This window comes from Chelmon rostratus, chromosome 9 (assembly GCF_017976325.1).
Source record: "Chelmon rostratus isolate fCheRos1 chromosome 9, fCheRos1.pri, whole genome shotgun sequence".
Classification (NCBI taxonomy): Eukaryota; Metazoa; Chordata; class Actinopteri; order Chaetodontiformes; family Chaetodontidae; genus Chelmon; species Chelmon rostratus.
In genome coordinates, this window is record NC_055666.1 from 258,429 (window position 1) to 392,562 (window position 134,134).

Sequence of the window (134,134 nt, forward strand, 5' to 3'; positions counted from 1 at the left end):
GTAATTTGACAGGGTTCTCAACTGCAACAATTTACCTGGCCATCATACCTGGTGCAATCTGCCACCTTTGGGTGTTAATAAGTTTCCCTGGGAACTATTTCACTGCTAAAGAGCACCAGCAAACTGCATCTATCCACAGCTAATTTGTTGTAGGCAAATATATAGATAGAGTAGCTCCCATCAAAAAATGTTATCCCTAGGGGCCATGGATTATGTTGTATATCCATGCCATTTTTTTGGGAACAGATATTGGTATTAAGTCTATTTTTTAGTGTTAAATCAATTCCAAAAATTAAAGAGCAATATAAGGTGGTTTCAGAGCTGGTTTGGAGCTGCTACCTCCTGTGTGTTGTATGGACATGACTCTGTTTCAAGTGGCCACGGAGTAAATATATCATGACAAAATTTTTGTTTTTTGATTTAACTGTTCATCTAAGACTCAATGCTTCTGCAACTGTTTGGACTTGCCCAGATGATTAATCTTACCTGATTCAAGTTAGGTTGTGTGAAAAAAACAGGATGTCTTATTTGTAAAACTTCATCTGCTGAATACAACTGTGACGTACAGCATTTGTGAAATTAGCCATTCATATACTTTCCTTTCTACTTACAGTGGTGGGTTGAGCATCAAGAGTGTCTTCAGGGAAGTTTTCAAAGTCATCACGGCCCATCATATTCTGTTTTGTGACAACAATGACCACATTCTTACTAATCTCAAAATGAAGCACTGTATCACACAAATTCATAGGATGAGACAGGCTTATGCTTTGATTTGAATCAAGCATGCACTGATGCAATTGATACTTACACAGACTTCTTCTTCTGAAAGACACTGCTGTCCACTAAGAGGGGTCCAAGATTCAGAGAGACTGTCGAAAGTCCTCTGGAATATAATTAAAAACAACCATTTAAATATAGAAATAACAACAATAATTACAACAATATTAGTTTACATAGGCCACTGAAAACAAAACAAAACGTGAAGATCCCCTTAATCACTGCTTACAATTCAGCTTTTTTCCCCACATGAAAACAGTGATGACTCATTCTTTTAATCCTTGGTTAAGGTTAATTCGACCTTGCTTGTCCAAGTTGTAGGTTCATCATTTGATGTTTAAACCCACATGCCTTTATTTTGAATTCTAGTGGAGTTCCTAAGGCTTCCAAAGATACCAAGTATGTGCTGCTGGGAAAATCATTGAATCAATGAATACACAGGATATGTATGTTTTCTCTTTGATGCAAAACTGCAGCCATAAAACAATGGCAACTTAGTTTTGAATGTATCACTCAATTTAAGTGTGATGTGCCTTCAATAGAGCAGCAGCAAGCACAAAACATTATGTGACATTGCTGTAAATTTGAGTTTAAAGGGTTAGGCTAGGCAAGCAATGGTTGAAAATGGCATTAAATATTAAAGTTGCATAAATAATTTTTTATGCTGCTTAGTTTATTTAATGTTGTCTTATCTCAAAATAGTACCAGGTGAAACATACATTGTACTTATGGTAAAGTCACCAACATCATATACATTTTCATAACCATCATCAGGGACATGGTCAGAGGAATTACAATTCAGGTTCTGTTGAATACCAATAACATGTCTTCAATTGTTTTGACATACTTTTAGTTAAGTAGTCAAAAGCAAACTACTATACAGTTAAAGACAATGACCTGAAACAAGGCTTTGACTGTATCAGTATTAGGTTAAACCACGGTATAGTATGATTTTCAATACTGACAAATATACAGATGCTCTTCTGAGATTTGTGTTGAGGTGATTACTTGTAGTGTGCGGCACGTGCCACCACAGCTCAGTCTCTCTGCTAGTGGATAAAGTAGCACAGCTGAGCCGAGAAACATGCCATCTGAGGCGTACAGTTACAGGACTAACTAGTAAAAAAGAAAATGCCTCAGCCTCTATTTACGAGTACTGAGATGATACAGGTAAACCAGAAAACACAGCAGACTACTGGTCAGAGTAGTTTGTCACAGTACACAAATAACAGCTAAGCGAGTGGCAGACAGTGAGAAGCAGAGTGTGATGGTGAATTTGCACTAGCAGTAAATGTACCTACACTCTAGGATTGAGTTTGTCATAGTTGCAGATTCTCTTAATCAAATTAAAACTCTTAAAATGTGTGCTGTTTCCTAACTACGGGAATAGCGTCACTATGATAATTGGCACTACATCCAGTAAGGGACTACCATATATCCATATAGGAAAGTATGAAGGTATTAAAAAAAGATACCACCCAATCCTACCTAAAACCTATTCTACCTTTTAATATTTTTTCTCTATATTGTTGCAAACACAGGCCAGATTTCTGCTACGGTTATTAGTATTGCTACAAAATACACTGTTATCTGGACATCAAATGGCTGAAACTTACAGAGGCTTCTGCTCCTGACAGACTTTGTTGTCCACTGAGAGGAACCCAAGCTTCAGAATCATCATCAGTTATCTAGAAGACAAATGACACAATAAATCTCCTCACACAGTTTACAAAACAGCCTAAATGTGTTCAAAGTTACTAAATTCTAACTTTAATATTTTTTAATTTTTCAGACAAAAAACTTTAAATATATAAAGAAAGTGTAAATAAAAAGAGAAAAGAAAAAGTACACTATACTTACGGCACAGTGGGTGACATCAGGTGCATCAGACTCGTGGTCAGAGGAACTAGGATTCGAGCTCTGTTATATGAGAATAATACCAACATTCTGACCAACTTAACATATTATGTTACAATGAAATATTAATAAAGCACAGAAAAGTCGGGAATACATTACTGAGCTATTATTGGTTATAATGTGTCATGACTATCTCCACAACAAAAAAGTGTGCATTTGGAACTCACATCTACTTCTTCTGTTGTTCCTGGTAAACTCTGTGTAGATTTTCCACTCAGGAGGCTCCACACCTCAGAACTGTCAGAGGGTCTTGCCTAAAAAAAAATAAAAAGGAAAAAGCTCCCCACTTATCATGTCCAAACATCTTTCTATGAAATGAGTGCATCTTCAATATTGTGTCAAGACTAAAAGTAATATTGTGAAGTTATTATGCATGATCACACACTATGAACTGGCAAGGCATTGTCAAAGTTTAAGTATCAAACATATTCCAAAATATAGAAAATGAAAATGAAAATCTTAGCTGCAGGAGTGGGGTATGGCAATACAAGACTGACTATGAAAACTGTTTTGTCTTCCGTTTTTAGCATGTGCTATCACTTGACACATGTATTTTCCAACAAAAGGTTCCTAAAAGGTGTGAATTTATATTGCCATATAAAGTTCATCACTCACCAAATCCTGGGTTGATGGATGAATCTGAATACTGGCATCTGCCTGTGCTTTCCTGTAATAATGCAAATGATAAGGGGAAAAAAAAAAATCTTTTCCTAGTTACTTCACTAAAAAAATAATTTTACCAATTACTGCATTAAAAATAATTATTTACTCAAAAACTTAACTTTAACATTCATTTTAAAAAAAAATGCTTTCATTTCATTATTAATGCGCACACACACAGTTATTGTCAGGCCGGGACTCAGAAGAGGACTCAGACGCAGAGATCAGTACACACAGAAGTTTATTGAACACTCAGGAACCAATTCGCGAAGTGTTAAACAAACCGGCTATAAAATTAATCTAGGCAAAATGCTATATCTAATAAATATCTATAATAAGGAAAATAACAAAGAACAGAAAACACTCACTAAGAGGAATAACTAAGGAACTCTACGACTACGAATACTAGAAACAAAAATCGCTCCCGAAGGAGGAAACTCAAACAGCTATGACTAAACAAGACTAGGTAGGGAAAACAATGAACTCAAAATCTACTCCTAAAATAATGGAGGAACAGGTAACATAAAGACAAAACTATCACAACAGAAAATCACTCTACAAGGAGGAAAACAAATCGGCTAAGAAGAATCTTACAAAAATAAACCAAAAACTAAGTTATCAAAATTACAACAAAAAACACTCACGAAGAGGAAACAAGAGCTTACGACAATAACTGTGGCTGTGGTACGGGCAAGGGAGATGACAGGCTCGGGTGAATTGCTTGACAGACAAAGACAGACTGGCACAAGACAAGGGAGACGCAGACTATTTAACACGTGGAGGGTAATCAGGAACAGGTGGAGACAATAGGTAATCAGGGCGGACACACGGGACACATGAGGAAGGGCAAGTGCTCTGAAACGAGAGGAGAGTTAGGCCTTCAAAATAAAACAGGAAATAACAAGACAAAAAACCCATGACAAGACAAACCTCACCGTGGTGTGACAGTTATATTATCTTAGTGTAGCTACATTTTCTTCTTCTTGAAACTGCATTCGAACCCACCATGAGGGCATTTTATTTAGCATCACCTAATAACAGGCAATATATTAAGTTAGCTAATCAGATATAACCCTGCAAATTTCAACATTTAATCTATATTTTTAACAGGACTAGTTATAAAGTTAGGTTGCGCTTATCAAGGCTGCCCAGTTGGGCTCTGTCCTAAAGTTAAAACTACCAGTTGTAACCAAAACACTAACCTTTTTTTCCATCGTTGTGTTCTCGCTGGAATCTCTGTTTTATCTGAACCAGGAAGAATATATTTTCTTTTCAGTCGGTGCATTCTTTTCTCCCTTAAGACATATCTGGGTCTAGTATAGTTTGAAATCAAAACCATCAAAACACACGGACCAGTGAGCTGTCATTGGTCCACAAAAACAGAAGCTCTTGAACCAGTGAATACTAGCCAATCACAGCACAGTAATACTAGCCAATGGCAGCACAGTAGGGCGGGATGATGCAGACACTGCGTGCACTCTACGGAGAAGGAGGGAAAAAGAAGGATAGCTAATTTCACAGTTAAACTTTGCTAATGTCTAAGACCCGGTATGCCCTCGTGTCTTGGACTAATGGACCAGACAAGGATGCGCTTAGTATTGTCCCAACAAAATGGATAATTGACTTTGACCAGACTGATATTTCAAAGACGTATCTTGTGGAGTGTCGCACAGCTAATACCAGGAAGCCTGTTAATGGATGGCAAGTTGAGCATGCAGTGGTGATGCAGTTAGCAGGTAAGTTCAGCTGTAATTTTAATAGTGACCCCACTTAAATTAGAGAACTTTTGGGCCAGCGTGTTAAGAATGTGACATTAATCTTGTTAGCAATTAGTCATTTATTTTATCTTAGATGTATCTTATAGAGTGGGATTAGTATTACATACTCATGTTAGCCAACTGGAAGTTAACATCACACTGGTTCCCTTTGCAAAAACCTTGCTGAAAATAAGAAAACTTTCTGAAAACGTACCACTTTAAATGTTGTTGTTATCTGAAAGCTGATAATTCTGCTTAATGTTCATTATCATGGTGATGGTGGGTGTTGGTGTGGAGTGCATCATACTGAAAGTGTTTCTAATATTCTGCCCCTCTTGTAAATGGGGTTGACAAAATATTAGGAACTCCTTTCACACCAACACCCACTACCACCTCAATAATAAATAGAAAGAAGATCAGCTCTCTGACAGCAACAAAATTGGAAAAGTAATAACAATAACAAGAATAATTTTGTTAAAGCAGAATTCATGAGCTATTTATTGTGCAGCTGTACCAAGTACATTGTCTGGTGAGTGTATATCCCATAAAGATATTTAATTTGGATAATGTCCATCTAGCTCTACATTTTCTGAATTAACATTGCCACTTATGACAAAAATCAATAATGGGACACATTATTATTTTCAAGTTATAATAAATATATGTAATGGTGCTGATTATTTGCATTTTCTTATGCTTTGTTACATTAAAAATAATATCTTCCTACATTATTGTAGACAAAGAGTCTACACTGAAATCTGCTGAGCAAGAACTTTTAAGAGTGGACATGCAAGAGGACCAGAAGAGATCCAGGAAACCAAAACGCCTGTACTATGATGAAGGCGAGGATTCAAGTCCTTCTGAAATTCCCAGAAAGGTAATTGAACAACTATACAATGCACAAGCAATGGAAACTAGATCACAATAGGATGTGATCAAAGACAGCGCTACCATCTATTCAAGCCCTTTCTTTTAATTCATTAGTGTGCATTTCTACTTTGAAATAGATTTTCCATCAGTGAGACACGCCATGCTCTATACTGTCTACAAATAATGTAATCTGATTAAATTTTAAGGAGAAAGGAATTTCTAATTAAAAACATCAAAACTTTAGCTGATATCAGTTTGTACACTATTTCTGTGTTGGTTCATCCATTATCAAAAGTGAAAATTGAATATCTTTACCCCATAGAAGAAGCCCAAACTTGCTGCTCAGAGATGGGCTGAGGATGCAATTCTTTCTGAAGAAAGCCAACTTACCCCTGGATTCCAGAGTCCAGATGAATCTTCAAGCAATGGAAATAATACCCAAATCACTGACCTCCAGAACAAGGTCAAGGCTTTGCAGAAGTAAAATACCAGACTCCGCAACATGGTTGTCAAAGGTAAGTATCTCTTTTAGATTCAATAATAACAAGTATCTTTTTGTTACAGATTAAATTCATTGATGTTTACCTCATTTTATTTAATGAAATACATTATTGTGGTAGGAGGAAATGGCTTTGCTGCCAGATGAATCTTGAATTTCAACCTACATTTAGACACTGCATTTAGCAAACCACTTACTAGTTGCCTTTAGTTGAGCACAGGAGGCAAGAAGTAATAAATACAATTGCTGAATTGTGTTTGAAATGCAATCTTCAACAATAACAATGTTTTTTACATGCTTAAAAGGGGATTGGTACCCAAACCTTTGAAGTGATTGCAGTTACCTACCATTGAAATAGATCCTGTTTAACACTGCAAACAGCTGTACTGGGATACTAATCTTGAAAATTCAGTAGCAACATGGAGAGCATTAACAGTAAAGATTGTAACACTTGCAGCCTACAAAAGTAATAAACCAAAAGCATAATACAAATCTGCAGCTTTAAATGTAGCAATTCAACAAAGATAATACATTTCCCACTAATGTTGTAACAGTTGCCTACTACAAACGTAATACCTAATTGTCTAAAAATGAAATAGCTATTACATTTACAGATTTGGTGGTGAAGGTAAAAATCTTCAGCTTTCACAATTGGAATAACCCATTAGCCTACCTGTTCAGCACCACAGACAGCACAACTTTATATTTAGGGACTTTCATCAGAGAAAACAAAACGCTATTGCCTGTTCTGAACCATCATAACTGTAATTTTTTTCTAGAGATTCCAGCCATGTTAGTGGACATGAGAAAGGTTCTCACCAAGAATAATTCCTCCAAAGAGCTCAACGTCTCTGAGATTCAAAGTGAGGGGGAACCTGTGACACCTTGCCGACCTTCAGAAGTAAGTCTTTTTGCAATTGGTACATTTGGGGTAGAAATGAAACCATAAAATAGCATTCTGTTGCTTGTGGTGATTTTGTTTGTATTTTGTTTTTCCTTTTTTCACAATTGATTAGGTGAAACTGGGGAATGATGGCACCATCACTGTCTCACCCCATTGTTGGGAGACTGCAAAAGCACAAAATTCCGCCAGTGGGATGGCACAAGTTTTGCTGATGGGCCTCTTCAGTGTTGATGTTCTCCTGAAGTCCAACCTGACTGGAGGGATCAACAAGGTTGATCCCACAGCAGAGCGACGACAGGCTCTTGATGGGAAGAAACTGCAAGCTTTACTTGGTAAGATATCCAATATTTTCAGAGCTGGCAGCAAGCTTTGAGGTGTTCGTATTAATTAATACATTATTCGGACGACTATTCCAAATATCAAGGACAAGTAGCCCTCTGAGGTTAATTGTAGTAGTTTGAATCAGATGAGCACCTAATGTCAAAATCATTCCAAAGGAATTTTAGGACAGACATCATATGGAGTAAGCAAATACTACAATACTAGCTCAGTAGAGTATTGTTTGTAATGTAGAACCTCTTTGTAAAAATAGCATAATCACAGGCAACTTTCCTTGAAAACCAAATCAGTGAAATTCAATACGAATGAGTCTGGTACTGACTCAAAAGTCTAATGGTTGACATATCAGAAACCCCAGTTTGCAAGACTATGTAGTCAAATCAGTGGTTCTCAAACTGGGGATTGGTGCCCCTGAGAGTGTCTAAGGTTAATTTCCAGGGGTCTCCAAATAGTTTAAGAAAAAATAAAATATTTATCATATACATTGCCTGTACCAGAGATATTTTTTGCCTTAAAATACATTTTCCGTAATTTAATATATTTATGAGAATCAAACAGCGCAGGTATATGAATTCTGATTGGACACATAAAAAAAACTCACTTGGTACTTTCAGAATAACGTGAGTGGGGTCTCAGCTTAAAATGGTTGAGAACTACTGCTCTGTATTTGCCAGTTATTTAGCACCAGGCAGCATGTACTGCAGAAGGCCCATGCTTAATTGGCAAACATTAAATAAATACATTCACATTAAAATGCTTCTATAGACTTCACTGAGGGGGCTGTCACTGTCATATCCAGGTTTTGGGATTGTCTGAGAACATCTGGATCCAGGGCTATGAGTTAATGTATCAGTTTAGTTCATTTTGCATCAGGGTTTGTCATGACTTGATAGGAAATCCTGTTATACCACTCTGAGGCCAATAGTAAATTATCTCAATCTTGGGAAGATTTCCATGAAAAATGATTGGCACTAAACAATAGACCATTAAACAATAAATATAGTGACATCATGTTTTGTCCACTGATAGTGCCACCTTCTGGCCAAAATGTATAAACTACTCAATTATCTGTACAGTGATCCCTCGCTATAACGCGGTTTACTTTTCACGGTTTCGCTACTTCACGGATTTGCATCGTGCATTGTGTTCTGCATTCTGATTGGCTAAAAAGTCACTCCGCTTCTTCTCTACCTGTGCGTCAATAACGTTGCAGTTTAATATGTACACGTACGTAAAACAGCTTGCCAAATTTACATTACGTACGTGCAAATTCTCTTGTAATTTCGAGTTTTGCCTATCACTATGTTCTTCTCCCGAACAAACACACCCGCACCGCGGGCTTCAAAAGAAGAAAACACTGCAGAGCGGAGTCAGGATGCAGCGCCTCAGTCTGAAGAGCAGTGAAATACACCTGAGTCACTATTTGTCCGACTGTACTTTGTATTTTTTCATAATCATTTTTAATTTTCTCCCGTTTAATCCAATTACTCGGGTCGCGGTGGGCGGTGCTAATCTCCGCAATTTGAAGCCTTCTGTTCACATCGATGATTAAAATTATTATTTGACAGTACAGTACAGAAGTTATTTGTTAAAAAAAAATGTTTCTAAAGTACTTTTATTTGTGAAACAAATGCTTGAGCCTGTAAAATGGTTTGTTCTTTCTTTTCAATGTATAATACAGTATTTAATTGTACAATAATTGTAAAAAAAAAAAATAAAGGTTTCTACTTCACGGATTTTGCCTATCACGGGTTCTTTTTGGAACGTAACCCCCGTGAAAAACAAGGGTATACTGTATTCCTCTTATTTAGCAAGCCCACCTACATTTTAATTTAGTATGGCTGTTGTCATATCTATTTGTTATTGCCCTGTTCTGCAGATGCAGTTGTAAACCACCATCCAGGAACCAAGGTATCAGACATAAGAAAATCCATCAACACAAGAATCTGTGAGTTAAGGCACCAGGTGAAGAGAAAAAACAAGATGGACTGTTAAATAGGATAAGAGCCTGTTCGCTTTGGTCCTTTCCTTCTTTTATACTTTCAATGTTCTGGAATTAAAGAGAGTTAAAATTTATTTCAATGGCAAGGCCAGTTAAGTCTTAATTTTGGTGGCTTCCAGATGCTGTATTGAGTAGAATAACAATATTTTCTTTCCAATACAGGGCATTGTCTTAATGTTTGATATTGTTATGTTTAAGGGTAGGGAAGGAAAGTCTGGAGAGGGTAGTTGATGAATGAGTCTAATTCCCAGGTCGCAAAATACCCACTTTTGGGTTTTACTTTCTAGCTGAATACTGACCCAAAACGCTGGTACTTGAGAACCAGGGGAGGACAACCAACACTCAAGTATCTTTTTCCAGAATGCCTTCCTTACCTTTAAAGCCAATTTAAAGACTGATAAACAGTTCCAATGGCAAGGCAGAATAAGTAAGTATTAAGCTTGGCATTATGGTGTTGGTTCTGACCTCGTTGATGTATGGGTTCAATAAACAATTAAAGATTATTTTGATTGGTTACCCATTATTTTATATGTTTTTTTATCATATATGTGTGTGCGTGTGTCTGTGTGTGTGTGTGTGTGTGTGTGTGTGTGTACATACATTGTGTGTGTGTACAATTATTTATTATATAATTGTGTATATTGTACATACATGTTCCCATACATGTGAATATATTGTGTCACTATATTTTGTATTATATTACCATATATTGAAAAATACATAAGGAATTGCCCCTTTCCATATTAAAAGATATATGACAATATATTTACTCATATATGTTAATATATGTAATTATATACTGAGTAATACACTTCACAATATATGTATGTATATGTGCATACATATGCATACACATATATGCATACATATATTAAGTGTATTATCAAATATATGTTATTATATACTTAGTAATACACTTCACAATATATGTATGTATATGTGCATACATATATACATACTTATATAGAAAATACCACAGTTGTTAATGCCGATCTTATCATTTTATTTTGTTTTTATCTGCTACACCTTTAGACTGGCCCGTGAAAATATTGTCAGACATTAAACTGGGCCATGGTACACAAAAGGTTGGGGACCACTGTTGTAAAGTGTCCTTGAGTGTCCTGAAAGGCGCTTTGAACAAATAAAATGTATTATTATTATTATTATTATTATTATTATATTGTTAATAAACTTTCTTTTCTTTCGGAATCAGTCTCTGGTGTCTTTGTGTGACCTTGTTTACAGTATTAGAGAGGCGTTTCTCCTCCAATATATTTCCTGGGGGTGAGATTAATTGGCAGGGTTGAGGATTTTGATTTTTGAAAGAGTTTGGATATTTCATTGACAGAGGGTAGGGTGAATGCTGACAGGGAATGGGTGGGGTAAATGGAACTGGGACAGGAGAATACGGAGCAGAAGTGGGTATAAGTTGTTGGTGGACATGTTCGATTTTTAAAGAGAAGAATGATATCATAGTGGTACACAAATCAGAGGAGTACAGGTGAGGAGGAAGTGAGTCCAGTGGTTTTGTAATATTTGCAAGGAGGGAGAAGAAGGCCTTCATTTGAACGGATTAAACCAGAGTAATAGATGGATTTGGCTTTAGAAATGCAGTCTTTTTTGTGGAGAATGTAGTTTGAATACAAATGTCTTTGTGCACAGTGAGATCAGTTTTCCTGTAGAGTCTTTCAAGTTGATGTCGTTTTGCTTTCAACAGTCTAAGAGTGAGAGTGAACCAAGGTGCTGTGAGAGTAAATGAGACAGATCTGGTCTTGAGTGGAGCAAGATTATTTAGAAAATTATGGAGGCAGTTGTTGTAGTGGGAGAGCAGGCCATCTGGGGTAGAAAAACTGTCAGCACTGGGGAGGCTCTACTAGATAAATTGTCCAAGTTGATGTCCTTAATTTTAAAGAAAGTTTTAGTATGTGGAGGGTTTGATTTGCAGAGTGAAAGATTGACACTGAAAGACAACAGCATATGGTCCAAGACAGGGAGGGAATCTGCTTTGTAGTAAACAGGTGTAACACCTGAGCAGCAGATTAAATCCAAAATGTGCCCTTTGATATGGCTGGAAAAGTTATATAAAAGTAAAAAGTAAAGTAAAAGTAAAGTATATTGCTGAAGTCCCAAACTGTTCAAACAGGATGTGAAGTCTTTGGTGAGGGTATTATTGACAGTGAATATTACAGTCCCTCAAGAGTATTATGTTATGACTCATTATGAGTAGCATCATTGAGTGGGGTAAAGTCATGTGGCTGCTGCCACATTTCAGTTAAACGCAAAACCACTGCTCATATTCAACGCCATTTCTACTGGCCTGGTCTACGCTCAGATATTGCCAAGTTCTGTAGAAGTTGCTCTCAGTGCCATAAGACTTCAGCTAAAGCCCCACTCCAACCTCTTCCAATCATTACCACCCCATTTGAATGTCTTGGGATGGACATTATTGGCCCTGTGGAAAAAAGCAAAACAGGAAATGTTTGGTTGTTACTTTTCTTATTTTATTAGGGCCCGAGCACCGAAGGAGCGAGGCCCTATTGTTTTAGATATGCTTTTTATTTATTTTTTTTTTGTCTCCACGGATGTTTGGGCAATTGACGGGGGGTTGCCATGCGCGAATTCGAAATAAATTTTGCACTGGTGTTCAGTAGGGTGGCAGGTACGTACACAAAAAAACCCCGCCCCTAACGGAGCCTAGGTGCTCGATAGCGCCCCCTAACGTGATAAAGGGGCGGGGCCGGCATGCTGTACAAGTTATGGACTAATCCTTCTATGGGGGTGTGTATCATACCAAGACGAACAAAAAAGGTCACACGATGCCATGGCCACGCCCAACAGGAAGTGAAATAATTGGACTTTTTTCAAATTGAAAATTGATGTACACTGTACATCCGATGAACCTATTTTTTTGTCCCCATGAGCTTAAGGCATTGACGATGAAGAATTGCCAAGGGTTTTTGGAATCTCATAAAAAAAACAAGATGGCGGCTTGATGAATTTAGGTATCTTTTTAGAAAATAGAAAAAAGATCATTAAAAATGTGTGCAGCATTTCCCAGCGCTGTCCCTTCACGGGGTAATGTATATTATGACTGTGAACAATTCTATGTGATTGAAATCAAAGTTTGACATGGCGCCACCATGTGGTAGATGAATGAAGTGCTAAAAATTGTGTATTTCTGCTAAAAAGGGGCGGGGCCAGCATACAGTAGATAATACAGACCTCTTCTGTCTTGGGGGGGGGTGTATCTCAACAAGACGAACTTATTCTATTGCTTACTTCACTCGTGTCTCTGTACTGTGCAAAGACTTTTGCAGCTCATATCCCTTCTGATCTGTTTGCCCGGTAACAAAGAAGGTCAATACGATGATCTGGCCATATAAGAAAAGATGATGGGGGGGGGGGGGCTGTGCTTGTGCAGTGACCATCAGAGGACCGACATCCTGTGGCCTACATTAGTCGCAAACTGCTCCCCAGGGAGGTGAAGAAAGAAGCCTTAGCAATCAAGTGGACACTGGATTCCTTAAAGTACTACCTGCGCAGGGGGGGGTTACCTTGGAGACTGACCATAGAGCACTACAGTGGCTGGAGAGGATGATAGACACAGTATCTTTCATTAGTATATCCTTATTGTCTTAGTATATTTTCATTTCTGGAATATATTTATTGCATTTACGCATATTTTTATCTGCATGTTCGTTTATTTTATTCTAGTGTCTTTATTTTTTTATTATCTTTCTTATCCTTCTTATTGTTTCTAACATGGGGGTTGCAATGCAAATTTCATTGACATGTTATGCTCAGTGACAATAAAGGCAATCTTGAATCTTGAATCGTAACAGTGAATTTTAATAGAACATCTGGAGGTCTATACTGTCTGTTTTTAGCCCGCTGTTTGGCTGCACTGTGTAGAAAAAGAATCGAGTTCACAGTTTCTGGAGTCAAACTGTTGTGCTCTGAGCACGCATCAGCAGAGGGCAGTGAACTTGGATATGGCGCCTATGATTGAGAAGGGATTGAACAACATATTGAACACAATTCAATTGTTCTTTTACTGTTTTTATAGTGTCTTTATAGTTTTCATGGTTTATTTAGAATAATTCAATTCAATTCAATATTGTTTATATAGTGCCAAATCACAACCGAGCTTGTCTCAGGACCGTTTCCATATGGTACAGATACAGACCAAACTCTTTATCTATAGAGACCCAACAATTCAGGTGGATGTGCACGTTTGAGGATAGATATACCAACTGATCTCTCATTAAAAACATAGTAAAGGTAAGGTTGGGAGATAGAGAATAGGAGTGCTGTTTTGAAGCATTTTAACCACAGCTCTGCTAGAGGCCCACTTGCTATCGGGTGGGGCCTACTCATGTTACGGGCCCCAGTGTGGTTGCACTGTCTACAGCTACACTCCTGTGTCTAGCCTTGCAAATCACACTTGAGTGTCAGATTTGGCTGGAATCCAAATCCTGGTCCTGGTGAGCCACTGGCAGTCTATTGAGTCCCCTTGACATCAACAAGACTAGACTGAAATCTGGACTGGACTTGACATGTTAAGTACACAGAAGGTGTAGGTGAAGGTGGACACAGTGCAGTGTGCAGTGGCTCGTAGTCTCACAGTTTCTCACTCCAGTGAGGGGCTGCAGGGGGTCATAGCTCTGACAGCACTGGGGAGAGCTAAGAAACTGTAAAATAAAATTTGCTAGTATCTGTTCTTGCTCTATGAACCCACCATATTTGCACTACATTGTATATACAGTATATTTTATAAACTAAGCACAAAATATTAGGAATTTTGTGTTTTGTAGATTATTCCTTTGTTGCAACAATAAATCTTATACCACTGCAGAGCCTGTTTATTTCCCTTTTAAATGGTGCCACATTTGTAAGGAACATACATGTGTGGGAGTTGAGTATGTAGGTTGCGCCCATGAAAAATTTGCCAAATCTTCTCTGCCAATGCCAAACAGTTTATTTTGCTGTCGCTATTGACTCTTGTTTTGAGCTTCTGGTACCCCCAGGTGCTGACACTTGATTGGCAGCACCTGTGAGCATGGGCCCTGCTACAATGGTCAGTTGGTGTCTGCCAAAAGAATTGGCACACCATGTCTGAGTGATCTGGATTGGGCCTGTGCAACTTCAAGATGGTGTTCCACAAAACCAAGTTGTGGCATTATTTGGAGTGAGCTCTAGTACCATCTCCAAGGAGATTGTGATAGACTCCCCGCAGGAAGGTGTCACAGATCACACCGGTGAGCATCCAGGGTTTGGACATTGGGATTGTGGGGAAGTACCAATACCTGGGTGTTAACTTTATTGAGAGGTGGAAATAGTTGACTTCAGAAATAAATGAGGAAGTAAAATGAAGTGTTCAAACAGATGAAGGGAAAACAGGCACCCCTATTATTTTTTTATTTTATTATTTTCATTGATTTAATCACTTTTGTGATTTCATTACAGTTTCACTTATTAGAGCGCTATTCCACATCCGTCCGTTAGAGGGCGCGTGTCGCGCTGGTAAAGAGTAGTGTTTTGGCACACAGAGGAAGAATGAACCTTCCCGTTGTGAAGCTAAAGCCAGCTCAACGTGTGTGTCTCTATTCTTTATCACACATCAGTAACTATGCTTAAAACGAGTATACATTGCAGACTTGAAGAGGAGAAAATGTCGCTTATTAGAGAGTTTGAACAGGGTGGTAACGAAAACGGTTTGTTAAGACAATTGTGTGTAATAAGTGACTTATGGTTGTTCGCTAATTGTTGCTAATGCCAACGGACGTGGCTAGCATGGAATAGTGTGTGGAAAAAGTTAATCCACTTATGTAGAATTGTGTAGCCAAATGCACATTGATGTGGTTTCATGCCAACACCAGAGATGCTGTATCGTAAATTGCGGGCTGCGGGCTGCGGGCGACCTGGTGCCCGCCCGTAAGCCAGTTCTAAAAATAGCACTAATCACGAATTAGCTCTGTCTAAAATTTTATTTATTTATTTTTTATTTAAATTGTGTTGCTATTGTTTTTGAATTACATTTACAGTTATGTAAATTTAAAAACAAATACATAAAAACGTAAACAAAAAATGTATATCATAAAAAAAGTTTAATATACGAACTCTGACGTAGTATGGGTCGGAGGTCAGTGTAGTGCGCATGACAAACCAGCTGTGCTGAGATGAGCTCGTGAGCTCCGCAAAGATGAGGAGACGAACGCGTTTTCTACCCACAAAAACATGGCAGAAAAAAGGAAGAAAACTTTTTTTTTCACAGTGAATGGGAGGAAGAGTTCTTTTTTCCTAACGTGAAAGAAAACTGAGTGTGTCTCATTTGCGGTGCGACTGTGGCGACGGCTAAGCGGCACAACGTGGAGAGACACTTCAGTACATGTCACATGAAGTGATCATTTGAAAATGAAACAATTGGATATTGCATATTGAAATGTATCTGTTTCCTACTTTGTTTAATCATTCTGAATAACTATTGTGATGGATCATATGCGATCAGTGTTTTCACATAGAATATCATTAATAATAATATAAAATTAAAGGTACACTGTGTAACTTTGTTATTTCAGAAGTGTATTATCAAAGTGGTAGCCCTTTGCATTACTCAGTGCCCTTGAAGTAGCTCTTAGTTTCAAAAAGGTTGGTGACCCCTGCTCTAGCCAATGTAAATCAACAGACCCTTGGGGTTTATTCCTAGCCACCAAATTTTATCCTAGCACCATATCAAGACTAAAAGTCACAGGAGAGCTGCCACCATTGAGCATGGTTGGTAACTGAATCTGACTCAAGGGCTAATCAGTCAGGCGCAATATCAGAGGGTGCAGGGTAGGCACCTGGGTGTGTGCAGTTGCATCGCCTCACCACTAGCTTAAACAGTTCTCAGTTATAACCTATTAGGGTAAGACTCTGTAGGCCTGAGAATCTCACCCTTTAAATGGAGAGCTGCTCCAGTACCCCTTGTACATGGGTGACTCAGGATCTTGGTAAATGCTAGTGTGCTATTGTAAGCTTCATTGATCTAAATCAGATCAGATCTTACTTTCAGTTGCCACAATGGTCAGTTTTAAATTGGGCACTTCATCTGCTTACCAGTGTCTAATAAAATTGCTAGAACCAAAGGATTAATGTCCAAGCATGCCAACCGATGCTGCTTTGTCACATTCCTTGGCATCTCATACAGACCCACAAGGTATCCTATATGTACGACTGGCAAAGCCTTTCTAACACATGGTTAACATTGTGAAACAGTTGCACTTGTGAAACGGTCACAGTTTGATTAGGTTTAGACACCAAAACTACTTTTGGATGGTTTGGGGTATTCACCTCAACAATAAGCTGGACTGGTCCCACAACAATGACGCCCTGTACAAGAGGGGCCAGAGTCGCTTCAACCTCCTGAGGAGACTGAGGTCCTTTGGGGTGTGCAGAACCCTGCTCAGGACTTTTTCTGACTCTGCGGTAGCCTCTGCTATCCTCGACACTGTTGTCTGCAAGAGACTAAACAAGCTGGTCAAGAGGGCCAGCTGTGTCCTGGGCTGCCCACTGGACTCTGTGAAGGAGGTGGGTGAGAGGAGGCTGTTGGCCAAGCTCACAGCCATCATGGACAACAGCTCTCACTCACTGCACCGGACTGTAGAGGAGCTGAGCAGCTCCTTCAGTGGCCGACTGAGACCCCCTCATTGCAGGAAGGAGCGCTACCGCAAATCATTCATTCCTACTGATGTCAGACCACACAACTCATATGTATAGTTATCATGTGCATCAAACTCTGTTCCTCTCTGATTACAAACATCCAAACACACGGCTACCCCAGATCCATGACTGCTGAGCAAAATGACACTTTCCTTTTCCTTAAACTTACTGTACATAGAATACCTCTTTTTTAATAAAAAAAAAAGTAAATTGTTTTTGTGGTTTGGACTGTTGTAATTTATTGTTCTTATTTGCACCTCCATTTGTTGTTTGCACCCCCCTTGTTTGTAAATAAATTTCTCCAGTGTTAGATGAATAAAGTCTCTCTAATCTAGGAAAAGATCAATTTAGGAAAAGCCTTTCTGCCAGAAGCCTTTCTAAGTTGTGGTTGATGAAACATCTTAAATGCTGGTAATTTGTGCACCTGACTGCCACTTCACTCAGTAGGGCCATACACAACACTACAGCATGTATGTAGTAGTATACTGCATTATACATACGTATTATGTATACTAGTATTAGTGGACAGCGCTAGTATACTTCATCCCCCGTTTCAAAGCAACTATTGATATAACTGTATTGCAAATTGACATCTGTATTATTTTGTACAACCATACGGAATCCTTCTCTTTAAGATTAATCTAACCTAACTGGAAATAAAAGTGAATATGTTTATTCCATGGTTTGGTTAAACCAAACCAATATGGCAAATCAACCAAGAGAACAACGTCCACCCAAACTGGGCAAGGAGAGTGTTTATCAGAACAACAACCAAGAGGCCAATTGTCACTCTGGAGGAGCTGGAAAGAGCCACAGCTGAGCTAATTCATCTTAAAACTCTTGTGCATATGAGATATGTACCATATATATACCATGTGTTCATGTATTACTTTTTGGTAGAAACTAACTAATGTTGCTGAAACCTCCAGAAATTCACAAAAATACTGATGAAATTACCTCTTCAATGGCAGCTACAGCAATGCTCCTTTGTGCATTTGTGCTTTGACTGTAATGTATATACTGGACCTTCTCTTTACACTTAACAGACCCTTGACAGCCATTATGACAAAACAACTCCCGACACAAAGTTCTAAAACACTTAGTTTTTTTATTTTGTATAAGTATTACTGTTCTATATATAATTTTCCTTTTCTTGTCCTTCACACACAGATAGACAGGAAGGAGCTGAATGATTACAATTAAGCACCCATAAAAGTTGATAAATTACAGTTAGTTTTGGAAAGTTTTTAAATCAGGATTCTTTTGAACAATGCAAGGTAAAGAAACAACCTGCCAGCAGCTGCACAGGTAGGATTTCAGACATAATGAGATCATTAGCAAGGCATGTGTAAGTTTCAAACGTCATATTCTAATATCAGCAAACGATTTATACTGTACAGTTGCTAAAGGTCTGTCAGAAGGACAGTAGGTTTCTTCCCAAACTGTTTAATGTACTACAAAACCTCAAATTCCAAATGTCAAAATCCCTTCATTATTTTTGATAAACTGAGACAAGCTAGTCGAAATTTCAGCAGACGATAGAACCTGATGTCAGTTGGTCAGAACTAAAATGAAAGCTATTTGTTAACAAGTCCTTCAATATAACAAGAAATTCACTTAGTCACTTAATAACAGCTTTTTCATTATTACATTTGAAATTATTAAATTATTAACTTTATTAAAAAATTAGAGTCAAATGTCAACTCTGGGTTTCTCTCTGTTCTGTTCTCAGAGATGACAACTGACAGCTGACAGGACAAGACTCCTGCAACAAGGTGCCCAAAACTGAAGTTTTGTTGGGTAAACAGGGGTTAAAGAGGCCATATTATGTGTTTTGCGTTTTTCCCATTCCTTTGTGTTGTGTGTCATATAGCTTTTTTGTGTATGTTAAAGATCTGAAAAATTATTAAAGCCCGAAGTGCACGCCAAAGGCAGTTACTCTCTCCAACAGAAAACCTGCTTGAAATGCAGTAGTAGTCCAGCCTTCCTTAAGTTACTTGGAGGTGGTATGTAAGACCACACCACCTCTAGCTAGGTGATCAATGACCATCTCGCCTAATGATGCCAAGTAAAAGTATGTGCAAAAGCAAATTTAAAAGAAATATGTACATCTACAAATGAATTTGAACAGATTAAAAACAGTGCAGCTGTTCTGTGGAGTTCAAAACTATAGAATCTTTAGCCAATTTCATCTTGATATCATTTCAACGTGATCATTGGAGTGGTTTTTCTGTCCATCTAATGAATATAAGTCTAATATTCACTCTTCTACTAGCTGTTTTATCTTCACCAATACCTGAGGGAAGTATATGACTCTGTGTTCACCAGCTAGTTTCTGTGTCTATCTGCCATTTGCTGCTGGGAAGGTATTATATAGATTTATTTCTAGCTTTTTCACTAACAACTACTGTCTGCTGCTGGAAATGAGGTTAATGAGCAGAGTTTAAATTAAAGGTACAATGTAAAAGAGACTCAAATGCTCTGTGGAGCTGAGGGGAAGTGTGAATTTGTCACTATGAGCAACACCATTGACATTTCACATTAATTTGACCCATTGTTAAAAGTACTGATTATTGCAGTGTGTTTTTCAGATGCTGTAGATACCTTATAGCACTGGCTGTGATAACAGTCATATGCAGAGGAATGCGGGTGTGGCTTCGGCTCGTAGTGTAGGTCAGTAATCTCTAAAGTTTATGATGTTATAGTATAACTTTAAAAATACATGGATCGTGTCAACAGCATTTCTTTGTGAAGCCTTGCAGACGGAAATTCTTTTGAATCCTCAAACATATGACACCCTATTTCTGTGGCAGCACACACATTTGTTGACATAGTTTAGTATTCTGGTGAATCTATGTAGACTTCAATGGTGAATTAGATGAGGTAAATTAGATCTGATGTTAGCTTATCTTGAGTTCGCAGGGGCTCAACCACAAAGAGTTCCACAACCGATTCTTTCATATGTGATATACATTCCCCTTTCTTTTTGAAACTTATACATTAAAGGCCAATGTGATAAAGGCTAATAATGCCTGTGAGACTATTTATATTGGGTTAGAATAAGGGCTGACAGTTAACAGTATTGCTACTCTGCATTATCTTAAAAAATCTCAGAACCCATTGTTTTTGATTAATAAAATCCCAGCAACAATTTGATAGATGTCTATGTGACCAGCCTCTAATGTGAATACCTTGCATTAAAGCCTCCCTCTGTGGTTTCGGAAACATTAAACTAGTTGGATAAAACCACAGGGAGCTACAATGAGGGTGATCCAGAAAACAAGTTGCTGAATACCTCACATGACTCAGTAAATAGGTACTCAATCCATAGTATGATCACTAAGCTTGACTCTATATCCTCATGTAAAAATAAGGTTCACAAGAGCTGTATGTGTATTCACTAGATATACTTAAATTGCGTACAAAATGAACATTCTGAGGAGTTGTTGACAGGGTCATATCAATGCCTTCAGAACCATCAGAGATATTTCATCCTCTATTCATTAAAATGAATTGTATTGTTGTGCTGACTGATACATCTTTCATGTGTTGACCGTAATGAGGGTTCAATAGAGAAGATTATCCAGTTCCCTCAACCCTGGTCAATTTATCCAAGTAACACCTGCTTTGAAATTTAATTATTTTTTAATTTTTTGTAAATTTTTAAATCCTTTTTGTGGTTTGCACAGTTGTAATTTATCGTTCTTATTTGTACCTCCATTTGCTGCTTGCATCACCCCCCCACCACCATGTGTTCTAAAGAGCTTCTGTAAGAGTAAATTTTTCCATTGTGAGATTAATAAAGTCTTCTAATCTAAATTTGCTGCCTTTTAGGAGACGTGAGGGAGCTGCTGACTGGGTTAAGAAAACCAGCACAGCAGGTTCTTTTTCTCCTTGTGATAACACCACCTTGTGAAAGAAATCCCACTCGATGGTTTCTGTTGTAAATGTCCTCTACTTTCCCCTCAGTGCTAGACAAAGCAGTGCTCCGGTAGATGAAAAAAGAAAAACTAGAAATAAATTTTTATTGCACTATGAAGTTAACTGTGACTATACCTCTGGTTACTGTGTCAATCAGTACCCTTTCTACACAGACTGGGCTTTCGTAGCTTCATCTGTCACATTGCCTTCAACAGGAATGGAAACAAGCTGATCAATGGGTCTTAACAACATCAGCCCTGATCACACCAACCAACAATGTTTTTTACTCAATTCCTTCCCAGTCCCAATTTCACCCAACACGTTGTGATGATAACAGACACAGTCTTAAAGCTCACTGCCAAAGAACAGTGACTAGAGAGGAGACATGACAGAGGGCTCATTTAGATGTACTCATCAGTCCTGCAGTGTGTTTTCAGCAGGGCTCCTCTGTGCAGCTCTCTGCTGTTTCTTCTTGTAGCTGGGCCAGCGGCACACTGGGCAGCAGTGTCTGCCTGCTGCCAACCACACTACAATGCACTGCTGGTGAAAGGCATGGCCGCATGGCAAACCCATTAGCAGCTCCTCACTCAGAAAGTTCTCCAAACACACCACACACTCTGAACACTGCAGCATGTCACAGGGCCACACTGACCAATCAAAGTGCTGATGGTTAGCGACACTTTCAGGTTTGAAGCAAATGTTCTCCAGTGCTCTGTCAACTGATGGTGAGCTCCTGTTCCTATGACGACAGCAGAGGGATGATTCAGCAGCATCAGGGTCCAGGTTGTTGTGCATAGGGATTTGTGTGTTGCTGTCGTGGTTGCACAATAATCTCTTGGGCCTTTTGCAGCTGTGTCGAGGTCTGCTAGGACCGGCAGGAGGGGATTCTGTCTGCTCCCTGCACTTTATGTCTGAATGTGTACCGTCTGTCTCTTTATCCAGTTTTCCACCAGAAACCTCCCTCCTACACTGACTAACAGCTCTGAACCCCCAGGTTGGCAGGGCTTTAATGTAGTCCATGTTTACTAATGGGTGAAGCCAGAGATCAGGAAAAGCCAAACGTTCAAATAAGAAGTTGGGATCATCTTCCCAGTCTGAGTGGTCATATGGGACCTGTTGCAGTGATGTGATTGGGTGGAGCAGATAGGAAGTGTACCAGTCCCACAGACTGGCCAGCCACTCCAGGTTGGTAGTGCTGTCCTCTTGGCTTCTGACGCCACATCTGCGCTTCTTCTCAAAGTAGTCAATCAGCAGACCATGGGCCAGGTAGGTGGAGAGGAAGAGAGCTGGGTGGGATGAGTAAAAGGTCCAGTCAGCTCTAACTAGGCTAGCCAGTGTGGTGGTGTCAGCATAACGAAGCAGCTTCAGACTGTAGCCATACAGGGTGTCCAGATAGGGCAGCTGCAGGAGAGCCTGGGGGAAGTGATCAATCAGTGATTAATGATTAAGTATTATTAATTCAACTCTCCACTCAGTCAAAAATAGTAAGAGTAAAGTTAAATTCAGGCCACTTTATTAGGTACACCTTTTTATGCCATTCCCCTTTCCCTCAGACCAGCCTGCATTCTCCTTGACAATTTAAGGTCAAGGTTCTGGAAATATTCTTTACAGATTCTGCTCCTTGTTGACATGACAGCATTTATTGTATTGAGATGTGGTGACTATCGAAGTCATTCACCTTATTCATGAATAATGATTAATGAATTATCATCTTGATTTCAACATGAGGCTTGGGTGAGTCGCCCAGTTTTGGTATTGTTTGCTACAATGCTAGAGACTTCTCTTTACATCCAACTACGTCATCTTACTGCTGGGTCCCTGGGTGCAAATCTAACAGGATGAAGGAGTGCTGTCAGAATAGACCTTGTACCACCTTCCTTTCATTCCTGAAATCCATTGGAAATGGGTTGTGAAAATATGAGGAGACAATGGTTCAAAGTCTCAGATAGGACATTCACTAAAGTTAGTCTGGGAGCTGGCTAGCTAGGTGGTGGTGCTATGTTACCGAGATAGCTTCCTACTTCTGTCTCCTGTAAAATCAAGTACATTTACCCAAGTACTGTGCTCAAGTACAAATATGAGGTATTTTACATGAGTATTTCAATTTTTATACAATATGCATTTTGTTATATATCTGTTCCACTACATTTTAGATGCAAATATTGTACTTTTCATTCCACTCACTTGTGTAAAAACCAAGTATCTCCAACCAATAAATCTTCACAGACATGTATCTCCAGATTTAGTGATTTTGAATGTGAATGTTTGTGATAAACTGACAGATGAAATGTTCTTTTATGGGCTGAGCAACTTCTCCTACTTCTGAAGATAAATAAACTATTTAAAACTCCTCTTGGATTAGCTGTAATAAATTGTCACTAACCTGAAAACCAGGCTGTTCTAAACTCATGAAAAATTTTATGGATATATGGTTCTCACAGGACAGTGATAGTACAAACATATGATGATCTTACAGATTTATTGCTGTAGATTAAACTACTACTTTTTTAAGCAGCTAAAACAATGACAGGGATCATTTTATTGTACAATGACTTTAGATACTTATAATTCCCAATGGCAATGGTAATACATTATTTTGCTTAAGTAAGGTTTTGAATATTTCTTCCACCACCAACTGTTTGTACTATTGAGTCTCTCACACCTGCCACTGGACAGTGGCACTGGTTCTCTACTTATCACTAAAATTTGTAAATTGTCTATAACTTCTGAAGTCTGTCCAGATAGCTTTAACATTAAAGACACTGAGTTAGTGAAAAAAAAAAAAAATCAAAATGGGTGCATCTGGTGCACTCATTTTCACTAGTGACTTACAGACAGGATCAATATCTGACAAAGAAGTCACAGTCATCTGGGATTCTCCATGTGTTGGAGGAATGAGATGAGGTGATGGCAAAGAAAGGCCTTCTTATTTGTGCCCCTCTATCTGTCATTAATTAATGTCTTGTTATACCACCATTACTAAGGTCTAATAGACAGCTTTCCCAGGAGAGGGTAGCACAAACACAGGAAATTGTTTATTATCATTTGTTATTTAAGTAGAAAAACAATTATTATTAGAACAGAGTTGTTTTATATAGTAGAATAGAAACCTGGATTAAATAAATCAGAGAGATATTTCAGAGAAAGGACATATCACCTTTTAATTACACCTGTGCTTACAAATTCCTAAATATTTATAAATGCAATAAAATGTGGTAAATATTTCAGAAAGTTATTCTGGAGTCAGGAGGAAGTGGCTAATTAAGTAATTTCTATTAAATTCAATTCAATACAATTTTATTTATATAGCGCCAAATCACAACTGAAGTTCTCTCAGGACACTTTCCATATAGAGCAGGTACAGACCAACAGTGAGACAATTTAGGCCTTAAAAGTAAGCACACAATAAAGGTTTCTGACTGTATACTTTTGTAGCTGGGGCCCAATCATTTTGATGTGATTTTATTTTATTAATTGTAATTAAATGTATAATTTTGGGGGTTAAAAACATTGAGTGTTGAGGTATGTGCCAAGTTTGTGGCAATGAGGTCTTGCTCTGCTCTGGTCGGACAGACTGCTTTCCTAAATTTTGGTAATGTGCTAATTCATACATTAATCCAATTACATATGCACAACTTTCTAGGCCTGTTTTGCAGTTACACATCACTTCACTGCAACAGGATTTCCAAGGTGAAAGGTCCATCTGAAAGTACAAGGATAAAAAATGTTATTTACTCTACTAACATTAGGTGAAAATCAGTATTTTCAATACAGAAAATATGACATGTTCAGCTGATCACTGTTTAATATACAGACTGCCGTAGATATTGTTAGTTTGCTAGCCAATTAGTCAATAAATAATACATCATGTTTTGCTACCATATTTATTTCTTGCCCTCTGCTTGTTCTTGTATACCTACCTCTAACATGGTGGATAAACCCCTCAATCCAGTTACTGTAGACCTTAGTTTAGATGTTTTTTAGAGTTTGCCCTGCCTCTCATCTGCCCAAAATTCTACTGTGACTGCAGTTATTGGGACATGGACAGACTGAAGGTCTTCTGTCCACACTTCACCGGAGGCTGTCATCATTAGCTTTCAATGATGTGATGACGCTGTTTACCCAGCCAAGCCTTGTTTTCATTCCAAAATGGCCGCAACGTTATGAAAGCAAATTGGAGTACAGTGAAGCCATTATCAGAATAATCCTGCTGGAAGTAGCCATGAGACAATGCATAGACTGTGGCTATAAATGGATGCACATGGTCAGCAACATGGTGGTATTTAAATGATGGCTGACGGTTGTTAAAGGGCCTAGAAAATATTTCCCACACCATTACCACCAGGTTAGGTTAGGTAGGATGGATACATGGTTTCATGCTGTTAATAGCTAATTCTGACCCCATCTGCATGTCCCAGCAGAAATTGAGATTCTTAAACCAGACAATGTTTTTTTTTTTATCTTTTACTGTACAGTATAGGTGAGCCTGTGCTCACTGTAGCTTGAGTCTCCTGCTCTTATTTGACAGAAGTGGAACCCACTGCGGTGTTCTACTGCTGTAGTCAATCCATTTCAAGGTTTGGCATGTTATGAGTTCAGAGATGCTTTTATGCAGAGCTCTGTTGTAATGCCTGGTTAGTTGAGTGATTGTGGCCTCTGTCTTGAACCTGGAAGAATGAATCTTGTCATTCTCCTATGATCTCTCATTAACAAGGTGTCTTGGCCCTAGAACTCCTGCTGATTGGATGTTTTTATTTTCCACACCAATCACTGTAAATTCTAGGGACTGCTATGGTGAAAAATCAAACCATCCCATCTGACACAAATAATCATTCATCAGTCTCTGATCAGATGTTTGCATTAATAAGCAGGTGTACCTAGTAAAGTTGGCACTGAGTATATGATCCCATTGATGCTTAGAACTAGTTGCAAGATATCAATATTTGTCAGACATCTCAGAGGATTTCAGAGTAGAAATTTTGTTCAAATAATTGTAGACTAATTGAAATTAAATTATCATCTACAGTGCTAGTATCCAGTTTACTGCATCACTATATTTTTTAACTCCCAATTGTACATTTATCAACAGAAACAGTATATATAACTGTGATTAAAAGCTATAGCATAACAGCATAGTGGTGTTAATTGAAGCATTTATAAATTTTTCTAAACTTTTCTGTGACACAATCATAACTGGCAGATACCCAATTAATCAGCAGTTAAAGGACCATACCAGTGGTTTTGCAGAATAATCAGAGAGAACAGAAAGACAAATTGCTGTAGAGGCACTGCTGGGTGGCATAGCGAGGACAGCATAGGCTGTCAATACTTCAAAAAGAACTTGAGGTAATTTTTTCCAATACATGATGTTGCTGCTGTATGTTGAAAAATCTCATGGAGGAAAAACAATTGGTAAACGACTCTTTTGATAAATGAATTTGTGCAATTTGTGTTAAAAGTGTGAAATTCTATAGAATTTTTTGGCAGTATATTTTTATGGCATTTTTCTTATAGTTCTTTGTGACAATATATATTTTTACACACACAGAGGCAGAGTCCTTAGTTGAGAATTGCAATTGAACTTGAGCCTCTCTAAACCTGTCATTGTCCCCACTCTTGAATGCCACCTCCCTTTCCAAACTTAGCTGTTTGAGTGTAGCTGTGAACCAGGGTTTGTCATTTTATCATTGTTATAACTCACCCCAGTATGTGTTGATACACAGCAGTCCTCATAGAAGCTGACTGAGGATATCACAGCCTTTGTTCACTCAATCAAATGTATTGTCAAATAGATGTTCATTTAAAAGGAAATGTTCATTTAAAAGGAAATTGTTATGCATGTGCATAACATCAAACACAGCACAGGAAAATATAAATAAAGATTAAAGCAAGTACCACAAGTCCCGAGAACCTCCCTTTCATTGCAGGAAAAGAATGTTCCTCCAAGGTTTCACTGTTCCACTTCTGTGATACCATCATGACAAGTTTCGAGAGCTAATTTCTGCCTATACACAGGGGTCAGGTGGACCAGAGTGTGGTAGATAGATAGATAGATAGATGGATAGATGGATAGATAGATAGATAGATAGATAGATAGATAGATAGATAGATAGATAGATAGATAGATAGATATACTTTATTTATCCCAAGCTGGGAAATTGCAGTGCAGCAGCAGCATTACACAAAGTGAAAATAAGACTATAAAGAACAAACTATACATAATAAAAATATAAAAATAGCGAGCAGTAAAAAGATTATATACATAACAATAATAATAAAATAGCCAAATAGTAAACAGTATAGAGTGTGGTCAGTGTGGTCATGGTGTCCCAGTGCAGGACGGTGTGATAAGCACTGCTGATTGTAGTGCAACAATTAGGCAAAGTATCCTCCTCCTCTCTGGTTGGGCATTTAATAAACTGACAACATTTGGAGAGGCCATGGCTCAGATTACATTAAAGTTGCAGAGAACTATAACTAAGGAGTCTGAGTTTATCCGTTCCACACAGTGTCTTTTTAACAAGCTCGTACTGGGCCTCCTGCACTTTGGCCTGTTCAATCCCACTCTCTGCAATCTCGAAGTGTCCATGGGCAAGACACTGAACCCCAAACGTGTAACATGTGTTTTAGAGGGCAACCACTAAATTTTAAGGAGGGTATACCATATACAATTCAGTAAAATATTACATAAGTGAAATATGGCTGCATTCGTTGACAAATGACTGGCTCTAACAGAGGGTGTGAGCAGATATTAGTTACTAGGCTTCAATATGCAAAACCACTGCTATGATCCTTAATAATATATAACAGATCACATGTAAGGTTGTATACATGTAAACAATGTCAACTGTTTCAAACCCAACTATGAACTATTGTACAATTGTATGAATGGCAATTAGTAAAAACAGTATATTCTGTAAATAACACATGTACGCACACAAGCACACACACACGCACACAAGCACGCATGCACGCACGCACACGCACACACACTTACACACACATTTAAATAAAGTGGGATCCAGAAAAGAACTGCTTCATAACAACCAAAAATTTCCACAAGGAACCTTTAACTGAGGTACCTTTAGGGGCCTCAGAACAGGAAGCATTGAGAAGTCATTTGTGGAAAATAACTTTTCAATACAAGAAGAATTTGTTGATGAAGTCAGTTGTAAGAACCGTGTGGTATAGATGAGTTCCTACCAGAACAGGAAGCCAGGACACCAGCAGTATGGAGTTGTAGGTTCCAAGCGTTCGGATCAGAACTACAAATCGTTTCACTGTTGCTCCCTGTCCATAAAAATTAATACAGGTTAAAAATAAACTGGACAACAAATACTTCACTAACTGTACAGTGACTCTCACTCCAGCACTGTGTATGAAAGAAGCACTCAGAAACTTTCCTTAAATAGAAAGCATTACCACATAAACACATAGCAAAAGTGAAGAAGAAAAAGAAAAAGTGAAGAATTATTATTGCATTACTGTCTAAGCAGCATTTTAATATTACAGCTGGCCATTGTCACCACATTTTATGAGATGATTGTATATTTTCCATGTAAAGCTGTAATCTGCAAAGTAAGGCCTTAAGCATGATATATATATATATATATATATATATATATATATATATATATATATATATAGAGAGAGAGAGAGAGAGAGAGAGAGAGAGACAATATTATTTGGAAAGATAATTTTCATTCCTATGCAGATGATACCCAATTATATTTATCAATGAAGCCAGATAAAACCAGTCAGTCAAATAAACTTCAAGCATGTCTTCAGCACATGAAGACCTAGATGACCTGCAATTTTCTGTTTACGATACCCAGACAAAACTGAAGGGCCTAAAACACTTTGGAAACACATTATCTAACTGTATGACTTTGGATTGCCCTGGACTCCAGGAGGTATCTTTATCTCTTCAGGATGTGTCTCTTATCGCCAACATTAAAAAAACCCTACACCTACAAAATATTGCAAAAAATCAAGCAAACTCTGCTCCAAAACTATGCAGAAAAACAAGTCCATGTATTTGTTACTTTCAGATGATTGCAATTCCTTATCATCAATCAATCAATAAGTCCCTAAAGAATCTCCAGCTGATTCTGAATGCTGCAGCATGCATTCAAGAATAGAATTTAAAGCACTTCTTCTCACCTACAAAGCCCTAAATATTCAAGCACCATCTCATAGTACCCTTTTTCCCCACTACAACACTACGCTCCAAGAATGCATATCTGGGAGGCAAACTTTCTACGTTTAAGAGTAGGCTTAAAACTCTCCTTTTTCAGAAAGCTTATCGTTAGGGCTTTATCAGGCTTACCTTGGACCAGCTGCTATAGGCTGAGACTTCAAATGACACTTCAAGCTCCTCTTGCCTTCTCTCCCACTCCATCTTTACACTTTCATGACCCATTAATGCATGTTACCAACTTCTGGCCTGTTAAAAGGAAGTTTTTTCTCACTGCTGCTGCTAAAATTGAACTGAATTGGGGGAACAAAACTCAAATACTTAACTGATTACTGGTTATTCATTTTGGCCAAAGATCCATTGACAAATATAATTATGAATATCTCAGTATCTCAAGTATCTCAAAATTGTACTTCAATAGAGGAGGAAATGTACTTTTATAATACACATTTCACCACTGCATCTAATGGAACTATGGGAAGTGACCTGTGTAATGAAAAGATCCATCCAGGCCAGCAAGTTGATCAGAACCAAACTGAGGACAAACACATCATTAACCTCCGGCTGGACCGAACGCAAGAAAGTGTCCATGGCAGCCAGAGACAGGAACTCCCCTGTACTAAAGAGAGGAGAGGAGGAGAAGAAGGAAAGAGGAGGAGAAGAGGAGTGGAGGAGAGATGGAGCAGAGGAGAAGAGAATAAGCAGTAGAGTGGAGGAGAGAAAAAGAGAAGGAGAAGAGCATAGGAGAGGAGGAGAAGAGGATGAGAGGCAGAGTGGAGGAGTGAATGAGAGGAGAAGACAAGGAGAGGAGTGGAAAGAAAAAACAGAGTAAAACAAACAATTAAAAGAGATTTGTATTTGTTTGTATAATCATCCATCCATTTTCTTCCGTTTATCTGAGTTTGGGTCACAGTAGCAGCAGGCTAAGCAGGGTATTCCATCCCTCTCCCCAGCAACATTTTCCAGCTCCTCCTGGGGGATCCTGAGGCGTTCCCCTGCCAGATGAGATATATAATCCCTCCAGCGGTTTCTGGGTCTTCCCTGGGGTCTCCTCCCATTTGGACATGCCCAGAAACCCTCTATAGGAAGGTGCCCTGGAGGCATCTTAACCAGATGCCCGAACCACCTCAGCTAGCTCCTTCCAAAATGAAGGAACAGCGGCTTTACTCTGAGCTCCCTCCAGATGCCTGAGCTCCTCACCCACCCCTAACCAGCAACTCTATGGGAGAAACTAATTTTGGCTGTTTTTATCTGCAATTTCATGCTTTTGGCTACAACCCACAGCTCATAACCATAGGTGAGGGTTGGAATGTAAATTGACTGGTAAATCAAAAGCTTTGCCCTCTGGCTCAGCTCAGACCACAACGGTCTGCTACAATGTCTGCATTAGTGCTGATGCTGTCTGTCTATCCACCTCATGCTTCATTCTATCTTCATTTTACCACCACTTTTTATCAAACAAGATACTGAGATGCTGAAACTCCAATTCACCATTTTCTGGCAGAGAACAACCTCCACCCTAAGGGTAAAAAGCTGGTCCACTGTTGCACAGCTGGGACAGAATCTACATTGTTCCTCCTGAGTCTGTGGTTCAACAATCGGTCTGATTCTTGTTTCCAGCACGTTGAAATAAACTTTGCACAAACAATAATCCGTTTTAATTTCCATGTTCAATCATCACCTGTTGCCATAGCGATAAATGCCCTCAGGCATCTTGAGGATGTAGGCGGGGCTCTGTGTCACACCAATCTCTGATAGGCTGCTGTGGTTGTCCCAGTGACGTATGTCCACATAGATGAATTCAATCCTGCCGGTGAACTTGATGGACAATGAAGAGAAGAAAGCGGGTGGCTGGGACAGACGGGCAAACAGAAACATCTTCACTGGGTGGGACAGGTCAGAGCGCCACTCCTCCACCAGTTGTTTAGACTGATGCAGGGTTTTGATTCGATGAGCTACATGTGAGGTCATCCAGCGGAAGATGTGTTCAGCTTCAATGCGATGGCCATTGTACTCTTTTAGCATGACTTTGCCCTTCGATGCTGAAGTCTGAGGAACAGACATGATGAGAGTTGAGCGCTTCCAGCCACGCTTGATGCATGACCTGGTGGACAGAACAGAGGACCACCATGTCAGTATTAAAGAGATAATTCTGGGGCACTACTCTGTTCACAGATAGATGACATGTGAGAACTGACAATCACTGGATGTTACCAGCATTCTGTCCCTATTTACTACTCTTACTTAAGTTGTAACTCCTCTTTGCCTGCTTTTATGGAGATTTAAGTATCATGTGTGAACTAATATACCACTGGTTTTTCACACATGAAGGCCTGTTGGAGGAATTAAACCTGTGACTTACTCATTCAAACCAGTACAGCACATTTATACACATTCACTGTGCTGCTCTCCTTAATGGAGAATGAAGTGGAGACTAAGGGAGAACAAAACAATTTCTGACACTGATTTGGGTATTTTGCTCTCTCTTGCTCCTTGTATATTATCCCTCATCATCTATGCTCTCCTCTGTCCATAATACACATTAAACCATTAGAAATCTGTATCTTACTGACATGGTCTTTGTGAGTGTTATCAGATGTTATCATTATTATTATTGTCATTGCTGTGCATCCCTCACTCACTCACGCACTCACGCACGCACGCACACACGCAGTTTACTATTTACACATTTGAGCTACTTTGGAGCAACAATTTGAGCAAGTTTGCCTAAACCTGTTTCATATGTTGACTTAAAAATGACATTTCCTGTCCTTACGTAGTCTCACGTCAAGACGTTTGAGAGACTGATCATGTTGTTCCATCTGCTGACCAATGCAGAAGATATTTTGTTGGTATTCGCCTCAAGCTTGAGTTTAATTTCATTTATCTGAGGTGCCATCTATTGCCTCACCCACCAAAGTTTTGACAAGCTCATGCAGTTCTAGTCTTTGCTCGCTGAGAGCTAGCTTAGCTGCAGCTAGCACAGCATTACCAGTTCCTCTTTAGATATGGATAGCGCTTCTTTGAATGGATCATTCTTCGTCCCCTCGCATGTAGTTTTGTCTTCCGTGACATGATAATTAATTAGGCATGAAAAATGGTGTTTGCGATACAGTGGATGCAGTTTACACTGCACTAAGCCCCAAAACTATTTGGTCCTGGAAAATCGCCATGGCAATATCGAGACTGGCATATTAGTTGTAAAATACTATGCTCCACACAACTGGAACAGTCTGGAGAAACTTAAAATTAGACATGCTATTCCCTAATCAATTTAAATCTCTTTTGACCAGTATGGAACAGTGTGAATGTATGATTTTTCTTTGTTTGTTATGTTGATATCTGTGGCCTGTGTGTTGTTGATATATCTTCTCTGTGCTTTTTTGCTTTATATGTGTTGTAATATTGTTTAATATGTATTATTTTTAGATGCAATACAATCAGATTGTCATTGCAAAAGAGATCTTGCTTTCAATGGTTTTCCCTGTTTTATATTATCTAATAAAGGTAAATAATTAAAACGGAAATCAGAAAACGTGGTGACATTGAAGTTAGGTTAAAGTTACTGAGTGAATTGCTGTTGTCAGTTGGTTCTCACGCTGTTGCAATCCCAATATTTTACAGCTTTATCAAAACTCATACAGATTTCACTCCTTAGCTCTGTTACTGCCCTGTAATGAGCTGTCATATTTGGTACCTTCAGCATTCTAATAAATAGACTTCATAGCTGGATCTTTCTTGGTGAAACTAAATTCTGCGGGTATAAAATCCACCATAAATCTTGCGTGCAACTATTCACATCAAATGCTTTGTTATTTATTTAGAATTTATTAGAAAATACAAACAGATTCAGATTGTAATAAAAGCTCATATGACAGCCAGTTGTGATTGTTGTTGAGAACAAAGCTGGTAATTCAACTCTGTATTAATTTTGGTTAATTAATTCATTTACAACTGGCAATGCAAAATATTAGAAGGGTATTATATGTAGGTTGCTGTAATGTTTTTTTTGTTTCAAATCTTTCAAACCTTTTTTTCAAATCTGCATGTTTCAAACAAAGCAACAGTGCTCTTTCGAGATAATGACCATAACCAGATGTGTCTGCTTGAATCATTACATAGCCATAGGTAAAAAGTTTGTTTTTTAATAACAGATGATTAAAGTTGAAATGCAGCACCCCCAGTGGTCAATTTATCACACCATAGTTGCATTTTCTTAATAAATATAGTGCTGATAGACCATTGTTCTGTCAAATTAGTGCTGATTGGCTGCTTGCCAAGATTTTTCTTCATTTCAAGTACAGCAGATTAAAAAGCACAATTAATGATTATGATGCAGTACCATATCTTGATGAAAGTTTACCCAATTTGGCATACTTACAGTTAATACAAATCTCATTGCAACTGCATTATGCATTCAGAATGTATGGCAGTGTGAGTGAAATTTCCTGACTGTTTTCGCCTTAAGCAGTCAGAAATAATTAAAAAATAATCACACACACCTACATACTGCAGATCTAATGTTTAATTTTGCTTCTGGATCAAATACATTATTAGGCATTTATTAACAAAACACAAACAGAACAAGGGGCAACCTCTGGGACTGACAAATTAAGCCAATGCTGAAGATGAACGAAACTGGACCACCTGTAATTGGTTGCTGGACTACATACATATATATATATATATATATATATAAATTATTCATCCCCTTGCTAATTCTTGCGATTTAATAGCACAGAGGCTGGCTAATTACTTTGAAAGGAATGGTATGATAGGGATGGGATGCTTAGAGCATATTAGCATGATTTGGCAGATTCAGACAGCTAAGAGGGAGAAAAGAGACTTAATGGTTGTATTTTTAGATCTGGCTAATGCGTTTGGGTCAGTGCCGCATAGCCTTATTTGGACACTGCTAACTTCGACAGTGCTATGTACAAGGAGGTTGTTAGATAAAGATCAGAAGATCAGAATCTCAAGTGGGCTAGTATGAAGATTAAGCCTAGTAAGTCAAGGAGTATTTCAATATACTGAGGGAAAGTAAGTGATAGGAAGTTTGCTATAGATGGTGAGGAAATCCCAACAATTAGGGAGAAATCAGTCAAGAGTCTAGGACGGTGGTATAATGTGGACCCGAACGACGTTGAACAGGTTGTGCAATTTAGAAAGGATGTTGCAGAAGGGCTGGAGAGAATAGATAAATAAGGCTCCCAGGAAAATTGAGATTGTGGTGCTTGCAGTTTGGCTTGTATCCTATGTTAATGTGGCCAATGTCAGTATATGAAGTCCCATTATCTGTAGCAGAGAGAATGGAAAGGCTAGTTAGCTCTTATATTAGAAAATGGTTGGGTGCTCCCAGGTGCTTAAGCAATGTAGCTTTGTATGGGAAAGGAATGCTTCAGCTGCCAGTATCCAGTCTAACAGAGGAGTTTAAATGCACTAAGGTTAGGACAGAACTTTTGTTATCTGGGAGTAAGGACATGTTAGTTAGCAGTGTGGTTCCGAACCCTTCTGGGGGGAGGAAATGGAACCCAAGGGCAGCAGTGCAGGAGGTAGAGGCAGCTTGAAAGCTTGTAGTGGAACAGGTGTGTCGGCAGGAGGAGTTGTTAAGGGGGGCAAAAGCAGTTGGTCAGGCCAAACAGGGACAATGGTTGAATTGGGAAGGTGTTGAGAAGAGGAAACTTAGTTGGAGGGGCCTGTGGAATATGGAGGAAGGCTGTATTAAATTTCTGATAGGGGCGACATACAATGTGTTGCCAACCCCGCAGAACTTAAGACTTGTATTCCCATCCCGCTTTTATTGGTGCAGTTGGTGAGAGGCAGGGGTAGATGATGGTAGATGGTAGTGCAGCAATTGGCAGTTACATGTGGCATCTAGGCCTGTGCTAGCGAGCGCCTAGCCTCCTGGAGGTGTAGTGGGACTAAGTAGGCGAAACGCTGTTGAAGGGAGGTATCCACCTGATGACCCCCAGAGACGCTCTTTGGCATGTATAGAGGCAGATTAGGGGTCTAAGGTTCTTCACTGAGAATGAATCCTCCTTTTGAGCACAAGTATCTTGTGTTTAAATTAAATTTAGTGACGAAATATTACACAAACTTGGTACACAAAAATGTATCAGTTATATGTGAACAACAATTGAACGAACAACAACAATATAATATTTAAGAAAATATTCATTTCAGGGGTATTTTATTGATGGATTCCCAAAAAATGCCATGTTCAAAACTATTCATACCCCTGACAATATTTCAACAAAAATGTACCAAATGTGGTAATCTTTGTCCAGTAGTGACTTTAAGGTGTCACAATGGAATAAAACCCTTTAACATTGTTGACCGAATGTTAAACACTGATTTAAAAACAAAAAAACCCATCCTTCCAGAAGGGTATAAATAGGGGAAAAGTGCTCAGGTCATTCTCAATTTCTGGTCATCATGGTCAAGAAGAAGGAGCTCAGCGAGGACCTACGTCACCGTCTTGTATGTGCCCACAGTGAAGGAAAGGGTTATAAGGCCATTTCCAAGCAGTATGATGTCCCTGTGTCAACCGTCTAGAGCATCATCAACAAGCACAAGAGGTTCTCTAAACTTGCCAGGAAAATCTGCCGAGAGGTCAACAACAACCCACAGACCACAACCGAGGCCCTAATTGAAATGCTTGACCAGGCAGGGACACAGGTGTCACGGTCCACCATCGAGAGTTTTGCACAGAGGAGGTCTCCATGGATGTACACCTCGGAAGATGCCGTTGCTCAGGAAGAAACATCTGGAAGCTTGACTGGCCTTTTCTAGACATCATCTGAAGCATGATATCAGCTTTTGGTCAACCATCCTGTGGTCTGACAAGACAAAGTTGGAGTTATTTGGCCATATGGATACTCAGTATGTCTGGAGAAAGAAAGGAGAAGCCTACAGACCGAAGAACACTGTGCCCACTGTCAAGTATGGTGGTGGGAACATAATGCTTTGGGGATGTTTCTCCTCCAGTGGCACAGGGAATCTCGTCAAGGTCCAAGGAACCATGAAAAAGGAGGATTACATCAGGATCCTTGATGAAAATGTGAAGGAATCTGCTGAGAAACTCCAGCTTGGCCACAACTGGATGTTCCAGCAAGACAATGATCCTAAACACACTGCCAAGGCAGTGAAGAAATGGTTCAAAGACAATGATGTCAACATCCAGAATGGCCAAGTCAAAGTCCTGACCTGAACCCCATTGAAAACTTGTGGCATCATTGAAGACCAGAGTGATGGCTAGTAAACCGACCAATCTGACGCAGCTTGAGGCTTTCGCCAAGGAAGAGTGGGCCAACATCCCACAGGAGACATGCAGGAAGCTTGTGGACACGTACAAGAATTGTCTAGAAGCAGTCATAAAGAACAAAGGCTATGCGATTGACTATTAAAGAAAGACAAAGGACGAGGGTATGAATAAATTTGAACATGGCATTTTTTGGGAATCCATCAATTTGCAATACCAAGATCTTTTAATTAAAGGTCCAAAGCAACTGAAAAGTTGTTTTCCCTCTTGGAATTTCAAAGACAACAAAAAAACAGAAATACAGCAGGTGCATGAGTATTGGCACCCCTCCTTAGTATTTAGTTGCACACCTTTTGGCAGCGATGACGGCCTCCAAACGTCTACTGTAGCCATCAATGAGCTTCTTGCTCATTTGTCTTGTGGTATGTTCTCCCATACCTCCTTCGCTATGTGTTCTAGGTCCTGGATATTTGAAGCGTTCCTTCTGCCTATGGCAGATTTCAGCTCCCCCCAAAGATTCTCAATTGGGCTGAGATCAGGACTCATTGCTGGCCATTTCAAAACAGGACATTTTTTGTTTTCTATCCATTTTTGTGTGCTTTTAGATGTGTGTTTGGGGTCTTTGTCTTGCTGGAGTACCCAAGATGTTCGCCTCAACTCAAGCTTTCTTATACTGGGAAGGACATTTTGTTCCAAAATCTGATGATAATCTTCAGATTTCATAATCCCTGTCATACGGGCAAGGCCTCCAGTCCAAGAAGCAGCAAAGCAGCCCCACAGCATAATGGATCCTCCACCATGCTTGACTGTTGGTATAGTGTTCTTTTCTTTGAATGCTTCATTGCGGCGCCTGTAAACATACTGCTTGTAAGAATTGCCAAAAAGTTCTACTTTTGTCTCATCTGTGCACAACACATTCTCCCAGAAGGACTGTGGCTGGTCCAGGTTCTCTTTCGCAAAATCCAGACGCTCCCTTTTGTGTCTTGCTTTCAACAATGGGGTCTTCCTTGGCCTCCGCCCAAATAGCCCAGCTGTGTTGAGTGTGCGACTGATGGTGCTTCTTGAAACAGTTACCCCAGACTGTTCCAGGTGGGCCTGCAGCTCTGTAGATGTTACCTGAGGTGATTCTGCCACCAATTGCAACAACCTCAGACGACTTCTCTCATTGATTTTTCTCTTACCCTTACGCCCAGGGAGGTTCTTGACAGTTCCATGCTTCAAATACTTCTTAATAACATTACGCACTGTTGACACAGGGATGCCAAGAAATGGTTTTATATCCTTTGGAGCTCTTATTTTTGTCAACAACAGCATTTCTTGTTTCTTCAGACAGTTCTTTTGTCTTCACCATTGTGAAAAAGGGACTGAGTGAAACAGTTGGCTTTTCAAAAAACAAATCTCATCATTCATTGGCCATTTAATGTCACATGGGCACAGACAAGTCTTCACAAGTGATTTCCATTAGTAATCTACCATTGCTGAGTCAAATTAGGTTAGGTTTTAGGACAAACAGCGAAGGGTGCCAATACTAGTGATACAGCAAGATTTACCTTTTTTTTCACTCTACTTGTTTATTTTTTTTATTTTGTTGATACTTTGCTCTTTAATGTTAGACACAAGCTATCTGTAAAAAAAATCTGCATCACTACATCACTTTTGTTCAGGAGATGTTTAACATTAAGTACTTAAACTTCATGGGTGCCAATACTAACAGGCGGCACTATATATTATATATTTTTGACTTAACGTTTCATATTTCACATTACTTTTCAGTAGTTTTGTACCCCTGTATTTATTTTTCTAAACACTTATTGTACTGTTTTAACCTTATTAATGTCTCCTTTTTGTTTTTACCTTTTAGAATTTTGCACACACTGTGGGGCTATGAGAAACAACATTTAGATCCCTCTGTATGTCCTGTTCATATGGCAAAATTGACAATAAAGTCTTAAAAAACTAAAATGGGTGAATTGAAATTATATTAAAGTTTAACGTTATCCACAATTATGGGGATGGCTGCTTTGAGTGGCACCTAGCCGCTAGTTTTCAGCAACCAGTTTTCATTCAGCCAACCTCAGCTCCACCCACACTCCACCTCTTTGCACATTTTTGGATTAGCTGGGAGTTAGACAGAGTCAGGCACTGCCAAGATGGCGACAACTGGAGCTGTGTCATATCCCTACTATCCCAACAAGTATTTATGCCAAATTTGCATTATGTGGCATGTGTCAGTGAGCCCTGATATGAAAGAAATGTGCTGGTGCATTTGACGAAGGCCCTGTTTCCCACCTGTAATCATTTGAGCAATTGAAGGTTCCAGTTCTGATCCCAAACTGAGACACTTTCTGCACCATCTTCCCCCAGTCGGACTGACTAAGCAGAGCTTCCCTGTCCTGGGCAATAACCTGCAGTAACACAGAGGGACATGAAAGGGTCAGACAGGTAATGGAAAACAGATATGTCAAGGGACATGTAACCCCCTGTGACAGTGTAAGTTGGAGCCCTAACCCTTTTCTACTTCTTAGTACGTTACAGGTGGCTAATTTAGTGATCTATTTTAGGTTGAGATTATGTTAGCATGCCCTTTTCAAAAATGTATTATTTTGTGAAGGCCCATTGCTATCAGTTTGCTTTGGAGCTTTCTGCCTACTACAAAAGGCCACCTATCAGTCCCTGTGCCAGAGTCTGGCCTGTGTGATCCTCAGGGCAGAACATCAGCTGTAGACATACAGTTCATGCTAAACGGATGGCTAAATGTGGATCCATAGTTTGGCATGACCTCGGGGTGGGAGTGCACCGGTTTTGGCACCGTTGCTGGTGTCACGACATGGGACATGTGATACGATTAGTACTGTGATAAGTGTTTTAGTATATAGAAAATAACATGCTTTACTATGCCTGTGATAACATGCAGGTAGAGGGCTATGCATGTACTCACAGAATGGTAGTTACATCCAGTGACTACTATTTTCCTCACTATAATGCCGACTCCAATAACATGGTGATGGGGAAAGTAACCAGAGTTGTACATTGGATGTGGACAACTGTTTTATCGCATAGCTTTTAACTCCACACTTCCTACTACAAGCTTAGATGTTTGTTGTTACAAGAAAACCCCCCACTGCGTGCTGCATCGGCTAAGAGTAACAGCATTAATTAATTAATTCTTCTGTGAGATGGAGCAGGTTACTCCTTCCAAAACACACGTAGACCTCTACCTCATTTTGATTCCTATTAAAAGACAATAAACACATCTATTTTTTCTTTGGTGGTGTTTCATAAAGGTGGCTCAGACAAAATGCTTATTTTGAACCCTGCCTTGAATTAAGATAACAAATTGAACCTGGATCAGCCTGCTTCAAGTTGCTAAAATATGCTTTTGTCTGTCATCTGTATTTTCACACTTTAAGGACCAGCCTATCAATTATTTTGTATTTCTGTGTGGACCATTTTGTAAATCTGGATATTCAATTGGTAGAAAAATCATTATCATCTCTACTGCCAGACCCTTCAGTATCAGCAGCTTCATTTCCGGACCCTCGAAATAATCTTTGACCCAGTCCAGACAGACAAGCCAACAAAAACCAAGTTTAATTTTGTTCTGCTATCAAGTTTCAAATTAATGTCAATCAGTGAAAGCTGATATGACCTGACATTTCTAATAAAATAATAAATATAATCAGCGTGTGAAAGCAGTGTTCACAACTCACTTTTGTGAAACTGGCCCCTGGCTGACGTCCTATCACAATGTGAACCAGACCTCCAGATGTTGAGATAGTCTGGCTCACAATATTCTGACTGCATATTTTTAAACTTGCATTGATGGGGTATTGCAGTTATTCAGTGTTGTACTTCCATAAGTGCAGAGACAGATAAAAAAAAAAAATGGTCAAAATACAGACAGCATACAGTGAGATATTCAGACTAGAGTGGTTGATTAGATGAACAAGGTGAATGCTAAGAAATTAAGAGTGTCTGATGAGAGATGGCACGATTTTCCTGCTGTTGGCAGCAAAACCATTGCTGTGTCCACTTAATCATTCACCCTACTGTTTTAATATATTGTTATTGAGTGCCTTTACCTGAACCAGCCAGATCCCATCTTTAGTGTCTTCCACCAATTCATAGAAGTGCATCTCTCCACTGAAGTGTGTGGTGCTGGCATCTCCTTCCTCTGTCTGTTCCTTCTCTTTCTTGATGGCTGAGTACAGCTCCCCCTGTGTCAACTCTCCTGTGGGGGAATAAAAGAATAAAAAAATCCATCATCTGCAAAAGGGTTAAGGACCTATCTACCCAAACCCAGTCCTTAATAATAAGTTACGTTTGCTACTAAACACTTCAAAACACTTCACAATGCAGTTGTCCCTAAACCCTGTTAAGCTTTACATTTCACAATAGCAATAAAGACATGAAAAGATGCAGATAACTTGAATTGACCATATAATTTAACACTGAAGAGTATCCATAGTGGCAAGCACCATTAAGTTCCTAAAGTACCACAAGTAAAGGTGTAAACCAGTGATTCTCAACGACCAGAACACAATCAGATTAGTTGTGAAAATGCCCACAGTTCTCATAAAGTGGTGACTTACATGATATCTAATTCAGTTTCATTCTCACAGTACTCTCTGTCTGTCCCTATAAATCAGCTACGGCAGCTGATAGACAGTAGTTGTAGCACCTCAAGCCTTTCAGCAGTACTTGTAAATAGTTAAATAGCACCAAACCAATAGGAACGGGATTTGGACAATGCCCCAAGCTCCTAATCAGTGCCCAGAATGACACTTGCATTAAGTTAAAGATAAGACTTTATTGATCCCACACTGGGGAAATTCTTTTGTTACAACTGCAGACTAAAAAGGAGAGGTAGAAAACAAAACAGATAGCACAAGTAGACAATAAAAAAGATAAATAATAGAATTATAATAATAATAATAATGAACTTTAGAAGGCTATGTACATTATAGACACACACACATACACACATATAAATATGTACATTGCACAGGATAAGTTGTCGGTGTCATAATATTAGCATAAGCACAAGTGCTTGCACATGAGGGAATTGTTGGGTCTCTGTAGACAAAGAGTTTGGTCTGTACCTGCTCTACAAGGTTAGTGTCCTGAGACAACTGTGATTCGGAATTATATAAATAAAATTGAACTGAATTGAATATGATGACATACATAATAGTGTTCCTTTTGACCGTTTTTTAGCCGTTTGTTGCTTAAGGCCCCACCATCTCATGTGGGGGTAAGAGGGGTTGTCCGTGATTGACGGCAGCTTGGCAAACAACCTCCTCTTACCCACTTTCTCAATGGTGTCCACAGGGCAGTCCAAGACAGAACAAGCTTTCCTGACCAGTTTGTTTAGTCCTTTTCTGCCCCTTCCACAGCCCCAGCAGATCACTGGGTAGAAGACTGCACATACCACCACAAGGTCGTAAAATGTTCCTAACAGTGACCTGCACACTCCGAAGGACCTGTTTTCTCAGCAGATGGACACAACTTCTTGCACAGGACAACTGTGTTGTTGGTCCAGTACAGTTTGTCTTTGAGGTGACAATGACTGTATCATCAGAGAACTTCTGGAGGTGATAGCTGTCAGCATCCATGTTGGATGCAGTGGTGTAAAGCACTGTGGGAAAGCTTTGCATTGCACTGATGTATGTGTCACCTGCTGACATAACTACAGTCACCAAATTAGTTTGACCAGGAGGTTATAAGTTGTTAAATTAATGTCACCAAAAGTTAAGGCTAGGAAGTTATATTTTAAGGATGATCAAATATATCACAGTGGTTGACAGAGTTTCAAGTAAATACTAATTGGTTGTATCTGACAGATACAGGCCAAGAATGAGTACAGAAAGTGCATGCTGTTACCCCAAACTCTGAGGGATGGCAAGTAATTGAACTCAGGAGTTGTATAAAGCGCTGGGTCAAAGGAGAAAAAACCTAGGCAATAGTAACAACAGTGTGCAAGTACAAATGTAAAACCTGTGAGTTACTGACAGTGAAATATGGAGTGATAAAAGGAAGCTGCCCTTGTTTGCTTATGAAGTACTCCTCTGTTTTCTGAGAAGCATTGGCTATGCTCAGCCAAGTGTACTTCAGTGGGCAGAGTCTGAACACAACTCCCAATTTCTGGTACACTTCTACTGCTGTATGTGTAACTGTATGTGGATGAACTACAGCGCCCTTACATGGATGTTTTGGTTAAGTGAAAGCTTTAAATGCAACAGATGGAAGTTTAATTAGCCAATACTTGATGAGCTCAATTAAAATGCTATGAATGTGTGTACCTTCTCCATGTGTTACTGTACGATGAAACTCTGAAAGTTTGTTATTCATTGCCTAGAATTTAAGATTCTTCTTTACTATTTCTGGCTCGCAATGCTTTGGTAGGCCTATATGTACCATGAGTTATGCTCATTGGACAAATCGTTATGATTTTCTTGCTCAGCCCTGAGACTTGCAATTTTTTTTGTTCCTCGTTTCTAATATAAATGTGTATCTCACTCACCCTATGCTGTACCAATTTTGGTGCTGTTACAGTAAAAATCCAAGTTCTATTAATTTTATTTTTTTTCAAATATTCTAAATGGTGGAAGATCCGTCATGGTGGACTTTAATAGTCTAAGAATCTTTTTTGTAGAGCACACTGAACTTGTGTGTCGAATTTCAAGTAAATCGGGCTTTATTACCACCACCACCATCATCATCTAGCCGATAGGGGGCATATTTCTTGGGAAGTACTTAATTTCCAGCTATTGGGCCAAGGTACGTGTTTCTAGGTCATTCCAGATCATGGCAATTTGAGCCATGCTGGATAATCATAATAATAATAATAATAATAATAAGAAGAAGAATTGCCATATGACCAAAGAGCCAGTACCTGGTTATGCCGAAGAAGTTGGTTATTTAATCATTATTATTTAATAGGTCTTGGAAGAGCCTCATTGAGAAGAAAATTCGCCCAAAAGTACAGAGAAGCAATCAAAGCATGGCTCAGAACACTAAGATCCCAAAGACCATGGCCATGTTAGGGGGATTCTGTGTCCAAGACACTGAAGAGCCTATTCAAAAATATCTCCACAAATGTAATAAAGACAACTCTGTACCTACAAAAAGAATATATAATCACAACATCTGAGGAACAAACTTCCCTTGCATTAAGAGCCTCAGAGCCCTAGGAGAAGATCCATACAGGACCCACGAAAAGAAAGCAAAAAACATATAACAATATGACTAACTAGGATATCTACAACAAAGTACCAGAGGAAGTCAAATGGCAATAATATAGTTTCACCAAGCCCATGAAGAATACAATCCACATCAAAAATTAAATGGTGACTATTAGGCACTGCCTTGTAATTTACCTCCCAATAATATTGGAGATTAAATTGGGATTAATAAAAATGTTTATGAAGTTAGGAGGAAAATTCATTAAGGAACAGAAAGGAAGTTTGCAAAGCATGAAAAAGGAAAACACGCAACAGTTTAAGATAGGCTGAACCAAACAGAGCCCACCCCTCTGCAGGGGAGAAGCCTAAATCATGAATGAACACAAAGACAGCACATTCAGGAAGAGCGTAACCACTTCACTTGAAGGATGGTAACCAACAAGAAAATGGCAGCAAATGATGGCAACATCCAAACTCTTGAGACCTATGCCCTCAACCAACTTGATATGAAAGAGGTGGTAACTCAACTTACTTTTGCAAAGAAAAAATCCTCGGGAAGTGGGGAGATATGAAGGTAGAATCTACTAAGACTGAGCACAGAATTTAGTATCAGAATAAAGATAGATGTCAAATATACTAAATGTTAAGGACAGTCAATTAAGAGGCGATTTGTATATACTGGCCTGGACTGACCTAACGTACATACACTACCAATCATAAGTCTTGTTTTGAGTAACTGGTGTCAACAGTAGTGTCAGATCAACAACACTGTTTGATCACATTCTAGGTACATGATATTCCTCCTTGTTATTTACCTAAACAAACTGTCTTTTACAAACTCTGTTTTAAGGGGCATGCAAAAAATGAACAGAGAATTCTTTTGGAAAATCATTCAGTGACCTACCTGATTTCTCCACCAGCTCGCTGACATCCTTCTTCTCAGCTAGTCCGGAGTATCCCAGCCCTCGACACGCAAGGATGGTCTTCAACTTCTTATAACTGAGAGTAACTGGATCCACAAGCTGAGTAGCGAACATACCAGTCTCATACCAAACTACCGCCTCAAAAATCCTCGCTAGCATAAACAACAGTATGAAATACAAGAGCAAGAAGAATAGTTTCAACCACATCGTATAGCTGTACGAGAGCGCTGCTGGCACAAGATAATTACCGTCAGAAGCTGTCTGTGACAACTGGACAGGCTACATGAGCTTCCAAACACGCTCTACCCATTCACAGACATTAGCTAAAACAACATACTTGTACAGTCGTCAGACCTTCATCGTTTGATCGACTGTGGCTGGGAAGATAATCCCAGACCGTTCACTTCTTGCACCAGTAGTTTACAATCATGAATCCTGCTAACTAATTAGCTTAGCATCACAAGTAGGCCTTGCTGATGTAACGTTATAAACCAGAACAAATAGGCCTCATCAAGCCCAAGTGTCAGCTGCACGCAAAGCAGTTTCCCGCTGGTTGGCAGCAGTGCGTGACCCGGCTGCTGTGGTCCCAGATATCCTGAACATTACAAAATGACAATCATGACGGGTATTGTTTTCCTCCGATCAGCTGATGTAGCCTACACAGTGGAGCTAACGTCACATCCGACTCCACGTCGCATATGTAAACAAGCTACAAAATAAAAGTCTTAAAGGGGATTGCTCGGACAGGCCACTCCCACGCTTTGTACACTTTTCCCTCTGCAAATATTGCTGCTGCAGGTGTACTGTTACTGTATAGTAATAACTGGCCAGGTATTTTAATAGCATGCATCCTCTCTGTTCTACCCAACTAAAGATGATTTTATTTGAAACAGCGAAGAAAAACTAGAAGGCAGAACAAGAGGATTATTTTAGTCATTTCTAATGCAGAGTTGAAGAGCTATAGTAAGTTAGATTGTCCAAAGCAGAAGAATGTATTCAGGCAGGAAATCACGAGATTAGTATTCAGGCAGGAAATCACGAGATTAGTACACAGTCAGCGTCAGGTAGCCACACTTTCTCCTCATTGGTTTTGATCTATACATCTGTGACCTGCACATCTCAGATTTTTAAAAAAAGCATAGAACAGCATCCACAGTTGATCAGGGCTCACCCAAATATGAATCTTTTGTTAGGATCTTCTCACCCGGCTCAGCTCATATTTTCCTGCTGTTTCTTCTCACTTTTTGTCCTAAATGCTCTCTCAAATAGCCATCTCTGTTTCTGGTTCAGTGTTTGCAATAACTGAAAAGCACAGCATGCTGTATAGAACTCATGATTTGCATGTTTCAATCTACACAAAACACACAAAAGAATTAAGATCTTTCACCACAGGATTGTGAGTGGAAAACCAAAGAGATTATGAGGCACAGTTTCAGATGAAATGTCAGAAATGTCCTGTCATTTAGCTGAGGAACATCTGGATTATGCTTTTGGGAATCATTTGGCTTTTTTTTTTTTCTCCATCTAAAACTCCTAATTGATGTTGTTTCAGAAATGGAAGATGGAAACCAAAATGTGGAATGCAGATGAGTATGTAATAACAGTCTCATTTTAGGGTGTGGTGTATATTTAAGATCTTTCCATTTTTTGTATACCTTTGTGTTTTGCTTTGTATTTTTTATACAGTGTCATCAAGTTTTACACATCCAAGAATCAGCACAACTCTCGCTAAATGTCACTCAATAAAGACTTCTTAACACTGTAATAGAGGATAGCAAACCATAATATGAAACTCAACATAGAAAATTGCATGTTTTTGGATTATAATAGAAGTGATTTGAAGCTTCTGCCATCTTATCAGCTGGTTATCAGCTATGTCCATACTTTTTGTCCATGGGCATTCTTTAAGCAATTGTCATTGGGGTTTTTTTTTTCCTGAAAATGCATATCCTTAAACGCAGCATGCATCATGGCAGTTCCTGTCCACAATCACACACAGGCACCAGGCATGCCATGCACATTCTTTACTATTATCATCTTTTTTTTTTTAAGATTAACTTTTTTCTAAAATAGGGGTTGCAATGCAATTTTCATTGCCAAGTCATGCTCAATGACAATAAAGAATCTTGAATCTTTCCCCATTCTGCAGTCCCCTTTTTTGACTGATCCTGTCTTGGGGAGTTTACAATGGGTGTGTGATTGCATTGCCTCTGCCCTGGAAAAAAGTCCTGTGGGCAAGCTGTGATGAGCCTGGTGAGGTCTGTGACTGTATGGAAGGTAATACATACTTATTATTATAGGTAGTTTCATTTTTTAAAAGGCTTTGCAATTTCCCAAATCAGCTGTAGTTTTTAACAAACATCTGACCAGGTGGAATTTGTGTATTTGTTGGGGCCGGTTTTCAGTGGATTAATCCACATTTGGTGCACCAGGGAGTAATTGTGGCAGCAGGATGGAGTATGTAGGATTCAGTCAAAATAAACTACAGTGTGTTTGTTCATGGTAATGAATGAACATGTCACCCAGTGCAACAGTGTGGTTCATTGATATGTTTTTAATAGTTTATTTTACAACAATGGAACTCTATGGCACAGAAGAATAAGATATATCACACCTTTGATACACACAATACTCCATAGCAGGAGCAATACATTGTTGTGTTGACACTACAAATGGGACTTTTTGACATAAAGAAAAAGACTTAATTTTACCAAAGTTTAACTCAACTCTCATTTTACAGATATGGGATTTTGCACAACAGTTTGTTCTGGATCTGTAGCACCAATTTGTAAGTGTAGTTGAGGTTTAAAATCCGTTGAAACACATTGAAGCCTGAGCACCTCATTAAAAAAACTTTTTTAGGTCATATTAACATATTAGCATATTAACAGCTTTTTGAATCAATCAAAATCTGCTGAATTTGCAAGAACTGTGATGGGTTCCTGGTCATGGTCAAAGGAGGTCTGCTCATCAGTGGCAACATTATATAAACATGATACAAATGGAATAACAAAATAGCACAGTCCTCTGGTGACTGCAGGTAAATGAGAAATATTCCAGCATTGAGCATTAAACAGTAAAAAATCTATTAAAAACACTGATTCTTAACCCATTGGGGCAGGATTTTTGTCTCTAGTGGGGATGGGGTGATATAAACATAACCTGCTCTGGTCAGTGATATTAATCCTGTTTGAATATGTGCATATGTGCTGTAATAATGACAGCCATAATGACCTTTTGTTTTTCTGAGCTAGCTCATCCTCGTCCTTGTAATTTAAATCCTGTCTGGATCAAGGTCCATGTATTTGAAAGTGGTTCTCTGAGTTTTTTCCTTCTACTGCATTTTATCAGCTCAGTGTGAAATTTGACTTTTCTTTGAAAATGGAGAAAATCAAAATGTCAATGTTTTGTTAATCTGATAGAAACATGCTAACATCCAGTGTTGTGCATAAATGTGCTAACAGAGCATGATTACTTAACATGCTTGTGCAACTATTGAACGTGAACAAGAGTGATATTAGCTCATGCGAGAGTTAACAATGCCTATGCCTGGCAAAGGAATGACCTGCACTACTGTACCTCTGACTGACTTACCCTGATATTCTTACCCTAACCAATCTCACTCCTCAGGCCTAAAGGTAACCCAACTAAAGAGGGCAATGCCAATACTAGCCAATCAGAGGAGGAGTAGGGCAGGTCATGACTTTAGCATCCTGGGAAAAATATAGCGGTATAGCTAGTGAACTCGCAATTCAGATGCAGCTATGTATATCTGAAAGTTCCAGAATAGGTTCCTTTGGGGAAAAAAATCACAAATTGTATGGAATTCTTACTTCAGCATTCACAATTGTGAACTATGAATGTGAACCAATTCATTTCAGCCTGTGTTAACAGAACTGCACAACACTGCTAACACCAAAATATAGGAATATTTGGGAACCAATAAGAAACAGGAAAAAAAATGAAAGCCATCAGGAGATGAAAACCACATAAAGGTTCTCTGCCTGCGTTGTTGTAATGTCAGCTACAGGTAGGTACAACTATTCTCTTTTTAGTCTATATTTGCTTTCATTTTGGCAAACTGATACCATTGAAATGATGCAGAATAAACTATTAGCAGTTCCTGTTTGCAATGTACATGGATGTACAGACAAATATCACTGAATTACTTTGATAGTGAATAAAACTTAAAAACCTGATAATTCCAAGGCAAGTTCTGAAGCATCTTTTTTTAAGTGTATTTGTGGGCATTTATTCACTATGGACATCAGAGATAATGATGTCCTCTAAAAGTGCAAGTCACATTGAATGATATGAACATAATGTTTCATGTCTGGGTGCGTGTGTTCACATACTGCTATACCTGCTATGTTGTGAAGCAATTTCTGTACAATATCAAAATAAACTTACTTGAGTTGTGTAATCAATCACAGCAAATATCAAGTCAGCATTATTTTTTTGTCATTTTCATTGCAATTATAAGATTTGCTGCAGAAGTAATACAGAATCATATTTATCACAATACATATTTGCAAATATATATAGAATGCTTTCTTTTCTCGATTAAAAATACCACTCACCTGCAATGTAATACAAAATACTGGAAGACCCAGTATCTATAAAAAAAAATATTTTTAATTGATTTACAATTTAGTAATATATGATATATATATAGTAATAAATCAAATGCTTTATTTTGACTTTCAATTAATAACTAAAAGTTACATTTCAAAATGAAATAGCAAAAAATGCATTTCTGTTTAAATTTTATTACAGTGTGAAATATATCATTCCATGTCACAATTTATTTGCTTCCTATTTTACTGTTCCAGAGTCAACAACCTATTTTTCTCCAGTTTCTCTCGTTTATGAAATGGCAGATTTCTGTCTCATTACTATTTATTACACACAGGTTGAAAACTTATTTGTACTAAATATAACAACAAATTGACCTGAAGATTACATGCAGTGTTTCAAAATCAATATCATCATATAGGCACACAGTTGGCGGCTGAAGGGAGATTCGTTTCAAAATCATCATGATAATTATATTTAATAATTGAGAAAAATAAAATATTGAGATAACTATGCTTTTACGTCCCTGGACGACTTGGAACCAAAGCCAGGGAGAACAACAGTGGATTTACTACATGTGCAAAGGCAGCATTTTTTTTTATCATTTCAAGAAAAGTAAGAAAATTACATCATGTTCATTGGAGACCATATCAAAACAATACACATTCAAAAAGTATGGCATGAGCTGGAAGAAACAGAGAACAGAGAAAAACTCTGTTGCGAGAAAATGGGACATTCTGGATGAACTGCAGATGGTCACACAGTAAAGGAAAAGTGGGGGTAGAGAGTAGAAAAAGAGCACTCAGTCCAGAGAGCCTGTCCGATCTGAGGAAACTTGTTTGAAGTTTAAATCTTCTCATGTTGTAGTTGTTTTTTAGACATGTTGATATGCTATCCGTTGTACCTAAGTATATTTATGTTATACATACATATGCAGTTAGGCCCAGAAATAGTTTGACAGTGACAAAAGGTTTGTTATTTTAGCTGTTTACGAAAACGTATTCAGGATACAGTTATATAATCGATATGGGCTTAAAGTGCAGACTCTCAGCTGTAATTTGAGAGTATTCACATCTAAATTGGAGGAAGGGTTTAGGAATTACATCACTTTAATATATAGCCACCTCTTTTTAAGGGACCAAAAGTAATTGGACAATTGACTCAGAAGGCTGCATGGGTTCTTCCCTCGTTAACCTTGATTAAAACCATTAATCATCTTCAAAAATAGAAAGGCCAGATTAGACTTTGCCAAAAAACATCCAAACAAGCCAGCCCAGTTCTGCAACAGCATTCTTTGGACAGATGAGACTAAGATCAACCTGCACCAGAATGATGGGAAGAAGAAATTTTGGACAAGAATTGGAACAGCTCATGATCCAAAGCACAGCACATCTTCTGTAAAACATGGTGGAGGCAGAGCCAAAACGCACTGCAAAAGCAACCCAGGAGTTTTTTAAAGCAAAGAAGTGGAACATTTTGCAATGTCCGAGTCAATCACCAGATCTCAACCCGATCGAGCATGCATTTCACTTGCTCAAGACAAAACTTCAGGCAGAAAGACCCACAAACAAGCAACAACTGAAGACAGCTGCAGTAAAGGCCTGGCAAAGCATCACAAAGAAGGAAACCCAGCGTTTGGTGATGTCCATGGGTTCCAGACTTCAGGTAGTCATTGCCTGCAAAGCATTCTCAACAAAGCATTAAAAATGAACATTTTATTTATGAATTTGTCCCATTACTTTTGAGCTCCTGAAATGAGGAGGCTTTGTATAAAAATGGGTCCAATTCCTTAATGTTTCATAGGATATTTTTGTTCAGCCCCTTGAATTCAATCTGAAAGACTGCACTTCAATTTCATCTTAGTTCTTTCATTTCAAATCCAATGTGGTGGCATGCAGAGCCCAAATTATGGAGATTGTGTCACTGTCCAAAAAATTCTGGGCCTAACTGTATGTATGTGTAGCATTTCATGCACTATAAAATATTGAAATGAGGTACATAGTATGGTATCAGAACCAAATAAGCCAAGTTGTCACCATTCTTAACTGTGTCTTATATACAGTACACCTCTGTCAAATAACACTAAGGCTTCTCTTTCAAAATAGAATGTTCTAGCTGAAAGACTAATGGTGGAAAGCCATGGCAAGCCTGCAGTAACAGTATTAAAATGTGCAGCTAATTAAGAATAATGAGCAACTTCACTGAAATCAGTCATCCTCCCCACAAACAATTTATACTTGCCTAAAATCAGTTTACCTTGGGTCTTTAGCAACCCAGCACTTGTATGATTCTAATTAACCACATTATCGTCTGTTAATACCAAAGTGAAACTGGAGGCCTGAGTGTTCCTTTGACAACTTCAGACAGAATATCCCATAACATTTTGTGATACTTTAAGGACTTTAAGAACTAAGTTATTTACAGTCCTACTTAATTGCCTGGGTGCACCATATGTAGAAGTTGCAAAAGTAATGAATTAGAAAGTGCCTGTGCTAACAGACTATTATTTTAATATAGTTTGTCAAGTCCAGACACATCATGTCTCAGTAGAAGAGATCTGAATAGCCATATATTATGCTGAGGCTTCTGGTAGGTGGACAGGCACTGATGTTTCGAATGTCCAGCCAGAGGATGTGGTGCTGTTACAGGGGGGAAACGGTTTCAGTCACAGCTATTGCAGGCTGGGATACTTCAGGTAGAATCGGTTGAATGCATCATATATGGCCTGTCTGTAAGTAAAACAGATATGCAATCAGTTCTAAAACAACAAAGCAAGAGGTAGCATGGCAAAGAAAATATCACGTACAAAATTTATTGTAGTTTATGAAATGGTAAATGGACTGTATTTATATAGCGCTTTTCTAGTCTGCTGACCACTCAAAGTACTTTACAACCGGAGCCTGCATTCACCCATTCACACATGGTAGCTAGGCCACCGGCTCACCAATGCACAGTATCGAGAGCAACTTGGGGTTCAGTATCTTGCCCATGGATACTTCGACATGTAGACTGCCGAGGCCAGGGATCAAACCACTAACCTTCTGATGAGTGGACGACCGCTCTTCCTCCTGAGCCACAGTCACCTCACAAAAATGGATTTGCATTGGGTTGTAAAAGTGTTTCTAGTTTTCAGGAAGTTCTATGTATACTGAACATGTCTGGAAGTCCCAAGCAAGTCTGAAGTCTTGGCTATGAAGACCAAGTCAAGTCTAACAGGCCTAAGTGCTAAACTCTGACAAAAATATGGCATTTCCTGTCACTACTTCACAATAAAAGTCAACTAATGCTTTGCCAGTTAAATGTTTTTCAGTTTCCATCAGCAGTAACTTTTACCCCCGCTTTTTGGTAATACCTTAACCTTTTTTGTAATACTGCAATTATATAAATATTGCAATGCTTTCATCAGTGGAAAATCTTCAAGATTAGAACGTATTAGTACAATTCTGAGGGACTTGTATTTTACCTGCCTATTTCCATTTTCTACTATTTTCTACTTGTATTCTTGTATTTTGGATATTATATTGTTCTTTTTACTCCACTACAATTATCTGTGGTAATGGGAGGATTCTCCTTCATCTCCAAACCCCTCTCATGCATTGTTCCCCAGGGATCAATTCTGAATCATATACTATTTTCTATTTATATGCTTCCTGTGTGGCTGTTAATCAATAGGTCTATTAATTTCCACTGTTATGTGGATGACACACAACATCATGTTCTGCTGACTGGCAGGAGGTTTTATTTGCATCCCCCCCCCCTGTCACACAATGTCAAGCATTCCACCAACAATTTGGGAGTGATCTTTGACTCTAAGCTTTGTTCTGACATACAAAGGTGGTCTCTCAAACTCAGGAACATTACAAAAGTTATTCTTTTTTTTATCTTAAGTATACCTGGAAAAAGTTATCCATGATCCATAGATTTACTCGTGCCCTATGATCCTGGGCAGGACTGTCCTAACTGTAAGTCAATACGGTAAAACTAAACAAAACTAGTAAAAAAATTGTATTGAAATTTGAGTCCTTGAGCATGTAAATGTAAATAGGTAATAGAAATAGATAAAAGATTGTGATGTTTTTCCTTTGAAACACAGCTCAACTTGTTAACTAGAGCAGCTCCAGTGTGAGCATGCTTTCCTCTTTAGGCTTCAGTGTTGAGTATTGTGCTTTTACTCATGATGTACAACCAATCAGTGCTTTGGATGGGACACGGAAAAAAATTATTTCTGATAATTGCTATACATGGAAGCCGATGATCAGTCAAACTCTAATTTAATCCCCAAATCAGGTGCGTCCACTCTGTCATATGTGACTTGTTCGTAGGAAAACAAAGGAGCGAAAACAATGTGACAGGGTTTTACAGGCCAAGCTAAACATTATACAGACCATAATAATAATATGGTATTATTATAATGGTAGCAGTACTTCCAACGCCAGATGTCATACTACAACAGACCCAAATATAACATGTCTGGAGCTAAATAATCACAGACAGTATTCGTGGGGGCACTGTTTCACAAGGCATTCCTCACACCATACCTGACCACACCAGTCTTTTGCTATCCTTCGAGTGAGTGGTTTACCTGAAGATGTTCTGTTTAAACAGGTATGCACTGATGTGTCCTCCATTCAGATATCTGACTTCACATCCTGGCCAGATCTCCTGCAGACTGAGGACCCCTGTGCGAGGGATATAGGCGTCCTCTTTAGCCTGGACCACAATGATGAGACTGGTGTCTACAGGGACTAGGACAGATGGAAGGACAAATTACAACTACATGGTGCCACTAGTACATATCATACATAAACACAATATTCAGTACCATTGTTATGTGGATGACATGCAAACTGATGTCCCATTCAAAAATTTGATGAATTGCTGCTCCCCTATGAGCCAGAGTGCAACTGCTGGCTGCTCCAGCAGTCCTGGCTCAAGACTAAAGGTGTTGGTGTTTTTTTTAAGCACTGTATTAATGCTAGCACACCGTTTTATTAGTTTTTCTCATCTCCCTCCATGATGGCAACCAGTTAGAGGATTAAATGGCCCCTAATACCTCTCTGTGGAAGTTCCTCCTCGAGCGATTTACTGGAAGGCATTGATGAAGGACATGAATTGATTTTGCTACCACAATATTTACAGTGCTTATTATTAAGCATGTGAATGTACCTCAAAATCTTTTCATTTGACTCCTTCCACATTTTAAATAAAACGGACCAAAGCAGTCTATTTCAACTGAAGTAAGTGGTAGTTAAGATTTGGGTGATGATGGTGGGTGTCCACACAGCTGAATGACTCTGCAGTTCTGAATGGGGAGCCACGTAGGCTGAGAGGGAGGGCGGGGCTTGCCTCCTAAAGAAACTATTATGCTTATCTAGTCTGGTTACAACTCGTCATCTTTGGATTGTAACCCCTCAAGCTCTGAAGCTCCATCTTCGTCATTGCTGCTTTGCAAAATATATGTGTGTGTCTGTCTGTATATATGTGTTTGTGTGTGTGTGTGTGTGTATATTCTGCTGCCTTTTTCTGAAATAACCTCCCTGTTGATATCAGTCTGACTCTGCTACTAAAGCCTTTAAATCTAAATCTAAAATCTGTTGGTCTGGAGCTCAATGAATCTATTGACTTTTGTACTTACGGCCCATGGTCCATGTTTGTCCTGCCCACAAGAAATTGGCATCTCTCTCTCTCTCAGGTACAAACTCACTTGTGGTGTTTTAAAACATCTGCTCTATTTAGACCTATTTACACGATCTGTAACAGCATTACAATGCCTTTCCTCTGTCCTATTTGTGTTGTGGTACTATTCAGCAACACTGCCTGGGAAGCCACCTGTCTGCACCATAGAACTTACCAGAGAAGTTAGCCATGTGTGTGCATTCATCCATCACTCCCTTCATGAAGCTTATGGACTCTCTATGTAATGATGGCCGACAACAGTCAGTGGAATCCATTGTCTTCCCAAGCAGTGTGTTTTGTGCACGAGGGCTCCTTCTTGAAAGAAACAAAAACAAAAACAAAACAAACCTAAAAGATTAAATAGCGTCTGAAAATTCAAACAAATCAGTTCAACAAAACAAACAACAAAATAAAGCCCAACTAAAACTAAAAGACATTGTGGGTTAACCTCTTTCATAATATGAAAATTATATTTAGTTTTTATAGTATGACCACCTTTACACTAGTTGTAGAAATCGTGTACTAGAGAAAACGAGACATGTTCTTTATGTGCGATTTAGTAGCTGATAGCAAATTCTATGGTGTAACCTGGGTTACACAAAATACTCTCCAACAATTAATACCGCCATGACAACATTCATGTGGGGACAGGATTCTTGTGAGTGATCTCCGGCTACACCGTAAATTAAACATCACTAACGACTGATCAATAGAAAATTTATTTCAAAACAGAAAATGTTACACTTCATATCATACTGTAGCCTATTTATGAATAGGTGGCAGGATTCCTCAACTACATTTGTCCAAGGGCCAAACTTTTTCTTGGGACACAATTTGGGGGCCATATTTTCAAATGTAAAAAATAGGCCTAGTTAGTCTACTATTGCTTGATATTTTTACTTGAGAAAATTATTTTTATGAGCCTATGTAGTGTGAAGACACCTAAAAAACATCTACCTAGGAGGCGGAGGAGGTGTGCTCAATGCAAAACCCACAGTTCAATTACCAACTGAATGAGTCCTTGTCTCAACAAAAAACTCCTCTTCAGGAAGCAAGCAAAAATAGTTGGGAGACTCAATGCAACAGTTGCCCAACGAAAATAAACCCAATCTCGTGTCTAATACACAATCTCTGTGAGTCTCTGGTGAACAGGTGAACCATAAATGACCAAGTATAAATTGGGATACCAAATAAGAAATCGGATTCTTTTTCTGGACAAGTCTGGACACTATACAATATACTTTGGAAGTACGGTGTTTTTCAATCTTCAAAAAGTAGCACAAAAATTCTCAAAAACTCTCAAAACTGTGGAAAAAACTCAAAACTGTGGAAAACAGAGATTTATCTGTTGTTTGTCAACACAAATCAGACATGTATCTATTACAGATTGTTTCTACAGGCAAACCCCTCTGCCAGATTTATTTAATACTGCAAAGTAGCATGTGCACTATAACACTACAGTATGTCCATATCTGTAGTAGCATATGTGGATGTACTGATGGACAACTGCAAAGGACCCTGCAGTCAGATGTTAGACCATGATATAGCACAAGTTCAGCATGCCACTACAGTTGAACTAAATGATACGAATTAAAGGTTATTTTTTCAGGGCAGATACCGATACCAAATATTAGTAACCAAGGACACAATTAACCTATATTTGTATAGGTATAAATAATATCCTTGAAGTATTTCAGTCAGGCTTTAGAATAAACCACAGCACTGAAACTGTTATTAATAAAATAATCAACAACATTAGTTTAAATTCTGATGAAAATAAGGTTTCAGTTCTTGCCCTTGTGACATAAGTGCAGTGTTTGATACGACTGATCATGATATCTTAATCTTCTTTGGTCTTTCTGACTGTGTGTTTAAACTAGTTTAAAACATACATTTAAGGGAGGAAGTTTTATGTCAGACTTTCAGAGAGAGGTGGTGGCATTAGTAGCAATTTTTTAAAATTAAATTATGTTATCTGCAATTGGATTTATTTAATTTTAACTATCCCGATAAATGTAAGAATGCTGAATATAGGAGCTTATTATTGACCAGGATGATAGTTGGTCAACCCCTAACACCTTTCACACGTTCACAACACAAGAATCAAGTTTTTGTCGATCTCTCTCAGGTTTTTGACACAAATGAACATTGCATTTAACTTAACACGCTATGCTGCGATGATTTGGACATTGTTGCTCAGAACTGGTTTCATGCATATTTGTTTGATAGAGCACAGGCCATCTGTAGAGATGGTCTCAAAACAACCCCTTGTAGGATAAATAAGGGGGTATTTCTGTCAGCAATTAAGCATTTTATAGAAACACAGACAACAAAAGAGCTGATTTCAGAAGTGTCCCAGAAGCATATCAACGCTCTGCCCGGCGGAGAGTACTGCCGAGCCTATTTCAACCAAAAAACAAGGGGCAGGGCTTAGTAGGAAAATGGCTATTACTCAGTAACATTTATAAATACCAAAAATGTGTACCTCATAACCCAGTGGACAAAATTTCACTAGTTTAGGCGTGCATGCTCTAGAGGCAACTCCAAAGTCTGAAGTGTCGTTGGTGATTGGGCCAAGTGGGCGTGGTCTATGACACCTTAGAGCAATTCTGATTAAACTCAGTGGAGAAATTCCACACTATGTCCTGACAAGTGGCAGAACTGGCTTTGTGATGATGAAACAAGTGTGAAGTTGGTCTGGCTACTTGGTTAAACAGAATTAAAACTATCTGACGTGACTTTGCTGAACACCAACAATGAATAGCCTAAACACTAATAACACATATAGTAGACTCCTTTTGACTCCTGACAAAGTTTAGACTGAACTTTACATAAATATAGTATTCAAAGTAGGTTGAGTTTGCGAAGATTATTAACTGCCACTGACTCTTAGTAGTTTACCACACCATACTTTAGTCTTTAACAAGGCTAATCAAACTGTGAGTTACAGCAACAGAAGTTAATAAATTCATATCATGTTATGGTCCATTTCACCTTAATAAGCTAGCATTGTACAGTTGTACAGTTTGGACACACCTTCTCATTCAATACGTTTTCTTTATTTTCAGTTTTTGCAATTTTCCGGACTGACTGACCTTCATTTCTAAAGTAATGATGGCCACTCGTTTTCTTTAGTTAGCTGATTGGTTCTTGCCATAATATGAATTTGAACAGTTGTCCAATAGGGCTGTTGGCTGTGTATTAACCTGACTTCTGCACAACACAACTGATGGTCCCAACCCCATTAATAAAGCAAGAAATTCCACTAATTAGCCCTGATAAGGAGCACCTGTGAAGTGAAAAGGATTTCATGTGACGACCTCTTGAAGCTCATTGAGAGAATGTCAAGAGTGTGCAAAGCAGTTATCAGAGCAAAGGGTGGCTATTTTGAAGAAACTAGAATATAAAACATGTTTTCATTTATTTCACCTTTTTTTTGTTAAGTACATAACTCCACATGTAGTTTTGATGCCTTCAGTGAGAATCTACAATGAAAATAAAGAAAATGCATTGAATGAGAAGGTGTGTCCAAACTTTTGGCCTGTACTGTATTTGACAAAATACAGTATGAGTCAAAATAAAGTACCATGAATATAGGACAAAGTTTGTATAATTTTTCAGGACAACACATTATTTTCAATGACATTTTACATTTCCTCTAAATTTCCATGTGTTTTCTGTGACAGGAAAATTGGGCTGCTGTTTTCAAGGTTTTCCAGCACTAATGGGAACCCTGGATGAAGCATGTGAAACATGATTCCAGTAAACAAAAACATTCATTTTTCAGCAAAAGCAGATATTACAAATATAAACATGTTATTTCAAGTCTTAAAAAAGAAGAACACACTTAGGAACTTGTATTCACAATAAGTTAAAACTGATTACCTTGGTAGAGTGTCCAAGCTCCTCCCACAGCTGTTCACTGATGATAAGAACTGGTGTACTCTGTCTCCAGCCCTGCTCTCTGCAGAGCCTTTACCAATCAACAGGCCTTGTCCATCCTGTATTTCTCCTCTTGCTTTGGAGTTCTGGCCCACCGATGCCCTGTCATCTTCAGATAGGCCTAGGAGATGCTCTAAAGAGTCCACATTCTTCACAAGTTCTGGAACCATCTTAAAGGAATCAGCCTGATAGATGTGGACACACAGACTAAAAGAAATATACAGTGTACTTATTGATGCTAACGTGTTCATGCAAGTGTTTAGTAAGGGGATTAGTGCTCCAGTAGAATCTTGTATTTGCTCTGATTCTTGGAGAGCTTCTTTAAAAGAGCTGAATCTAACTGTATGTCCATTTCCAAAAAATGGAAAATTCCTCTATGTAATTTTCTAGGACTTAAATAATGACAAATACCCCTTACATTACATTACCAGAGCCCACTGGTTCTTAGAGATTTCTAACGTGGTCTGATTATGGGGGCGGCAGTACCTCAGTCCATATGAACTTGGCTTAGGCTTGTTCAAGTGCAGCACGGACCACAGCATGTGCACTGATAGCTGGGTAGGTGCTAGTTCACCTCCTGGGCACTGCATACTGCAGAGGTACCCTTAAGTAATGCACCAAACACCTTAATGCTTAAAGCACTGACTATGTGGCAGTCGTCTCTTCAATTAATAATGTCTGTACGTCCTGTCTGTGTACATTTGCGTGTATTTCAGGCTTATGTGTGTAATGAATAACAACTACGGTGTAAAAACTGAATTTCCTCAATGTGGGATTAATACTTTTTCTTTTCTTATTTCACAAAAAGTCCAAAAGTGTCATTTTAAATTCACATAAACAAATAAATTCACTCTGATGTGAGCATTGTGAAGCTACCATAAGCGAATTTTTACCTTCACTTGATATGTAGTTATCATAGTCATAACTGATCAATTTTCTTGTGACTGATCAATGTATTGGTCAAGTTATCAATTCAATACTAATAGTTTACACTACACTAATAGTTTACATTTATATGAGTCATTTGCATTTTTACAGCCAATTATGATGCCCTGGTTTTCAAGAGAGATTCAAACAGCATATAAAAATCTTTTGTCAATTACTGTGAGTGTAGGAGTGATTTTCAAGAAATGTTGAAGGATAACGTACCCCGCAGTACTCCAACAGCTTAATGATTTCCTCTTCATACACTGAGTTAATGGCGTACTGCTTCTCAAGCTCTGTCCAGTTCACTGCTTTACTCAGCACTCCCTACACGCATGAAAACACACACACACACACACACACACACACACACACACACACACACACACACACACACACACACACACACACAATAATAACTCCTTCAACTTACTTACTTGTATTGTTTTAAAACAGAAAAATGTGAGCCTATCCTAAGGGTTGAGGAGTTTGCATCACAATGAATGAGAGTGGACCATTTGCATTTTCATGAGAGGAACTTTTTTTAACCATAATAGATCTAAAAATGTTTTTGACATTTTGATGAAACATTTAATGGTACAGTACAGTATATACAAAGGAATTAAAATAGCAATTTAACGTTATGACTATAGCTACAGAGTTTATTTTCACAGGAAGGTAGTTTTAGTAATGCAAAATCAAAGCAAAAATCACAGTGCTGAATGCACAGTTTGTAGCCATTTTGTAGTCTGTACAGTTATATGGGGTTCATCATTAGAGGTGATAACACTAGGCCTGAGCATGGGATTCTTTATCATTGTTCAGACTGACTTCATTAAGGCATATTGAAAGCAGTTTAATTTAAAGGCACAAGTGAAAAAACAATACAAATATACATTTGGAAGGGTTCGGGGTAGGGACGGGACATTATAAATCGGAAGTAAAAACAGCTGTCTAGCTCACTTAAGTACAGTCCTATATCAATTTCCTATTTATTTTGAATTGTCACAAAGGAGAGACCACATATTTCTAGTCATTCAAACATTTTACTTCTGTCATGGCTGAAGGTTCAGCTTGCCTATTGTATACCTCACAAAGAAAAGGTTTAAGCGGATGTAAAGTATCAGATTTGAACAAGGGGGAGATGAGGTACCCCTGGCAGATCCTGCCCAAGGAACGTGTCTGTCCCAGGGACTAACACCACCAATTTGCACTTGTCTCTCTGTGACCACCATCCAGCTCCAGTTTGCTTTTCACTAAAAGGAAAATTCACCAAAAAAATGTGTGTCCTATGTTATGGTCTGGTTTTCCTGTGCTCATTTCTTGTGCTTGCCTCTCACCCAAATGGTGCATCTCTCTCTCTCCATCCATTACAGGCAGAGCACAGAGAGCTGGGGCGATCTCCTCGGCAGCAGGCCCCCTCAAACACACCTGCTCGACATCATCTAATCAGCCTGGCTACTTTAGACACCTCCAGATCCACTCCTGTGCCGGATGATTCCTCTAGCTTACTTCATGTGTATGTGCTGCTGAGTTTGATCCTCTGCCTTCTGTGACTCTTGAGATTTTCGTGTTTCCTAGATTGTTCTGAGTTTGTTTGTTACCGTCAGTCAGAGAAATTCCTCCTGGTCCTCCTATGTATTTTTCTTTTCCCTTGGCTATTTTTCCTGTCAGGTCATTTTGTGTTACTTTTTCCCCTTGTGGCGATTTTTGGTTTGTTTTTCTAAGCTCTGGTGTTTTTTCCCCGCAAGGTGGTTTTTTGTTATTCCTATTGCCAGACTCTCCTTAATACTAATCGTAACATCCTATCTGTAATGCAAATAACTATTTGCTTCTAGACAAAATGTATTAGGATAATATTATGACACAATAATCACAATTATTTTGGTCATGATAATGATATCATCCCATGCCTGTTTTCCAGCCATCCCTAATTCAGGGTCAACCTGTATTGGACCGTTACTAAATGGAATGGATTTAGACTGTATTGATATAGCCTGCTGACCTCTTTACAACATGAGCCTGCATTTAACCATTCACACCTCCTCCTACTAACTACATTAACACACTGAACCCCAGTATCTTCAGTATCTTGCCCAAGGATGCAGACTGCTAAGGTCGGGGATCGTACCACCAACTTTCTGATAAGTGGACGACTGTCCCTCCTGAGCCAGATTCGCCCCCAATGTTTGGTCATGATGTCAATTCTAATGCTGCCTAATAACGGAATGTCTCATGCCCTGTAGGGAGAGTGTGTTACCATGGTGAAGACACTGGACGCAGTGGACCAGGACAAACATGGAATCAGAGGGATTGGCTTTGGCCAGTTAGTCACTGCCAGGGACGCCATCTGGACATAAAGACACACAAGGGACTTCATGAAAAATATTATCTTTGGGTAGGATTAAATGTTATATTGCACCCACTTGTATTCATATGTGGGCTTGTATGTAAAATATTTACTTTTAAAGTTTAAGTAAGGTGCTGGTGACTATGGGTCTCCAGGCTGACAAAAATGTTAATAAGCTATTTAATGTAATACAGGATAAATATATGGGTTTGATAAAAGGAAATCAAAGTGAAAATTCATTAAAAAACAAAACTGCAGAATGTATGCTGTTTTGGTGACTCACATATCCTCCCATGGAGATGCCAGTAATTCCTAGTGGCCAGTAACCTTCTCTCTCCAGCCAATGGAGAAGCACTGTTGACTCCAGGATCAAAGCCCCTCCCATCACAAACAGGTCTGACACATTCTTTAGACTGGACCGCCTAAAATACTCACAAATAATGTGTTAATAAAATGTTTACTTTACACTGAATTAATCCCAGCTTTAAAGCAAAAGTCTTTGTAGCTTGATCCTTTACAGATCACAGCTGCTATAATTAGTCTGAATTCACAGCAGTTAGAATGGATTTCATGTTATAAGAAAAAAAAAAAAAACATACATAACCATACCAGCATCTCAAACCACTCCCGTAATCCAGTTCTCTGTTGATCCGAATTGTCAGTACATTCATCCTGATTCATTCTGATTCACATAATTGGTCTATTCTGTACACACGTCTAATGCATATCTGTTTGTCCTGGAAGAGGGATCACTCTGCTGTGGCTCATGTTTATATTTCTCAAAGTGAGATATCAAAAACAACAGTTTTGGTATCAGCATCTGAGTAAGCGCCAATGAACTAAATTATCAATTAATTTGTTGATTATTTTCTCTTTTAAGTCAATTAATCTCAGTCTATGAAATGTTAAAGAACTTCAAAAAAGCATAAAAAAATCTTTGTCCAAGGTGATGTCTTAAATGCGCTAGTTTTGTCTGATTAATGATCCAAAACCTTTAGACATTCAGTGCACTGTCATATATAACAAAGAAAAACAAAAAAAATACAACATTTAAGGAGCTGAAACCAGAGAATGTTTGCTTGAAAAATGACTGAAGTGATTACAGTCAAACTCTCACTAGTAACAGGCCTAAAGCAATCACAGATTGAATAGAATGTCTGCTTGAGCAACACAATAAAGCAGTGAAATTTCATTCAATACAAGAGTTCAGCAAGTTAACACAAAAACAATGTTTTTAAACATCTGCTACTAACTTAATGCAAGTAATTCTGGTGCTGCAGACTAAGAGTGATTCACAGACCTTATATGAATTGGTCAAGAAAAAGCTGTCTGGAAAAAGGACACCAGACCAACTTGCTTGGGGAGTTCACTGGCAAGCAGCTGGTTGGGGGGCACAGCCCGAAAAACAACATGGAGCCGCCATCCTGTGGGCCCACCAGTTGCAATGATAGGCACTGGAGTTGGGTGCTTTGGAGCAGAACCAACTACATATTGTTGGGCTCACCTCTGTATGCATCACAATGAATGAGAGTGGACCATTTGCATTTTCATGAGTGGAACTTTTTTTTAACCATAATAGATCTAAAAATGTTTTTGACATTTTGATGAAACATTTAATGGTACAGTACAGTATATACAAAGGAATTAAAATAGCAATTTAACGTTATGACTATAGCTACAGAGTTTATTTTCACAGGAAGGTAGTTTTAGTAATCCAAAATCAAAGCAAAAATCACAGTGCTGAATGCACAGTTTGTAGCCATTTTGTAGTCTGTACAGTTATATGGGGTTCATCATTAGAGGTGATAACACTAGGCCTGAGCATGGGATTCTTTATCATTGTTCAGACTGACTTCATTAAGGCATATTGAAAGCAGTTTAATTTAAAGGCACAAGTGAAAAAACAATACAAATATACATTTGGAAGGGTTCGGGGTAGGGACGGGACATTATAAATCGGAAGTAAAAACAGCTGTCTAGCTCACTTAAGTACAGTCCTATATCAATTTCCTATTTATTTTGAATTGTCACAAAGGAGAGACCACATATTTCTAGTCATTCAAACATTTTACTTCTGTCATGGCTGAAGGTTCAGCTTGCCTATTGTATACCTCACAAAGAAAAGGTTTAAGCGGATGTAAAGTATCAGATTTGAACAAGGGGGAGATGAGGTACCCCTGGCAGATCCTGCCCAAGGAACGTGTCTGTCCCAGGGACTAACAACTTGCTACAGTGAACTCCCCAAGCAACTTGCTTGGGGAGTTCACTGGCAAGCAGCTGGTTGGGGGGCACAGCCCGAAAAACAACATGGAGCCGCCATCCTGTGGGCCCACCAGTTGCAATGGACTATGCACTATGCAATGCACTAAAGACATGGTGCCAATCAGTTACATGACAAAGAGCAGAATCCTCCAGAACCAAACTGGAGATTTTGTTGGCAAATCATCACTTAAGGCCTGAGTTAGTATGATGTCATGTATCTAGCCATCAAATGCAAACTGAAGATATTCAGGCTTCTTTTACTTGCACTTTATCTTACACTTCCTGGTTTAAACTGAAAAGCTTGTTTTGTCTTGTTCTGTCTCAAAAACCCAACCCAACCAATTGCCAAATTGGTAATCAATCAATCAAGTCACTAGTGTGTGTAGGGGAGTTAACTTACAGTTGGTCTTTGGGTTTACGGTAGCCATGTAAAAGGGCAGTCAAGGATTAAAAAAATGGTCACAGACAGCATGCATCACATAATATAACAAGATAACTGAAAGACTTGGGCTTTTACCTGGCAGGAAGGGTCTAAGGGCAAGTTGCTTTTAGGGAAATGTGGATTTAGGACCCGATCTTCGTGACCAGCACAAGCAGTAGTCCAACTGTTTGGTATTTCCCTAACCTTGAAATTGGTTTTGCGTTGTGTGTTATTTTCTTACCCAGCTGAGCAGATGGGAGGTTCATTCATATGAGGTAGCACAAACAAAATTTCCATTTCTGCACCCCTCTGCTGCCAGTCTGGTGATTTTATCAACAACAGCAAACTACAACCAAACAAGTCAGGACACTGTGTAAAATGTAAATAGAAACAGAATGTGAGGATTTGCAAAACACTGAAACCCCATCTTTAATAGAAAATAGCGCATAAAGAACATGTAAAGTGCTGAAACTAAGAAATTTCATTGTTTTTGAAAATGATATTCTCACTTGCCAATGCCAGCAACAACTTTCAAAAAGCTTGGGACAGGATCTGCTTACCGCTCTGTTACATCACCTCTTTTTTTAACCACACTCTGCAAGCCAAGGTGAACTGATGAATGCAATTGCTGTAATTCTAATAAAAGTCAAATGCTTTCCCATTCTTGCTTGATGTATTATTTCAGTGCTCAACAGTTCAGGGTCTCCTTTGTCATATTTTACATTTCACAAGGCACCAAACATTTTCAGTGGGTGACAAGTCAGAACTGCAGGCAAGCCAGTTTAACACCTCTTCTACTAAGGAGCAATGCTGTTTTAACACGTGCAGAGAGTGGCTTGGCATTGTCTTGTTGAAATAAGCAAGGCCTTCCCTGAAAAAGATGTTGGTCCCTCTCTTCTTTGGCCCAGAGGACACAGCATCCATGATTTCCAAAACTTTTTTTTTTTTTTTTACATTTTTCTAATTTTTGATTTTACCACAAGGGACAGTTTTCCACTTCACCAGTCCATCTTAAATGAGCTCAGGACCAGAGAATGCAGCAGAGATTCTGGATCTGGTTTATATATGGTTTCCTCTTTGCATGATAGACTTTCAACTTGCATTTGTGGATGTAGCGATGAACTGTGGTCATAGACAATGGTTTTTGGAAGTGTTCCTGAGCCCATGCAGTAATGTCCACGACAGAATTGTGTCCATTTTAAATGTAGTGTCGTCTAAGGGTCTGAAGATCACGGCCATCCAAAATTGGTTTCAGCCTTGTCCCTTGTGCACAGACATTTCTCCACATTCACTTAAATACCTTAATTTTTTGCAATTTTACGTTAAGAAACATTATTCTAAAACTGTTGCACTATTTGTGAGTGTAGTCTGTCACAGAGTGGTGAACCCTTCCCCATCTTTACATCAGAAAGACCCAGCCTCTCTGGGATGCTCTTTTTATACCCATGTTACCAACCTGTTACTAGTTAACCTAATTCATTATGAGATGTTTCACCAAGTCTTTTCTTTTAGATTTCACATTTTTCCATTCTTTTGTAGTTGTTTTTTACTCAGTTGAAATGTGTTGCTGGCATGAAATTCTAAATAAGTATACGTTTTTCCAAACAATGAAATTTTTCAGTATCAACATTTGATATGGTGTCTATCGTGTCTATTTACGTTTTACACAGTTTCCCAACTTTTTTTGGAAACAGGGTTGTAATTACTTGAAGCAAATGGGCAGCAATATAAGTAATAATTAATATGTAAAGAAACTATTTTAATTGAACACTCTTCAATGGGCAGCTTAATTAGGCATAAGAAAATCCAAATTTATGGTGTCTTATGCAGGGACATTGCTGTAAAACAGGCTGCATTTATCGTTAAATAATAGGAGTAATTTTTATCTAAGATCTGAGATGGGACCAAACTACACATCCACTGTGTTTACTTTGATTAAATCACATGTAAATCATGCACAAAGCTTTACAAACAGGGCCCTTAGCGCTTTTGGAGCTTAAACTACCCTGTCAGAAAAGTCAGGATATCTTGGCCTATGCTGCTACGTTTTTTGACAATTCTTTTTGCCTGGTGGGAGTCGCGCAACTTGATGGAAATGCAACACTACATCACTGGATTGCTCCTTTAAAGCAGTTGCAAATAACATTTGCTGTTAGATTATTTATACTTAAGTAATTACTTGCTCCAAATGGTCAAACTTTTACCTTGCACACAAATGTTTTCAAGAATAACTGAACCTTTTCAGGTTAACTATGATTTTATTTGAAATCGAAATCACAACTATGCACATAAGCAAAAATGCCTTAATATAACTTGAATCACAGTAGTATAAAGAAGATATTGTTTATTGCAGACTGTTTAGCAGAATTATTTTGAACGGAAATTAACAAAAAACAAAAAAGATGGGAAAACGTTGTGAAAAGAGAATAGAAGGATATAATAAGGGTTTTCCAGAAGCAGTGAAGCCATTCCTGCCTCTTTGATCATGGGCCTGGCCATCAGGGTCCGCCTGCGCCAGAAAAACTACACACACGCACGGACGCATTATTACTAAATAGGAGAGTAAAGTCGACAAAGTTAACATCACAATAATTTGTACAGGGTTCTACTGCTAGAAGGTGTTAGGGTCCATATCATGATATGAACTGATGCAGCTCTAAATTGGTTTCCACAGCATCTGCTGCATTTTCTATAATTAGTGTCAACATGTTATTTGTTCCTCACCAGTCTTTGTTGTCTGAGGTCTGTCAGATGGTCACTTCCAAAGTGAGCACATGCACCCAAAACCAAGCTTGCTGTTATATATTTTCTTGGTTCCTCAGTATGATTATCAACAAGCTTCAGTGTTGTTTCAGTGTGAATTATTACATCTTAATATCATTATTCATATAAAAACAAATGCTAGTGGAGAATTGCAATACTATTGGCCATATCTTAATGGGGGCTACCTGGGTACACTTTTAGGTTCAAGTTACATTGAGTTTAAAAGGTTTGGAGGCTTACGTGGTCTCCAGTCCCAGCCAAGTGGATACATACTGGTCTGTTCTTCTGCCACCTCTTGGGAATTATAAACTGGAATCTGAAACAACACATACTGTGATCACTCAGTTGGATACCACAGCACCCAAATGCATTATCATTAATCACCTGTAACTTATTTGGTTGTGTGAAACTCAATAAACAAAGCTAGATGTAGCTGCAGTAAGCGATTTCTGATCTTATTGTGGCATTGCATTTGCAAAATAAAAATAAGAATAGATCACCTGCGACAAATTCTGTTATTATGAAAAGAACCATGAAAAAAAATCATTATAATAAGCTGTGTTTTAAACAATTATTGAACACTTTCACAATGTTATGGTAATGTTTTATTATCTATTCATAAAGAGTCATAGTCATATAAACCAATACTGATAACCGATAACTTTCAGCTCCTAAAGGCCGATACCAATAACCTATAACACACACACATGACATCAATACTACTAACAAAACCAAAAACAGTTTTGACTCTTTAAATGAAGAGATATTTATTTTTTCCAATGAAAAACTATTGGTAAGCCTCTCAAACATTTTCTCAAATAAGGTGCATTACTTACTGATAAAAAAAATAAAGGCCCCTTGAACTGATGCAAATACATGCATCAGGATTACAAACTCAAAAGTGCATTCCAGAAGTTTACAAAACTAAATATACATAGAAAATTAATGCACTGGCACAAGTTAGATTCAAACATTTCTATGTAAACAAACTGAAAAAGTGCACTCCTCAATGACAATAAAAAATAATGCGCAGTGCATAACATACTGACACAGGTTAGACTTATCTATGTAAATAAAATGAAAACGGGCAGTCCATAGTAAGTCAAGCGCCATCACGTCCATGATTAAATCTTCAATAACCTCAGCCCGTGGGTCATCTTTGGCAAATTTCTTGGGTTTTTGAAAGCCTCGCCAATGTGTGTAAGTCCCGGTGGCTTCTTTGAGGCTGGCTTGCTAACGTTAGCGTCTTTAGCAGGCCAGGCAAACTCATATGCTTTCCAAACTCCGCCAAAGCAGTTGTTATGTGTTAGGTGGCTGACCAGGTTTGAAGTATTAAAGCTAGTGCAATTTCTCCCTCCTCATGGAACTCGCTTGGAATATTTGTTACGAATAAACAGCGAACTGTCTTCTTCATAAACTTTGAAGAAGTCTGAACTCTGTTTTCACAAGCACACTGTGCTGCATGCTGCATTCAATGAGTAAAAATTCCCCCGTTCCCTTATTTGCTAGTTGTTCTTTCGGCCTATTTAAGTTCATGTTTCTATTTTTTATGTGTAACGTGGAAAAATACTGCCAATATAAATTCAAGTCAGCAACTACCAAAATTATGACTGAGTTAATGAGCTGTTTTCTAGCATTCTTGATTTTTCCCAGTGAGAAGAGTTTTTTTGATTATCACTTGAACGCAGCATTCACTGCAGGCCATTCGGGTCTCATACTGGGAGCGAGGCACTGCCGTGCTGACAAAAATATATAAGTTATCGGGGCTATTCGTCATGATATCGGATTTATCGGAATGACATCATAATTTCCCGTTATTGGCCCGATAACTATCAGCCCGATAGCTATCGTGCACGCCTAATTTTATCACATCTCATTTTTTAATTCCATATGGAACTCTTCGGTGGTCCATACTGTTCTACCAAGATGCCTTAACTGATCTAGTCAACTGGTCTCACCTTGTCTGTAACAACCAACTTCCTCGAATCTGCCCCGTCCCTTTCTCCACCTCTACACCACCATCCACCCACTTTGCACGTTAGACACGGAATTTATTAATTCATGAATTTGTTTCCTTGGACTCCTTTCAATGTGTTTCAATGTGTCGATTCCTCACTTGAAATTATTCCAGTTGAAGTTTCTTTCTTTTTGGATTAAAATAACAATGTTGTTAATAGGTATTCTTCTGTATTCATCTGTTGCAACTTGCTGTTCAGGTTTTGTAATTGCCATTTTCCTAAACTTATATTTCACCAGAGAGAGACCTATCTTTTTACAGCTTCCAGAGATCATAGGGCTCATATCGGCAGCTGTGACATCATCATATTAGCAGTAGAAGTAGAGGACAACATCATATTCTGTACCTGGCTTTGACAGCCTCTGGTGGCAGGATTCCAGGAACTAAGTGCTCCAGAGGAGAGATGAAGAACCCATTGTGGATTTGACAGTCAGTGTGCTCCTCTGTCTGGAAACACACACACACGAACAAACATACATATCTGTGAGAGCACAAAAAAATTCTAAGAGTGAGCAGTGAAGAAAGAACAGATGGAGTACCTTGTTTATGTGAACTGGATAGTCCTTAGGCACCAGAGACTTGCACTTCTCTCTGTCCCCAATGATCTTTCGGAAAGCAAATATCCTGCAAAACACACACAAGAGAGAACATATCAGATCAGCATCAGTACAGATCCATCCATCCATCCATCCATCCATTCATCCATTCATCCATCCATCCATCCATCCATCCATCCATCCACTGAGGCCTAAACAGAATCCGAACTGGCCAGACTATATCTAAAAGCTATACCATGATTAACGGCCATAATTTGTTTGATAATGATCAACATCATTTTTAAGACATAGGTACATGGTATTTAATTTATCATGCTGGCTCACTTGTGATTTGTTTGTCTGATCAATACAGTAGGATTATACAGTACACCCTGGCTCTATGGGTGCTAATGGGAAAACCTAAAACTTGGTGCCACAGATTACAGCAGTGAACATCCAGGGTTTGGACATTAAGATCACGGGGAGTACAGATATCTGGGTGTTCACCTCAACAACAAACTGGACTGGACTAACTCTAGCATTACTCAACATAGCACTGTGTTGATGTTGTTCAACATCACAGACCTACTACTTCTACTGCTGTTATGTATGTTAACAGTCGCTCATATCCATTACATCTATGCAAATAACATCCATGGCCACATAGAATTGTTGACCAATTCAGTAAGACCTGAACCATTGAAGAACAGAGAGACTGGCCCAGTGTCTGTCCCTAAATTCTGTCCAGAAGAATATTATAAACTACAGTATTGCAGCAATGAAACCCCATGTAATGATCTAAGGTATGATCACAGCTATGAGTTGGTTCATTAACATGTTGTATGAAGCTCAGATCTTCCAATTGATTCAAAAAGTCAGAAGCCTTCTTGTCCATTACTGTCATTGTGTAAATTAAAGTCATTCATAGGGCTGTCAAAATTACCCAAAAAATTAGTCTGATTATTCCTTCTTAAAAAAAAAAAAAAAAACACCCAGAGGTGTTCATCTGTTTTTGCACATTATATCCATGAGGTGGCACACCAACACCAGAGACATACTTGTATATTATTTCGACATCAAAAATGTCCATAACGTCCAACATTATGTTTATTATTCCCTTGTATCAGTTTTATCGACATTTTATTTTCAATTAATGAAAGTGACATTGTGTGTAGAGTTTCCAGTTGGTGCTGGTCCACATGTCCTGGAAGATTTCAATGTCCCGGAAGATTTCAATGTCCCAGACAAATAGGAGAATTTTTTCTTGTTTTTGTGTCTATGTGACCAATAAAGACAAGTACTTTATAATTTTTTCAGTATATAACAAGAGCACTGCAGCCAGCAGCCACAAAACGAGCTGCATATCATTCCTCTAGGCGTTTTTGCACTGTCAGTGTGCATTGATTGAAAATGCTTATTTTTGCCACTGACAAGTTCAAACTGTTATTCTTAGTGTCTGCAACATTATGCAAAGGATCCCTTAAAAGTGAAACTCCAGAGCAGAAGTGAGATCCATTTTGTTTAGCCAGAAACAGTAGTAATAGGGCTCTCGCCAAAATCACCAGACAGCAGTAATTTTATAGTCATGAAACACTTAATTCAAACTCAACAGAAACAAAATAAAACTCACCAAAATCTTCTTGGCTCGATAGCTGGAACACTGCTCTACCTCCTGAACCACAGCTGCTCAGGACTATGTTAGTCTGATGTCAGCTTTGTTTGTTGGCTGTTTGTGATTACTGCTACTACTTTCACTTCTGTTACCTTACTACTGGTTGTCATTTATAGCCCTCCAGTGAAGCAGAGTGGGATCATGGGACTTGTTGTCTTCACTGATTAACAACATGGATAAGTAATGTCATGACCTGGTTGATTTTGTTTGGTCATTTCCTGTTTTATGTTGAAGGTTCATCTCATGTGTCATCTTTTGCTTTACTTCCTGTGTTTTCCCACACTAGTGATTGTTTGATTTGTTTCGCTTGTGTCTAATTAGTTATCCTCCCCTGTGTATTTAAGTCTGTGTTTTCCCTTCAGTCTTTGTCAGCTCATTGTCATTCCTTGTGTGCCTACCTGTCTGTGTGAGTGTACTCCAGTCATTTGTGATTCTGGACCTTGCTTAATTTCTCATTTTTTGGACTCAGGCTCCTGTGTTGGATTTTTGTTGCTTCTTGGGACTTTTGACTTTGGTTTAGATTCTCGCCTGCCTACCTGCTTGTAAGTCTTTGTTTCGTCATCTAAGTTGATAAATTTGTTGAATTGCACCTGCCCTACCGTGTGGCTGCATTTGGGTTCTATCCCTGTCTGCCTGTGACGCCAACTGTGACAATATAAAATACATAACACAGGTCTAGTATTTTTATATACATTAATGTGGAAATATTAAATATTATGTATTTAAGTACAAATTTTACTTTTAACAGTTTAATGAACATTGGCTCTGGAGGAGGCCACAGACCAAACCTAGGACATTCTGAGGAAACTACATTTCCCAGCCTTACAAGGACCACTTGGAGACCCTCTAGGAAGAGGTGGAGGAGGCTGCTCAGCATCCTCCTTTCTTATTTTCTGAATATGGTGACATGCTACACTCATATATATATATATATATATATAGCTATATTCTGTTGTTGTGTTCTATTTTTCATACCTCTTGAGGTCTTCAGGCTTCCCCCATCCCCCAATGAAGAGTTTGGTGAGGAGCAGCCTTCTGTAAAATACATCCAGTCTGCTCACACCCATGGACCAGCACCTGGCATCTAGACAGAGAGACATGTCATTCAGACTGTGCAATAAATATTTTCTCAAGCATAAAGTAGCACTGAAGTTGAAAGAAGTCAGACTTTCATATGCCCTTTTGTGGAAAGTGTACGCTACCTGCCTGACAAAAAGCTGAACCAAACAAGTGGCCAGCAAAGAACACTGAGCGACAAGAAGCTGGAGAGGTACTTTAGTCAGAGTTGGTAGACCCAACCATAGCTAAAGAGAAAAAAAAATGCTGGATTCATCAGGTGGCCAGAAACCCCACTGTAATTTTTAGCTTTCTTCATTTCATATAAGTTTGAACACAGAGATATGATCTATGTTGTCCAGACACATTGTTACCGTTTCATGTTTGGCTTAGTTTGTTCGAATTGCTTAAATCTGTATGTGTATTATGCGTGATCGTTGCCATCTTATAAGATTTTCTGAAATTCAGGTGCCAGTAGATGTACACAATATCATGTTAAATATCCTCAATTAAATTAAATAAAGATTTTGTAGTGAATTTTATAACAGTATAATACAGCTACTGCAGTCTTACGTTTCAGTATGTGCACAACATACTGATGAGATTACAAAAATACTATTTCAATAGCTGTCAAAGGTATCACAATGGTAGGATGAACACACTCTCCCTCCCTATTCACTATTTTCTTCAAACTGCTACAGCCATTCATCAGAATGCCCACATAAACGAATCCAAACACACAATGCACATCATAAGATTAGTCTCTATGCAGACAATATATTACTGTTCCTTCAAAACTTTCACTCATCACTACAAGAATCAATTAAACTTATTGAAGCATATTCCAAAATTTCTGACTACTCCATTAACTGGAACAAATCTTGCATTCTTCTGTTACATAGTAACAGCTGGGATGTTGCAGCCCACAGACTATGTCAGGAGCAATCAATTACTGTATAATCTGCAATTTAGATCACCCATTCAAACAAACAAATCACAGCTGGGATTGAGGATGAAATTTTCAGTAGAAAATCTGTTCAAATTGCACACAAGACAGCCTGGATGCCTATATTCATGCCACCTGGCAATGCGCACACGCTAACGTTATACATTTCTGGAATGAAATCAGTCACTATCTGTCTGTCTGGGCTGTCACATCCCATTATGCCCTTCACTGTGTTTACTAGGAGACAAAGCAACAATCAACCTGATCAATCCAAACAGTAGACTACTCCTTATAACCCTAACTATCGCCAAGAAAACTATCCTCATGAACGTTTTATTACCATTGTTGTTGTATCTGTATTTTTTATTAAATGATAAACATAAATCCACAACTTTCCAACACTGATGAACTTACCTAACGCTAACTACAATAAACCTATTACCTCCTGTTACTTATTTTTCTTTGCACATCTGTTGTGAACAATTGTAACATACTTATTTGTTATATTATACCACCCATGTTTTATTTTTATTTTTTTAGTTATTCATTTATACTTTCGTAGTTGCCTCTTCGGACACTCACATTCTTTCTATTTATTTCATTATTTCTTAGTTGTTTATTTGTATATTAATTAATCAATTTATTGATTTTTTTCCTCTCCCTCTCTTCTACTCCTCTGCCACCACAACATTATTGAAGGTACACAACAAACCAATCAACCAACTGAGTTCAATTAACTAACCCTGTATGTATTCACTGTTACAGTTCTTGTCTTCCTCATGTCGCTTTGTACATTTTTGCTAGGTATGCCCCATGAAATTTAGTTCTAAACTTAAAATAGTTCAAAATGAGTAAGAACCCAGAGTATTTCTAAGGTCAATTCTATTATTGGTACTTGAAGAAACCAGCAAGAGAGCTTAGCAGAGTGAAAATGTAGAGTCATGTTCTCATTTGTATTGTCATGACTTAATGCCATCTTCTACAGATGCATGTTTGGTTGCTGGTTAGCCTGTTGAATTTGGCATTGGCATGTTCCATTGTTAATGTGGCTAGTAGCATCTATTGTATACCCAAGCCACTATAGCAAGGGGACTATATGGATATAATAATCGAACCTTAAAATAAAATTGAAATTACAATGGAATCCCTATTAATGTGGTTCTTGGAGGTGGTGTGGTCAGATGATAAAGTTGCATCCACGATACTGGCATGGATGGAGAAGGGTGGGCAGAGAGGAGTACAGGAGGCTGTATGGAGCAACAAGCCCTGGGGCAGGAGGAGTGGGAGGCCAGACCAGTGGAGAGATCAGTGGTGGTGGTGAGCTGTGGGACCCATGTGATGGCAGGGGAGCCAGGATTTGCCAACCAGAGGAGTGAATCGATTTTTCCAGCTGTATGGTAAAGTTAGCAGGTGTATGAGAACCATGGATTATCGGAGAGGTGTATACAGTGGTATATCACAGGCAGTCACACTGGTTAGATGAACCAGAGGCAGAAAGCAGTGAAGAACTTATTGAAAAACGTATTGTGCAAGATGGTTCCATTGTTTACATTGTAGTAGCCACTGAAGTCAGGCATACAGCCATTATAAAATAAGATGCTGTAGTCAATATTGAGGGACTGGAAAACAGAAGAGATAAATGGTGTAATTATTAATTATCATTACTAAAATGTCATAATAAGTTATCTATATTGTTACATAATAAAATAAAAAAAAATAAATAAAAGTAAAGTTCGTACATTAAAAAAAGAACCCAACCAAACTAAGTTATCAATACTATGAGCAGAAACTCAACTAAAAGATTCTGACTGTTAAAAGATCAATGGAGTCAGAACAAACAGTGCCACACTATGGCCTGTGAGGACTGTGTGCTACTCAGACTGTCAGGCTGTGCTCAGGCACTCTAGAGTTCTTCCTTGCCGCGAGCTGGCAGGGAATCCATCTCTCAGGACTGATGTCATTGCCTTGCCACATCGCTTGCCTACTCAGACACACCATCTGGTGACCTCAAAGCAGTGCTACGAAACAGATCGAGCACACTCTGCGCATGAGAACTCACAGCTGTCATCTCCTCAACCCCTCTTCTCCCGATCACATTGACAGTGGGGGATTCCATAATCAGGAACATCTGTTTCTTCAACACGCAACACCACTCACTGCATCCCTGAGGCCTCGGCCCCTAATATCCTGGATTAGCTCCCGGGGCTGGTGTGCTCAGTTGTCAACCAAACAAGTAATACTTCAAGGGGGTCAAATAATACAGCTTGTCTGCAGTCTGAGCTGACCAAAAATAATTTGAATGATCTTTTGAACTTTTAAGTAGTTGTAGAAAGTCTTGTTTTTACTCTCAGTCCTATTCCCACACTGGCCCAAGGAGCAGGGCGTTTCAGCACAAACCTCCATACTTACTCACAATAGGTTTAATTGGCAATTTTAATATGTTTCTTCCTCATCAAGACAGACAGAGTCCAGCCCAACAAGCTCAGTTGCCAAATGCTAGCAGCTAACCTGCAAAATGTTGTGCTGTCCTCTCGACATGACCTACTGTTCACACTCCACACACACTCCTCTCCAGTCTCAGGCTACTAAGACCAGCGCTAGCCTCCTCTACTGTCCCCCCATGGAGTTTACACCTTTACCACTTCATCTCCCTGCAGACTATTTACTTCCTATCCAACTGCACACTTTAAAGGTTTAACAAAAACAAAAATCATATTTACATAAAATAGGCCGCTGTCCTATCACCAGTCATAACATGTAAGCAGGCACTTTCAAATATGAGGTCTGAAGTCTAAATAAGTTAATCTCCTCCACTCTCCTAGACTACCAATTCCTTACTGAAACTTGGTTGGTGTCTGGTGAATACAGACAGCCCCTAGAATTATGTCTCACCAATTGTGAGTTCTTAGCTCATCCCGGCTTGGTGATCATGGAGGAGGTATCGCTGTCATTTTTTTAACAAATGCCACAGAAATACTCTCATTGTTACTAATATCTAAACCAGTTTTGAGGTTTTATGTTTTAAAAGAGCTAATACAAATCCCATCCCATGTGTAACTATGTACCATCCTCCCAAAAAATGCCATCTTTCAAACACAGCACAGAATCTGCCCTTCTCAAAGTCTCAAATGGCCTATTGCTGTCTTTAGACTGTGGTAAATGTGGCATTTTCATTCTTTTAGACATCTTTGCTTTGGATACAGTTGAATATGGTATTTTATTTAACTGTTTCATTAAATAGTCTTAAGGCCCAGGTTGGCATCCGGGGTATTGTCCTCAAGTGGTTTGCCTCCTACTATGACCTAAAATTTACATCACTGTGTTTTGGGGTTTTTTTGTTTACTTTTTACAGTGATGGTATATATTACAAAATACTGTCTGTATTGTATCACAAAAATGAAAGGGATACTCCACTCAAAACATTATTCTACATCTTTTCACTTTTAACATTGTAAGGCATCACATCTTAGGAGAGAAAAAGACATTTAAAAAACAGATGTGTTTTTAAACAAGGGTTAGGCTTAGACATCTCAACAGCATCTATAATCCAATTTCCGTTATATGAGTACATATCTATCAAGTATGCTTACAGACGGCAGGAACAGACACCATGGGAAAGCTACTTGGAAGTATAGTGAGCTTAGCTACCAGTTACTCAGCATTAAATGAAACTTCACTACACTGAAGTTTCTCAGAGAAAAGTAGCAAGCTAAGCTACTACATCAAGTTCTTTTTTTTTTAACACCGAACCAACTTCATTCCAAGTCAATGCTATTTCAGTGATTTTCAATAAAACTGTCAGTCAAACAGATGCTCTCTGCTCTTACAACTCCAAAACAAAGACAAACAAACATGCTCATCATAATAACAAAAAGCCCATCTCTCTCTCTCTCTCTCTCTCTCTCTCTCTCTGTATGTGTGGGTGTGGGTGTCTGTGTGTACATTGTGGTTTCACGCGCTTTCATGCAAATTGTCCTCAGAACTAACCTACAATGTAGAAAATAATAAAAACAAAGAAAAACCTTTGAATGAGAAGATGTGTCCAAATTTCTGACTGGAAATCTATGACATTTAATATGACATAAAATGGTAATTTGGCATTTTAATAAATTAATTAATAAAACATATTAAATATTTAAGTAACTCACTTTGATGACAGTTGTTGTGCAACTGAAACTACATTTTAAGAGATATTAGCAGGGTTTCATTTTCTTTCTGCAGGGTTATAAATGTCACTGAACAGTCTCTTGCACGCCCAACAGGGAGAACCACCAATCACGCATCAACATCTCCCTTAGTCTGACAACATGCACTGATAGTATCTAATGTTTAGCAGTGATCAAGGTGTGAACAGAACGAAGAACAATTGAACAGCAGTAAAAGTGCAGAAACACACATATAATGACACTTTTGCATTAATCTATTGCCCCAGTGCATTTTGGGAAGCGTGGCTGCAGTCACGTGATGAGCACTCAGCCAATCGTAATAATACTGATCATAGTTTGAACTCTTCAGTCATTTGCTATTACTTCAAAATAAGACAGCAGTTATCCAAAAGCATTCCATGCAGGGTTAACAAATCAATCCTCAAACTGCTTCAAAGAACCGAATAACCTGGATGAGAATAAACCAGATTATTTTAGAGTGATAACAGCATGTTAGCCTTAGTTAGTTAGTTAAAACACATTTGAAGGACAGGCCCCACTGTCCGAAGTTCAACTTAGCTGGTTAGCTAATTTAGCCTTGATCATTTATTACGGATGGTATCAGACGACGAAACAGACAGACAATTTACAGAAACAGTAACGTTACACTACCTCAAAATGTACACGAGGGCTGTTTTCCTTGTTGCGGACTCCTTCGCACAGCTAGCTAACAGCGACCGTCCTCGGAGGGCGAGTGATTGAACCGTTTGTCAAGTTACTGATTCACATCGTGTGAATGTACTTCCGGCCACATCATTCAAAATAAACCTGCACCAAATAGATCGACTCATATCGTCATAAACTTTCACTCAAGGCTTACTGGTCATGTCAATATTAGAAGTATTTATCATAATATGAGCTACAAAGTTGTAAATGGAAACAGCTTTTAGGAGCAGTTTATGAAAAGCCAGTCAATGTTTTTGCTTGTTGTTAGAACAAATTGTACAAAAGGTCCTTACACATCATATTCCTTTCCTCTGCATTTCAATATTAAGATGCAGTTCAATTTATAAATTCAGCCTTTTATTCAGCATCAGTGAAGTCCAAGATGACTGTTGGCCGTTAAGGTCTTGCTCATAGTTGGCGTTCCAGTTCATACCAAAGCTGTTGGATGTGGTTGAGGTCAGGGCTCTCAGCAGGCCAGTCATGTTCTTCCACATGAACTGGGAAAACTATTTCTTCATGGAGCAGGCTTTGTGCATAGGGACACTGTCAGACTCAAATAGTTGACAACTGGAAGCTCAGTGGACCTGTAGAAAACCGGAGTTATTGAATCATAATGAGTAACTCATTCTCTCATTCAATCTTCAATTATTTCCTAATGTAAAACAGACCTTTTAGAAACATTAAAACGTACATTTAACATCATCAGACAGCATTACTTACTCAGACCAACTGTTGTCTATTATAGATCTGATTTTAAGAGTTCCCAATTATTGTAAAATTTTGAAGTTGACTGTGTTCCACTTAAAGCCAATTAAGTGATTTAAGTATTTCCATTTAGCTACAAATATCTGGGCATCCAGGAATTGATATGATTACAGATAACCAGCTTGTTTACATGACTGAGATTATCAGAACTGTACAACTGTCTGTCACCTGCAGAATGTATATTTTGTTTGCAAATTTCTCTTTGGAGATGAATAAAGTATCTATCTATCTATCTTTATAATGTTGCCGAGTGGGAGCATGTACAAATTAAAAAGCAGATCAACTTCATAAAGTGTATTTTTCAACACACACACACAAAACAGAAACTACTGACAGAAACAGAGATGCTCCTTTATGTGGGAAAAAGTCTTCTAGCATTTTTGATAAGGAAGAACATGTTCAGTAATTGAATTTCGTAAGTAGTTAAAAACTGTTGTTTCTTCAGTAATGCAGCTTCATGGCTCTCATCTTGAAATAATGACACGTGTTAGACTTTCCCAAGACAACAATTTAATGTTAACTGCACTATTGACGTATCACTCTTCTCCGATTGAAACTTAGTGACATGAAAATAGTGTCCAAGTTCTAAACCTGAGTCATTGTATCTCATGTCACATGCTAAATGCGTGTAAAAAAAAAAAAATAAAGATTTATTTGACCACTTTCTGTATCAAAATCCATGTGCTCTTTTCTTGTAAATGTAGAAATTGTTTTGATAATCATCATGGAGGTCAGGATCAATGACATAATTTTATCTAATCAAATGTGATTTGGGGTGACTAGCTAACTGTGAAGGAAAATGTTGTATTTGGATTACTCATGAAGACAACCCCCTTACCTGACCATATAGAACCTCTCTTAACATTTCCAAAGAATGCTTGGTTGTGGTTGTTTTCCTCTATTGTACCCATATGATCCTCCTCCTGATCTACAACAACAGTGAGGAGGGTATGTGTCGTGCGCAATAGTCCCCCGCTTTATTCCCTTAACCACACCCACATTTGAACAATCCAATCACATCTGTAGGATTCAAATTCTTATTGTAAGTAAACCCGGCAACATATTCGCCTTCATTCTGACAGATGTTACATAACTGAAGGTAAAGATGCTCTAACTTCCATGTCACATGTGACTTTAAATGTTTCCTCTAAGAAAAATCATTAATCATAGAGTCATTCCTTGGCCTCATGAGAATGTAGGCGTCTCAGAACAGAACACACACATCCTGCTACTGTTATTGACTACACAGATTCTTACCATCTCTGTGAACAGATATTCTGGACTTATTGTTTATCATTCTATTTATTTTCAAATGACAGTGTTAGGGGTACACACACACACTAGAGAGCAGACACACTGAATAGAGCCCAGCCATGATGCCAATTGTAGAATTTTACTGAAGCTCAGTCAAAAACATGGTTGTGCTTCCAGAGGATTGTTGAGTCCCACCTTGTAAATGACTGACAACAGAAAATGTAATCAGCTGTAGTGTCTATCTGCAGAAAAACCAAACAATTAACTCAACAGGTGCGTTAGTGATGCTGTGGTGTTTCTTGGTGTGGTGACCTTCAAATAACAATGGTTTTAAGGATCGGAATTATGAAGAACGTCCACTTCCAGGACTGATTAGAATTGAAATGAAGACAGAGCCAGGTATGTTTGGACACACTATGTTGGGATCTGTTATCCCATGTTATGGCGGTTTCCATAACCTTTGCGATGAGTGTCTTTCCATTCATCCCAGTTTCTGGCTCTCAGTAGAGACTCATCATTATTTTCAGCCTGTTTTTCTTTTTCTTCTTCTTCCCTTTCATTTGCCTCAGTGTCCTCTTCCATGGCAATCTTCCTCGGTAACCCCTGGTCAGGCAAGGCTCCATGTTTCCTGTGCTGTTCATACCAGTCATCTACTGTCATGGTGGGAAGGCTTGGGTAACCAGCCCCAAACACCTGAGCCTGTGGATGAAGCCAACACAGTGTATCAAACAGTGGCACAACATGTTAAGGAAACTCGTTAGGGCTGTGCCAAATAGCTCTAAGCTTTGAAGCTTTATTCATAACACTGACATTCAAATTCTAAATTCTATATTTCACAGGCCTCCCAAAAAAGAGACCAGTTCATTCAGAACTCTGCAGCTCAGCTATTAACCAGTATTGAAGGTTTCCAGCAACTGCAGAAAGAAAATTGGTGATTCAGCCTTTGTCAGTTACACCCAAAGCTCTGGAACACACTGTCAGGGAAAGCAGCTCACCAAATATTCTTTAGGAAAAAGAAGAAAGGTAAAAACGTGTCTCTTCACTTTAGCCTTTAACTAGCTTTGAGTTCCTAATAGTCCTGAAACCTCGCACTTATGCACTGCTGCACCTCTTTTAAATTGTATTTTACTTAATTTTATGCATCATCATTATTATTATTATCTGAGACAAATAACACATGAAATAAACCAGTCTCTTTTCTAAGGGGGTTGATACTTTTCCATTAGGCTGAAACTGATTTTTATATTTGAGATTGAAAAAAATGATAAAAATATATTTGTGTGTGTCTGGCTTTGTTTGGAGAGCAGAACACTGTGTCCAATGTAATGTATTTATTTGGCGCCTTTTTAATTGGATATAAACCTCACATTTACACAAGTATTGTCAAACAAGACTCACTTGCAGTCTAGATACAGGGTTAGTGTCAAAGAAAAACATCTTGAATATTGTATGTAAAAATCTATAAAATCTAAATATATATTGCTGCAGAGAACTGTATGAAAACATTACCATAAAAATAAACTGCCAAAAATTCTGTTCAATTATAGGTTTTACCAAGATGTCAAAGGTGAGCCTAAGGATATCACACAGTCTATTTACAAGCTGTGTAAAAGTCCAGTGTCTGTGAGAATATCACAGCACGTGATCAAGACACAGCATGTCTTGATTAACATTATTTTATCTTCAATATCAGAAACCAAATCCTATCCATACCATTAGAGCAAAGTTCAGGAGGGCAGGCATATGCAGAGCAGAGCTGCAAAGAGTCAGAACCATAGAAGAGAGACAGGAAACTGGTCTGTAATTAAATTAAAATTCCCTCATCGCTTGTTTTGATTAGCGGGGTTCAGCGGCCGGTGCCACACCAACATTTTGTTTGTTCTTAGCTCTGATGGTAATCTCAGAAGGAGTATACTCTATATGCTACTTCTGCAATCACCAGCAGCTCATTGTGCAAATTTCCTGAACTTCATACAGCTGGTTCAGTACCTGCTGGTCCCTGCACACGCTCACCTGTACGGCGTCCTTGGTGAGGATGAAGGGTTTCATGGGAGGCCTGACCGGCTGGGTTGGCTGCTTCGTAGCACCCTGCTTCAGACCATCCATCTTCTTAAGTATCTCCATCTCCTGGTCAATGCTTTCTATTTCCTCCAGACAAAGAGTGACCCATCTCTGGAGATTCAGAATGTAGAAATCTCTGCTGACTTCATCGTCGGTCTGTCCGCTGTCCACAGCTCTCCGAACAACCGACAGTCTGGTTTCCAGCTCCTTCTTCTGACGGTACCGCTCAATCTTACCTTGTCTATGTGCTGCCATGGAAATCAGGTCTGACGAGCAGGGGGCAGTCTGGAACAAAAAGCACACATCACCCTTTAGACTATCACCTCATTTATTTTCAAACTGTGCTGCAAGCGACGCTTTAACAGACACATCCAACTGTAAGTCACAGTGCTCCGTCTTTACATCCATTCACTTATGCTTAATTTGTCCTGACATACTCAGTGTTCCAGCAGTCATTTTGTCACTCAAACACACTGTCCCACCAGGAATTCTACTATTTTCTGTTCTGCACTATTCATCATTAGTCTGTGTAGCTACTGTTTGTATGAACAGAACACTTGTGTATGTCCTTCACAGTAAAAGCATCTTAAATTGATGGCAGTGATGGTGCCATTGAGTTGTACTGCACTATACTGAAAAGTGTTTCTTATATTGTGTCCATATTTATATTAATGAGGGTAGACTAAATATTACACCTCTCTATGTAACCCAATAATGTTCAACAACAGCACAAACGACAGCCTAAATCATGATAGAGTTGAATCAAGACTTCTAAAACAGTTTGAAAAAAGAAATATTATAACATTATACATTATAATGTATATGAAGGGAGGATTTACTGCAGGACTGTTCTTTAACACTTTTTTAATCCCATAATGGGGAAACAGATACACTAATGGAACAACATCACGCTGCCAAACCCCTATGTACAACCAACTAGGTTGTGCCATATATTGTACACGATTGGGACTTCGAAGTTTTGCGCAAGTCATTTGTTGGATTCCAAATTATGGGTCTGCTATGTCATATCATTCACAAAAAGACTGACATAAGCAGAGGAGGGGATGAGGCTTGAAAGACACGTTATAAGATGCAGAGAGCACAAAATCTGCAGACGGTGATGAATACCAATGGCTGCTGATTGATTTCTATTTGTTGTTATGTTGGATATTGGCCTGCAGCTGGCATCCAATAGTGTTGCTGTACATTTCATTGTGAGATGAATAAAGTCAAGGTTTTTTTTTCAACTGTATGAGCAGTACGTATCTAGTATAAATGACACGGTGTACAAGATTATCTAAATTTACTGAGATTTGTAGCCTACTACTCATTTGAACCGTAATGATGTTTTATATAGCAGGGGGTATTATGTCCCTGCTGTTAACCATCATGGACAAATAAAGAAAGTGTTTGTCTGAAAACAGTTCTTGTTAACGTTTGGATGGTGACCTGTATGCAACATTGGTGACCCTTGCTAGTCACATGCCTGCTGAAGTGGTAAACTGTTTACTTTGCTTTGTGCACCATGATAAGTCTTGTAAAATCTTTAGCGCTGGACAAGCCTTAGCCAAAGCAAACTTTGTAACGTTAGTAAGATCACTATGCTCGCAGTTAGCCATGTGACTAGCTCAGGCACCTGAAACTAACATCAATAAGAACTGTCTACAATAACTGGTGATCGTCCAGATTAATGCTGCGGCATTGGTTAGAGTCGGCGGAGAGTGGCAGGACGTGTCGTAGGTCGGGATTGGTACTGAAGTTACTGGTTACTATGAAGGATTTTGCACAAAATTACCTGCACATGATCGAACAGTATTTGAACCTTTTAAAATTGAGGTATATTACTAGTCTTACGAAACCATTGCCTGTTATGCTAGTGTAAACTTTAACTAAACCACTTAACGTTACCGTGGCTGTAGAGAATCCATTTTCTGATGCTTCGTCGGAACTTGTGTTTTCATTCGTCGACTTCGGCATTTCAAACCGCGATATGTTATACTCTTTACATCTTCTCAAGAAATCCATAAAGTACGCCTGGGCTGTTTGGACTATCTCTAGCCGCTTGTCTCGGTTTGTCTGCTTCATGGTCAGAGCTCCTAACAGAGCGGGGAGCAGCAGATATTTCAGGTCTACCGTGGCTACCTCCTCGAGCTCCTCATTGCGGCTGAACAGATCGAGCTGAGCCACCATTCTAGACGCTTCTTCCAACATACTCATCCCGCGTTTAACTCTGATCTGGATACTGGTAGATCCAAGTGGTTCGTTTGTACTGTCGACCTCCTCAAATATCTTCCACCCACGATCTAGCAAGTCTGATAATTTAGGAGGTTCTGCATCTGAACTCAATGACTGTCTAACATCGCTGTTCTTTTCACATTCCGCCATCTTGTCATTTTTTTCTGGGTTCCGTCTTCTTCGTCTTGTACTTTTTTAGGCAGCCCGAATGCTTCATGGAATATTACTGCCTCCCACAGGTCAAACATTTAAACACTTATTTACCGTATAAAATGCATAAACACCATGGATGCAAACGTAACACAGCATGTTTTCATTGCTTAAATTTTTTTATTTAATTTACCACATATGTGATTTTAATCTTTGTTTTCATTATAGCCCGCCCCTGTATTTTATTGTATTTTGGTATTTTGCATGGGCATGCTGTACATGCTGTACATTTAATGCAAAGTGATCTGTTGACACAATTTAAGTAAACTCTATCACCAAGACGGCATGATATGGAGTGGATTAGTCTTAGAAAAATGATGACAACAGAGTGGCATACAATAAAGTACAATAAAGGATTGCACATTGAAATGCAGTTGTGCCCCCCTCCATGCTACACACCTTAGACAGCATCATAAGTGCAGACAGAGCCTCCAGGTCTGAAAAGTGAAGATTCAGATTCAGAAAAACTTCATTGATCCCCAGAAGGAAATTGCTTTGTTGCAGTGCTTGTTGCTCAACACACAGTTAGAAAGAGGGATAAAGTAGTTAAAAAATAAAAAGAAAAAACTACAAAGTTACAATCTACTATAAAGATAACATAGCCATAATAATAATAATGATAGCAAAATGTGCAAATGAAAATTCAATGTGCCAAAAGTATATTGATGTGCAAATGGTAAATAAAACTAGAAAATTCCCCCTGGGAAATTTTGAAAGGGACACGGGGTGTGTTCGAGCCGACAAAATTGTCTACGTTTTAAAGTTTGAATGAAGTCTCTAGGACAAAGTATGGCCGAGCAGCGGACAATTGAAAAAGGCTGAAATTTGAGGAAATTTCCCCATTCATTTCTTATGGGAAATTTATCGCAGTTGTTTGCGTCTTACGTCGGCCTTCGATGGTCATAGCTCGAAAACCGTAAGAGATATCAAAATGTGCCGAGGGTCATTTTGAGCCGACAAAATTATCTACGTTTTAAAGTTTGAATGAAGTCTCTAGGAGAAACTATGGCGAAGCAGCGGACAATTGAAAAAGGCTGCAATTTGAGAAAACAGCAGATATCAGAGGTAGTCAGTCCCTGATTAATGAACTGGTCCCAGCTGTGTTTCTGTGGCTTTCTCCTTGTCTGTCTCTGTTGATCACCTCAGCTGTCTGTGTCTGCTTCTCTCCTCTGCTTCATGTCTCTGTTAACATGAATTAATGAACTGAATCAATAAACATGAATGGAGCTAATGCTAACAGAGCTAACAGAGCTAACACTAACGGAGCTAACAGCGCGAATACAGCTAACAGCTCTAACGCTAACAGAGCTAACTGTGCTAACTGTGCTAACAGAGCTAATAGAGCTAACGGCGTTAACAAGGGGGCGGGGGGATGGGGTTTTCATTATGCATTTGTCTGTGTGTGTGTGTTTATGTATCTGTCATTGTGTGTGACTGCGTATGTGTGTGTCTTCGTCTGTTTGTGTGTGTGTGTCTGCTTGAACTACACAAGCAGCCCAACCAGCTCCTACATGGAGATGTGTCTGGTATATGTGTGTCTGAATGTGTGTGTGTGTGTGTGTTTGTTTGTGTGCGTGTGTAACTTCTGCCCCACCTGCTGATAATTACCTCTCTACCTCTCCCACTTTTTACCTGTTCCTGTTCAGTTTTGACGTGCTTGTTTTTAATCACTTTTTAGCTGTTGGTTAGCCCTGCTTGTGTGTGCGTTTGTGTGACTACTGTCTCAACCTTTTTGGCAAAGCGCTTGGTGAAGCTGAGTTTAACTGTTTGTTGGATGGAGATTGTTTTCAAACAATGCCCTTGTTTTGACTGAGCTCGTTAAGATAATCATTCTCAGGCTTGTTGTCCTGCAGATGTGTGTGCGTGGGTTATTGACCGGTGTGTGTGTAAATGACAGTTACACCTGTTAACTGAAAAGCGGCTTTTTCGCTGTCGGTTTCTTCCGAACAACTTGCGATTGTGTCAAAACCGTAGCTGCTATCAAAAAACCGATTACACTGTGAGATGCGGACAAGTCTGGGCCAGATGTACGTGTGTTTTATGTCCAGATATTCTTTAGAAAAATGACAAAATGGTCGACTTAAAAAGACTCTGCGACTCAGAGAACAGGAGTTTGTATTGTATGCAGTGAGATTTGGGTTCGGCGAACCTCCCGAACTAAATCCTCTGGTGAGAGAACCGTACCTCGTATCAGAGTGTACTATAGATCATCGGACTCCCGAGAACTTCCTGAGTCCGACCATCTCCTCGTTTTATTCCTGACACAACAACTTTTCGTTTTATGGCGATCTAAAGACAGGAGGCATTTCTGCTTTGCTCACAAAACAGCTCTGAATTTTAACATGGGACTTAATGGGAGAACAGGAGGGCGCTGGCTGCACAAAACGTCTCACTATTTAAATTCAGTAAGTCTCTCGGCTTTTTCGAGGACATCACACGAAAGAGGACAAGTTTGTCTACAAACTGATCCCAAAATTATGCGTGTAGAGTGTAATTTGTGGCCGTAGCGACGAGAAAAAGAGAAGATTTTCAGATCGTTTTTAGACTCTGTGCCACTCTAGCACGCACTCTAGCACGAACATTCCGCGCAATACACACCCATTATAATCTCAAAATTTCCCGCCAAACGATCACTGTCATTGAACAGTGACTGATCAAAAACTATAGGACCAATCAAAATGTGGATGAACACACCAATAGACCAGACTTGGGTCTACATTTTAAAGTTGAAATGAAGTCTCTCGGTGAATGTATGCCTGAGCTACAGATGTTTGAAAAACTCCAATTTCAATCTTGTTTTTTTCGCCCGTCCCATTCATTTCTTATGGGAAATTTATCGCAGTTTTTCGCGTCGTAGCACACCGATCCCGAACAATACGCACGTTTTGATATATAATTTGTGAGGGTTTTCTCAAAGCTGTGGGACGAGTTTGAGGACGAAAACTTGGAGGAAGATGAAAAATAATAACTAGAAAATTCCCTCTGGGAAATTTTGAAAGGGACACGGGGTGTGTTCGAGCCGACAAAATTATCTACGTTTTAAAGTTTGAATGAAGTCTCTAGGACAAAGTATGGCCGAGCAGCGGACAATTGAAAAAGGCTGAAATTTGAGGAAATTTCCCCATTCATTTCTTATGGGAAATTTATCGCAGTTGTTTGCGTCTTACGATGGCCTTCGATGGTCATAGCTCGAAAACCGTAAGAGATATCAAAATGTGCCGAGGGTCATTTTGAGCCGACAAAATTATCTACGTTTTAAAGTTTGAATGAAGTCTCTAGGAGAAACTATGGCGAAGCAGCGGACAATTGAAAAAGGCTGCAAATTGAGAAAACGGCAGATATCAGAGGTAGTCAGTCCCTGATTAATGAATTGCACTCAGCTGTGTTTCTGTGGCTTTCTCCTTGTCTGTCTCTGTTGATCACCTCAGCTGTCTGTGTCTGCTTCTCTCCTCTGCTTCATGTCTCTGTTAACATGAATTAATGAACTGAATCAATAAACATGAATGGAGCTAATGCTAACGGAGCTAACAGAGCTAACACTAACGGAGCTAACAGCTAAAGGTGCGAATATAGCTAACGGCGCTAGCGGTAACAGAGCTAACTGTGCTAACAGAGCTAACAGAGCTAACGGCGTTAACAAGGGGGCGGGGGGATGGGGTTTTCATTATGCATTTGTCTGTGTGTGTGTGTTTATGTATCTGTCATTGTGTGTGACTGCGTATGTGTGTGTCTTCGTCTGTTTGTGTGTGTGTGTCTGCTTGAACTACACAAGTAGCCCAACCAGCTCCTACATGGAGATGTGTCTGGTATATGTGTGTCTGAATGTGTGTGTGTGTGTGTGTTTGTTTGTGTGCGTGTGTAACTTCTGCCCCACCTGCTGATAATTACCTCTCTACCTCTCCCACTTTTTACCTGTTCCTGTTCAGTTTTGACGTGCTTGTTTTTAATCACTTTTTAGCTGTTGGTTAGCCCTGCTTGTGTGTGCGTTTGTGTGACTACTGTCTCAACCTTTTTGGCAAAGCGCTTGGTGAAGCTGAGTTTAACTGTTTGTTGGATGGAGATTGTTTTCAAACAATGCCCTTGTTTTGACTGAGCTCATTAAGATAATCATTCTCAGGCTTGTTGTCCTGCAGATGTGTGTGCGTGGGTTATTGACCGGTGTGTGTGTAAATGACAGTTGCACCTGTTAAACTCTTCCCTTGAAAAGCGGCTTTTTCGCTGTCGGTTTCTTCCGAACAACTTGCGATTGTGTCAAAACCGTAGCTGCTATCAAAAAACCGATTACACTGTGAGATGCGGACAAGTCTGGGCCAGATGTACGTGTGTTTTATGTCCAGATATTCTTTAGAAAATTGACAAAATGGTCGACTTAAAAAGACTCTGCGACTCAGAGAACAGGAGTTTGTATTGTATGCAGTGAGATTTGGGTTCGGCGAACCTCCTGAACTAAATCCTCTGGTGAGAGAACCGTACCTCGTATCAGAGTGTACTATAGATCATCGGACTCCCGAGAACTTCCTGAGTCCGACCATCTCCTCGTTTTATTCCTGACACAACAACTTTTCGTTTTATGGCGATCTAAAGACAGGAGGCATTTCTGCTTTGCTCACAAAACAGCTCTGAATTTTAACATGGGACTTAATGGGAGAACAGGAGGGCGCTGGCTGCACAAAACGTCTCACTATTTAAATTCAGTAAGTCTCTCGGCTTTTTCGAGGACATCACACGAAAGAGGACAAGTTTGTCTACAAACTGATCCCAAAATTATGCGTGTAGAGTGTAATTTGTGGCCGTAGCGACGAGAAAAGGAGAAGATTTTCAGATTGTTTTTAGACTCTGTGCCACTCTAGCACGCACTCTAGCACGAACATTCCGCGCAATACACACCCATTATAATCTCAAAATTTCCCGCCAAACGATCACTGTCATTGAACAGTGACTGATCAAAAACTATAGGACCAATCAAAATGTGGATGAACACACCAATAGACCAGACTTGGGTCTACATTTTAAAGTTGAAATGAAGTCTCTCGGTGAATGTATGCCTGAGCTACAGATGTTTGAAAAACTCCAATTTCAATCTTGTTTTTTTCGCCCGTCCCATTCATTTCTTATGGGAAATTTATCGCAGTTTTTCGCGTCTTACGACGCGAAAAACTGCGATAAATTTGAGAAAAGTAATAGCACACCGATCCCGAACAATACGCACGTTTTGATATATAATTTGCGAGGGTTTTCTCAAAGCTGTGGGACGAGTTTGAGGACGAAAACTTGGAGGAAGATGAAAAATAATAACTAGAAAATTCCCCCTGGGAAATTTTGAAAGGGACACGGGGTGTGTTCGAGCCGACAAAATTATCTACGTTTTAAAGTTTGAATGAAGTCTCTAGGACAAAGTATGGCCGAGCAGCGGACAATTGAAAAAGGCTGAAATTTGAGGAAATTTCCCCATTCATTTCTTATGGGAAATTTATCGCAGTTGTTCGCGTCTTACGTCGGCCTTCGATGGTCATAGCTCGAAAACCGTAAGAGATATCAAAATGTGCCGAGGGTCATTTGGAGCCGACAAAATTATCTACGTTTTAAAGTTTGAATGAAGTCTCTAGGAGAAACTATGGCGAAGCAGCGGACAATTGAAAAAGGCTGCAATGTGAGAAAACGGCAGATATCAGAGGCAGTCAGTCCCTGATTAATGAATTGCTCTCAGCTGTGTTTCTGTGGCTTTCTCCTTGTCTGTCTCTGTTGATCACCTCAGCTGTCTGTGTCTGCTTCTCTCCTCTGCTTCATGTCTCTGTTAACATGAATTAATGAACTGAATCAATAAACATGAATGGAGCTAATGCTAACGGAGCTAACAGAGCTAACACTAATGGAGCGAACAGCTAACGGTGCGAATAGAGCTAACGGCGCTAACGCAACCAGAGCTAACTGTGCTAACAGAGCTAATAGAGCTAGCGGCGTTAACAAGGGGACGGGGGGATGGGGTTTTCATTATGCATTTGTCTGTGTGTGTGTGTTTATGTATCTGTCGTTGTGTGTGACTGCGTATGTGTGTGTCTTCGTCTGTTTCTGTGGCTTTCTCCTTGTCTGTCTCTGTTGATCACCTCAGCTGTCTGTGTCTGCTTCTCTCCTCTGCTTCATGTCTCTGTTAACATGAATTAATGAACTGAATCAATAAGCATGAATGGAGTTAATGCTAACAGAGCTAACAGAGCTAACACTAACGGAGCTAACACTAACGGAGCTAACAGCTAACGGTGCGAATAGAGCTAACGGCGCTAACGCTAACAGAGCTAACTGTGCTAACAGAGCTAACAGAGCTAACGGCGTTAACAAGGGGGCGGGGGGATGGGGTTTTCATTATGCATTTGTCTGTGTGTGTGTGTTTATGTATCTGTCATTGTGTGTGACTGCGTATGTGTGTGTCTTCGTCTGTTTGTGTGTGTGTGTCTGCTTGAACTACACAAGCAGCCCAACCAGCTCCAACATGGAGATGTGTATAGCATATATGTGTCTGAATGTGTGTGTGTGCGTGTGTGCCTGTGTAACTTCTGCCCCACCTGCTGATAATTACCTCTGCACCTCTCCCACTGTTTACCTGTTCCTGTTCAGTTTTGACGTGCTGTTTTTAATCACTTTTTAGCTGTTGGTTAGCCCTTTTTGTGTGTGCATTTGTGTGACTACTGTCTCAACCTCTTTGGCAAAGAGCTTTGTGAAGCTGAGTTTAACTGCTTGTTGGACAGAGATTGTTTTCAAACAATGCCCTTGTTTTGACTGAGCTCGTTAAGATAATCATTCTCAGGCTGGTTGTCCTGCAGATGTGTGTGCGTGGGTTATTGACCGGTGTGTGTGTAAATGACAGTTGCACCTGTTAAACTCTTCCCTTGAAAAGCGGCTTTTTCGCTGTCGGTTTCTTCCGAACAACTTGCGATTGTGTCAAAACCGTAGCTGCTATCAAAAAACCGATTACACTGTGAGATGCGGACAAGTCTGGGCCAGATGTACGTGTGTTTTATGTCCAGATATTCTTTAGAAAAATGACAAAATGGTCGACTTAAAAAGACTCTGCGACTCAGAGAACAGGAGTTTGTATTGTATGCAGTGAGATTTGGGTTCGGCGAACCTCCTGAACTAAATCCTCTGGTGAGAGAACCGTACCTCGTATCAGAGTGTACTATAGATCATCGGACTCCCGAGAACTTCCTGAGTCCGACCATCATCTCGTTTTATTCCTGACACAACAACTTTTCGTTTTATGGCGATCTAAAGACAGGAGGCATTTCTGCTTTGCTCACAAAACAGCTCTGAATTTTAACATGGGACTTAATGGGAGAACAGGAGGGCGCTGGCTGCACAAAACGTCTCACTATTTAAATTCAGTAAGTCTCTCGGCTTTTTCGAGGACATCACACGAAAGAGGACAAGTTTGTCTACAAAAGATCCCAAAATTATGTGTCTCCTATTCACCGTTTGGATTTTACGGCACTTTTAGAAACACATTTCAGGCGATTTCTCACCGGCTGTCTCACTCTAACTTTTGAATTTATCCACTCTAGGGGGAGAAATTCTGAGCATTTTTGTGAGAAACTTGATGGTCTTCAGATGGTCGTAGCTCGAAAACCGTAAGAGATATCAAAAAATGTGCCGGTATTAATTTTGAGCTGACAAATTTATCTACGTTTTAAACTTTGAATGAAGTCTCTAGGACAAAGTATGGCCGAGCTGCGGACAATTGAAAAAGGCTGAAATTTGAGGAAATTTCCCCATTCATTTCTTATGGGAAATTTATCGCAGTTGTTCGCGTCTTACGTCGGCCTTCGATGGTCATAGCTCGAAAACCGTAAGATTTATCAAAATGTGCCAAGGGTCATTTGGAGCCGACAAAATTATCTACGTTTTAAAGTTTGAATGACGTCTCTAGGAGAAAGTATGGCAGAGCAGCGGACAATTGAAAAAGGCTGAAATTTGAGGACGTCCCCATTCATTTCTTATGGGAAATTTATCGCAGTTTTTCGCGTCTTACGACGCGAAAAACTGCGATAAATTTGAGAAAAGTAATAGCACACCGATCCCGAACAAACCGCACGTTTTGATATATAATTTGCAAGGGTTTTCTCAAAGCTGCGGGGCGAGTTTAGGGACAAAAATTTGGAGGATGATGAAAAATAATAATAACTAGAAAATTCCCTCTGGGAAATTTTGAAAGGGACACGGGGTGTGTTGGAGCCGACAAAATTATCTACGTTTTAAAGTTTGAATGAAGTCTCTAGGACAAAGTATGGCCGAGCAGCGGACAATTGAAAAAGGCTGAAATTTGAGGAAATTTCCCCATTCATTTCTTATGGGAAATTTATCGCAGTTGTTTGCGTCTTACGTCGGCCTTCGATGGTCATAGCTCGAAAACCGTAAGAGATATCAAAATGTGCCGAGGGTCATTTTGAGCCGACAAAATTATCTACGTTTTAAAGTTTGAATGAAGTCTCTAGGAGAAACTATGGCGAAGCAGCGGACAATTGAAAAAGGCTGCAATGTGAGAAAACTGCAGATATCAGAGGTAGTCAGTCCCTGATTAATGAATTGCTCTCAGCTGTGTTTCTGTGGCTTTCTCCTTGTCTGTCTCTGTTGATCACCTCAGCTGTCTGTGTCTGCTTCTCTCCTCTGCTTCATGTCTCTGTTAACATGAATTAATGAACTGAATCAATAAACATGAATGGAGCTAATGCTGACGGAGCTAACAGAGCTAACACTAACGGAGCAAACAGCGCGAATACAGCTAACAGCTCTAACGCTAACAGAGCTAACTGTGCTAACAGAGCTAATAGAGCTAACGGCGTTAACAAGGGGGCGGGGGGATGGGGTTTTCATTATGCATTTGTCTGTGTGTGTGTGTTTATGTATCTGTCATTGTGTGTGACTGCGTATGTGTGTGTCTTCGTCTGTTTGTGTGTGTGTGTCTGCTTGAACTACACAAGCAGCCCAACCAGCTCCTACATGGAGATGTGTCTGGTATATGTGTGTCTGAATGTGTGTGTGTGTGTGTGTTTGTTTGTGTGCGTGTGTAACTTCTGCCCCACCTGCTGATAATTACCTCTCTACCTCTCCCACTTTTTACCTGTTCCTGTTCAGTTTTGACGTGCTTGTTTTTAATCACTTTTTAGCTGTTGGTTAGCCCTGCTTGTGTGTGCGTTTGTGTGACTACTGTCTCAACCTTTTTGGCAAAGCGCTTGGTGAAGCTGAGTTTAACTGTTTGTTGGACGGAGATTGTTTTCAAACAATGCCCTTGTTTTGACTGAGCTCGTTAAGATAATCATTCTCAGGCTTGTTGTCCTGCAGATGTGTGTGCGTGGGTTATTGACCGGTGTGTGTGTAAATGACAGTTACACCTGTTAACTGAAAAGCGACTTTTTCGCTGTCGGTTTCTTCCGAACAACTTGCGATTGTGTCAAAACCGTAGCTGCTATCAAAAAAACGATTACACTGTGAGATGCGGACAAGTCTGGGCCAGATGTACGTGTGTTTTATGTCCAGATATTCTTTAGAAAAATGACAAAATGGTCGACTTAAAAAGACTCTGCGACTCAGAGAACAGGAGTTTGTATTGTATGCAGTGAGATTTGGGTTCGGCGAACCTCCTGAACTAAATCCTCTGGTGAGAGAACCGTACCTCGTATCAGAGTGTACTATAGATCATCGGACTCCCGAGAACTTCCTGAGTCCGACCATCATCTCGTTTTATTCCTGACACAACAACTTTTCGTTTTATGGCGATCTAAAGACAGGAGGCATTTCTGCTTTGCTCACAAAACAGCTCTGAATTTTAACATGGGACTTAATGGGAGAACAGGAGGGCGCTGGCTGCACAAAACGTCTCACTATTTAAATTCAGTAAGTCTCTCGGCTTTTTCGAGGACATCACATGAAAGAGGACAAGTTTGTCTACAAACTGATCCCAAAATTATGCGTGTAGAGTGTAATTTGTGGCCGTAGCGACGAGAAAAAGAGAAGATTTTCAGATCGTTTTTAGACTCTGTGCCACTCTAGCACGCACTCTAGCACGAACATTCCGCGCAATACACACCCATTATAATCTCAAAATTTCCCGCCAAACGATCACTGTCATTGAACAGTGACTGATCAAAAACTATAGGACCAATCAAAATGTGGATGAACACACCAATAGACCAGACTTGGGTCTACATTTTAAAGTTGAAATGAAGTCTCTCGGTGAATGTATGCCTGAGCTACAGATGTTTGAAAAACTCCAATTTCAATCTTGTTTTTTTCGCCCGTCCCATTCATTTCTTATGGGAAATTTATCGCAGTTTTTCGCGTCTTACGACGCGAAAAACTGCGATAAATTTGAGAAAAGTAATAGCACACCGATCCCGAACAATACGCACGTTTTGATATATAATTTGCGAGGGTTTTCTCAAAGCTGTGGGACGAGTTTGAGGACGAAAACTTGGAGGAAGATGAAAAATAACTAGAAAATTCCCCCTGGGAAATTTTGAAAGGGACACGGGGTGTGTTTGAGCCGACAAAATTATCTACGTTTTAAAGTTTGAATGAAGTCTCTAGGACAAAGTATGGCCGAGCAGCGGACAATTGAAAAAGGCTGAAATTTGAGGAAATTTCCCCATTCATTTCTTATGGGAAATTTATCGCAGTTGTTTGCGTCTTACGTCGGCCTTCGATGGTCATAGCTCGAAAACCGTAAGAGATATCAAAATGTGCCGAGGGTCATTTTGAGCCGACAAAATTATCTACGTTTTAAAGTTTGAATGAAGTCTCTAGGAGAAACTATGGCGAAGCAGCGGACAATTGAAAAAGGCTGCAATTTGAGAAAACAGCAGATATCAGAGGTAGTCAGTCCCTGATTAATGAACTGGTCCCAGCTGTGTTTCTGTGGCTTTCTCCTTGTCTGTCTCTGTTGATCACCTCAGCTGTCTGTGTCTGCTTCTCTCCTCTGCTTCATGTCTCTGTTAACATGAATTAATGAACTGAATCAATAAACATGAATGGAGCTAATGCTAACGGAGCTAACAGAGCTAACACTAACGGAGCTAACAGCGCGAATACAGCTAACAGCTCTAACGCTAACAGAGCTAACTGTGCTAACAGAGCTAATAGAGCTAACGGCGTTAACAAGGGGGCGGGGGGATGGGGTTTTCATTATGCATTTGTGTGTGTGTGTTTATGTATCTGTCGTTGTGTGTGACTGCGTATGTGTGTGTCTTCGTCTGTTTGTGTGTGTGTGTCTGCTTGAACTACACAAGCAGCCCAACCAGCTCCTACATGGAGATGTGTCTGGTATATGTGTGTCTGAATGTGTGTGTGTGTGTGTGTGTGTTTGTTTGTGTGCGTGTAACTTCTGCCCCACCTGCTGATAATTACCTCTCTACCTCTCCCACTTTTTACCTGTTCCTGTTCAGTTTTGACGTGCTTGTTTTTAATCACTTTTTAGCTGTTGGTTAGCCCTGCTTGTGTGTGTGTTTGTGTGACTACTGTCTCAACCTTTTTGGCAAAGCGCTTGGTGAAGCTGAGTTTAACTGTTTGTTGGATGGAGATTGTTTTCAAACAATGCCCTTGTTTTGACTGAGCTCGTTAAGATAATCATTCTCAGGCTTGTTGTCCTGCAGATGTGTGTGCGTGGGTTATTGACCGGTGTGTGTGTAAATGACAGTTAATGACACACCTGTTAACTGAAAAGCGGCTTTTTCGCTGTCGGTTTCTTCCGAACAACTTGCGATTGTGTCAAAACCGTAGCTGCTATCAAAAAACCGATTACACTGTGAGATGCGGACAAGTCTGGGCCAGATGTACGTGTGTTTTATGTCCAGATATTCTTTAGAAAAATGACAAAATGGTCGACTTAAAAAGACTCTGCGACTCAGAGAACAGGAGTTTGTATTGTATGCAGTGAGATTTGGGTTCGGCGAACCTCCTGAACTAAATCCTCTGGTGAGAGAACCGTACCTCGTATCAGAGTGTACTATAGATCATCGGACTCCCGAGAACTTCCTGAGTCCGAATATCATCTCGTTTTATTCCTGAGACAACAACTTTTCGTTTTATGGCGATGTAAAGACAGGAGGCATTTATGCTTTTCTCACAAAACAGCTCTGAATTTTTACATTGGAGTCAATGGGAGAGCTAGAGGGAGGTGGCTACACAAAAAGCCTCACTATTTAAATTCAGTAAGTCTCTCGGCTTTTTCGAGGACATCACATGAAAGAGGACAAGTTTGTCTACAAAAGATCCCAAAATTATGTGTCTCCTATTCACCGTTTGTATTTTACGGCAATTTTAGAAACACATTTCAGGCGATTTTTCACCGGCTGTCTCACTCTAACTTATGACATCACCCACTGTAGAGGGAGAGATTCTGAGCATTTTTGTGAGAAACTTGATGGTCTTCAGATGGTCATAGCTCGAAAACCGTAAGAGATATCAAAAAATGTGCCGGTATTAATTTTGAGCTGACAAATTTATCTACGTTTTAAACTTTGAATGAAGTCTCTAGGACAAAGTATGGCCGAGCTGCGGACAATTGAAAAAGGCTGAAATTTGAGGAAATTTCCCCATTCATTTCTTATGGGAAAGTCTTCGCAGTTGTTCGCGTCTTACGTCGGCCTTCGATGGTCATAGTTCGAAAACCGTAAGAGATATCAAAATGTGCCGAGGGTCATTTGGAGCCGACAAAATTATCTACGTTTTAAAGTTCAAATGAAGTCTCTCGGTGAATGTATGCCTGAGCTACAGACGTTTGAAAAACTCCAATTTCCATCTTTTTTTTTTCGCCCGTCCCATTCATTCTTATGGGAAATTTATCGCAGTTTTTCGCGTCTTACGACGCGAAAAACTGCAATAAATTTGAGAAAAGTAATAGCACACCGATCCTGATCAAACCGCACGTTTTGATATATAATTTGCAAGGGTTTTCTCAAAGCTGCGGGGCGAGTTCAGGGACAAAAATTTGGAGGATGATGAAAAATAATAACTAGAAAATTCCCCCTGGGAAATTTTGAAAGGGACACGGGGTGCGTTCGAGCCGACAAAATTATCTACGTTTTAAAGTTTGAATGAAGTCTCTAGGAGAAACTATGGCGAAGCAGCGGACAATTGAAAAAGGCTGCAATTTGAGAAAACGGCAGATATCAGAGGTAGTCAGTCCCTGATTAATGAATTGCTCTCAGCTGTGTTTCTGTGGCTTTCTCCTTGTCTGTCTCTGTTGATCACCTCAGCTGTCTGTGTCTGCTTCTCTCCTCTGCTTCATGTCTCTGTTAACATGAATTAATGAACTGAATCAATAAACATGAATGGAGCTAATGCTAACAGAGCTAACAGAGCTAACACTAACTGAGCTAACAGCTAAAGGTGCGAATATAGCTAACGGCGCTAGCGCTAACAGAGCTAACTGTGCTAACAGAGCTAACAGAGCTAACGGCGTTAACAAGGGGGCGGGGGGATGGGGTTTTCATTATGCATTTGTCTGTGTGTGTGTGTTTATGTATCTGTCGTTGTGTGTGACTGCGTATGTGTGTGTCTTCGTCTGTTTGTGTGTGTGTGTCTGCTTGAACTACACAAGCAGCCCAACCAGCTCCTACATGGAGATGTGTCTGGTATATGTGTGTCTGAATGTGTGTGTGTGTGTGTGTGTGTGTTTGTTTGTGTGCGTGTGTAACTTCTGCCCCACCTGCTGATAATTACCTCTCTACCTCTCCCACTTTTTACCTGTTCCTGTTCAGTTTTGACGTGCTTGTTTTTAATCACTTTTTAGCTGTTGGTTAGCCCTGCTTGTGTGTGTGTTTGTGTGACTACTGTCTCAACCTTTTTGGCAAAGCGCTTGGTGAAGCTGAGTTTAACTGTTTGTTGGATGGAGATTGTTTTCAAACAATGCCCTTGTTTTGACTGAGCTCGTTAAGATAATCATTCTCAGGCTTGTTGTCCTGCAGATGTGTGTGCGTGGGTTATTGACCGGTGTGTGTGTAAATGACAGTTAATGACACACCTGTTAACTGAAAAGCGGCTTTTTCGCTGTCGGTTTCTTCCGAACAACTTGCGATTGTGTCAAAACCGTAGCTGCTATCAAAAAACCGATTACACTGTGAGATGCGGACAAGTCTGGGCCAGATGTACGTGTGTTTTATGTCCAGATATTCTTTAGAAAAATGACAAAATGGTCGACTTAAAAAGACTCTGCGACTCAGAGAACAGGAGTTTGTATTGTATGCAGTGAGATTTGGGTTCGGCGAACCTCCTGAACTAAATCCTCTGGTGAGAGAACCGTACCTCGTATCAGAGTGTACTATAGATCATCGGACTCCCGAGAACTTCCTGAGTCCGAATATCATCTCGTTTTATTCCTGAGACAACAACTTTTCGTTTTATGGCGATGTAAAGACAGGAGGCATTTATGCTTTTCTCACAAAACAGCTCTGAATTTTTACATTGGAGTCAATGGGAGAGCTAGAGGGAGGTGGCTACACAAAAAGCCTCACTATTTAAATTCAGTAAGTCTCTCGGCTTTTTCGAGGACATCACATGAAAGAGGACAAGTTTGTCTACAAAAGATCCCAAAATTATGTGTCTCCTATTCACCGTTTGTATTTTACGGCAATTTTAGAAACACATTTCAGGCGATTTTTCACCGGCTGTCTCACTCTAACTTATGACATCACCCACTGTAGAGGGAGAGATTCTGAGCATTTTTGTGAGAAACTTGATGGTCTTCAGATGGTCATAGCTCGAAAACCGTAAGAGATATCAAAAAATGTGCCGGTATTAATTTTGAGCTGACAAATTTATCTACGTTTTAAACTTTGAATGAAGTCTCTAGGACAAAGTATGGCCGAGCTGCGGACAATTGAAAAAGGCTGAAATTTGAGGAAATTTCCCCATTCATTTCTTATGGGAAAGTCTTCGCAGTTGTTTGCGTCTTACGTCGGCCTTCGATGGTCATAGTTCGAAAACCGTAAGAGATATCAAAATGTGCCGAGGGTCATTTGGAGCCGACAAAATTATCTACGTTTTAAAGTTCAAATGAAGTCTCTCGGTGAATGTATGCCTGAGCTACAGACGTTTGAAAAACTCCAATTTCCATCTTTTTTTTTTCGCCCGTCCCATTCATTCTTATGGGAAATTTATCGCAGTTTTTCGCGTCTTACGACGCGAAAAACTGCGATAAATTTGAGAAAAGTAATAGCACACCGATCCTGATCAAACCGCACGTTTTGATATATAATTTGCAAGGGTTTTCTCAAAGCTGCGGGGCGAGTTCAGGGACAAAAATTTGGAGGATGATGAAAAATAATAACTAGAAAATTCCCCCTGGGAAATTTTGAAAGGGACACGGGGTGCGTTCGAGCCGACAAAATTATCTACGTTTTAAAGTTTGAATGAAGTCTCTAGGAGAAACTATGGCGAAGCAGCGGACAATTGAAAAAGGCTGCAATTTGAGAAAACGGCAGATATCAGAGGTAGTCAGTCCCTGATTAATGAATTGCTCTCAGCTGTGTTTCTGTGGCTTTCTCCTTGTCTGTCTCTGTTGATCACCTCAGCTGTCTGTGTCTGCTTCTCTCCTCTGCTTCATGTCTCTGTTAACATGAATTAATGAACTGAATCAATAAACATGAATGGAGCTAATGCTAACAGAGCTAACAGAGCTAACACTAACTGAGCTAACAGCTAAAGGTGCGAATATAGCTAACGGCGCTAGCGCTAACAGAGCTAACTGTGCTAACAGAGCTAACAGAGCTAACGGCGTTAACAAGGGGGCGGGGGGATGGGGTTTTCATTATGCATTTGTCTGTGTGTGTGTGTTTATGTATCTGTCGTTGTGTGTGACTGCGTATGTGTGTGTCTTCGTCTGTTTGTGTGTGTGTGTCTGCTTGAACTACACAAGCAGCCCAACCAGCTCCTACATGGAGATGTGTCTGGTATATGTGTGTCTGAATGTGTGTGTGTGTGTGTGTGTGTGTTTGTTTGTGTGCGTGTGTAACTTCTGCCCCACCTGCTGATAATTACCTCTCTACCTCTCCCACTTTTTACCTGTTCCTGTTCAGTTTTGACGTGCTTGTTTTTAATCACTTTTTAGCTGTTGGTTAGCCCTGCTTGTGTGTGTGTTTGTGTGACTACTGTCTCAACCTTTTTGGCAAAGCGCTTGGTGAAGCTGAGTTTAACTGTTTGTTGGATGGAGATTGTTTTCAAACAATGCCCTTGTTTTGACTGAGCTCGTTAAGATAATCATTCTCAGGCTTGTTGTCCTGCAGATGTGTGTGCGTGGGTTATTGACCGGTGTGTGTGTAAATGACAGTTAATGACACACCTGTTAACTGAAAAGCGGCTTTTTCGCTGTCGGTTTCTTCCGAACAACTTGCGATTGTGTCAAAACCGTAGCTGCTATCAAAAAACCGATTACACTGTGAGATGCGGACAAGTCTGGGCCAGATGTACGTGTGTTTTATGTCCAGATATTCTTTAGAAAATTGACAAAATGGTCGACTTAAAAAGACTCTGCGACTCAGAGAACAGGAGTTTGTATTGTATGCAGTGAGATTTGGGTTCGGCGAACCTCCTGAACTAAATCCTCTGGTGAGAGAACCGTACCTCGTATCAGAGTGTACTATAGATCATCGGACTCCCGAGAACTTCCTGAGTCCGAATATCATCTCGTTTTATTCCTGAGACAACAACTTTTCGTTTTATGGCGATGTAAAGACAGGAGGCATTTATGCTTTTCTCACAAAACAGCTCTGAATTTTTACATTGGAGTCAATGGGAGAGCTAGAGGGAGGTGGCTACACAAAAAGCCTCACTATTTAAATTCGGTAAGTCTCTCGGCTTTTTCGAGGACATCACATGAAAGAGGACAAGTTTGTCTACAAAAGATCCCAAAATTATGTGTCTCCTATTCACCGTTTGTATTTTACGGCAATTTTAGAAACACATTTCAGGCGATTTTTCACCGGCTGTCTCACTCTAACTTATGACATCACCCACTGTAGAGGGAGAGATTCTGAGCATTTTTGTGAGAAACTTGATGGTCTTCAGATGGTCATAGCTCGAAAACCGTAAGAGATATCAAAAAATGTGCCGGTATTAATTTTGAGCTGACAAATTTATCTACGTTTTAAACTTTGAATGAAGTCTCTAGGACAAAGTATGGCCGAGCTGCGGACAATTGAAAAAGGCTGAAATTTGAGGAAATTTCCCCATTCATTTCTTATGGGAAAGTCTTCGCAGTTGTTCGCGTCTTACGTCGGCCTTCGATGGTCATAGTTCGAAAACCGTAAGAGATATCAAAATGTGCCGAGGGTCATTTGGAGCCGACAAAATTATCTACGTTTTAAAGTTCAAATGAAGTCTCTCGGTGAATGTATGCCTGAGCTACAGACGTTTGAAAAACTCCAATTTCCATCTTTTTTTTTTCGCCCGTCCCATTCATTCTTATGGGAAATTTATCGCAGTTTTTCGCGTCTTACGACGCGAAAAACTGCGATAAATTTGAGAAAAGTAATAGCACACCGATCCTGATCAAACCGCACGTTTTGATATATAATTTGCAAGGGTTTTCTCAAAGCTGCGGGGCGAGTTCAGGGACAAAAATTTGGAGGATGATGAAAAATAATAACTAGAAAATTCCCTCTGGGAAATTTTGAAAGGGACACGGGGTGCGTTCGAGCCGACAAAATTATCTACGTTTTAAAGTTTGAATGAAGTCTCTAGGAGAAACTATGGCGAAGCAGCGGACAATTGAAAAAGGCTGCAAATTGAGAAAACGGCAGATATCAGAGGTAGTCAGTCCCTGATTAATGAATTGCTCTCAGCTGTGTTTCTGTGGCTTTCTCCTTGTCTGTCTCTGTTGATCACCTCAGCTGTCTGTGTCTGCTTCTCTCCTCTGCTTCATGTCTCTGTTAACATGAATTAATGAACTGAATCAATAAACATGAATGGAGCTAATGCTAACGGAGCTAACAGAGCTAACACTAACTGAGCTAACAGCTAAAGGTGCGAATATAGCTAACGGCGCTAGCGCTAACAGAGCTAACTGTGCTAGCAGAGCTAACAGAGCTAACGGCGTTAACAAGGGGGCGGGGGGATGGGGTTTTCATTATGCATTTGTCTGTGTGTGTGTGTTTATGTATCTGTCGTTGTGTGTGACTGCGTATGTGTGTGTCTTCGTCTGTTTGTGTGTGTGTGTGTCTGCTTGAACTACACAAGCAGCCCAACCAGCTCCTACATGGAGATGTGTATGGTATATGTGTGTCTGAATGTGTGTGTGTGTGTGTGTGTGCGTGCGTGTGTGCCTGTGTAACTTCTGCCCCACCTGCTGATAATTACCTCTGCACCTCTCCCACTGTTTACCTGTTCCTGTTCAGTTTTGACGTGCTGTTTTTAATCACTTTTTAGCTGTTGGTTAGCCCTGCTTGTGTGTGTGTTTGTGTGACTACTGTCTCAACCTTTTTGCGAAACTGCTTTCTGAAGCTGAGTTTAACTGTTTGTTGGACGGAGATTGTTTTCAAACAATGCCCTTGTTTTGACTGAGCTCGTTAAGATAATCATTCTCAGGCTTGTTGTCCTGCAGATGTGTGTGCGTGGGTTATTGACCGGTGTGTGTGTAAATGACAGTTGCACCTGTTAAACTCCTCCCTTGAAAAGCGGCTTTTTCGCTGTCGGTTTCTTCCGAACAACTTGCGATTGTGTCAAAACCGTAGCTGCTATCAAAAAACCGATTACACTGTGAGATGCGGACAAGTCTGGGCCAGATGTACGTGTGTTTTATGTCCAGATATTCTTTAGAAAAATGACAAAATGGTCGACTTAAAAAGACTGCGACTCAGAGAACAGGAGTTTGTATTGTATGCAGTGAGATTTGGGTTCGGCGAACCTCCCGAACTAAATCCTCTGGTGAGAGAACCGTACCTCGTATCAGAGTGTACTATAGATCATCGGACTCCCGAGAACTTCCTGAGTCCGGCCATCTCCTCGTTTTATTCCTGACACAACAACTTTTCGTTTTATGGCGATCTAAAGACAGGAGGCATTTCTGCTTTGCTCACAAAACAGCTCTGAATTTTAACATGGGACTTAATGGGAGAACAGGAGGGCGCTGGCTGCACAAAACGTCTCACTATTTAAATTCAGTAAGTCTCTCAGCTTTTTCGAGGACATCACACGAAAGAGGACAAGTTTGTCTACAAAATGAGCCCAAAATTATGCGTGTAGAGTGTAATTTGTGGCCGTAGCGACGAGAAAAAGAGAAGATTTTCAGATCGTTTTTAGACTCTGTGCCACTCTAGCACGCACTCTAGCACGAACATTCCGCGCAATACACACCCATTATAATCTCAAAATTTCCCGCCAAACGATCACTGTCATTGAACAGTGACTGATCAAAAACTATAGGACCAATCAAAATGTGGATGAACACACCAATAGACCAGACTTGGGTCTACATTTTAAAGTTGAAATGAAGTCTCTCGGTGAATGTATGCCTGAGCTACAGATGTTTGAAAAACTCCAATTTCAATCTTGTTTTTTTCGCCCGTCCCATTCATTTCTTATGGGAAATTTATCGCAGTTTTTCGCGTCTTACGACGCGAAAAACTGCGATAAATTTGAGAAAAGTAATAGCACACCGATCCCGATCAAACCGCACGTTTTGATATATAATTTGCAAGGGTTTTCTCAAAGCTGCGGGGTGAGTTTAGGGACGAAAATTTGGAGGATGATGAAAAATAATAACTAGAAAATTCCCCCTGGGAAATTTTGAAAGGGACACGGGGTGTGTTCGAGCCGACAAAATTATCTACGTTTTAAAGTTTGAATGAAGTCTCTAGGACAAAGTATGGCCGAGCAGCGGACAATTGAAAAAGGCTGAAATTTGAGGAAATTTCCCCATTCATTTCTTATGGGAAATTTATCGCAGTTGTTTGCGTCTTACGTCGGCCTTCGATGGTCATAGCTCGAAAACCGTAAGAGATATCAAAATGTGCCGAGGGTCATTTTGAGCCGACAAAATTATCTACGTTTTAAAGTTTGAATGAAGTCTCTAGGAGAAACTATGGCGAAGCAGCGGACAATTGAAAAAGGCTGCAAATTGAGAAAACGGCAGATATCAGAGGTAGTCAGTCCCTGATTAATGAATTGCTCTCAGCTGTGTTTCTGTGGCTTTCTCCTTGTCTGTCTCTGTTGATCACCTCAGCTGTCTGTGTCTGCTTCTCTCCTCTGCTTCATGTCTCTGTTAACATGAATTAATGAACTGAATCAATAAACATGAATGGAGCTAATGCTAACGGAGCTAACAGAGCTAACACTAACTGAGCTAACAGCTAAAGGTGCGAATATAGCTAACGGCGCTAGCGCTAACAGAGCTAACTGTGCTAACAGAGCTAACAGAGCTAACGGCGTTAACAAGGGGGCGGGGGGATGGGGTTTTCATTATGCATTTGTCTGTGTGTGTGTGTTTATGTATCTGTCGTTGTGTGTGACTGCGTATGTGTGTGTCTTCGTCTGTTTGTGTGTGTGTGTCTGCTTGAACTACACAAGCAGCCCAACCAGCTCCTACATGGAGATGTGTCTGGTATATGTGTGTCTGAATGTGTGTGTGTGTGTGTGTTTGTTTGTGTGCGTGTGTAACTTCTGCCCCACCTGCTGATAATTACCTCTCTACCTCTCCCACTTTTTACCTGTTCCTGTTCAGTTTTGACGTGCTTGTTTTTAATCACTTTTTAGCTGTTGGTTAGCCCTGCTTGTGTGTGTGTTTGTGTGACTACTTTCTCAACCTTTTTGGCAAAGCGCTTGGTGAAGCTGAGTTTAACTGTTTGTTGGATGGAGATTGTTTTCAAACAATGCCCTTGTTTTGACTGAGCTCGTTAAGATAATCATTCTCAGGCTTGTTGTCCTGCAGATGTGTGTGCGTGGGTTATTGACCGGTGTGTGTGTAAATGACAGTTGCACCTGTTAAACTCCTCCCTTGAAAAGCGGCTTTTTCGCTGTCGGTTTCTTCCGAACAACTTGCGATTGTGTCAAAACCGTAGCTGCTATCAAAAAACCGATTACACTGTGAGATGCGGACAAGTCTGGGCCAGATGTACGTGTGTTTTATGTCCAGATATTCTTTAGAAAAATGACAAAATGGTCGACTTAAAAAGACTCTGCGACTCAGAGAACAGGAGTTTGTATTGTATGCAGTGAGATTTGGGTTCGGCGAACCTCCCGAACTAAATCCTCTGGTGAGAGAACCGTACCTCGTATCAGAGTGTACTATAGATCATCGGACTCCCGAGAACTTCCTGAGTCCGTCCATCTCCTCGTTTTATTCCTGACACAACAACTTTTCGTTTTATGGCGATCTAAAGACAGGAGGCATTTCTGCTTTGCTCACAAAACAGCTCTGAATTTTAACATGGGACTTAATGGGAGAACAGGAGGGCGCTGGCTGCACAAAACGTCTCACTATTTAAATTCAGTAAGTCTCTCGGCTTTTTCGAGGACATCACACGAAAGAGGACAAGTTTGTCTACAAACTGATCCCAAAATTATGCGTGTAGAGTGTAATTTGTGGCCGTAGCGACGAGAAAAAGAGAAGATTTTCAGATCGTTTTTAGACTCTGTGCCACTCTAGCACGCACTCTAGCACGAACATTCCGCGCAATACACACCCATTATAATCTCAAAATTTCCCGCCAAACGATCACTGTCATTGAACAGTGACTGATCAAAAACTATAGGACCAATCAAAATGTGGATGAACACACCAATAGACCAGACTTGGGTCTACATTTTAAAGTTGAAATGAAGTCTCTCGGTGAATGTATGCCTGAGCTACAGATGTTTGAAAAACTCCAATTTCAATCTTGTTTTTTTCGCCCGTCCCATTCATTTCTTATGGGAAATTTATCGCAGTTTTTCGCGTCTTACGACGCGAAAAACTGCGATAAATTTGAGAAAAGTAATAGCACACCGATCCCGAACAATACGCACGTTTTGATATATAATTTGCGAGGGTTTTCTCAAAGCTGCGGGGCGAGTTTGAGGACGAAAACTTGGAGGAAGATGAAAAATAATAATAAGAAGAAGAAGAAGAAACGCGCGGGATAGTAATAAGTGACTCGGGGCTACGCCCCGAGTCACTGGCTCCTGCAGCTATTTCATAGCTGTAGGAGCCAGTGACTCGGGACGTTGCCCCGTGTCCCTAATAAGAAGAAACGCGCGGGATAGTAATAAGTGACTCGGGGCTACGCTCCGAGGCACTGGCTCCTGCAGCTCTGCTGCAGGAGCCAGTGACTATGCCCCGAGTCACTGGCCAGTGACTATGCCCCGAGTCACTGGCTCCTGCAGCTATTTCATAGCTGTAGGAGCCAGTGACTCGGGACGTTGCCCCGTGTCCCTAATAAGAAGAAGAAGAAGAAGAAGAAACGCGCGGGATAGTAATAAGTGACTCGGGGCTACGCCCCGAGTCACTGGCTCCTGCAGCTATTTCATAGCTGTAGGAGCCAGTGACTCGGGACGTTGCCCCGTGTCCCTAATAAGAAGAAGAAGAAGAAGAAACGCGCGGGATAGTAATAAGTGACTCGGGGCGTAGCCCCGAGTCACTTGCTCCTGCAGCTATTTCATAGCTGTAGGAGCCAGTGACTCGGGACGTTGCCCCGTGTCCCTAATAAGAAGAAACGCGCGGGATAGTAATAAGTGACTCGGGACGTTGCCCCGTGTCCCTAATAAGAAGAAGAAGAAACGCGCGGGATAGTAATAAGTGACTCGGGACGTTGCCCCGTGTCCCTAATAAGAAGAAGAAGAAGAAGAAGAAACGCGCGGGATAGTAATAAGTGACTCGGGACGTTGCCCCGTGTCCCTAATAATTATACATTTTAAGAGTAAATGTACAATATGGTAAAAATAATGCTGATAATAGTAATACAAGGTGAGAGTGCTACTTCAGCAGAAAGGGAGGGGTTATATAGTTGAATGACCACAACAAGGTAGGACCTCCTGTGGCGTTCCATAGAGCACTTGGTCATTCTGAGTCTCTGGCTGAGTATGCTCCTCTGGGTGACCAGAACACTAGAGGGTGGGAGACGTCCATGAAGCAGAGGAGTCTTGGTCACAACAACCAAGATGGTGTGTGAAAACTCGCAAGGTATATAATTTGGATGCAGCCCCATGGCCTGCAGAAACTTGGTAATGTGACCATGTTGGCACTAACTGTCTTTCTGTCAAACAAAAATATTCAGTATGAGTCTCAATACAACAGTTGGTCAATGAAAATAAACCAAAGTGATGGCTCTTGCACCCAATGGACATGCTTTGGGATTCTCTGTGCCTATCCAGACTGAGGGACAGCTTCTTCCCCAGAAGCTGGGGAACAATAGTCTGTATGGCCGGGGGAAGAAGCGGAAAGAAGGGGAAGAAGGGGGAAGAAGGGGGAAGAAGGAAAAGGAAGAAAAGTGAAATGACAGTGATTATCGACTCTGTTGCCCGCTGGAAGTTATAGGAGTGAGTTTTTATGCTGATAGTTTGAGAAATACGTCCAAACGTGAATTTTTGGGGGACTCTGGTTCCAAAGGTCGCCGGTTCAATCCCAACATGGACCATATCTCCACAAACCCAAACTCTTACAAAGTGTTATGAATCGTTCAAAAATCACTAAAAAATGAAAACACAAATAGGAATATGGGTTATTTTGAATAGCAACATTTGAGAACCACACATACACACATGTAACTTTGTGTGTTTTCTTTAGAAATAGATGCAATTTAAGGATACAATCTAATTAACAACTAATGGAATAAAGCACTGCAACAATGCATCTGCCTTGTCTAGCTGACTGTACAATGTGGAACTGTTTGCAATACTGTTTGGTTTCTTTCTTGTTATTTCATTGTCTGCTTGAATTTGCAAAAAGCTTAACTTTACCTATCTGTTTTTACAGATATGTTTAGTAGAAATGATTCATTAGTACTGCTGTAGAAATATAAATTTTATTAGAAAATATACACCTTAATTCTCTCTCATGCACACAATTGTAACCATAACACACACACACACAAAGAAATAAATGAAAGAAAATGTATAAATAAACTGAATACAAAGTATAATAATTAAAGCTAGAAAACACTGCTCTACAATATATATACTGTATAAACTAAAACACAATATCGACACACTTTGCCAGGAACACACAATATTTGTCAGCATATACAGTATGTTATTTCTGTAATGCTGACTTTCAGACCTGTTACATGTGATGATAATAAAATTATTACAGCAATGGGCTGACAGAAGAAGCAGGCTGTGGGGCATGGCTGTACAGGTGGGAGAGGGACAGGAGCAGCAGGAATAGAGGCAGCAGGCAGGTTGACTCCTCGCAGCAGAATACTACATTTCTGCCTCGTCAGTCACTTGTTGTGCCACCGTCTGATTCACATCAAACAACTGCAGAGTAGTGTTGTGCATGACCGTACCATTACCCAGGACCAGCTGCCTGATCTTGCTGTAGTCTCTGAGAACCATCTCTGAGTCCATTTTGTCAGAGGTCTGACAAAGTTGGACTCTACGAGGCGACAACAGTCTGGCCACTTGGCAGGGGATCCTGTTGATGCTCAGACACAACATAACATGCTCTCCACACCTGGTTTAAATTCAGGTTTCTTTTTTACAACACCTGAAGCGTCCTGTTGTCAGACGTACGCGGTGCCATGCAGTGTATGCCACTCGCTGCTGGTCCTGCGGCAGGACCAGCAGCGAGTGGCATACGCAGAAGGTTCTGCCACAGGGCTTTGATGGTGGTGGCCTGCTGGTTGCTCAGTGTTTGTCCAGTTTGAGTCCTCAGCCCCAGCAAATCCTCTGCCAGGCTGTCCACTCGGTTCATCCCTGGGACACTGCGCTCATCTTCACCCTGATAAATATAAGAGTACAGCAAAATCAAAAACACACAATATCACACAGACAAATAACACATCTGTCAGAGTGTAACTTGTCACAGCATCAGATTATTGTATTTCTGGATAAGAAAAATAACCTCATCATGATAACTGACCAGAGTAAACAGCAGGCGGCTGAAAAGAGGCCCCGCTTCCTCCCGAGCACCTCGACGCTGTAGATGTTGACGCAGTGAAAAGGGTCCCCTGAGTAGCTCAAAGCAGTGAAGGAGGCTTCACTACCAGGGATGCAGCCTCACAGTCCTGGTTCATCTGTGGAGGCCCTCCGGGGGTACAGCTGGAGATTCAGGCTGTTGCCTTCAGATAGTAACCATGTGATCAATAACTGTAGGTTAATTTGTTGTGTTTGGTCATTTAAAAGACATTCATTGTGTCACTATTTCCAGGATGATAATGATGATAATCATCATCATCATAAGCACAATAATAATATTAAGAAGAACTACAAGAGAACATGCTCTAACATTATAACGTTACTGTTAGAACAATGAGGGTAATAAAACGTTAAGTTTATGCATTGTTCTTTGAGGAAAACCAGTATAAAGTCTAAATTTAACTTGACTGAAATCGCACGCTAAAATGAGGGTTATAATTATGCGTCGCTGTATGTGATTTTATCTGAATCTACACAGACAGTGACAGTAATTAACGGCGACATTATCTGCACCGACGTGCACCAAGACAGTAACGTTATGCAACGGCATTAATGCCGATATAGCGCTCGTCATATAGCGTAACAGCGTAAAGAAGCTAGCTAGCTCGTCGTCAAAATCAAATAAGCGTAAAATAAGTTCGCCAGCAGCAGCAGCTCACCTCTTTATGTCGGCGGATGAAACCTGAGAGCGGCAGAAGCGGACCGGGACACTTGAAGCGGCTTCAGACGTGAACACCGCGGCCGGCTCCCGTTCCCGGGTTTATTTTCGTACTGGCCGGAAACCGGCAGGGATTGGCCTCGGGGAAAGATGGAAATGGCGAGCCGCGATTGGCCTCGGGGAAAGATGGAAACGAGGCACCGCGATTGGACGTCGGCCGAAAGATGGAAATGGGGAGCCGCGATTGGCCGGGGGAAAAGATGGAAATGAGGCGCCGCGATTGGCCGTCGGCCGAAAGATGGAAATGGGGGCCCGCGATTGGCCGGGGGGAAAGATGGAAATGGCGAGCCGCGATTGGCCGTCCGGCGAAAGATGGAAATGGCGATGCGCGATTGGCCCGCGAAAGATGGAAACGGGGAGAGTTAAGTTTTCCCAGGAATTCTGTAGAGATGATTGGAAGATTGGAACTTTGGACTATTTTGCCTAACGATTTATCTCTTGCTGTGTGCACGCTGACTGCACTAGAGAGTGCCATATGACAGATACTAATAACATTTACAATATTACTGTGGGGCAGTCAAAGTTGCATCCTCCAATAGTCAAGAATTGTATTTGTACATGTATTTGAGCTCTTCTCAGTATTTTTTACAAGAAGTAGACACTTATGTTTGTAGTATTTGTATATAGGAGTGTTGTCATAGATGTTCTACAACAAGGGAGGATAAGAATGAGAAATTCAATATTTTTATTAAACAATCTGCTCAAATGGTAAATGCATCAAACAGGCGTTATTTTGTCGAGTGCTGATGTGTCTTTCAGATTTAAAACAGCATAAAACATGCACAGAAATATGTGAAAATGGTCCATGCCTGAAAAAGGGATGTTTACAGATGAGAACAGCTCTTTCTGACTAATCCGAATAAATAAACTTAAGCTGTTTTTTTGACGCATGCTTACAAATATTACAGCAAAAGCATCTACAATGAACCTCAAAATGCCAAAACCATCCCTTGCCTCAGTTTTTATAATTATTCATCTGATCTCAACTCTACTACCACTAGTTTTCTTAAACAACATATTTTCTCACTTACTCCAAATGGTGTCTGATTTGCTAAAGTTTTGTGATTTTCATATCTTAGATTACTGCCTCTTCCCAACTGAAATTGATGCAAATGAAACTTGTTAGTGATGCTCATAGTATTTAAAAATAAGGGGTGGACGCAGAAAGCTCAGAGACCGATATCTTAAAGCCTGAGAAAATAAAGCCAAAATGATTTGCATATGCAACTTATGTAATATGAGCTTATCTTAGCTTATAGCTTATCTTTTTGACTAAGCAACTGACAAAGTATTTTGTCATGCATTAATGGTTGAACAGCCATAGTATTTATGTGTATTAAGTGCAAATTTTCAGTAATTTGTTTGAGTCAGACAAATGCCATAAAATTGGAAATGTCATCAGGAGAGGGAAATGTGTATGATCCCTTGCATCCACAACACAGTATCCATTTTAAAGCAATGGCCAGACAGACATGGGCATGAGCTTTAGGTGCATGGTAACTCAAGAGCTGCTCCACATGTGTGTTTCACAGGCCTGACTTAAGCCACATAACCTTTTACATGTTACTTGAATTGTCTTTGCACAGAACAGTGGACCCTGTACCCCAGAAGCATAAGAAGATCTCCAGTTTTCTTTGGTCAACGCTTCTCACATAACGTAGCACATGGTTCAGAGCTGACTGCTACTTTGGGTTTAGGCTTTCACTTGGCACTTGATGGCTTTATCATCTGGACCATTTTCTTTTTAGTTGCCCTCTTAGATTCAGTATAGTTCCATTATGCTGTCTTTGGTTATGAACTGACTCCTTGATAACAGGCAAGAATAAAAAGCTGGTGACAGTGTGATTGGTATAATGTGTGGTCCAAGTATCCTTTCAATCAAACTCAAACAACAGCTTGCCATTCCTTCTTAGAAAAGTCAGGTCGCAGTCTATTTGTTCATCTTCCCCTTCGTGCTGATCCAAAAATGTTCCCAGAAAGTGGAGTACACTTCTCTTGACACAGCATCACTATCCACAGCTTTCGTTTTCTTTGACTCCATTTTTAGATCAACATTCAGTACTTTTGGTTCCATGACGACATTAAGGACATCATGAATTATGCTTACTTGACTTAATTTCACATATTGGACCTCTTTTTCTTGTCCGTCTGGTGATGCTGGAAGACAGTTTGATGATATAGGTTCGTCATTCAGTGTTGAATGCCACAAGGTTTTTAGAAATGGTAATTTGGTGTGATTGATCAATCGATTAATCAATTAGCTAGTCGACACAGAATTAATGAATGACTTTGACAATGTATCAATTAAATTATTTATCATGCAAAAAATTTAAATCTAAACAAGACATCTGCATATCCTGTATAGCTTAGTTCTATATTTTTATTTCACTATTTTTTCTTATATTGTTATTTTGTATTTTGTATTGGATTTTTGCCTCCTGAAAGTTGTTCTCTACTTGAAAGTAGTTCTTGTTCTTATTTTGCATGCCCTTGTGTTTCCACCCTTTGAGCTGCTGGAACTGTAAATTTCTCTTTGGAGATTAATAAAGTATCTAATCTATCTATACCACACAAATAGGAACAGAATCACTAAATTAATCAATAATGACAATAATAATTTTGCAGCACTATTACAAATAACTACAAATAAGTTCTACATTATACCTGTATGTATGTGTAGTGTTGAGGTCATGTCTTCCTAAGCAGAGTGGTGTCTCATAAAATAAGGTAAGACTTTATTAATCCCCAGCCAGAGAAATTGTGGTAAAGGCAGCAGGCAATTGCAGTTGGAAAAAAATAGCAACAGAATTGAGTAATACAAAATAAAAGCTGACTATATGTATGTATATACATACATATATATGTAGATATATGCTCAATTCAGTTATGTGTCAGATGTTATGTGACCTTGATTGACCTGTCCTCTGTGGGCTCCAAGTTGAAAGATGTATCAGAAAGAATTATTGAGACTTTGTCCTTTTCCTGGGAGCAAGTGTAGATGTGAGCATTCATAGCTTATTCTGCTCATACAGTTCGTTCACCATGCTTTCAAGGGGTACTGTCTTCTGACTAAAATCCCAAATATCAAACTTCAAGTCTACCACCGGTGCATTGGCAGAATGTCCATTTGGAGAAAACAAACCAGTCTCCAGCAGCTCCACCACAGTAACTGATTTTGGACAGACAGGTGAAGTGTTGCGCCTCCATGTCTTGTTTGGGCCTGGTGATAATCACCTTTATCAAAGTGGAACCATCCTGTCTTTGGCTGCATGTCTATCTCAATCACCAGGGCCTGCTGGGTCACCAAGGGCAGGAGTTTTCCACGATTCTTGTAGTGTCTTGCTCTCCGCATGAGAATGGACTTAACTGTCTTTACTTCTCTCAACTTGTAGTTTGTCTCAACAAAATGCTCTGAGTGCAAGTTGGTCTGCATATCTCACGATATACTGTTCTAACTCCTCATCAGTCATTACATCTAAGACACTGATTTCAATGTGAAAAAGCAGGGTAAATATCAAATGAAACCATTACCTTAGAAGATGGAGAATGCTAGCTAAACATGGGTACAAACTATTGCTGATGTCATGCGGCTTAAGTCAACATTTTACCTTTTGAGCTTGCAATGAGTTAATAGCAGGATGATTTACCTCATCATCTTTTAGTTGGTTGATGATACTATTAGGTATATTTCGTGTTTTCAGTAAAGTGAATAAATTCACTTCTGCTGTCACTTTAAAACAGCCAGGAAGGAACGAGTTGACAGTTTCTCGTCAGTAATTGTTTCTGTGATCACTCTGCTGATTGAAGGTTGTGACAGACCTAAATCATCACTGAAGGGCGAATATGTCTAGTGAATAACTTTCATCTTTACCAGGACTTAAATTAATAGAAAACATCATTATTCTAAGAATTTTCTTTGAATTTCGTCACTCAGAGCTAACTTTTTGCACAAGAAATCTTTACGATTACGGAAGAAATATAATACAGAACAGAAAAAATACAGCAATGTAATAAGGTAGGGTACTGACTGGTTCCCAAAAATAAAGTATTTACCGATATAACTACTTTTGACATTAAACTAATGGTGGGAATGTTCAAGAACAGCTTGCCAAGAATGTTATCTCGAATGAACATGAAAAATGTGTGCCTTGCAATCGTATGCTCTCGGACAACTCAGTGCAGTTCGCTAGCTAGTCATTTGTCACAGGACACAGCATGTCATTTTCACCCTCTACAGCGCCAGACTGTGGTGTACAAACCGCTCGGAAAATCACTGTGATAGTTACCAAGGTACAGCCTACGTCATTAACCAACACACTGTCACCACCTTATAAGGTAAATTGCCTGCTAACAGTTCTTATGAATCGTTGTTGCATTGATTCAATCACAGAATTAGAATTACATTCCAGTGGAGTGAACACAAACATGAAAGGCAGTTAAGGCACTTTAATATTTGAAATAATCACTTTAGATCAAATATTCTCTCCTGGTACAAACTGAAAACCTGCAACCAACATTTAAAGCACTTTTTTGTACACAAAGGAAAAAAATCACTACTCTCATGAATGAGTTTGTATACTAATTATTATGTATACAAACCCCAAAACTGCATTTTGGGGTTTGTATACATAATAATTAGTTAAGGCCATTGATACTTCTTAATAAGGGACAGAGGACAAAAATCATTCAACGCTAGCCCAAAGCAGACCTATTACAGGTGAAAAGAACAAACACATACAACTCAAATGTTGGGATGCTGTGTAAAAAAAAAGAAACAAAATCAGATGATTTGCAAAGCACTGAAACAACATATCAAATGTTGAAACTAAGAAACTTTGTTGTTTTTGAAAATGATATCCTCATTTAGAATCTGATGCAAGCAACAATGAGGAAACAGGGTTGTATTACACAAGACCTATGCGAAAAATAATTCTCTGTCAAGTGATTTGGAAAATCCAAACACAACTTAATGATAGTAGAATTATAGAGGTGGTTTAATTTTAAAAGGAACCAGCATTATTCATTCTTCATTCAACATTACTACAATTTGCTATTTCTCATTTGGCAATATGAAAATGAATGAAGGAAGCATACTTTCCAAAACTCCCATCGCTCCATCTACAAGTACTGAAACTAGGGTTTTGTAGCAAACCCTCAGCGTGTGAGGATGCCTTCTAAGAAGAAGTAATTTTATCACTTGTATATCTAGCACGAAAGTTGAACTCAGTTACACCCCACACTAACATCACTGAGCTGTGATGAGTAATTTAACTGGCTCCTGTTCAAGCTGCCTTCAGATTTAATAGAATCACTTGACATTTAATCACCATTACATTCAGTTGATAAGCTTACATCATCAGATACGTGGCTCAGCAGTGTAAGGCACTTAGCTTATATAGAGAAGCAGAGTGAGTGAAGCTGCAAGGCTTTTACCAATATTTCCACTTTGTTTCTATGAAATCAGTTTTAAACACCTTTTGTGTGGTGAATTTGTCTAAACAGTACAATTCCCATGAGAGTTACGGTAGTGACCATTGTTACTTAGAAGATTCCTAACAGTAGGAGCAGAAATGCCAAATTTAGAAAACTGAACACTGTGTTGCTGTACACTGGAACCATTGAGGCTGTATTACCAACTAGGCAAAAAATACAGCCAGCATCTGCCCAGGGGCCGAATTGTGTGTGCATATTTCACAGAAAATGTGCTCTACCCAGGCACAACCCCTGCTTAAACCAAACAGCATACTTCCAATAGGTGAGAACACATTTGACACAGACAGCCTCCTGTTGTGGGCAAAGTGTTAAAGGGCAGCTCTGGACAACGTCTGGCACTGATGTGAAAAAACAGTTAAAGATAATTTTACATATATGAATAATGTTATTAATAAAGTAATAAAAACATGGAACGCTTTGGGACACTATCAGGAATGCTCATTTTTCTGCTTGTGATGATTTACACAAGCATCTGGAAGGGTGTGACTATGTTTGACTGACATGTTGGTAAGAAGCTAACAAACTCCGTCGGCTTACAAGCCATGGGCAGACAGTGTGTTGTTAGCAGTGGTATTGATATAATATTACCAATGATAAAACATTGATGTTACTGCTTTAGAACATTTTTAAAATCTAAAATGTTCTACATTTTTTTTCTGTATGAAAATTAGTTCTCCATCTATGTACATAGAGAAATAACTGTATTCTTAAAAATCAATGGAAAGATGGGGGCATCATCATAAAACCAAAAAATATTGAATATTAAATGTCTCCCTTTTTGGTTTCATATTTTTTTCAGAGGAACGGGGCATGTACCATACAAAGCAGACATGCAATGGCAGGTAAAAAAAACAAGCCATTGAATTACAGTTAGATTTTACACCTTCGTGGGTACAGTTCTACTGTGTTTCATATTCCTGAATTGATGTCTTTAAATTACCACAAAGCTAATTTTGGCTCACACTGCAAAGTCAGTCAAGAGCATTGGGAGTTAATAAGGGCTACCCAACTATGGCCTGCCTGAATTAGTGTGTTGTAGGTAAGATTTATTTTAAAGATCACACTATTAAGTACCTTCAAAGAAAGGAACTGATACTGAACTGAAATTGAAAAGGTCCTAGAAACTAATCTGTAATTTGGTATTACTAACTAACGGAAAAACGGACACTGTGCTCAACTAGTATACTTGATGATCATTTCTTATATAATTTTAGTTAGTTTAGTCAGAGCACAGCATGCCAGCTGAACATGAAACAATGCTGTTTGTTGTTCCACGTGTCTGTATGAGCAAGCTTACAATTAAACATATATGAAACATAAAGTTTTCAGTAATAAATACATATTTAATGGGCATAAATGGAGTTTTGCAATAAACAACTGCTTCTTAAATCCACACACCTCTATCTCTTCTACTTCATTAAATAATTACCTATTTCATTTGTTGGTTCTTTCTTAAAACTTGAATAAATGGATACTTGCATACAGGACCTGTATAAGGTGTTACCAAAATGACATTTCCAGACACCCTGAAAGCCTGAAATAACTGCTCTCACTTTGCTGCTCCTTAAATATAATATCTTGGCTGAAAGTCAGCCAAACACAAACAAGCAGCAACTTAAAGAGAGCAGAGTCCAGGACCTGTTTATCATCCCAACAGTTTAAAAAATAAAGATACAGACTGAGGTTTGTGACCAGTAGGTAGCAGTAACTGTACTATTACCAATCAATTAAAGAAATTAAGTATTTTTGCCCCCTAAATTCAAATCTAGAAAACACCTTTTGGCACAAGAGTTTACACCGCACACTAATGATGAATGAACTGCCTGCTGTGTCTTTCTAAAGGCACAGTGTGTATGTACATGTGTTGACACACGCAGACTTTTGGCTCAACAGATCAGAAGACAAACCATGGCTTAGCAAACAGAAATATGGCATTCTTGCTGCAGACAGCACCCTGCTTGTTGACAGCACTTTGAGAAACTTCCTGTCCTGGAGTTCATACTTGCTGTGAAGCTATGGATGCTGGTCAGCTCTAACTTATCAGGAAGCTGCAACAGAGAGAAGAAGACTTCTATCCAATCTGAAATGAGGCGTTATCACAGCCAATCACGGTAGGTTACCATTAAAAAAAAAAAAACAATCAACACAAGACAACATGAACCAGATTGCTCCACCTCATTTGGGGGAGGAGGGGCACTACCATACAAATTGCTGGGGAAACCATCTCCTCAGGTCATATGCTGATCATGTGACTTTTGTGTGGATTTCTTGACAGAGTTACTTTCTGTCACTTTCAAAACTGACAATGGTGTTTGGATGAACATTGAAACGTCTTGTTGATTGTTGTTTTTAACAGTCTTGTGATTTGAATAAACCCTTTTAACAGTTTACAACCTGGATGTCTTAGTAAATGAGTCTGTCTCTACCTGTATGGGTATCCATGGTACTTTGCTCTGAAAATGGACAGCAGCCAGCTGAAGAACAGCATCACCAGACCAATGCCTGCTACACACATAACTGACACACACACACACACACACACACACACACACACACACACTACTACAACTACTTTCCATTTCAACATCAGTAATAAACTGCCGTAATAAAGTTATTTATCATACACAAATTACCTTCTGCAATATTACTTTTTCACTCTCACTGAGTACTCAACCTATCAATACATACTGGTATTCTACTGTGATATATATATTACTGTGCAATAGCGTGAAGCGTTCTTAGCGTTCTTTGTGGTAATGTATATTTTTCACATTTTTTTCCCTTTTATGTAGTCCTTATAAAATGTACATATATAGTCCGCTTTATTTTATAATTTGTATTTCTCTATTCTGTTGCAATTTTTTTTTCCAACTGCTATTACCTGGTGCCTATAATACCCGAATTTCCCCGGTTGGGGATTAATAAAGTCCTATCTTATCTTATCAAAGTCACAACAAAAATTAGGGCCTTTACAGACCTGCAGTTCACTTGCTTTGTTGCAATTCAAGGACCAGTTTGATACAATTGTTGCGTTTGCCCCTTGGCTAGTTTGTGTTAAGAAGACAACATTCAAGAGTGATCCAAAAGTTGTAAACAAATGGCATGCAAAAGCAAGCTGTTCTCTCATTGGTCAGAAATATTACCTAAACAAATAGAACACCTGTTTAGATTGCCTAGATGCATTGGTTCTTAAAAATTGTGTCTATGATCTTTTATTGGGCTCATTCAAGCTAGCTGACGGTCAAATAGCTTGTAGTTTCTTTTGCATGCCATTTATCCTTACTTGTAGATGTACAGAGTATCTACATGCTGGTTTTAGACTGGACTTTGTCGCTGCAATTAACAGCGAGTTTATTTGGAGCTGGTGTGTTTGGTCACAAATTTGGTGCCTTGAGACAAACAACACGGGCAGTGGTGAGCTGGTAAAGCCTGTTTGGGCATGTAATGATTATTTTAAGACAGCCTCAAAAATGTATACCCTTTAATGACACAGCAGGAGAACCCTCATCCAATCCATGACTTGCAGATAGAAAACAGTGATGTTGTGAGTGAGTTGCCCTAAATGATCAAGAGTAAAGCTGAGGAAAATAGAAATAATTGAGTGTGTGCGTGTGTAGCATACTCTTCCTCTTGCCAATGTCCATGTCAGATGTGGCAGCCTCACACAGCAGCACCATTCCCATGGTAACAGCAGCATCTGACAGTTTGGGTCAAGGTTTACACAATAATTGCATGTGATGTATGATGTTAGTCTACTCAAATGTCCACCAGAATTTAACAGCTGCAAGTGCCACTTTAAGGTCAGGCATGTGGTGGTATGGGTTGAAGTTGGGGGGAAGTAAAGTGGTTTGCAGCCCTGTCACTAATCTGCCAACAAGACTGCTGACAGTGACAGCTGACAGTCTGGATCTGATCTACAAAGTCTGTGCGTTTTACAAGAGTTAATATGTATACAAATTTTTGATTTTATCACAAGTATTAAGTTTTCCTCGCCACTGTTGCCAAGTGCTTGCTCATGAGGGAGTTGTTGGGTCTCTGTAGATCAAGAGTTTGGTCTCTGTAGATCAAGAGTTTGGTCTGTACCTGCTCTAAATGCAAAGTGTCCTGAGACAACTTTGGTTGTGATTTGGCGCTATATAAATAAAACTGAATTGAAATTGAATTAAGTGAGTGTTGACTGTAAAAGCATGACTGCATGTAGCTGAAGGATACTGAAGAGTAGGACAATATGTGTCTCAGCCACAAACTGGGCTTGACTGCTGCCATGGATGTAACTCTGAAAACACACAGACAGTTTAATACTATTCTGATGGTTAGTTCACATATTGCACTGTATAAGAAGACATACTGTGAATAGTGTGTTTGTGTCTTACAACTTGGCCGGTGCTGGGGTTCTTGTGTGCATAAGGTGGTCCTCTGATGTGGTTCCACATCTGGCCTGAAGTCATGATCAGGACAAAGCACTAAAAACACAGAAAAAACATACAGCAGCACAAGGAAGATATTAAAGATAACGATGGATTGATTCAACCGAGACTTGAGTGGATATTACCATTTCCTCTACACTTACAGATTTTGCATAATGTGCCTTTTCTTTTCAGTTACCAGTCACTTTAGATTAATGATAGTGACATCACAACACTATAAAAGTTGACTTGTTTAACATGAAGATGTGGAAGGTACAATATAAAGACTATTAATAACTAGTGTAGTTGTACTTTTTTTTCCACATAACTTTTTGTATTATCTCATGTAATGTACCTGATAGGCCTACCCCATGGTAAACTGCCTACTGTAATTAAATAATATATATATTATGTCAGTATGTGTGTCTGTCAGTGTCAAGCAGTAGCGGTACTAAGAGGGGTGCAACTACTACTTTAACTACATTTCTGAATACCATGGCGGAGGTCACTCTTTTCTGAATGAAATAGCTTTTCAGTAGGTCAGCTCTTTTATTGATCAAGGTGGGCAGAACCATCCACACAAGCTACATTTTCCGAAGCATTTTTGCAGTCTGAAATACAACTGCATGGATCAGTGACACCACCGCCATACACGGATGTGTAATGAAATTTTGAGCTAACAGTTTGTCCTGCAATAGAGTTGAAAGAAAAGAAAAAAAATAAAAATAAAAAACAACACGCATGTGCACACTCATAATAAAAAACACTATTATGAGTGTTTTTTGTTTGTTTGTTTGCTTTTACTGCCATACTGGTTTCGCTTTAGCTTATTCATCTTATTGTTTAATTAGCAATTGAACTTGTGCCTGCCTGTCTGTGTGACTGACATTTTTACTGATTACTGAGATAGCACTGACTTGGAACAAAGTTGGTTCAATGTTATTTTTTTTTTTTTAAAGAAGCTTTGATGTAGTAAATGTGGTTAACTATTTTGTCAAGTTGCTGTAGCTTAGCTTGCGACATCTCTCTGAAGGTAGCTTCATTTACATTTGTAGTTCAGATCACTGCACTTTCCAAGTAGCATGCCCACGACCAGTAACAGTATATTTCTTCTTGTATTGCAAAACTCTTTTCTCAGACAGTTTACTCACAGGTGCACATCCCTCTGTAATACAAAGCTAACTCAACAGCTGAGAATCTCACTGAGCAGCTGGATATTCATTCTGTTTGATTTTGATTTTGGAATGAAATGCCTCTGTGCTTCAAACCGTTGTGTTCTGTTTGATACTCCTTAAATGTATTTGTTGGGATAATGGATTGGTGGATGGTTTCTGTTGCCCATGTGTTTAACAATAATCATTTAAAAACTTTTCAGTATGCTTTCATGGCTTGTCGCTCCAATCAGACTACACTTGGTAAATTGACGAATGATCTTCTGCTTACTACGAATTTGGATTCCATCTCAGTGACTGTTATACTGGATTTTAGTGCAACTTTTGACAACAATTACACTTATCTGGTTTAAGTCTTACTTATCTGAAAGATCGCAGCATGCTTCCTATAATACTATATGAACATTTTGTGATATGAAATGTGGAGTACCTCAGGGCTCCATTGTCGGCCCTTTCCTCCTTTTCTCTCTCTTCATATTTCACCTCTTTGCCAAACTTGATGCTGTGTAATTTCCTCCTCTGATAAAACTGAAATGCTAGTCATTGGCCCTGCTCAAAATTGATACCAGTTGACTACAGAGTGATTGCTTGAAGTTTGACAGCCAAGAAGCAATGAAGTTTATGCTAAATTAAATAGGACAATGTTGAAACTATTTTCTAGGACAACACAACATTTTCCAGGAGACATTTACTTTTTCTCTCATTTTCCATGTGTTTTCCATGAGTGGTAAATTTGTCAGCTGTCTTCCAGGTTTTCCAGGACATGTGGAAACCCTGAGATTAAATAGCCTCTTCAGGCAAATGTCTGTCTATAGGATATATTTTATCATCCAAAAAAATATTAGTTAAAATAGTGCTAGCTGATTTCACCTTTGTCATCATCAACTGAAAAGATCCATAACATATTTTAAAGCACTGGTTGATTGTTTTGGTGAAGTTTTACATTCACAGGTTTTACAGACATGGTGGACTGCCCACAGTTCACCTGTTTATAGTATATACCCTGTTTCGGTCCATCTTGTTTCCTTGTGCTACCTAAGTTTGAGCATTTCTGTTTATTTGCTGTTTGTAGAGTGCAGGTTGTGATTCATATACAGTCAATAACAAAAATTTTTTTAAATAAATTTGCTAACATTTCGAAAAACACTTTTTTCACATTGTCATAATGGGGTGTTGTATGTAGAATTTTGAGGGAAAAAATGAATTAACTCCATTTTTGAATCAGGCTGTAACACAGGCATGTCAAACCAATTCCATAAAGGGCTGTGTGGCTGCAGATTTCTGTTCCAACCAATGAAGGAATCCCTTAATTATCAGCTGAAGACTGAGATCAGCTGATTAAATTAGTCCAGCCTGGTGTGTTCCTCCTTGGTTAGAACGAAAACCTGTAGCCACACAGCCCTTTATGGAATAGGTTTGCCTATGCCTGCCGTAACATAACAAAATGTGGAAAAAGTGAAGCGCCGTGAATACTTTCCAGACGCACTGTATAGATATATATGTGTACACACACACACACACACACACACACACACACACACTCAGAACAAATTTGTCTTGTCTTTGATTGATTTTTTTCCACCTTTCCATATTCACCAGTGCCTATTGTTTTTGCACCACTTAACTCTCAAATGTGCTTTCATCCTCGTGATGAGATATTTATGCATGGCAGCACTACTATAATATGCCCCTCTATGTAAAGGTTGACGGACTGTTATTAGTTCTTTCTGATTACACTATATACTGTTCATGCCAAGAAATTTTTGGCATAAACAAAACAAAACTCTCTGTATGGAAGTATATTTGTGTGGTGGTGGTCGGCGGATGTGTGTGTGATGGCTGCTGTTACCAGTGCAGAGAAGGCCCAGACATTCTTGTTGAAGAGAAACTCCAAATTGTGTCTCCGTAGATATGCCAGGCCTCCGATCACAGCAAGGAGGAAGCCCAGCAGGAGAGGCCCTGCATAGTTGGGAGGACGAATGATACGGATCTGAAAACCAGTCAAACATGACAGTAGTCATCATAGGCTCCCAACATCATGAGTGTGATTGCTCAAGTTCAGAGTTGAGATTTACTGGCTCATTTTACCAAAGCAAATACAATGATGGAGCACATTTATACCTCAGATTTAATGGTATATTGTGAAACTACCTGTACATCAGTCCTGTCTGCCACCCATCTGGCCAGCTGCTCAGCTGCAAAGCCTCTGACCTGCAGCTCATAGGTATCAGACCTGCGAGGTTTCCCTTTGGATGGGAAGTGGAGGAACGTTGGAGCAGAGTTCATATTGAGCTACAACACAAACACAAAAATGCATGCACAACATTCAGTATATGTTGCAGTGGTGTTCAATAGTAATCGATAGAGTCTGCTTATCAAATCTGAATCCTTGTGAATCCATCATTAATTCTCATCTCACAGGTTGATCTTATTAAAGACAACCAAAAGCTGTTTATTTACACTTTTGTAACTCTAAGCTTTTAAAGTAGAGTGATGATAAATCTTTCAGTTGCCTTAACTTTGGTCACTGAAAAAAATCCTTTAAGCGCTATACATTCTCTCAGTTGTTGTTGTTTCTTTACTGACAAATATTTGCTGTAACCTATAAAATAGTAAGATATTATTAGCAGCTGAGATATTGCACTTCTGGATATTATTGCGCATTTGCTGAAACGCAGTTAGGAATATGCATACATTTGGAATCATCATCTGTACAGTGTTCTACAAATGTACAGTAACTCAGTAAGGTCCCAGACAGTCAGGGTCAGTGTTAAGCAGTGATCAGTTCTTGCATGACTCTGGGTGGAAGATCTGTTTGTCCATGATTTGATAAGACTTTATTTATCTGAAGCTGGGAAAATTAGCCTGTTATTGCAACAGAATAAAAAATGATAGAACAGAAGAAATAGAAAAATAGAAAAAATGATATTGGTGTAAATTGACATCAAATGATAACATCTAAATCAGGGGCGGGCCATTCATTTTTGCAAGGGGCCACATGAGAAACCTGAATTGTGTCAGAGGGCCGCCCCAAGAATAACTTCAACTTAATTCTGCTAAACTTTCCTCCATTGTAAAATGCACTAAATTATATATTATAAATATGTGAATAAAAACAATCTAGAAATATTTATATAAAAAATGGTGTATAGGTCAAATATGAAAATACTCTCATACTACCCATTTTCCTCCAAAAGTGCAACAAACTGATTTAATGCTTTCACTCTGATGAAGGTAACTACAGTATTTTAGTTACAGCATCAACAACATGGTTCATTTTGTCAATTTCTGCACAGGATTCGTTTCTGTCACTTCATCCTGCATTCTTTTCAAAAGTCCAACATTGTTCCCTGCCAGATTTGGACAACCGCCTGTTGTCACACCTGCCAGCTTGTCCCATTTCAGTCCTAACTTGTCCAAACATGGACATGACCTATGAACAAGTCACTCCCATTGGTTGTCCCTTTTATTGACTGCATGGCTGCCAGCTCCTCCGTGATGTCAAAGTCTGCAGTTATCCCATGTAAGAAGATGATTAGCTGGGCAGTGTCACGTACAACGTTTTGTAAAAAGTCCTTGTTGGGTTTGCAGTTTTGTTAGCAATGCATCAGACTCCTTAGCGCGCGCTTCAGACAGATTTCTGTATTTATCCTCATGTTTGGTCATGTAGCGGCGATGCAAATTGTAATCTTTTTACACAGTGACCTGTGTACCACAAATGAAGCACATGGCGTTACCTTTGACTTCTATAAAGAAGTACTCGGCAGTCAATGTTTTGTTGAAAACATGGGATTCGTTATCAACTTCTCTTTTCTTGGCATGAGCTGACATATTGAGGGTAGCCTGGCTAGCATCACTTGACGAAGTAATACAAATGCTTTTCAAAATAAAAGCAACACAGTTGTATTGCATGCACAGCATAAATATTTTTAAATAGCCTATATGTCCTACTTTATGATTGGCCTCCAGGTTTGATCTAAATGATGGACCTGGAGTGTCTACCAGAGGGCAGCAAGTCAAACAGATAATTTCCAGGGTGGGGTGGGACTTCCAGTAAGTTGGCTGTTTTACTTAGGTAGAGAGCAGAAAAAGTCCTCCAAAGAGGGCAATGGGCAGCCAGTGATCTTGTGGGCAGTACTGATGTCTGCTGCTGAGCAGCTGGCATACCAAGCAGGGACGCAATATGCCAACACACTCTCGCTGATGTGACAGTAGGAGGACACCAGCAGCTTTTCCTGCAGGTTCGTTTTCCTGAGGTAGAGCAAGAGCAAGAAATCGAGTTGCTACTGTGCCTTCTTGTCTACTTTGGTGGTGTTGCTAGTCCAGGAATGATATTCAGCAATGTGTATACCCAGAACCTGAAAGCAGAGACCCTTTCTACACAGTTCCCTGTTCATTACAGTGAATAGTGGATCAGGGTCTGCACTGTCCTTCCACAAGTCTTTTATAAATTCTTTTGTTTTTGAGAGCAACATTGGAGCAACAGCAGTGATGAATTTATATGTCCTTTTGCATTTTCATTTCTATATGCAGGGATGTGCACAGCATTTTACTTTCAACAAGGTAGCTGAGGTAGTGTACAAAGTAGTTAACCCAGTCCTTGTTGCTTTGATATTTTAAAGCAAGTGTTTGCCTAGTGGCGATTTCAGGATTCACTGTGTCCCCTTGTCTAAATTTAAGGGGTATGTGGACAGTGGTAAGGGTGGCGGGATGGTTCAGGGCCATGTGCTAGAAATTTCCCTTATTTTCAAATCCTAATATTGACAGGTATGCAGTATGTTTGAAAGTGTCCATTCAGGAAGTGAGCAAGATGTAGCTGCACAACTTCTCACATGTGTAATCGAAGCCTGTGTTGGTTATGATAGAGACGGAACGTGAGGCAGACTGGTGTGCCGTTGTACGCAAGTCTTGTTTTTAAATCATGTAGGCATGTTAATAAAATACTTTCCAACTTTCCAACAGAGCGGAGTGACATGATTTTCTTTTTTGATGGACAGTATTCTGTCTACTTTTGCATCATGAGCACTGCTACTGCTTTGTGTTACATTACTGTCAAAATCAAGTAGTGTTTCCTTCGCTGTTTATTATTGCACATGTTTTGAATTCTTTGTGGCTTGGAAAATGTCAGCAGTAATGAACAATACATATGATTTGTACCAAATGTGTCAAAACATGCCAAATATCTGGTATTGTTTTTTAAAGTGGAGAAGAAAAGCAAATACACTACTTGAAATCAGCTTGTCCAATGTTTGGTCGGACTCAAAGCCTGAAGCCATCATGTATGGACGGAAGACTGACAGCAAATAAAAAGCAATAACCCAGTCTTGGAGAAAGAAGTTGTCTCACCATCTGGAAGACATCTGATCCCTCATCAAAATCGACAGATGCAAAGAAGACCTTGTTCGTAAAGGCAGAGGAGTAACGCCAGGAGTTAGCCAGCACCTGGAACTCCTCATCGGCTTGTCTGAAATTAAAAAGATGCATTTAAATTAATAGAATAGAATTAAAATAGCCTATGCCTATTGCTCCAGCTTCTTACCTGCAGACCCCACACTGTCTCTGTGGCTGCAGAGCTGTGAACATGATTACCACAGAGTAGTTTCTGGGAGGAGCCTTGACAAAGCGACGGAACTTATCTCCATTCATCCGGATGACTGAACGTTTGGAGGTCCACTCCATCATCTGAGTGACCTTCTCTGACAGCAGAGTCTACACAGGACACAGACACAAAGACATCCGCTAGTGTTAGTGCAAAACAGAAGACACAGAGAAAGAATCCAAGGAGCCATCTTGATACTACAGGCTTCAGACAGTATTAGGAGACGACTGCACCATACATCCAAGATAGAAGCAACAGAAAATGGGATAGGAGAAAAAGAAATGTTATGAAAAACTATTAACTCAGTCCAAATACTTGATTCATTCTGATTCTTAGGTAGCAATTTACAAACATAAAAACACATATTATATATTAATGTAGAGACTGTTTCACAAGTCACAAGTGGTAGGCAGTGGCCTATCCATAGCACACTAACAAAGATATATCATGAAAATGCAGAGAAAACACATTTATCACTCTATGTAGATATTTGACTAGAACTCTAAATCAACATTTGAAAGCTGCACAGCGTTTTTTTTTTACATGTCTATTCATTGTGTTTTAACCTAGTATTTCTACACAGTTGCAGATAAAGACTAGACTACACTAACATTACAAGTATTTACTATTTGTGGAACTAGATTCTAGTAGCATCTGCATAGCATTGTTTCTGACTCATGTGGTCCAGTTTCCAATAAGCTGAGCGTTGTAAAGGACAAATATCAAAATTTAATGAATACCTGTGTGCATTTATGTGGACAAAACGGATGAGTTATATAACTTAAAGAAAGTTGACATTTAATCTAATAAATAACTTTATTAAAATCAAGAAATTTAATCAAGGATTTTTTAGGGTGATGACGTCATGAAATATGAGGACAAACATTTGATGCTTTCAATAGAAAGTTTGAATAAAAAAAATGACAGCCTTAGAAAGTATGCACAATTGTTGGTAAGAGCAATAATATTTAAGAGGTATTTTTGACGTAGACTGGCCTGACCTTCTCAGTATTAGTGGCTGTGTTCTAACAAACTTTCACTACCATTTATCATGTCAGTAACAGATGTCCAGCCCTTTCACTGCTCACCTCTTAAGTCACTGAATAAAAGTCCTGTTAAGTAATAAGCATGTATTGTTGAATTATTAAAAATGTTTGGGAGAAGCATGATTTAGAGGCTATTCCCATTGTTAGAGTCCATATACTGGATAATTATATTTAATGAATCTGACTTTTACTGTTTTATAATGAATAAATACAGAGTGAGTTTTAATTAAAAGTTGTTGACTTAAATAACCTTATTGAGAAAAAGAAGAGCAACACAGGATAGTGAAACTACTGATAGTTTACTGAACACCACTTTACCGGTAACGTTACCAGATATTTCTGCTCTGGCACAGTTGCTGACTTTTTGCATTGTTTAGTTAGTTCACCTTAACGGCTCGGTGAATGTGTCATGAATAAACGGTGGGTATACTCACTAGACTTCAGATTTACGGTTTAACGTTAAATAGCCCGAAAGCTAGTCCAACACAACGTTTCCAATCAGTGCTATGGTTAAGCAAACGTTAGCAGTGTTTATGAGTGACGATCAAACTAATGTAATCTGTTGTCGGTTAGTTCCTTACTTACTGCCACACATAACCACACGTAAGCTAATTTCTGGTTGCTGTTAGCTTAGCTTCTACGATTGGCACGGACGATTGTTAACTTTGAACACGTCACAAGATTTCATTGAAACTTTATGAACTTTCTCCGCATGATGTTATTAAAGGCATGTTACCTCTTTTTTCTTCTGCGCATCAGCAGGATCACTGTAGCAAATAATCAGAATACACAGCGAAATGTAAAGTTTTCTAAACATTCTGGAACACTGCTCACTATGCTCACACGACAATCTTCTGTCATGTTCCTATTGGTCACCTCTCAGCCAATGAAAATTAGTTGTCGTTTCATTTTTTTTTTCCTCTTCTGCTTTGATTTTTGCAGCGGCTGTTGCATTACCGCCATCTCGTGGACTCGTGTCAAATCGAAAAGGTTCAACCGGGCCTTGACAGCTGAACCATTAAATTGTTTACATCATGTTTTGCGCATAGAAAATGTGCAGGATGATACTAAGGCTCAAAATGCTTTATGGGGAAATCATTACATTTTTGTGGCTAATCTATGTTTTTTTTATTAGCAAGAAGCCATGTCAACATGCTGCATTACCTGCCACAAATTTAAGTATGGAATGAAAATTGTTGAACTTAAAAACCATAGATCACGTTATTTACCTCAAAAATGCGAGCAAGAGGGCCCAGATGAATAAAACATCAGTCATGGCTGTATTCTTTGTCTTTAATTTGATGTGGAAAAGCCACCTGGTGGGAAGAACAGAAAACACTTAATTGGGTTAAAGATCTTAAGTTTGTTAGATGTCTTCAAATTAAAACTGGGACAGCTATATCTAAAAGCTAGTTAATTGTACTCCCCCTCAGAGCAGTGTCATATCCTTTACATCACGAATATCTCCTTTCAAGTTCAGTATTATACTGGTCAGTCATTCATGATGCAGTCTTGTGGAAAAGAGGAAGATAATAGCCATCTTAAGCAAAAATATAAAATCCAGGTAATGTGATTGAAAAAAACACATTCACCAGAGAGATAGTTATTGATGCAGAGGGATGTTTGAGCAAGTAAAGCTTTTAGATTTTTGGGAACATTGTTTGACACAAGACTAACTTGGAATGATCATATAAGGAGAAAAAACACCAAATGTAAGATGATCTTAAGTGTGATGCTATACCTATGTGGGTCAGAATGGAGAGCAAGAATCAATCAACCAATTGTGCATTAAAAATGTGGCAGTGATCAGATCGGTCTGGTTGAGCTTGACAAAATACTGTTGCATTTTAGACATCACCTTTTAATGGTGATTTACTGGGCAAATCTTCAAAGCCACGAACACAATCAGCATCCAGTGCCTAAGCATTGTATGGATTATCGATGATGTACCTAAAAAAAATGTATTTAAGACAGAAAAGATCCATCTCCTAAGCACCATTAACAGTGACAATGACCTCTATGGTCAATCACAATATTTGACTTCTATATACTGGAAAAGCCACTTAGATAAAATTATTAAAAATGTTTCAGCTGTGGTTGAAGAAAGACTCCAAACATTACAATATAGTCTCAAGTGTAAACACGTTTATCAAAATGCAGAATCCAAATACAAGTACAGGGTTTGTTGTCACAGCCATAGTGTCACAGTGCCTCCAGTTATTAGCTCTTGTGTTCTTTCCGTTCTGTTGTGTCCCGTCTTCCCCTGATTATCTCTCTCACTCTATGTGTGTACATGTGTCTGTGCACACACCTCAAATCTGCTTCCGGCTCCTGATTGGTCCTCTCTGATTGGCCATTGGTATGGGGATGAAACGCAGAGGACAGGCTGACCGATGCCCTCAGTGCCCGGCAGAACTCCTTCCACAATTGAGAAGTGAACCTTTGAACCCTGAACCCTGCTGGAATCCCATGCAGACGAAACACATGCTATACCAGCATTTCTGGCTTTCCTTGGCTGAGGGGAGTTTGGGTAAGGCAACAAAGTGAGTAACTTTGGAAAACTGATCAACAAAAGTTAAGATAACAATGTTACCTTGGGAAGGAGGTAAGCTAGTGATTAAGTCAAGTGCAATGTGTGACCAGGGGTGGCCAGGCATGGATAGCAGTCTAAGGAGACCAAAAGGTGTGATGCTTTCCCCTGAACCCAGACAGAACAGGTGGAGACATATAAGGTGTCAGCCCCCATCTTAGGCCACCAAAAGTGTTTCTGAAGAACCTTTAAGGCTCGATTAACACCGGGGTAGAAGGACCTGTGAGCCCACTGCAGGACCTGCGAACAGACAAACAGGCGGTTAAGAGATCCATTACCATGATCAGGTTGATGGCGATGAGCTCTTTCTACAGTCCCCCATGTGACCATTGACACCACACAGGTAGAAGGCAGGAAAGTTTTGGGTTCAGAACTGGTCTCATCCACAGTGTGTTGCCTGGAGAAGGCAACAGGTTTCACTTTTCGGGACCGGGGACGGTAGGTGAGGGTAAGGAAGAATCAGCTGAGGAATAATGACCACCGGGCCTGGCAAAAGTTCAGCCATTTAGCTGACTGAATGTAGGCCAGGTTTTTAATTTTAACAGCCAGTAGTTCCCTGTCACCGACATCATCATTTCTGTCAGCTGCAGTCAAATTCCTGGAGAAAAAAGCACGGGTGAAATCTTTGATTTGATTGATTTTGAACCTAAACAGTGACAACACCGCCCCAACCCCAGTATCAGAAGCATCCACCTCTACCACGAACTGAAGTTCTGGGTCGGGCTGAATTAGAATGGGGGCAGGCGTAAATGTAAAAGGTTTTGAGTTTGGTAAACCAGTATGATTACTGGACAGGGTTACCGCTATGGGTGCCATGTGGTGTGTTACCTCTGCCTGGATATTGCCATTCAGAGCATTAGCAGAGACTGGAGTTGATCAAGGCTCCAGAGGCAGTCTGTGCTTCTCTGCCAATTCTTTATCACTGCAGGTATCCTCTGGCCCAGAGTCAACCAAGGCTTGGGGCTGAATGGATAGATCTCCACAGTTCCTGGCCAGACTCACACACCAAACCAGTGCCATGAAAAAAAAAACTCCAGCAGTTTCTTTGTTTTGCTAACTTCTGTCAATGCTTCATTTAAGACTAATAGCACCACTGACCCATCTTACATCTTCTGCTGTCCCCTTCTCTTGGACCCCAGAAGCAGAACAGGCGTTCACTGAACCAAAGAAGTGCGTCACCTCTGCAACAGCCTTGGTTCAGCCTGACCCCTCAGGCTAGCTTGTGGAAATGGATGCCTCAGATACTGGGTTGGGGCTGTCCTCTCCCAACACTTGGACCAGAAGCTCCATCCTTGTGTCCACCTCCCCAAAACAACCTCTGTTTCAGTCCAAGCTCTACCTCCTGGATGGTTCTTGGACACCTGTACTCCCTGTCTGCTCCTGAGAGAGAGAGGCCATGTAGAGCTACAGTATATAAATGACTCTTTGGCTAATGACATCATCCTCTCCCAGTCCCATTAGGAACATATCCTCCCTTTCGTCTCCTTTCCTTAAACTGTGGTACAGAACAGTATCCAGATTGAGATCCAGCCAAGGTTTCTGCTGTCACATCATGGCCCATTCCCCACTCCCACAAGCAACTGCAGTTGTTCCTGGGGTTTGCAAACTTCTACAGACGTTTCATCTGCAATTACAGCTCCATTACCGCACCCCTTACAGCTATCACTTCCTCCAAGGTGCTGTTCCAGTGGACCACAGCGACAGATGAGGCCTTTCCGACTCTCAAGTCCTGGTTCACTTCAGCTCCCATCCTCCAGCTGCCCGATCCTGAACTGACAATTTGTTGTTGAAGTGGACACATCCGATGTAGGAATGGCAGCCGTCCTGTCCCAGCACTCGGCCACTGACCAGTTATCTCCTGCTGAAAGGAACCACGACATGTTGACTCCAAGTTGAAGAAAGTGGTTACTTCGTTAGCATTATGGTTACTTCGGAAGCAACTGATGACCAACTATTGCATCAATATAAGGAGGCATGGAGATCCTGCAAGAAGGGTGGTGCAGATGTGTTGGGAGAAGGACAGAAAGTAAAGAAAGTTTTGGCTGGACAGGAGATCAAGTAGCACAAGATGTTGTAATATATGAAAAGAAAATATGAAAATCAAATTTCAAAAGGCAACTAGATTTGCTTGTGGTTCTAGAAGACGTTTCGTCTCTCACCCAAGTTCAGTTAGAACTGAAGAAGCCCCTTGGATTACTCAGACTTAAGCAAAGTAATAAAAATGCTGTTTTAACCAGTGAATACTATAGTTGCAGGGACCATAAATATAATGACAGTATTCAGATTTTTACAGATGGATCAAAGGATCCTTAAACAAATGCATCAGGGTCTGCAGTTGCTGTGGCCACTTACCAGGTGCGTTTTAAAAAGAGAGCATCAAACTGTTTGGATGTATATACTGTTCAATTGTATGCTATGCTGACAGCATTAGAATGGAATGAACAGGTTAACTGCAGTAATCAATTAATATGTAGTGATTCTGCAACAGCCTTTACAAGCATTAAGTCAGGTTCAGCCAGAAGGCATCAGGATTTGCTGTATGAAATCTTGAGTGCCAATAGTTAGAC

General features: G+C 39.6%; 4 protein-coding genes across 7 annotated transcripts; all 4 read right to left on the reverse strand.

Annotated features, from left to right (window-relative positions):
- Positions 1-21,437: 21,437 nt before the first annotated feature.
- Positions 21,438-45,562, reverse strand: rnf103 (ring finger protein 103). 2 transcript variants are annotated; one of them, XM_041943887.1, is made up of 7 exons: positions 44,894-45,562; positions 40,888-41,036; positions 39,095-39,210; positions 31,226-31,648; positions 30,031-30,163; positions 28,551-28,637; positions 21,438-22,760 (listed from the first exon to the last, which is right to left on the reverse strand). In XM_041943887.1, the coding sequence occupies exons 1-7, from the start codon at positions 45,117-45,119 to the stop codon at positions 21,762-21,764; spliced, it is 2,133 nt and encodes a 710-aa protein (XP_041799821.1). In that variant the 5' UTR covers positions 45,120-45,562; the 3' UTR covers positions 21,438-21,761. The 2 variants fall into 2 exon arrangements, with proteins under 2 accessions (XP_041799821.1, XP_041799822.1); XM_041943888.1 differs by having other exon boundaries at positions 22,624-25,050.
- A 1,886-nt stretch (positions 45,563-47,448) lies between these two features.
- Positions 47,449-78,974, reverse strand: abhd18 (abhydrolase domain containing 18). 3 transcript variants are annotated; one of them, XM_041943674.1, is made up of 14 exons: positions 78,870-78,974; positions 73,026-73,134; positions 70,382-70,466; positions 70,189-70,289; positions 68,066-68,141; positions 67,501-67,585; positions 65,042-65,069; positions 62,663-62,801; positions 62,290-62,379; positions 60,255-60,356; positions 59,049-59,290; positions 55,339-55,475; positions 54,070-54,232; positions 47,449-52,216 (listed from the first exon to the last, which is right to left on the reverse strand). In XM_041943674.1, exons 2-14 carry the CDS (start codon positions 73,115-73,117, stop codon positions 52,159-52,161), a joined length of 1,398 nt encoding a protein of 465 aa, XP_041799608.1. In that variant the 5' UTR covers positions 73,118-73,134; positions 78,870-78,974; the 3' UTR covers positions 47,449-52,158. The 3 variants fall into 3 exon arrangements, with proteins under 3 accessions (XP_041799608.1, XP_041799607.1, XP_041799609.1); XM_041943673.1 differs by having other exon boundaries at positions 55,339-55,478; XM_041943675.1 differs by lacking the exons at positions 73,026-73,134; positions 78,870-78,974 and adding an exon at positions 72,009-72,026 and having other exon boundaries at positions 55,339-55,478.
- Positions 78,975-80,158: 1,184 nt separating this feature from the next.
- On the reverse strand, positions 80,159-85,388 carry igbp1 (immunoglobulin (CD79A) binding protein 1). Its single transcript, XM_041944385.1, has 3 exons — positions 84,912-85,388; positions 82,956-83,288; positions 80,159-81,641 (listed from the first exon to the last, which is right to left on the reverse strand). The coding sequence occupies exons 1-3, from the start codon at positions 85,386-85,388 to the stop codon at positions 81,372-81,374; spliced, it is 1,080 nt and encodes a 359-aa protein (XP_041800319.1). The 3' UTR covers positions 80,159-81,371.
- Positions 85,389-115,692: 30,304 nt separating this feature from the next.
- Positions 115,693-129,840, reverse strand: LOC121611851 (magnesium transporter protein 1-like). Its single transcript, XM_041944558.1, has 10 exons — positions 129,714-129,840; positions 127,872-128,041; positions 127,679-127,796; positions 124,484-124,624; positions 124,182-124,322; positions 121,128-121,217; positions 120,967-121,030; positions 120,377-120,451; positions 119,181-119,271; positions 115,693-118,802 (listed from the first exon to the last, which is right to left on the reverse strand). Exons 1-10 carry the CDS (start codon positions 129,792-129,794, stop codon positions 118,787-118,789), a joined length of 987 nt encoding a protein of 328 aa, XP_041800492.1. The 5' UTR covers positions 129,795-129,840; the 3' UTR covers positions 115,693-118,786.
- Between the last annotated feature and the right edge of the window lie 4,294 nt (positions 129,841-134,134).

Bases quoted from the DNA above. Each gene is read 5' to 3' on its own strand.
- LOC121611851 (XM_041944558.1), bottom strand. From the start codon at position 129,794: ATGTTTAGAAAACTTTACATTTCGCTGTGTATTCTGATTATTTGCTAC. The intron at 128,042-129,713 runs GTAACATGCCTT...TGTCCTGTGTAG, and splicing joins ATGCGCAGAAGAAAAAAGAG to ACTCTGCTGTCAGAGAAGGT. The intron at 121,218-124,181 runs GTAACAGCAGCC...CTGTGTTTTTAG, and splicing joins TCTGGGCCTTCTCTGCACTG to TGCTTTGTCCTGATCATGAC.
- rnf103 (XM_041943887.1), bottom strand. From the start codon at position 45,119: ATGTGGTTGAAACTATTCTTCTTGCTCTTGTATTTCATACTGTTGTTT. The intron at 39,211-40,887 runs GTAAAGGCACTC...GTGTTACTGCAG, and splicing joins ATGGGATCTGGCTGGTTCAG to GTTATTGCCCAGGACAGGGA. The intron at 31,649-39,094 runs GTGGGAAACAGG...TCTGTCCACCAG, and splicing joins AATTGCTCAAATGATTACAG to GTCATGCATCAAGCGTGGCT.
- abhd18 (XM_041943673.1), bottom strand. From the start codon at position 73,117: ATGGGTGTGAGCAGACTGGATGTATTTTACAGAAGGCTGCTCCTCACC. The intron at 70,467-73,025 runs GTATGAAAAATA...TGTGTTTTGCAG, and splicing joins AAGCCTGAAGACCTCAAGAG to GATATTTGCTTTCCGAAAGA. The intron at 68,142-70,188 runs GTACAGAATATG...GTGTTGTTTCAG, and splicing joins CCAGAGGCTGTCAAAGCCAG to ATTCCAGTTTATAATTCCCA.
- igbp1 (XM_041944385.1), bottom strand. From the start codon at position 85,388: ATGGCGGAATGTGAAAAGAACAGCGATGTTAGACAGTCATTGAGTTCA. The intron at 83,289-84,911 runs GTAACGTTAAGT...TTTTTGTTCCAG, and splicing joins ATGGATTCTCTACAGCCACG to ACTGCCCCCTGCTCGTCAGA. The intron at 81,642-82,955 runs GTGAGCGTGTGC...CTTCATCCACAG, and splicing joins TCACCAAGGACGCCGTACAG to GCTCAGGTGTTTGGGGCTGG.